The sequence below is a fragment of the Lepisma saccharinum genome, chromosome 4 (genome assembly GCF_977018435.1).
Source record: "Lepisma saccharinum chromosome 4, izLepSacc3.1, whole genome shotgun sequence".
NCBI classification, from domain to species: Eukaryota; Metazoa; Arthropoda; class Insecta; order Zygentoma; family Lepismatidae; genus Lepisma; species Lepisma saccharinum.
Window position 1 is genome coordinate 103,959,518 of NC_139232.1, and position 126,248 is coordinate 104,085,765.

Consider the following 126,248-nt stretch of genomic DNA (forward strand, 5'->3'; position numbering starts at 1 on the left):
TTTAAAGAAACAAACTGTCGCAGTACTTGTTGAGGCCAGTGTACGAGTTCATGTATGTATTATACGTAGTATAGCTTGTAGTTTGTCCCAAGAATATTGTTGACAAAACGTTTAAATCCGTTTTGAAAACTTCGTGCCACCACCGGTGGACGTTTCCCTCGTATAACGGCCGTTCGATCCATTTTGCCAGTGCTGTTGGAAACTTATTCTAACTGCTTAATCTGTTCATTGCGTTGTGTTAATCTTCCAATAGCCCCTCCCAATTCTTGTTAATGGTACTGGTGATCTCATAGTGGTAATCAAAGCCTGATGATCACTGAAGATTGTAATTAGAGGCCTAACTTATATAATTGTTTATTTCAACACGTGGGAAGTGTAGCCCCTATCTAGTCGTGAAGCAGTATTTGCGATAACGTATGTATACCTTCGTGCATTTCCTTGTCTCTCTTCCCACACATTCTTGACTTTTAATTTATGGACTAAGTATTTAAGAGCTAGTGAAAAGTTGTACAGGTGTTTGATCTGAATCAAAGAGCACACAATTGAAGTCCCCTGCAAGGTACACCCGTGAGCGAAAAAAACCGCCCACCCTCGAAAATATCAAAGTCCAAATCTGCACGATGTGACAACAAAGCTGAGCAGTGTAGTAAACCTAACATGCGAGAAAGTAGCATCGCCAGTACGTCGAAGTCTTGGTGATGCTAAAAAAAGCATATGTATTTGATGTATTTATTTATTTCTGTCGAATAATTGCAAATAATTAAACAAATAATAAATTTCGCAACACATTCTTTGCTCCTGCTTCATTCCTCAACATTGCTATTGCTGCAGATATCTTCTGAAACTATGTGAATAAGTGAAAGATGATTCGTATATTAGTTCCAAAAAATGTCGTGCTTTGGAAAGTTATTTTCAAATAGTTTGAAACGATAGGTAAAACATTAGGGCAATTTTAATAATCATACATTATTTAATTCTACCATACGCCGGAAAAATGGAAAGAAGAAAAGAAATGGAAGAGTGGAGACCCGAACATGGGATCAAAATGTCAGTCTGAGTTTATAAGTAGAACGCCTTAACCAACTACTCTAACTTTCTGTCTTCTCCTTCACTTACTCTCTCCACTCAATATGCTCATCTGGTCTCGCTCTACAGATGCCGCATAGCACGTTTCGTCCAGGCATTTCTTGTAACTTTACATTTCGCGAGAGATCTGTTGACATATTTCCCCCATAAATTACAGTTTAGTTTGTGGCCATGATATTTTTTATGTCCTTACGTATGATTGTAGTAGCCTGTAGGAATGTAACCACCTCCTACAAGCCAAAAACAGAGTCGGAAAGACTGCCACGATGATCGACAGTGTTACAAACTGTGAAGAACTCGCACCATTTGCAGTTTCATTGTCGACACGGTAAGACACGTAATTAAGATCAACACGCGTTTTGTTTATGTGACCAAACATCCAATTGATATTGTGTTGATTTCTGGCTATATGTGTGTTTTATGGGTGCGTGTTTGTGTGCACGCATGTTTTTGTATTTTTCTTCAATATTCATTTTAAGCAAAAATTCAGCAAGTAATGTATATCAAGTTGAAAATAATATATTTTATTATTTTTTGGAACCAACATACGAATCATCTTTCACATATTCACCGAGTTTCAGAAGATATCTTCAGTAATAGCAATGTTGAGGAATGAAGCAGGGGCAAAGAACGTGTTGCGAAATTTATCATTTGTTTAATTATTTGCAATTATTTGTCAGAAATAAATAAATACATCAATTACATATGTTTTGTAGCATCACCAAGACTTCGACGTACTGGCGATTCTACTTTCTCGCATGTGAGGTTTGCTACACTGCTGCGCCTTGTTGTCACATCGTGCAGATTTGAACTTTGAAATTTTAGAGGGTGGGCGGTTTTCTCGCTCACAAGTGTACAAGGAGCCGGCATGCCCTGCGATGCATTCCGGTACGTATTGCATATAAAAATTACGCCTCTCTCTCTCTCTTCCGTATCGTGATCCTGAAGGACCATAGACGTTAACTATAGACAAGTACTCTATTCTTCCGTTAAGGTCATTTTTAACTTTGGTGAAGGCTAATCCTTTACGTACTAAAAATGCTGTGTTTCGTGTGCTACTCGGAGTGTAATTATTATAATCGATATATATGTGATGGCAATCTAAGTACTTTCTAACGACTTCATGCAGTAGTGCTACGTCAATACTTGAGATTTAAAGAAATCTATGGAGAGACCTAGTTTCACTTTGCATTTTTTTTATATATTTATGTTTGCCACCCGTATAACTTGCGTCTCTATTATCCTATTTAACACTACAACTAACCAAATTAGAACTAGTATACACTTTATGTTGTTTATATTCCCCATAATTATTTGTTACACTGGTCGACGTTTTCATGTACCACTTTCCTCACTTCCAGCACCGGCGTTGGTTAACACTCTGACAACTTCCTGAGGAGTTAGACTGCATTTTGAAGCACTGTTCTGGTAGTAGTTTCCCATTTTTCTGGTGGAACGTCGTTTAGCTACTCAATTTGCTTTTCCTCTAATTTGTGTTTCAGTTCTCTTTTAAGCCTACTTTGATTTGATTTGATTTAGTTTATTTTACTTCGCGTTTTGTGCCTCTTGGCTAATTTGCGAAGATGGGGATGAGTGATGAAATGACGAAATTGATGAATGGACATTCACAAACAACCAAGCCCGACCGGGATTCGAACCCGGGACCCTTGGCGTCGCAGCGCGATGTGCTAACCACTCGGCCACAGGGTCGGGCAAAAGTCTACTTTGACTCACCTTTACTTTCTTGCTGTTGTCGCTTTAGTAGTTTGAGAACAAGTCAATGTCTTCTTCAGATTCCTCTTTCTCACTTTGGGGATTGGTGAGTGGGTCGGCTTGCTGCAGAAGGGGGTGAAGGTGGGGTATGATGTTTTTCTGCTTCTTATCACTATCTCTGGTGGTGGTTGTTTGTTCTCTTCATGAATTTTCGTTATCGTGTTTTTGGTTTCGATCTCTGGTGTCCTTTCTTGTTGTTCGTGTTCCATGTCGTTGTGACTCTGATAGATGGGTTGCTGCTGGTTCTGCTGTTCGGTTGCTTGCAGTTGTGATGTGCTTGCTGTTTCCTACAGTCCCGTCACTAATCTCTTTGTTCACAACGGCATCACTGTAAGTTCCATTTGCTAGTTTTCGCACATGCAATACAGTAAATTTCGCCGTTGGCATGTAGATCTCGAATGATCATTGGAGCCACTCACACGCAGAGGTCTGGCCAGAATTGATCACATAAACTTTATAAACATTGACAGCCAAAAAAAAGAATTGAATAGGCTTTTTCAAGGATATTTGTATCAACCGTACGCCACAGTGCACTGGATTTCGGAATTTTGTGCTCCACGTTTCATCGGCAACATCTACACTGCCGTATTCACCCACTTGCATATTATGCACTTCCACTGGTAAATGATATACGAATTAATATCACTACTCTACCTGCATCGCTAAATGTCAAATTCGCCACCGTCCCATTATCGTAGATGGTTCCTTTCACCGTTGAATTCTTCAAGCAATTTCGTCACTTCGCAGTGGCACTAGTTTCAAATAAACACATCTTCCATTTGTCGGTATCTGTATTGCAGAGTTTTCGTCGCTGTTAAGGATAAACTCTCCACATATAAATTCATGAACGTCCATTTCACTGAGTTTTGTAAACCAGACTCAAAATTTATCAGTATGGTATTTTCTAGAATCATATTTCTCTTTTTATTTTCTGACAAACAAAAGCACTTACACAGTTCTATGTTCTTGTCTTATTACTCACTTGCCCCGAGTAGTTGATATCTACGATAGTGGCTGTTGCTATTTAATATTCGCAATTTAATTTGCACGTACTTAGAACTAATTTGCACGTACTTAGAATTTATTTGCATGTACTTAGAGTACTTTACATGTATGTATTTGCATGTTTATAACTTTTTATGAATATATATTTATTTATTTTATGAAAAATATGTATATAGAAGGTAATTAGAGGTACTAAACGCTATGCATATGTTTTTATATTCATTACTGCAAAGTATGTAATGTATAAATCGATAATATTAATGTTTATAGTATTGAAAATAAGAGTTTACGGTTTATGAACCGCTATGAACGCTGGTAATGGTACAAAAGAAGACGGTCCCGGTACTCGAACCCGCGATATGTAATATTATTAATTAGTACTATGTAATAATGTATGTTATTATGGTATGAAACACGGTGGTGCAACACGCTAGACAGAATACTGTCTCCGAATTTCGACTCCGCTCTGATGCCAGACAGAGAGAATGAATTAATATTCCGCGCAGGTAGAGGAGAAAGGAATTTGGGGAGTGTGCGTTCAAGGTCAAATGACGTCACAACGTCAGAACAAAGAAGGAATCTGATTCACCAATCAGAGAACGCGTCGGTAGATTTTCAGAACCGGTTTTCCCAAGGTTAACCAGTACGCAAGAACAGGGGAAAGCTATGCAATACTGTAGGGCAGGGGAGGGATTCAACCAGACAACAAAGGATGTCTGGAAATGCGCAGCAAGGGTCAAATCTCTGAAGCTATGCGTCGCTTGTAGAACTGGTTTCAGCCGCCAATTAATATACCGCTCAGGGTTGCCCCAAGGCACAGGACGCTTTAGCGCAGGTTTTTTTTATCTGTACTATGAAGAAGGGAGAGCTATCAGGGACGGGGCCTACAGTTTTCACCATTTGCTTTTATCACAGGGTAACGAACCTAGGACCCTTTGATTATTGATTTAGGTAGTAAATGTATGTTACTGTGTGCTATTTAACTTAATTTTGAGTTTATTTTTTACCAAACTTTGACTTTGTCAAACATTTTCACAGCTTATCCTTATTTTTACAAAAATAACACTATTTGTACTATTCAGGCAACATTTTTATTAAATTTCGGACTCGCAAAGAAATTTTTCAACTTTTAATTTATTATTTTACAATTTTATGTTAATTTTTTACCAAAATAACACTATTTATACTATTCAGGCATCATTTTTTATTAAATTTTGGACTCGCAAAGACATTTTTTCAACTTTTAACTTATTATTTTACAACTTTATGTTCATTTTTTACCAAAGTAACACTATTTGTACAATTCAGGCAACATTTTTTATTAAATTTTGGACTCACAAAGACATTTTTTCAACTTTTAACCTATTATTTTACAACTTGATATTAATTTTTTACAAAAATAACACTATTTGTACTATTCAGGAAAGACTTTTAGTTACATTTTCGACACACTAAGTGTGTGTTCTCAACTTCTATCTCTTTATTAGGCTTATTATTACTCAAATAACACTATTTATACTATTCAGGCAAGAATTTTTATTAAATCTTGGACTCGCAAAGACATTTTTCAACTTTTAATTTATTATTTTACAATTTTATGTTAATTTTTTACCAAAATAACACTATTTATACTATTCAGGCAACATTTTTTATTAAATTTTGGACTCTCAAAGATATTTTTACAACTTTTTAACTTATTATTTTACAATTTTATACCTATTTTTAACCTAAATAACACTATTTATACTATTAAGGAAAGATTTTTAGTTATATTTTCGACACACAAAGTGTGTGTTCTCAACTTTTATCTGTTTATTTCACAAGTTTAGGCTTATTTTTACCAAAATAACACAATTCAATCTGTACAGGAAAGACTTTTAGTTAAATTTTCGACACACTAAGTGTGTGTTTTCAACTTCTATCTGTTTATTAGGCTTATTATTACTCAAATAACACAATTTCAGCTGATCAGGCAACATTTTTTATTAAATTTTGGACTCACAAAGACATTTTTTTCAACTTTTAACCTATTATTTTACAACTTTGTTAATTTTTTACCAAAATAACACAATTTCATCTGTTCAGGAAATACTTTTTATTACATTTTGGACATACACACACACACACACACACAGAAAGAGAGAGAGAGAGAGAGAGAGAGAGATTTTCCAATTTTACAGGATTATTCTCCACGTTTACTCAAATAACACAATTTAAATGTGTTTTGAATTAAATTTTGTACACACGAAGTGTGTTTCGTCAAGTTTTACCCTTTATTTTTCAATTTTATGCTTATTTTACCAAAGTAAGACGTCTTAGTCTATTCAAGAAAGAGTTTTCAATTATATTTTGGATGCAAAAGTATGTTTTGGCAAGTTCTACCCTTTTATTTTTCAAGTTTAGGCTTATTATTACTCAAATAACAAGGAAAGTTTGTTTATTTTAGAGTTTGCTGAGTATTTTGTTACTGTTGTACTAGGTAAACGTTTTCTAAATATATCAGATAGGGCTCTGTATATTTTTGTTTTTGCTATTTTGGAGATGATGCGATCAGCACCACTCTGCATCTGCTTTTTTATCTTATGTACCCTAATATTATTATTTTGAGGCTTAGTGAATTCTAGAGCCTATTTATGCAGGAGAGAGGGCTTGAAAATTTTGATCTCAGATAACCACAACTATTTGTCAGAGTATTTTAAACGATATTTTATACTTATTATGTGCCACTAGAATATCTAAGCTTGCTTAATTTTAATGCCTGTAACGCTGTTATTGTATTTCTAGCTAAGGCTTATTGGATAAAGTACACGAAATGTTTAACATTTCGACTATTTGCCAAATTTTTTAGTGTAACGAAAATTATTGTGTGTCTATAAAGACTGAAATCCCTTTACCGATGGGTCCATAACTGGACGCTTACCAACATTGTTTCTTTTTTAAATATAACCATTTATCAATATATTGACAATTCACAGGACAAGACGAAGTTCAAAGACAACTGACTATATGGACCATAGGTCCACTTGCTAAACTTTTTTCTATGCTAGAAGAATAATTTAGCCTTATAGCCTTTTTCAAGGTATTTTTGAAGTATTACTGGTTTTTTGGGTGCATCAACACTTGGGTTATTTCCATTTGGTTTATTATACGAGGCTACAATCACTATCTGAACACTGAAATTCTCTGATTGAAACTAAAAGCTCAGGCTGTAACTAGGGACTTAGTATGTATATCGATAATTTATAGGACAACACGAACTTTACAAAGGATTATAGGTGACGTAGGACCAACGCCAGAGGTTTGTTAATCTTCAAGAAGCATTTACAGCTAATATTACGAGGAAATGAGGTTGATTTTTTACTGTTTCACAAGAATGCTATTTTTTATACACCCAATATTTGCTTTTTCAAGTAACTACATGTACCAGAAGTACTTACAGGCCAACTCTAACTAGACTTCGATTTATATAAATGTAGCAAGAACTATATTTCTGAGGAAGTACGCAAAAGCAGATTACCCGATTAAAGTATCTGAAAAACAGATTTTTCTATGTAAGTATATTTTTATTGACTGGATTATTTAACAGATCAAACAGGAGGACTGCAAAATTCATTAAATGTAGTTCTATAGTATAGGTGGTTTCAGAGATATATAAAAAAACAAATATAAGATTTCGCTTTTTTTTGTTTTTTGAGGCTAATTGCGACGCTAAGGGTAAATGGCGAGGAAATGTAACGGAGGAGAAACAGTCCCAAAAGTTATGGGCTGCATGTAAGTTAATACCACAGAGATATTACAGTAGGTGTAGGTTCTACCACCAGAACATTTCTATTATAATAATACTGGTTATGCTGTACTGTTAGCTAAAGATGATGATATTTGAGAAACTTAAAAGCTTATTTGCAAAATTTTAGATAAATACTAATCTGTTAGACTGTAAACATATTTTATATCCATTCTGCAAAAGATCCGATGACAAAATTTAAAAATTGTTATCCCCCAGACATGGACTCGAACCCTGGACAGATAGGTTAAAAGCCTAACGCTTTAACAACTAAGCTATCTGGGCACAAGGTATTATTTTCTTGAAAAGTTAGTTATGTTAAGAAATATATTGAAACACTTGAGAACACTCTTGGTCTGGTTCGACAGAGAAGGAGACAACATTTCCAAATTTTTACAGACTAGGTGTATTTTTCCACTATAGAGGCCTTCACTATATGTAATTCGAAACGCTAAAGTTCAGCTAACTTCCAAAATTGAGGTAAAGATTGTGTTTGGCGAGATTAACAAGTTACAATTATATCCAGTTACGGACAAATAAAGCTAAAACTCTCAGATTTACTGTACTAGCCAAGTTTTAGTAACATTTTCCTTCACTATAGTACTAATACCAAAGAAATAGATATATTTTATTTATAATTTGACCAAATGTACTAGTATGTAATTCACAAAGTTAGGTAAAAAACAGTATTTTTTAAATATTGTTGCTGCCTTCAAATTTTATGTTATTTAGCCACTAACAACTGGTTTACACTGTTTGACATTCTTTAAATAGCAAAAGAAGGAATTATTTGTTTAGTATTTATACTACTTTATATTTATTTAAGAAAACAATTCTACAGTTTAACTTAATTTTTAACAAATTGTTACTAATTTATATATCAAAGTTATGTTATTTAGAGTGTATGAAGGCGTATAAAGTTAATATTTGTACTTATCAGTGCAACTAACAATTATATTTTACACACAAAAGATAATGTATACAGTTAAATCACTTGAATCAGAGAATAATATTTTACAGTAATGGATTCATTCAGCACTAGTCAGTACTTTTATGCATCAGAAAGTTTTTTTTTAAATTTTCTATTGTGCATGCTATTTTGGGCTTTTTTTAAAATGTATTTCTAGGGCAAACTGGTTTAATTTTCTGCTTATAATGCAAAGTTGACATAGTTTTCGCACAATTCATTGTACATTTGTTATATTCTCTACTTACAATCCAAATATTATGCTTATTTAATGTATAACTAACTAACTCTCTAGCCTTCTTAAACCCGAATGTTCGTGGCTGCAGCAACACATGCCTTTCATCTGTCCCTGTCCTGAGCAAGATCTATATACTCCTTTCCTTCCCTACCAATTTCCTTTAGGTCCATCTCTACATTATCCCTCCATCTTTGTTTTGGTCTTCCTATTGGTCTTTTACCATCAGGTTTCCCAACAAGAATCCTGTATACTCTTCTTTCCTCTCCCATTCGTACCACATGATCTACACACCAGAGTCTTCTTGATTTAATTATTCTAATAATATCTGGACATGAATACAAATTATGTACTTCTAAATTATGTAATTTTCTCTACTTATCTGGCTCGTCATCTGTTTTAGGCCCAAATATTTTCCTAAGGATTTTATTTTCAAATACTCTCAATTTATGTTTCTAGCTTATACTGTAGTTATTATATCTTTTTCTATCAGCTTATTTTGAAATTAATATTATTAGGTATAGTCTTTGATTTATAACTATATTGCTTTTTTTATCAATTTATCTAAGAGTACATGCAGACAAACACATGTGTACACACTTTTATGTAAATAGATATGCCTTTTTTCAATATTTTAGTATGAAGATTGCACTTTAGCTATTTAAGCAAGGGTAGGAAAGGTAGGATTTCTGAGAATTTGGTGCAGGATTTTGTTGTCCAAGTATAGATGAGAACTGAGCTGGGAGACTGCTTTGAACCTTTTCATGAGAGTTTGCATGTGAACTGTATGCAAATTCAGCACTATTGACTGTGCATGCTTCTAAGTTTTGCTGTTATTTTACATCAAGTCTGTGAGACTGTAGACAGTTTTTCCCTTTTCAAGTAGTTTTTATTGATTGTATTTGTATATGTTTTGGGGACTTAGCAGTTTTATGTTATGAGGCAGTTTGTTGTAGAATATTTTTACCGGATTGTTTTGAGATATTGAGTGTCTGCTGTTTTACTTGTAATTATTTTTCTTCTTGTGTTGTGTATTTGACTATATTTTGTCCAAGTTCGTAGTATTTAGAATAATTGTTATTGACTTGTAGATGTAGGGAGTAATAAACCTTTGCAAGATGCTCTATACTTTAGTCTGAACATTATTCTTAGTGTTCACTTTTGAAGCCTTAGTATTCTGGTAGTATTATTAATGTAGAGGTAAATTAGGCTAAAATGTAGGCATTTTTCTGATAAATTATACTCACTTAGTTCTTTCAGCAGGTAGAAGTTGCATGATGGTTTACTGCTGATGATGTTAATTTGATCTTCTTATGTACTACGCATGATGTAGCTTACTTGAGTAATTGGAATTTTGTACTGAAAAAAGGATTGCTTATCTATTTTATTCCTATGTTGTTGAGTTTGTCCATAAGCAAGCCATGTTTTTACTCTATCCTATGCCTTGGAAGAATCTAGATATATTGTGTTTGCAGTTTTATGTTTCTCTAAGGTTTCAGCTATGTAGTTTTTTAACTGTGCTATGGGTGTGACTATTGATTTCTCTTTCTGTATCCCATGTTGGTTTCTGTGTATTCCTCTTGCTGCTTGAATTTGACTTAGGTTGTTTGCTTTTTTTCTTAGATCTTTATTTGTTTATTTGTTCAGTATTTTTTATTTTTTTGAATTTTAATTACTTTAATTTTACATTAACTAACACATTTTATTTTAACAAAAGAATTTACTCTAGTATAAAAACTTCTACTAACAAAAATGTACAATTATAACTTTTAATTTTAGAAAATTGTATTTTTAAAACTTTAACTTTGAAAAATTGATTTTTAATTACTTTAATTTTACATTAACTAACAAATTTTACATTAACAACAAAATAATTTGCCCTAGTATAAAAACTTCTACTAACAAAAATATACTATTATAACTTTAATTTTAGAAAATTGTATTTTTAATACTTTAACTTTGAAAAATTGAATTTTAACACAGTTTGATTTTAACAATGTACTTTGAATTTTTTTATGTAAAAGAATATTAAAAAATAAAAAATACTGAACAAATAAACAAATAAAGATCTAAGAAAAAAAGCAAACAACCTAAGTCAAATTCAAGCAGCAAGAGGAATACACAGAAACCAACATGGGATACAGAAAAAGAAATCAATAGTCACACCCATAGCACAGTTAAAAAACTACATAGCTGAAACCTTAGAGAAACATAAAACTGCAAACACAATATATCTAGATTCTTCCAAGGCATAGGATAGAGTAAAAACATGGCTTGCTTATGGACAAACTCAACAACATAGGAATAAAATAGATAAGCAATCCTTTTTTCAGTAGAAAATTCCAATTACTCAAGTAAGCTACATCATGCGTAGTACATAAGAAGATCAAATTAACATCATCAGCAGTAAACCATCATGCAACTTCTACCTGCTGAAAGAACTAAGTGAGTATAATTTATCAGAAAAATGCCTACATTTTAGCCTAATTTACCTCTACATTAATAATACTACCAGAATACTAAGGCTTCAAAAGTGAACACTAAGAATAATGTTCAGACTAAAGTATAGAGCATCTTGCAAAGGTTTATTACTCCCTACATCTACAAGTCAATAACAATTATTCTAAATACTACGAACTTGGACAAAATATAGTCAAATACACAACACAAGAAGAAAAATAATTACAAGTAAAACAGCAGACACTCAATATCTCAAAACAATCCGGTAAAAATATTCTACAACAAACTGCCTCATAACATAAAACTGCTAAGTCCCCAAAACATATACAAATACAATCAATAAAAACTACTTGAAAAGGGAAAAACTGTCTACAGTCTCACAGACTTGATGTAAAATAACAGCAAAACTTAGAAGCATGCACAGTCAATAGTGCTGAATTTGCATACAGTTCACATGCAAACTCTCATGAAAAGGTTCAAAGCAGTCTCCCAGCTCAGTTCTCATCTATACTTGGACAACAAAATCCTGCACCAAATTCTCAGAAATCCTACCTTTCCTACCCTTGCTTAAATAGCTAAAGTGCAATCTTCATACTAAAATATTGAAAAAAGGCATATCTATTTACATAAAAGTGTGTACACATGTGTTTGTCTGCATGTACTCTTAGATAAATTGATAAAAAAAGCAATATAGTTATAAATCAAAGACTATACCTAATAATATTAATTTCAAAATAAGCTGATAGAAAAAGATATAATAACTACAGTATAAGCTAGAAACATAAATTGAGAGTATTTGAAAATAAAATCCTTAGGAAAATATTTGGGCCTAAAACAGATGACGAGCCAGATAAGTAGAGAAAATTACATAATTTAGAAGTACATAATTTGTATTCATGTCCAGATATTATTAGAATAATTAAATCAAGAAGACTCTGGTGTGTAGATCATGTGGTACAAATGGGAGAGGAAAGAAGAGTATACAGAATTCTTGTTGGGAAACCTGATGGTAAAAGACCAATAGGAAGACCAAAACAAAGATGGAGGGATAATGTAGAGATGGACCTAAAGGAAATTGGTAGGGAAGGAAAGGAGTATATAGATCTTGCTCAGGACAGGGACAGATGAAAGGCATGTGTTGCTGCAGCCACGAACATTCGGGTTTAAGAAGGCTAGAGAGTTAGTTAGTTATACATTAAATAAGCATAATATTTGGATTGTAAGTAGAGAATATAACAAATGTACAATGAATTGTGCGAAAACTATGTCAACTTTGCATTATAAGCAGAAAATTAAACCAGTTTGCCCTAGAAATACATTTTAAAAAAAGCCCAAAATAGCATGCATAATAGAAAATTTAAAAAAAAACTTTCTGATGCATAAAAGTACTGACTAGTGCTGAATGAATCCATTACTGTAAAATATTATTCTCTGATTCAAGTGATTTAACTGTATACATTATCTTTTGTGTGTAAAATATAATTGTTAGTTGCACTGATAAGTACAAATATTAACTTTATACGCCTTCATACACTCTAAATAACATAACTTTGATATATAAATTAGTAACAATTTGTTAAAAATTAAGTTAAACTGTAGAATTGTTTTCTTAAATAAATATAAAGTAGTATAAATACTAAACAAATAATTCCTTCTTTTGCTATTTAAAGGATGTCAAACAGTGTAAACCAGTTGTTAGTGGCTAAATAACATAAAATTTGAAGGCAGCAACAATATTTAAAAAAATACTGTTTTTTACCTAACTTTGTGAATTACATACTAGTACATTTGGTCAAATTATAAATAAAATATATCTATTTCTTTGGTATTAGTACTATAGTGAAGGAAAATGTTACTAAAACTTGGCTAGTACAGTAAATCTGAGAGTTTTAGCTTTATTTGTCCGTAACTGGATATAATTGTAACTTGTTAATCTCGCCAAACACAATCTTTACCTCAATTTTGGAAGTTAGCTGAACTTTAGCGTTTCGAATTACATATAGTGAAGGCCTCTATAGTGGAAAAATACACCTAGTCTGTAAAAATTTGGAAATGTTGTCTCCTTCTCTGTCGAACCAGACCAAGAGTGTTCTCAAGTGTTTCAATATATTTCTTAACATAACTAACTTTTCAAGAAAATAATACCTTGTGCCCAGATAGCTTAGTTGTTATAGCGTTAGGCTTTTAACCTATCTGTCCAGGGTTCGAGTCCATGTCTGGGGGATAACAATTTTTAAATTTTGTCATCGGATCTTTTGCAGAATGGATATAAAATATGTTTACAGTCTAACAGATTAGTATTTATCTAAAATTTTGCAAATAAGCTTTTAAGTTTCTCAAATATCATCATCTTTAGCTAACAGTACAGCATAACCAGTATTATTATAATAGAAATGTTCTGGTGGTAGAACCTACACCTACTGTAATATCTCTGTGGTATTAACTTACATGCAGCCCATAACTTTTGGGACTGTTTCTCCTCCGTTACATTTCCTCGCCATTTACCCTTAGCGTCGCAATTAGCCTCAAAAAACAAAAAAAAGCGAAATCTTATATTTGTTTTTTTTTATATCTCTGAAACCACCTATACTATAGAACTACATTTAATGAATTTTGCAGTCTTCCTGTTTGATCTGTTAAATAATCCAGTCAATAAAAATATACTTACATAGAAAAATCTGTTTTTCAGATACTTTAATCGGGTAATCTGCTTTTGCGTACTTCCTCAGAAATATAGTTCTTGCCACATTTATATAAATCGAAGTCTAGTTAGAGTTGGCCTGTAAGTACTTCTGGTACATGTAGTTACTTGAAAAAGCAAATATTGGGTGTATAAAAAATAGCATTCTTGTGAAACAGTAAAAAATCAACCTCATTTCCTCGTAATATTAGCTGTAAATGCTTCTTGAAGATTAACAAACCTCTGGCGTTGGTCCTACGTCACCTATAATCCTTTGTAAAGTTCGTGTTGTCCTATAAATTATCGATATACATACTAAGACCCTAGTTACAGCCTGAGCTTTTAGTTTCAATCAGAGAATTTCAGTGTTCAGATAGTGATTGTAGCCTCGTATAATAAACCAAATGGAAATAACCCAAGTGTTGATGCACCCAAAAAACCAGTAATACTTCAAAAATACCTTGAAAAAGGCTATAAGGCTAAATTATTCTTCTAGCATAGAAAAAAGTTTAGCAAGTGGACCTATGGTCCATATAGTCAGTTGTCTTTGAACTTCGTCTTGTCCTGTGAATTGTCAATATATTGATAAATGGTTATATTTAAAAAAGAAACAATGTTGGTAAGCGTCCAGTTATGGACCCATCGGTAAAGGGATTTCAGTCTTTATAGACACACAATAATTTTCGTTACACTAAAAAATTTGGCAAATAGTCGAAATGTTAAACATTTCATGTACTTTATCCAATAAGCCTTAGCTAGAAATACAATAACAGCGTTACAGGCATTAAAATTAAGCAAGCTTAGATATTCTAGTGGCACATAATAAGTATAAAATATCGTTTAAAATACTCTGACAAATAGTTGTGGTTATCTGAGATCAAAATTTTCAAGCCCTCTCTCCTGCATAAATAGGCTCTAGAATTCACTAAGCCTCAAAATAATAATATTAGGGTACATAAGATAAAAAAGCAGATGCAGAGTGGTGCTGATCGCATCATCTCCAAAATAGCAAAAACAAAAATATACAGAGCCCTATCTGATATATTTAGAAAACGTTTACCTAGTACAACAGTAACAAAATACTCAGCAAACTCTAAAATAAACAAACTTTCCTTGTTATTTGAGTAATAATAAGCCTAAACTTGAAAAATAAAAGGGTAGAACTTGCCAAAACATACTTTTGCATCCAAAATATAATTGAAAACTCTTTCTTGAATAGACTAAGACGTCTTACTTTGGTAAAATAAGCATAAAATTGAAAAATAAAGGGTAAAACTTGACGAAACACACTTCGTGTGTACAAAATTTAATTCAAAACACATTTAAATTGTGTTATTTGAGTAAACGTGGAGAATAATCCTGTAAAATTGGAAAATCTCTCTCTCTCTCTCTCTCTCTCTCTCTTTCTGTGTGTGTGTGTGTGTGTGTATGTCCAAAATGTAATAAAAAGTATTTCCTGAACAGATGAAATTGTGTTATTTTGGTAAAAAATTAACAAAGTTGTAAAATAATAGGTTAAAAGTTGAAAAAAATGTCTTTGTGAGTCCAAAATTTAATAAAAAATGTTGCCTGAACAGCTGAAATTGTGTTATTTGAGTAATAATATGCCTAATAAACAGATAGAAGTTGAAAACACACACTTAGTGTGTCGAAAATTTAACTAATAGTCTTTCCTGTACAGATTGAATTGTGTTATTTTGGTAAAAATAAGCCTAAACTTGTGAAATAAACAGATAAAAGTTGAGAACACACACTTTGTGTGTCGAAAATATAACTAAAAATCTTTCCTTAATAGCATAAATAGTGTTATTTAGGTTAAAATAGGTATAAAATTGTAAAATAATAAGTTAAAAAGTTGTAAAAATATCTTTGAGAGTCCAAAATTTAATAAAAAATGTTGCCTGAATAGTATAAATAGTGTTATTTTGGTAAAAAATTAACATAAAATTGTAAAATAATAAATTAAAAGTTGAAAAATGTCTTTGCGAGTCCAAGATTTAATAAAAATTGTTGCCTGAATAGTATAAATAGTGTTATTTGAGTAATAATAAGCCTAATAAACAGATAGAAGTTGAGAACACACACTTAGTGTGTCGAAAATGTAACTAAAAGTCTTTCCTGAATAGTACAAATAGTGTTATTTTTGTAAAAAATTAATATCAAGTTGTAAAATAATAAGTTAAAAGTTGAAAAAATGTCTTTGTGAGTCCAAAATTTAATAAAAAATGTTGCCTGAATTGTACAAATAGTGTTATTTTGGTAAAAAATTAACATAAAGTTGTAAAATAATAAGTTAAAAGTTGAAAAATGTCTTTGCGAGTCCAAAATTTAATAAAAAATGATGCCTGAATAGTATAAATAGTGTTATTTTGGTAAAAAATTAACATAAAATTGTAAAATAATAAATTAAAAGTTGAAAAATGTCTTTGCGAGTCCGAAATTTAATAAAAATGTTGCCTGAATAGTACAAATAGTGTTATTTTTGTAAAAATAAGGATAAGCTGTGAAAATGTTTGACAAAATCAAAGTTTGGTAAAAAATAAACTCAAAATTAAGTTAAATAGCACACAGTAACATACATTTACTACCTAAATCAATAATCAAAGTGTCCTAGGTTCGTTACCCCGTGATAAAAGCAAATGGTGAAAACTGTAGGCCCCGTCCCTGATAGCTCTCCCTTCTTCATAGTACAGATAAAAAAAACCTGCGCTAAAGCGTCCTGTGCCTTGGGGCAACCCTGAGCGGAATATTAATTGGCGGCTGAAACCAGTTCTACAAGCGACGCATAGCTTCAGAGATTTGACCCTTGCTGCGCATTTCCAGACATCCTTTGTTGTCTGGTTGAATCCCTCCCCTGCCCTACAGTATTGCATAGCTCTCCCCTGTTCTTGCGTACTGGTTAACCTTGGAAAAACCGGTTCTGAAAATCTACCGACGCGTTCTCTGATTGGTGAATCAGATTCCTTCTTTGTTCTGACGTTGTGACGTCATTTGACCTTGAACGCACACTCCCCAAATTCCTTTCTCCTCTACCTGCGCGGAATATTAATTCATTCTCTCTGTCTGGCATCAGAGCGGAGTCGAAATTCGGAGACAGTATTCTGTCTAGCGTGTTGCACCACCGTGTTTCATACCATAATAACATACATTATTACATAGTACTAATTAATAATATTACATATCGCGGGTTCGAGTACCGGGACCGTCTTCTTTTGTACCATTACCAGCGTTCATAGCGGTTCATAAACCGTAAACTCTTATTTTCAATACTATAAACATTAATATTATCGATTTATACATTACATACTTTGCAGTAATGAATATAAAAACATATGCATAGCGTTTAGTACCTCTAATTACCTTCTATATACATATTTTTCATAAAATAAATAAATATATATTCATAAAAAGTTATAAACATGCAAATACATACATGTAAAGTACTCTAAGTACATGCAAATAAATTCTAAGTACGTGCAAATTAGTTCTAAGTACGTGCAAATTAAATTGCGAATATTAAATAGCAACAGCCACTATCGTAGATATCAACTACTGCCCCGTTCTCGGCTGTGGTGGCTAAGTCGGTAACGGGTCTGACTACCATGCTAAATGTCCCGGGTTCGATCCCCGGCCGATCAGGGGCGTGATGCTGATCACATCACTCCCACTCACGACCGGATCAAGAAAGTGTGGGGCGTTACCCCAGCACCCCCTATACGTCTCCATGGCGTGGTGCTAAGCACAGGGGAGCACTTTACCTTTATACCGGTTCTCGGCGCTTCACGGTATTGCTGCACTCACGTCAGCTAAGCCCCGAGGAACGAACCCTCTTGACGGACAGGTGTGGGTTGAACTGGTTATTTGTCTACGGGTGGAACACTTATGAGTCACCGACTTTACAGCTCGCAATTCCCACCGGGGGCTGGGAAACAAAAAATCAGGGATCAGTTAAATTCTCTTCGACTGACGTCGGGCATTTTCGAGTCACAAGGCACCGAAAGTTCCTTGAGAGGAGAAACAAATGAGCGTCGGATACACAGCATGTTGCCAAAAGTACTGTAAACCGGGAGAGAGAGACAAAGGCTGCCCACAGAGGGAGATACTAATACTAAAATATACAACGAAATCCAAATGGTCAAGTACACACGAATACAATAAAAACACTGTTGCATGGAAACTGTGATTGTATTTTGTGCCAGTTGATATAATGATACAATTAATGACAGTAGTTGGTACTCTGTGAAATATTATACTACAATAAAAACGTCAACAATAGATAAATATCTTGAATGCTGTTGACTTTAATTGTTATATCACATTGACCAGAATAATATGGAAGAATTGGCAGGAAAGAACTTATAAGTTTTCGTTCTCGAATTCCCTGTTAATTTCTTCCAAGACTTCCTTTATTACACCGACGTTCTCTTCTGTCCATTGAACCCTCACCTTGTCTCTTGACAGCCGTTCGACAATCTCTTCTTCTTCAGAACCAAATTCTCCTTTGTGATCGTCGTAAAATTTCTTCGCCTGCAGACAAAGGAAGGTCTAATTAGGAACTGGAACATATCTATTATACACAAGACAACCCTGTTTTAGGCCGGGCGACCCCAATATTAGAAATATCAATAAATACTTATTATAATATATTATGAGTTGAAATTCTCTACGACAATTGAAATTCACATTACACCATCCGTGCACGTTCATATAATTGAGTTTCGTCGAAATGGAACTTTATTACATATTCCTAGTTAGCAAAACGAACTGTATTAAAATGTATTGATTCTATTGACTTTTAATTATAAGTCGTGTATGACGAAAAAGTCGCAAAAAGTACGTTCTACGTTCAATTAAAGTAAATGAAAGAAAAGGTGAACATGGTTGTCAAATATCTTAGATACTGTCCGAATACTCTGCTACATTATTGAAAATTTTTGGGAAGTGGGGACTTTTTTACCCCTCACCGGTCATCACTGATTCAAAAACAATTATTTTCGATCAACCACAAGTGATTTCTTTCTCTCTGTTCTAATTAAAATTTGTTCTACGTCATTTTATGCTTAGATAGACTAATCAGGACTGATGTGGGATCCGAAACAATGTAATGTGCCTCCAAGGGGATCGAACACTACACACGATCATTACAAGGTAAGAGCGTTTCGATCGGAAAGAAATATTAAATGTAATTTTACCTCTGAGTGAAAAAATAATAATATTAATTCTAAAAACAGAAATTACAAATTTCTTCATACTTACATTTACTAAAATTGTTGATGCATGCCAATTGCATTTAGATTTATTCTAGGATATAAGAGGGGGCATGTTCACTTCTCCAGCTAATAAAGTCCCAGTACTCAATGAACGCCCCTTTACTTCAAAGAAAGTTCAGGATGATCAGTTTCTCTCTGACAACCATATGTCAAGTCCATGTCGAGCCCAAAATATCCTACCCTCAAACCTTTCCCAGCAATAGCGTTCGTTTAAGGCACTGTCAACGTGCCAATTCAGTTTTTCTATAAATTCCTTAACATGAAGTTGCAGTTGCATTATCTTTGCTCGGTTGTGTTGTGCATTTTTTTTTACAATGTGGAGGCCTTGAGAGTATAACGTTGCAGTGAATGAATGAATGTCCAAACACTGCAAGTAAAAATGACAACAGAGCTTTTCAGAGAAAGAAACACGAGGTGGCTCGAAACCAGATACGCATCCGGACTGAAGTGAGCTGTGTCAAAGAAACCGAACTGGCGTTCGAGTGAGGACTGTAACCATTGCCGGATCTACAAGCCGCAAAACCTCATAGTGGAGGGGGTCCCGCAGACAAGTAAAAGTAGGTAAATAGGTATTTAAGGAGGGAGTCTATGATAATATTTTGCGAGAGGGGGGCAAGATTTGTAGATCCCGCATTGACTGTAACAATAACATTGCACATCAGAATCAACAATAACTCGACAAACTGAATAACTGAAAGTATAGTCTATGCTCTATGGTATATTTTACTGTACAGTTAATTGTAAATGGTTTATGGGAAGAAAGTATATTATTACTCCATTTATGCTTATGTCATCAACGTATTACGTCGAGACTTCCTTGCCACCAATGGGGTCTCTCCAAATGCCTAGTGGTAACGCATTGTAATAAAGGGTCTGTGAAGGCACATAGCGGTTCGGTTTTCACTTTAAACTCTAGGGCCTGTCTCGATTAGCCTATGTGTGCAAAACGTACTTAAAACGAACGTATACTAATTCCTTACCATCAACTTTGCCGATCATTCTGCAGGTGAAGTATACGTATACGTAATCCTGAAATGTTATGCCACCATGCTTACAACGTGCTTCTTCTTAACTATAAGGTAATCTAGAATCATTTATGGCGCTTACCGTACACATAATGCTTTGAAAGCAAAACAACGAAGATACCCAGATAGCACGAAAGCTTTTGGAATCCTTGATGTAGCTTGCTTATAGCTTGTCAAAACCAGTTAAATGCGGCAAGCTTGATATTAACACGATGCAAACTTGTTTCAAGCATGCAGCTTTCAATAACAAGCTTGCTTGGCACGTGATAACTAGTTGGCTTGATTCAAGCCTGTTGTAAGCTTACAGAAACCTTGTTCGCTTTACATGAAAAGCTTGTTTCAAGATTGAAGAGAGCTTACTGTGCTATCTGGGTAGGGAAGAGTTCAATGACAATCAAGAGAATCTATTATTAATTTAAAAGAAAAAGAAACAGAAAAACTTCTTACCTTTTGCAGATATTCCTCTGTATTGATATGCCCAATGGAAGCTGTAAACAAATCTATCCACAATGTAGGGTGGTCAGGATCCCTGCGAGAAAATCACGCATCAGTGAGTTCATTTTGACTGCAGGGTGTGCGGCATGTCGCTGATGCCGGCATTTTCGACTCGTGACGTCCCGCTTATTTTTACGCAAAAATCTTTAGCATGCGTATATATATATTGCATAACGAGTGCTAATCTGTGTTATAAGAGTTGTTCAAAGTGGTGGTCAACTGCATTCTAGGCATTTTTTGATGAAATTTTGTGACATGCAAAAGTTCCTCTTTAGTAATTCTTGCAAGTTCTGTTCGTACAGTGGCCTATTTCTAATCCGATAATGCTGTGCTACGCAATGCGGTCCTGGCTAGCAAGGAAACATGTCCGAGGAGGCTTCATTTCAATCCACACTGGCCACCTGCTTATCGCTTGAAAACGATTCAAACAAGACCTTGAATGAACTCGATCGACACAACACAGGAGGAAGGGGGAGGGTGTGTTTAGATTTGCTGATATTCACTGAGATGCATGGACGTCTCTTCGGCAGACGAAGGCATAACGTAGTCGATTTTCGATCTTGACACCAAACTGCTCGGTTTCGATTCACAGCCTGAACATGGATATGTTTTTTTTTTTTTTTTTTTTTTTTTTTTTTTTTTTTTTTTTTTTTTTTTTTTTTTTTGTGAAGTTCTCTTCGTCAATTTCATTTAATTATTATCAATTCTGATTGTCGCGTTAGCCAGAAGTGGTAGAAAAGTGACTCTATGTAACCAAAAATACAAATACTTACATTACTGATGCGGTTGCAGATATGTTCACAGTAGTGCAAGTTTATTGTTTCAAAATAACACTTGGTACGAGTGCTTTTTTATCCTCTTTTTTTATCAATTGAATATCAGTTTTTGACATATTTTGACAATTTTTTGTCGATGTTTTAGCGTTTAGCGATGTTTTAGTGAAATTTCGCTTTTTTCCCACTCACACTTGGTACGAGTGCATTTGTAGCCTCTTTTTTTTATCAATTGAATATCAGTTTTTGACATATTTTGACAATTTTTTGTCGATGTTTTAGCGTTTAGCGATGTTTTAGTAAAATTTCCCTTTTTTCCCACTAACACTTGGTAGGTATATCACGATCTTACGTGATATAACTTAACGTATCCTTTTTTTTTATTACGTGCAAAACTACACGAGAGCCTCTACATGCTTTGACCTACTTTAGAGTAGACCCAAATGGACAGTTCACCAACCGAAAGTGGAGCTCGGAGTGGGGCTCGGTGGGGCTCGCCTTAATGGTTTTCTCTTGTAAGGCATAAGCCTCATTTTCTCGCAGTGTTGCCAACACCTACCTACACCCCTTCTTCTTCTTACTTGGCAAGGGCTTTGCCAATGTATACACTGGCGTAACATACACACACTGGGCAAGGAGAGCCGGCAACAAACACACACTGCCGTAAAAGAGAGAGAGATGGATGGATGGATGGCAACACAGTATATGTGTGCGTGTGCGTGTGTGCGTGTGTGTGTATAATATGTAGCATTATTAACTAGAGAGTGTTGGCAAACCACCTACAACTAAAAAAAAAGAGAGAGATGCCAACGTTGCTGTAAGATGAAGAGAGAGAGAGAGATTTAAAAGACCTATAGCTGGCAACAGTGGTGAGCGAATGCGCCTTATCGTAAATTTTTCCAAGTCCGGGGACCATGTTTATATATCGCGACCTTTGTAAACCTCTCGGGAACGATGTGCCACACACGCGCGTGCGCGCCTCTCATTATTTCCGTATTGTGACGCAAGCAAACAAACAAAAATAATAATTGTTTTTTAGGATTCCTGGCCCCTATAACCCCGCCAGGGTGCGTGGTGCCCAACCAAAAAAGGTTCTAACGGTTGCGGTTATAGATAACCACACCTCTGTAGAGTTTCACGTGTTTTTTGTTTTCTCAAAGTTCCTATGAGACACCTCTGTTTGTCAAAAATTCGAGATATTTGCAATTTAACGCTGTGGACTTGGAAAAAATTTCGATTGATGAAAAAAATTGGTTCCATGACGACCTATGTTCATTTTGGTATGGGAGGACAGAGAACACCGAGACTCGACCGACGCACTAAACCCGGCCTCTCTACTCGTACTCTACGTCACCAAAAAAAATCGACAAGGGGAGATTTTTCGATAACTCTCACTGTTTCCAAGGTACTTAGGTTTTTGATAGACGACAACGACGGAGTCAGCAATGAGTAAACATCTGAACTCGGTGATAGAACCATGTAGAGTAAACTATTACACAATATGTTGCAACAAATTATGACGTAATGTGATGAGTCATATCTAACGTGGCGTCTTCTGATTGGTTAATTATTACAGGTGTTTTCAATACGGTCCGCGCTTTTATTATATATAAGACGGCATACACTGCAGATCAGTCAGTCTCGTGAGAGCAGCCGAAGAGTACGGACGTCCTGTCGCAGCGCTCCTCGTTTTTGTAAAAAAAAATAGGTATCTAACTTTCTTTGAAGCTACATACCATCTATTATTTCAAGTTTAAAGGTGTTTCACGTGGTTTTTCATAGTAATTTCGACCAGATTGAATTTTGACGTGATCGTGCGTTTTCTATTTCGCCTCGTAAAATTCTATATAAAATAGCATAGCTGAAAATTCTATCGTAATATACTAGACTTTTTGATTTCTGTGATTTTGGAGAAAGCAATGGCATCCACCAGTTTCAATCGTAAAAATGATAAAACTGAATGTGTTACTTGCGAAAAATTAATATCTAAAACTAATATTAGCAAGCACAGGGCAAGATGTATCGAAACAGGTTCGAGAATTAATCGTTCGTTACCTTCTAAGCCTTGTGCTTGATGCGGAAAGATGATCAGCATTGCACATTTAAGTAAACACCTCAAAATTTGCAAACCATCGACCGGACAAGCATCGGAAAGGAAAATCGATGATTCAGAAACGGAAGCTTCCACTTCCAAGCAAATTAAATTATCTAATGAACGCAAACCAATTTGATCTGCATTCAACGACCAACTCCAGGATTTTTCAATTAAGTCAGAACCAGGCCGTGACATCCTTAGTTTCTTGGATGAAACGAAAACATCTGTACTAAATATTTTAAAAGATAAACTTGAAAACAACTCTATAAAAGTATACGTTGTTCTGTTTTCTGAATACGAAAAAGTCGATGGCACAACGAGAATTTTTTATCATCGTACAGAAAACCAGACTCTTTATTTTGCTGACGTCGAAAATTTAGACAACTTCTATTATAAAGTTACCAATGAGCTGGTTAAGAAACATGACGATTTCGAGGCTAAAGGGTCGGGATGGTCTCTGTGTGGAAGTCCTCACACGTTAACTGTTTACGTGAACCAATTCTCGCCTCTTCGCGCTTCAAGCTACGTTCCTCTTCCACCGAACATTCAACACAAGAGGGCTGTGTTAAATATACAGAACAGCGATAACAAGTGTTTCCTTTGGTGTATATTGGCTGCACTGCATCCTGTTTATTGCAAAAATAATATACAGTGGGTTGGACATTACAAACAATACGAGTCCGAGTTTGAAAGTGTAATGTCTGGCATCGAATACCCGGTGACATTGTCGGATATAACAAAGTTTGAAAATCGTGCAGGAAAACGCATCGCTATTAATGTATATTCCTTCACGTCAGATAAATATCTCGTGCATCCAGTCAGGATAAGCGATATCGACGATGACGATGCTCGTGTGATTAATCTTCTTCTAATTTCAAACGAGGATGTTCATCACTACACGCTAATTCGTCCTCTATCACGTTTGGTCAGAAGTCAAACTACCAAGTATGCAAACCACATCGAAGTTTGCCCGAGATGCCTAACCACGTTCAACGATAAAAAACGAGTCGATTATCGAAATTACACCGGACGTCAGATTGCTATCGATAAACTTGCCGAACATAAAATTTATTGCGGTGACAACAGACCGACTTGCATGTTGATGCCGAAATCAAAAGAGGTCGAAGAATTTAGGATGCATAAGGCATTGTTCGAACATCCCGCAATCATCATTGCTGATTTTGAGTCTTTTCTCAAACCGTTGTCGTACTGCGAACCAGACCCAGAACTTTCTTCCACAACACCGTATCAGTTGCACGAAGCCTCGAGTTTCGGATATGTTGTTGTGCGACAGGATAGGATAGATGAACCGTATGTTTACCGAGGACCAGACGTAATCAAACATTTTTTTGAAAATATGGTTGAAGAGGTTGAGACTATTGGCAGCCTCTTACGCGAATCGAAACCAATGCTTCCATTATCCAGCGATGAACTTCAATCTCACAATAACATTGAAACGTGACCGGTGTGCGATCAACGTTTCACCGACGAGAACCGGAAAGTATTTCACCATAATCACTTCACCGGAAACTACATCGGTGGAATCTGTAACACGTGTAATCTATTAAATATTGAATAGCGTGGTGGTAGTTATTTATGGATTAAGGTATACAAAGGGAAGGGGTATTTCCTCCCTCTATTAAAAATAATATTGTTAGTGTGTTTGTTAATTTTTGGTGTATAACGTTAGGGGTATATAAAAATAGTGTAAGAACTATTACTCTTAGATGGGGCAAAGGTGGGAGTATAAGTATTGGGAATACCCAATCCCAAAAATTTTGTTCATAGTATTTATGATGGCGACCCTTCGTTTTGCTACGATAAATATAAACAAAATGAAATCCCTTACAAAACAGGCGGCGTTAGAGGACTTTATTATACAAGCATCATTAGATATTGTATTTCTCCAAGAATGTGAACAAATGAATTTCAATTTTTCCCCAACGATAAGAGTTCATAATAATGCAAATTTCCAATCGAGAGGAACAGCTTTGTTAACACGTAATACGGTTCCCCTCACAAATTTGGTATGTCATCCTAATAATAGAATCATATCAGCAAAAGATGCAAATGTATGGATATATAACATATATGCTCCATCCGGGTCACAGTGTAGAAAACAAAGGGATGAGTTTCTTGAGCAGGAAGTTGCAGTTGAAATGCAGGGTAGGAGAGAACACATAATATGTGGGGGAGATTTCAATTGTGTATTGTATCCGCAGGATCAAAGACCTGGATTTAACAAGTCGAATTCATTGGAAAAATTAGTAACTGGCTTTAACTTCACAGATGTCTGGAGTGACAAATGTTTTGGGCAGAGGGGATTCACGTATATACGTGACAATTGTGCATCCCGATTGGATAGATTTTATGTAACACCCACATTACGTCAGTACGTAAAATCCATCAGTATAACACCTACATGTTTTTCAGATCACAGTGCTGTCATTATGATGATAAATGTGGACATTCCAATAGTACCTAGAGGGTACGGTTGTTGGAAATTAAATGCTTCAATTCTTAATGAAAAAATTTCCAACAAGCATTTAATGACCAATGGTCGAGATGGATAACACACCGCCTGAGGAGGATAGATATAATCCGCTGGTGGGAGAAGATACTCTAACCGGGTATAAAAAGATTTTGTATCAGTTACTGTAAGGAACGGTCGAGAGATTGGATAAATAAATATAATTTTTACTACAGGGTGTTGCGTGAACAAATTCAGCAAGCAACAGACGGGAAAAAAGTGCAAACTGAAGTCAAACGTATAAAAGCTGTATTGTTAAAAATGACTGCAGAAAGGCGTCAAGGGGTCAAAATTTGTAGTAGACTTCCTCATTTTGACAACGATGAGGTCGCCTCTATCAGCCATGTAATTCATGAAAGAAAAAATGCTAAAAGACAATGTATTAGTGAAATATTTGATAATTGGGGAAAAAATATCAATTCAGCCCCTGAAGTACGTAATTGCATTTATAATTATTTTGAGCAACAATATTCCCAACCAGCGTCACATAATGGAGCTTTAATGGATGCATTGGCATCCGAATCAGAGGTTTTTACAGATGAAGAAAGTGAAAACTTAAACAAAGAATATACAAGTGAGGAAGTGTTTCGAGCGATTAAGGAAGGGCAATCATTTTCAGCTCCTGGTTAGGATGGGATACCCAATAAGTTTTATCAAACCTTTTGGAAATTGATGGGTCAAACAATAACGGATTGGATAAATGCAGTGTTTAGCAAGTATCAAATGGGTACATCTTCCAATACGGGTATTATAATTCTAATCTCAAAATGTCCAAAACCAAGCGAAGCTGGTCATTATAGACCCATCACCCTACTTTGTACGGATTACAAAATATTGGCGCGATGTATGCTTGGCAGACTTATGCCTTATGTCGACAAATTAGTAGGAGAGGATCAATATGTTTTTGGTTTAAATAAGAAAATCTCAAATGTTTTACAAACGATGCGTGAAGTAATTACATGTTATAGACTACAGAACAAAAATTCTGAAAATGCTATATTAGCATTAGACTTTGAACGTGCTTTATACTCGATAAATCATGAATATCTATTTAAAGTTTTGCAGGGCTACGGTATACGTGGACATCTTCTTTCAGTATTTAAAAGTCTTTATAGTCATGCAACAGCAAAAATTCAAATAAATGGTTTTCTGACAAAAGAACTCTATATTTATAAAGGTGTAAGACAAGGAGATCCTTTGTCGATGTTAGCGTTTTGTATTGCACTGAGACCCATTCTTTCTGAAATAGGCCGAAAAGTTCAAGGAATTAACATACACTCTACTACCATTAAGGTGTTAGCGTATGCTGACGATGTTACTGTATTAATAAATGAACAGTCTGATATTGATGAAACATGTCAAGTATTACAGAAATTTGGAAAATGGTCGGGATTAAAAATAAACCAAGAAAAATCGTCAATTTTGAATTTAAATTTGGTTCATTCTCACTTGCAGCGAGGTAATTTTAAGGTTGTACAAACGATACGTATACTAGGTATAATATTTACGCACTCTATTCAAAGTATGATCCAATTAAATTATGATAGAGTATTAACTGGGGTTAAAGCGATATTACAAACAAATAAATTTCGCAGCCTTAGTTTACAGTCAAGGGTGACCTTTGTACAGGTGTATGCACTCTCAAAGGTATGGTACATGGCAAAAATCCTCCCACTACGGAAGTTAGATATAAATAAACTTAAGAGTGCAGTAAAGTGGTTTATTTGGAATAGTCAGATATTGAGGGTGAAACATGTATTACTTTGTTTGCCTTTTGCCGAGGGAGGAATGAATCTTGTGAATATAGAACTCAAATGCCAGGCGTTACGTATTCAAGCTGACACGCAGACATTGATTCAGCATCCACTCAGCCTCACAAGTAAAGTTTTGAGAAGCGCTTTGGACTATATTTCACTAGAGGCTCCTATTGATATTACTAGACTGGTAGACAATTTATGGTATTTTAAGTCAACAATAGTGGATATTAGTTATGCCCTATTACAATCTCCGATATTAACAATACCAGTGACATCGGAAATATATCGCAGACTATGTAAATTAGAACAACCAACATGTAAAATTATTGAGCAAAATCCCAGAATGAAGTGGAGAGAAATATGGAATAATATTCAGGCTCACCATCTTACATCAAATCCGATCAGCATGGTATATAATTGTCCACCAAAAATTAATCACTGGACAGAGACTCTATGATCTTAAATTAATAAATACGCCAATGTGTGCTAAATGTAATGTATCTGATAGTTTAGTCCATAGACTGAGTGAATGACAAATAATAGAAACATCATGGCTTTATATAAGGAAACTTGTGAGTACTATTTGTCGAACATCAGTGTATAACATCTCTGTAGATATTCTTTTATATCCAGCTTCTGAATATTACCCAAAAACAAAACGTAAGAGTGTACAATGGCTCTTAGGACACTATGCCTATTTCCTATCGACATATCTGCAACCAGATTTTAATATACAATTTGTAAATTACCTCCATCAAGAATACCACCGGATACCTGACTGTAAAAGAAAGATTGTATGCTAATTTTCTTACTGTAATGTTTACTTGCCCAATGAGTTGAAATGTAAATTGAAAATGTAATGTAATAAATTGCAAAATGTAATAAAAAAAAGTGGTTAAAAAAAAGTGGTTAGCACATCGCGCTGCGACGCCAAGGGTCCCGGGTTTGAATCCCGGTCGGGCTTGGTTGTTTGTGAATGTCCATTCATCAATTTCATCATTTCATCACTCATCCCCATCTTCGCAAATTAGCCAAGAGGCACAAAACGCGAAGTAAAATAAACTAAATCAATCAATCAATGTACCATCAGGGAACAGTTTATTTTTATGACATCGTAGAAAAACACCACCTTTGCGTCCCTCTTGCGAAGCGAGCTAGTCATAGCCGTAGATAACGATCCCCGAAATCTACCTTAAAGACTTTTGTATGATAGTTATTTTACTTAATTTGTACTCTTTCTCGGATAACTTGATAGGAAGTAAAAACTGTTCAAAATGAGTGATAAACGATCGAGTGAAGGCCAGAGATTTAACTGTCCGTGTGTAGTTCGCTGCACTTTTTGACACTAGGTGTAGTGCTGGTGTATCCAGGTGTCAGGCTGGTGCAAGGAAACGACATTGAACCAAGTAGACGGATCGAGGTGTTCAAGTTCACAAGATTCAACAGATGCCTGTCTGCTGCCTTAAATCTTCATTTGATTAGTTATCACGCACCACGTGGTCATACACCACACCGCTTTAGAACGTAGTGCAAACGGTGCAGACCCAAGATGCACTACTTGATACCAAATCCACGAAATAGTCGAGTTGGTGTTCCACCTTGTAACGTGTAATCAACTGGACTTGTGAGACCTGAGAGAGTCAAAACGTTCAGGGAAAGGAAAGGCGGTTCTGTCTCGAAATTGGTTTTGAAAAGATTATTAAAACAAATATTTACATAGAACAGATATTTAGAAATAGAAAAGATACAGAGTGATCCAAATGTAGTAATCATGTTTCTGCAGTTGCTTCACCTGAGGAAAATATTCATCTACAAGCACCTTAATGCATCAAGAAAATCTGTAAATATTGAACTGTTACTTACAGTGATTTCCATCCGCTTAAATTAGAAATGAGATGATTCAGCATGTTCTTCATACCGCAAGGATTCATAGTGAAATAATAAAACACCATTCTAGCTTGATCGATGGTAATTCCGTCTTTCTTGGCGAATATATGATCCAGTACTCTGCAAAAATTAAAACTAATTTACATTGCTTAGTTATGAAGTCATATTTGATTCTTTCAATGGAATTACTTGCATTGATTTACAGTAAAGGATCCAATTATATGGAAACACAACCATCAATATGTCATGAGAAGTAATAGATTTCCTCCTAGGGATTGAGGACTGTTTGCTTCGAAGATTGTGAAAGTAACTAAGTGTTTTAAACCAACAATTTAACTTTTGCCTCAGACTTATTTATTGATAATGTCTTGTTTCAATTACTTTAAGTTTCTGATGTTTACTTTATTCAGATAATGCCAGCCAATTTTCCATTCATAATGTTCCCATCTCGTCTAATATGAAATATTTCAGATAAAAATGCACAAAATTAAGAAAATTCACATATTACTAAAATATTGCCAGAATGTTTTAACACTGAGTATCCCTTGTATTAAAGAAGGAACAAAGATATTGGGAAAAAAATTCTAAGATTCGTGTCATCGCTGTGTGCGGTGTTTCCAAGTTCCACGTAAATCTTTACTTGATTGAATAAAAATTTGTTAAGAATCGGTTTCGCAAGTATGAATTGATAATGATAATGGCTTTTAAACAAGACCAATTTTGTACTTGTAGGACTATCCAATACTAAAAATAGGTGTTTGGAAAAATTGATAAGAACAATTTCTTGACAAATTTTGAAGGTCTTAAAATTAAGAATTATGTCAAAAACGTTTCTGCCTGCACCGTACTAGAAATGCATAAAGCCTGGACCACCTGTTTCTTATTTATAGAATTTCAAAGAGAGCGATCAATTGCAACACTTAGGAAAAAAAAACATTTTTTGTTCTCACGATTACAAATAGAAAGCATCCTTGAAATAAATTTGATTAGCATAGATTAATGCATAATTGAATAAGCTAAATTTTAGTCTAACTCGTTTTTATGTAGGTCTACTGGTTAATTTCTAATTGGAGTCCAAACTCGAGTATCAATCATTCTCAATCCGACAGTAAGGAGGATTCTATTTGATTTATTTATTTATTTACGACTTTGTTTACATGGCGAAGTTAAGGCATTAAAGCCTTCTCTTCCACTTAACCATTAATTGCAGGGATCATTTTTTTCTTTGCAGTTAATTGTATACAATTAAAAAATTAAAAAGATAAATGAAAAATAAAGTAATGAAAGTAAAATGAAAATAAAAATGAAAGCAATACAGTTTGAATACGATGAATCAAGCCCTGAATTAACCATTAATTACGTACATTTCTCATTATTTTTACTAGCACAATCAAAAAATATAAATTAAAAATAAAAGCAATACAATTTCTACTTGGACACACACACACACACAAAATCACACACACACACACATTCATACATAGAAAGAATATTTCGTGGGCTAAATGGCGTTGCTTAAATTCGTACTTTTTAGCAGTACACGTACAGAAGAATAAATATTTTTTCAATTGTAAACACATGGGCACTGGCAGAAATATCTCAATATATAGGTGAAATTTATGGTTACTCAACGCCAAAAGAAAATATGAAGGATTTAACTTTCTTTACATGGTATCTCGTAAATTACATAATCATTCATCTTATAAATTACATCTCTTCGTTCTTACATTTATTAGTTATTAAGTGAATACCGCGTAACTCGTATGCTTTTCGTGCTGAAGAGTATCTAATGTTTTCTGCACGCTTCGCATCGCATTTGCAAGCGGAAATGTTACATGAAATGCTACCATGTAAACACTGCCTGTCATAAATAATGCTATAAGATTTTTGAAAGCATATATGCTAAAAGAAAGGCTTCCGTCAAAATCGGGCTTAAGTTAAAATCTTCAGCGATCTATTATAGCCTGTGTAAAATTTTGGTTTCTCTCTCTCCGAATGAAAGAAAGCTATGGTTAAGGTAAAAGCCAATAGATGGCGCTGATCACATGTTACGTCATTCATTTGCCGGTTGGATGTAAGAATCCTGAACCAAGACACTCCATTTCCAGCTGGAACACGTTCAAAATCACATCCAACAGGGCACTCGACGTGACGAGAGAGGTCGACAGGGGACTTAGACGAACGTAGTGGTGATGGTTTAATTTCATTTCTTTCGTAGAGAATTAGTATAATATTATTTTACTTAATTTTGTAGAGCTGTTCGTAGTATTATATTAATTTGCTTGTTGATCTTTACCGAGTGATCGTCATTACAGACAAGTAGAAAAAGGGGGAAATTTAACATAGAAATATTATTTTACGCAATCAGATAAACATGGATGAATAATGATACCAATTAAATAATCAGTAAGAGGGGAGATAGTCAATTATTAGTTAAGGATAACTATTGAAAATTATCTTTATATAAATATTAATGTTATCGTTGAGGTCATAATTGTTAATGACAGTTTATGTATATACAGGGTGTCGCAAAACTCTTTCAACAACGCTTGGGTGCTGGTAGATATCATTAAAACAAGTAACTTTTCCCTATAAAGTTTACCTCGAAAGCGCTTAGTTTCTGCGCTATAAGCGCTTAAAATCTATCCTGTACGTATGCAACCCAACACAGCAAAAGCTTGCTCTGACATAACTACCAGGGGCGCAGGGTTGCCACTAGCGTTCCTCGTTAAGAGAGACGACTTGAAAACAACAACTTGGGAGTCTTGTCTGAGCAAAATCCAAAACATTAATGATACTTGCGATGTTGTAAGAAGCATTGACAGTATTTATAAACTGACCAAGACAAATAATGGGCAGACTGAAATTCAAGATTACTGATGGCCGAGTGCACCAACGCCGATTATTTCGAAGTTCAGATGAGCGGGATCATTTTTGATCCACTCTAAATGAACTTGGTTTAAAGATTTGCATTGCACCAACGAAAAACGACGTTCAAGAGATTCCGTTCAAATGATCCGAGATTAATTTGTAAGGCTATACCTGATTGGTTGGCTAAAACAAATGACAATCAAGAACCCCACCGAATAGTGTGATGTGTTAAAGTATCAACGTGTAGGAGAAGAAAGTAATTCGGGCCGCAAACTTATCTGAATTTGAGAAATGTACTGATCAACCTTGTCGACGAGTACAAGGATGTAGTAGGGTGTCAAGAAATAATAATCTTAAAAAAGAACTGACGGCATAAGACAAAAGAATAAGGAGAAAGCATGGAACCTTCTTCTACGGGACTTCAATGCCTTACGAAATGCATTCGCGAGAGAACAGCGTACGCTGAAACTCGCCCGCTCAATAAAGATATTTTATTATTATTATTACTGTATTGTGGTAAGTATTTGAATTTTTCATTTCTTAATTCTTATATATTTATATTGTCATGTGTAGCAACAGCATGTAGCAATATCGTAACATTGCTCTGTTCTAATTTACCTTGGACTTGCACATGTTTTGTGTTCTGGGATAGAAAATACAGCATTTAGAAACATTTCGACTTTGCACCACAGAACCACAAATTATTATTATTATTTTGGCAGTTTTTAGTTTACTTTACACAACTCTCGAATTATCAGCATTGTACACCCAACATCTCTAGCGTTTGCACGCCCTCGATATCACTTTCCGCTCTTTTTATATTCAAAAACAACTGCCTGCAGTCGAAGCGTCAGTATCGTGAACCATGATCGGCCACCAAAACGGTGGCGAATGGCCGTTCAGAAGATAAACTCGTTTTGATGTTCCTAGATCGCGATCAAGCGTTGAACCGTCTTCGTGCAATGGAATTTTCCAGTGATCCTTTCCCGATCCGAGTTTAAAATTTGATCTTCGTTCGTGCACACGGCCATTACTCATTCTAAAATATCTCCATAATTGATCGATTGATATGGATTATTTTAGTTCGCTTTTCTGCCACCTTTGGCTAATCGCGAAGATGAGGATGATATGATGAAATAACAAATGACATCATTTTCTAAGCCAGGATTTAAACCCGACACACCTGGCGCCTTAGCGGTCTTTGCTAACAACACACGGAATGTTTCGTGTATCATGCAATATCAACAATTGCAAGGGACACGTAAGATAGGGGAAATGCACGAACGAACAAATGTAAGTAATGCGCAAATGTGCAGTACGAGTGCCCTTTACAGTTCAGCGCTTGATATAAGTATGCATTTCTTGACTTTGGTTCTTAATAAGCACTAGTTTTAATTTGTGAATTTATTTATGTCTAAACGACGTTTTTCATTAAATTGAAAGTCGGCCCCCGTGGCGGAGTGGTTAGAACATCGCGCTACGATGCCAGGGGTCTTGGATTCGAATCTCGGCTTGGGTATGAATGTTTGTGACTGTCCATTCATCAATTTCATCATATTATCACTCATACCCATCTTCGCAAATTAGCCAAAAGTGGCACAAAAAGTGAAGTAAAATAAAGCAAATCAATCAATCAATGAATCAATCAATCATTAAATTAAAAGAGCCTTGCAATTATTTCCTTATGATTGATTGATTGGGTGTTTAAGTCCACTTTATGCACAGTAAGGCTAATTGGGACTGGACCTACAGTTTAAAGTGGGATCCGAACCACTATGTGCCTCCACAGGGTATCAAAACCGGGACCCCTTGATTACAAGGCGACGACGCTACCACTGCGCCATCGGGGAGGCCTAATGAGACGAACACGATTAGCAATAATTAGGAATAATTTTCAAATAAATTGCAATAACATTACAGTCTGCGTGTTCGAAACGAGGCAGCAAACACATCATGTTTACATTTTTTCGTTCGTGGATTTCCCCTATCTTACGTGTCCCTTGCAATTGTTGATATTGCATGATACAGCATGATATCATACAATGAATGATATCTACCAGCACCCAAGCGTTGTTGAAAGAGTTTTGCGACACCCTGTATATATAATATCATTGTTTTAATACTAAATTTTAATTTTTTTAAAATAAACTGTCATCCAATCATATCCAGTGAACTTTATATTCTAGTAATTAAAATACTTGATGTAGGGTGTATCACGTACTTATGGGGGTCCAGTATGTAGATTCATAGCTATCTTTCATCGGTCAATCGGAAGGGTATATTTAATCCTAATTAAATTGTAATATAATTAAGCCTTATTTCAATATTAAAAACAATAAGTTGCTGACCAAGGCAGTTTATTAAGATAAAAACACTTAACACGTAACGTTTCAACCCTGTATCAGGGTCTTCCTCAGACGAAGAACTAAACTAAAATGATGAAATATACTACACACAGAAAGATTACATACACATAGCAGGGTCACTAGCCACACAACAACAAATCAAGTTGACAGTCCTTATCTAGGAAGATTTCTCCAAAGGAATTAAACATATCACCTCCTGACAGTTTTTGACTAATGGGCAGAGCCGTGAAAAACAGTGAGCAGGTGGTGGACGTTATAAAAGGTCTGAAGGAGTCTGGGGATAAAATCACAAAGTTTAGCCTAGACGTGAGAAGCATGTTCCCGAGCATCAAAAGGGGACACGTAGTGGATATAGTGAGGAAGAAAGTGGGGAAAAGCATTATAGGAGAATGGGATAGTGAGAGAGTGGTACAAGCGCTGGAAACCATTTGGGACAATGGCTACAGCAGAGTGGGGAGTAAAATCATCAAGATTAGTGAAGGTCTGAATATAGGCTCTTGCTTGAGCCCTGTGCTGGCGGAATTAGTTATGAATGAATGGGAGAAGGAAGTGATAGTGAAAGGAGGAGATAAGTTAAGTCTGTTTTGTAGATATGTAGATGATTGTTTTGGGATATGGAAGGGAACAAAAAGGCAGCTGAGTAAGCTTGTTAAAGATGTAGAAGATGGGAAAGCAGGGATATTCCTTGAGCTCGAAACGGAACAGGAAGGAACATTAAATTTCTTGGATATTAAGATGAAAAAGAAGAGAGGAATGGGGATTGTGGCTACATGGTATCAAAAGAAGTGTTCGGCAGGAGTGTTCTGCCACAAAAGAAGTGATGTGGGTGATGGAACTAAACGTAATTTTATAAGAAACATGGAAGACCGAATAAAGAAGATATGCACAGAGAAAGGGGAAGAAAAAACCAAGATTAATAGCCTGTGGGAACAACTAGAAGAGAATGGCTATGAAAAGTAAGACAGACACAACATCAACAGTAGAAGGAAAGAGATAAAAGAGAGAGGACTGGAAGAGAAGGAAGAAAAAGAAGAAGAGAGATGATTTGGTATAAGAAGTATGGGCGATGCCACAGAGAAGATATGCAAAGTGCTGAGGAAAGTGGGTATAAGAACTTACAGGAAGGGAGGACGCACTATTTTAAGTATAGCCAGCAAGAAGAAGGAAGAAAAGAGAGAAGAAGAAGAGGAAGGGGTTATCTACGAGGTGAAGTGCAGAGGATGTGAAAGTGTATATATAGGGGAAACGAAGAAGAGACTTAAAGACAGGTTAAAGCAACACATGGATGATGTGAGATTGAAGAGAGACAGGAATGCCATATTCAAACACAATAGAGAAACGGGACATGAAGTTGAATGGGATTCGGCTAGGCGAATAGGAAAAGAGAAGAGAGAATTAGTGAGAAAATGGAAGGAGGCCAAAGAAATAGAAAAGAAAGGAGAAGACATCATGAATTGGAATGGAGGACTCAAGATAAACAAGGAATGGAAGAGTGTGTTAGAGAAAGTTGAAAGGATGAAGAAAAGGAATGAAGAAAAAAGAAGTATGAACAAGGAAGAAAGAAGAGAAAAGAAGAAGACCAGAGGAGGAGGTATTCATCCATAACCAAAAAGGCAGGAGGTGGTTCTAGACTCTTGCTAATCTTGACCTGTCAATCACCTGTCAGTGTAGACCCATTAGTCAACAACTGTCAGGAGGTGATATGTTTAATTCCTTTGGAGAAATCTTCCTAGATAAGGACTGTCAACTTGATTTGTTGTTGTGTGGCTAGTGACCCTGCTATGTGTATATAATCTTTCTGTGTGTAGTATATTTCATCATTTTAGTTTAGTTCTTCGTCTGAGGAAGACCCTGATACAGGGTTGAAACGTTACGTGTTAAGTGTTTTTATCTTAATAAACTGCCTTGGTCAGCAACTTATTGTTCCCAATTAAAAACAAATAATTTAAATCCGAACCAAAGCAAGAAAGAAAGGTATATACTATGCAGAGATAAATCCATTACTCACCTTTGAACCTTATAGTCGTCCCTATTACAGGTAGCCAGCGACCGAAGGAAGTTGTCTCTGCTCTTAGAGTCGTAAGAGCTGGGCAGGTTGAGATACCTCTCGAACAGGAAGTCCCACTCTTCTCTTGATGCAAAATTTGAAATGGGGCAAAAATAACCTTTAGGGATGCTAGGGGAAGAAATAAGAATCCGTAATCGACATTGGAAGAAAAGGGAAACTACTATACTATAGACGGTGCGATTAATATTTAAATGTATTGAATTATATCTTGCTATTTTTTGTGAGCCACATACCACTTTGCTATTTCACTTATTTTCACCTTCACTGTGAAGAAAGCATATCCAAAATTAAGTTTAATTAAGAAATAGGGGTGATGGCAATTAATGATATTTATTTCATTAATGCCAATTTCTACATGCAAGGGAGGCGATGCGATTAAGGCCTGCCTCTCCATGAGATAATAAAAAAAGACAAATGACAGCAAAGGATATCGAGAGAAACAAACGTGGTAAATGCAATCTCCCACAAAATGACCGCCGAATACCATCTTTGTCTTTGAAAAACTTTTAAAACGAAGTCTCAAAATTGTAATTACACATTCATTACCTCTACATACATTATTAATAGTAGAGGAAATAAACGATTTCACCCGGAAATAATTGCAACACAAATGTTTTTTGTACCAGATTGTGCGGAATGGTGTAGTGAATAATACATTAAATATCCACCATCCAAATGTTTGGGGAAAATCCGCCATCTTGGAAAATGACGGCAAAGATTTACCTTGAAAACTATAATATTGTAATAAATCGAAAACTGTGCATTGTATGTACACAAAATGTGAAGATAACCAAAATGAAAGAGCAGAAAGTTTGATAAATTATGTTTTTTGTTTGATAGAGCTACCACAAATCTTAATTGAATTAGAAAGATTCAAATATTTTCTTTCATTTTTAGAATTATCGTAAAAGTTGGTTTCTAACAAAAAAAACAGCAAATATGTAAGAAACTATGTAATGTACGTCCTTAAATCACTGATCGAAATTCATAGCTCATGATTTCCTCTACAGATTGATTTTTACGTATTTCGAGCTTCTAGTGTCAAGGGTTGAGGAGATATGTAGTTTAAAGCAAAGTCATGTTTTCCCTATATTTTACATGTTTCATTTCTTATGATATAATACATTGTGTTCTGCAGTGTTTCGTTCCCTTCCGTTTGTTACGTGTTGTTTTTGTTCGTTAAAAATGTATACACACAGTAGCAGCGATTAGGTGTCTGAACTGAGTAAGGATTGGGGGGGGAGGGCATGGACAATTTAATTTCTATATACTGCAATTAGAAAGAATCGTATTGAAAATTGAATTCGGACAAATGATTTTGGGTCACATCCACTGGTAGGCAAGGTTTAGCATTAAGAGACCATAGTGAGTGGACAAAAAGTGTGTATGGGGGGGGAGGGGCATTGCTCACCATGACCCATGTCCAATTGCCGCCACTATCAATACATTGAAATATTAAGATAGAGTTTTTAATCAGTCACTTTGCCAGAATGTCCATTGCAGAATTTTTCGTAGATACCTGGTGATAGCATGTTCAATTTCATCATTTCCTGTACATACAGACGTGCACTTGTAGCACAGGTGTTGCCCCTTATGCAGCAAAGGAGAACACATGCATAATTGGTTGAAGATGTAAACTCCACATTCCATTACGCTCGGCTTTAATGAAATTCGGAAGAATATCGATCATCCTAATGTATTGCATTAGCGCCTACTTCTGAATTAAACAGGCCAACGATTATTGAACCTATCTCAGAAACATGTTCATTTGCAACATGCAGTTTACTGCTTCAAGTAGCTTGAATAGTGTTTCATATTCTATGATATTATCCCTTGTGTCTCTGGCTAAGGCTTTTTGGAATCTATTTGATCTGTTTTAGTTTATATTACGTCGTTTTCCGCCACCTTTGCTTAATCACGAAGATAAGGTTGGATGAATGGACAATCACAAACATATATGGACCACACAACACGAGTCCATCAGTATCAAATCTTGCGGCAAATAATCGAAAAAGGTGATCATCCAGGGAAACCAGCGATTTCTTTACTTCCAGATATGCATTCAATACACATTGCAATATATTTGTGGCCACTCAAAGAGGTAAATCACACAAATAGCATCACATTGATCAACCAATATATCTGAAAGCACACTGCATGGTAGCCAAAGAGAACTCAGGTAGCTCTCTGAAGCAGCCCATATTATGTATGGGTGGGTGGTCTTCATATCAAGTTCAATTTCCTGAGATTTGTTGCTTATCTAATGGCAGGTTCAGGCCTTCAACAAATCCTTGAGATCATTTACGGAGGTAATTATGTTAAACCTACGATAACCAATGATCACCGGAAGAAGCCCTCACTTCCAAGTAGTGCACCTTGGACTGCATTTTGAAGACTACCGAGACTCCGACGTTTGGACTCACAGTCAGTGTAATCCTCTGTGGAACTCGTATTGTCGTCCATATTCTCCCTTCATCCATCTCAGCATATCATCATCAGTCCTCGTGTTAGCCAAATTGACAGAAAAACGACGTACTATAAACTAAAACAAATCAAATCAAACCGAAAAGGCCATAGCCAGAGACACGAGTCATCTCATATTTTATACAGCACTCTTCACGCTACTTGAAGAAGCAAAGTGCATTGCAAATGAACATATTTCTGAGATACGTTCAATAATCGTTGGCCGACTCAGTTCAGAAGTAGTCGCTAATGTATGAGACGGTGTATTAAGACTTCCGAAAGGTTGTGGAGAACAATGATGTTGAAGAAAGGTAGCCACACAGAAGCCATTTTGAGTGGTGCAGATGTAAAAATCGCCTTACCTAATGTGATAAATCAACGTTGGAAATTACCGAGAATGATCGAAGACACCGTTAACACGCAGGCGAACCTCCATACAGGAGTGGTCAGTGTGAAGCGTCATGAAGAGAGGTATGTCAAGTTAGAATATATATAAAATGACATGCACGTCCCATTTCATCCAATATATCTTTATTCATCGTCGTGACTAAACGAAAAAGTAGAAACGCGACTTTGTACTACTTTAGTATGTATTTACATTTTCCTTGTGCAAGCTGTACGCACTACATAAATTTAACTTAACACACACTTTCTCTTCCCTCAAAATCATGTATTAATATTCACTTCCTTACGTTAGTATACAAATAACTCCTAGTAGTTGATCAGACACAAGAGAATTATACATAATATGTATAGTTTAACAAACCAAATATTGCACATGCAAATAAAGTTGTGTCCGGCTCATTTTGACCTCCAGTCTCTCTATATATATGCATGTACTCTGTTTCAATCTTTCATTTCACTTACTTCTCCCAGGTATTTCCTCACTTCCTGTCACACTTCATTTATCTTTATTCTGTTGTCTACCACTTCTATCACCTCCCTTCCTGTTCAGTTCAGCCATTTGTCCCTTGGGTTTCGTGTAGAGGGGCAGTTCAGTAGGATATGCTCGTCCGTCTCCTCTCCATCGCACAAAGAACATATATTTTCCCCTGCTTCGTTTCTCTTCCTTAATTGTTTCTATGTACCTAGTCTGAACCACGCCAGCGCGCCTCTTTCCCTTTCCCCCTCAATATTGGTATATTTCGATTTCCACCATTCTCATTACTCTTAGCTGTTCCCTGATTGAAGCCTTCGTTTGGCAGTCTGCTCTGATTTGGTTTTCCGTTGAAAACCCCCCTTCCTCCCTCTTTCCATAACCAACACATTCCGCTATTGTATAGGAGATTTTTCCCTTCCCAACCCCAATTGTGAACGTTTTCCTCCCTTGTCTGTATTTCCAAACATTGTCCCATGAGCGTAGTTTGGCCCTCTTGTGATAATCTCATCCAATATTTAACAACCCTCATCCGTGCTTGTACCGTGTCTCTGTTCAAGCCCAATTCCTTGAGGATCCCAAAGTGTGCCGTATATCTGCTTACGCCCATTACCCTCTTACAAAATTCTGTTTGTGTGCCGGTTGTTGAGTTGTCCCCTCTTAACTCCCACAGTTCTACTCCATAGTTTAATGTTCCTAATATTATTGATGAATAGAGTGTATGTGAAGTTTTTAACCCGCTGATTAAACCCCCCGTATGTCCATGTGTCCTGTCTGCTAAATATGAAGCCATTTTTGAAGGGAACGGTTTTTCTTAATGATTACATTCATTTTATATTTGTTGCACCCCTCATATATGCTATCTATGCACCTCTGTAAACCCTCTATTGTGTTGGACAAGATGACTATGTCGTCTGCATACATAAGGACTGGTATACTTTGCACTCCTATACATGGGATTGAATCCTGGTCCTTTTTAATATCATGTGCTATCCAATCTATGAACAGTGAGAATAGCACTGGTGATAGGATGCGACGTTAAAGGCAGTGAAAGAGTAAAGAGTATAAAAATGTTATATCATGTTCTTTAGTCAACTTAGTATCCGATCTATTTACATTGCACAAATCCAAAATATTAAACAAATGTGTGGGAATGTTGTTGCATTCGATGGGGTCTGCCAATCCCGACTGTACTGCAATGCCGGGCCGACAGGTGGTGAGGGTGTAAAATGTTAGCACCAGGTATCTGCAATGGACTCTAAAGAAAAGTAACGGATTTAGAACTGTATCTTACCGTATCATATTAGTTGAATGTATTGACAATGGCGGTGATTAGACGTGGGGGCATAGGGAGTAGTTCCTCCCTTCTACATACTCCTTTCGCACACCGCGTCGTCATTTGCCAAGTAAATGTTAGAACGTGAGAATTTTTTCCGTTGAGTCGACTCATTTCAATCACGAATCGGCCAATATTTCAGTTTTTGCCATTGCAAGACGAACATAATTGGAGACTTGATGACGTCATTCCTGAGGTGTGTGACACGATCAGGTCATTGTTCCACGCACGTGAGTAAACTTTTAGTTGTTATTATGAGTCAGAAATATTTTTTACAGATAGACTATGTGACTAATATTTGTTAATGTTCAATTTGATGTGTCCACATATGATTTTGTGAAATTTATGTCTTTTGTGGGAGCTAGATTTTTAAAAAAATATGTTGTCGTAATTTGCCAACATTGTGAGTTATGTGTTAAGATTATAAAGCAATGAGTTCGTGAGCCAATATTGTTACAAGATATTTGGTACACTTAAATGTACACATCTTAAGGTTTTCCTTGTTTTTTTTGTGTATTTTAAGTTATTTTTTATCCAAATGTATGTAGTGGCGTACCCAGGGATTGGTGGTAGGGTTAAAAGCCCCTTAGAAAGAAATAATTAAAAGGAACTAAAACGTAAGAAGAAGTATGAAACTCTTGGGCAAGTCACTACGTGCGTGCTCACGCAGGAGTATTTATGTGAGGGGGGGCTTGGCGTCTGTGCAAGAGGGGAGGGACGTGGCGTTTGTGAATGCTATTCATATCTGTTTCTAATTTTCATTAGCTGTTATATTTTACAATTTATGAAGGTAAGAAATTACATATATTTTCTCCTCTATTGCAGGCTCTAAGGATGCCAAATTTTGACTAATGTAATTGCTACGAGAACTGAATGACAGTCAGTGATTTATCCACACAACATGGATGACAAGGGAGTAGAGAGCTTTAATGGGAGGTGTTGACAAAATGGACTTCATTTTTTCTTTGTAAAGAATATTTTTCAAATCATGAAGTGTACCTTGGAAGTAATATTTCATTTCGTTGACTTATTGATTTGCAGTTGGAATAAGAGAACCTAAATTATGCTTCTAAAAAAATAGCTTGAATATGAGAGAGAGAGAGAGATATGCAACGTGAAAGAGAATCTTCAAAAGAAATAAATGATCTGTTGAACATCATTGATTGATTGATTTAATTTATTTTACTTCGCGTTTTGTGCCTCTTGGCTAATTTGCGAAGATGGGGATGAGTGATGAAATGATGATATTGATGAATGGACATTCACAAACAACCAAGCCCGAGCGGGATTCGAACCCGGGACCCTTGGCGTCGCAGCGCGATGTGCTAACGACTCGATCACAGGGTCCGGCTTGTTGAACATCACACGCGACATTTCAGAAGCTCTAATTGTGAGGAATGATAATAGGAAACAGGGTACTCTTGTGAAAATGGGACGCCCAATTCACCAAATATGGGAGATGAGGATTTAGTTCAAAAGGGCAACAACTTATAAGAAAGTACGAGTCCCAAGAATAATATATTTGAAGTGACGCCAAAGAAATATGTGTGTTACGATAGGTTCCAACATATGCCAGAACATTCACATGGTTGAGAGGTACACTGTACAGTGGGGGATTGTTCATGGTAATGCAGGATTCAGTGTTCACAATGTGATGGACTATGTTTTAACAAGAAAAATAATTGTTTTAGAGATTGTGATGGGAAATTATGAAGAAAAGATGTTATATTCTTTCAAACCAGTAGAACAATAACCCCGTAAAGATGATATATTTTATCATGCATTGCTAATATCTGCAAAAAATCTACTTCATACAATTTCTAATAATTTGTTACCTATATATTATTGTATAATGTAATGTATACCACGATCATTATAAACATTATAAATGTGTCAATATTGCAACAGAAGTGTGCGTGAATGGTATTCATATGTAGAAGGAGTACAAACACGATGAGCTCCCTTCACTCACAGTGACGTCATTTACCAAAATCCGATTTTTCAATCTTTACACACACAATGTATTATATATATATATATACATATATTGTAGAGATATGGTGATTAAAAATACGAGAAAACCTCGTCAAGAAATTATTTTATGCTTGTTTATTCACTGGAATTGTCCGACCAGCGAGCAATCTCAAGAATGCGCAAACTTAGCAACTTCCTCGAAGCATTGACTGTGACGCAAATACGTGGATCTGCTAGAAGCATCTGGACAAGAACATCATTCGCCTACCAGGTATGAACAAGCGTAAATAACCTTCAATTCAATCTTCCATATCTCCTTCCTCTTAGTCGGAGCAGGTTCAACTCACAAGTATATTTAAGCTCTACTTAAATGTGTTATTGAAGCATCGCTGTGACCTCAGATCCCTGGTAAGACGGGATTACAACATGGTGGAGGTATTTCAGGCTCTTTTTTCAATTGAGTACCCTTCTGTACAAATTGTTTAAATTAAATTAGTCCCGCCCTCCCACTTTGGGAGTATCTCACAAAATAATTTTTTAGTAGTCACAACTTAATACTCCCACAGTACGCTTAAGATGCGTCAGACCCACTGACAATTTTGGATATTACTATATGAAATACAACCCTTCTTTTCTATGGTGTCGTCCCCCCCACAAAATCTAGTTCTTTGGCATAATATTCATTAAGTACGTGCTTAAGCATCATTCACACGGGAATTGCTTGTATTTATTTGAAAAACGACATGTAAATGAATTAACTAACTGCATACCCCTACTTTCATTTGTTCTTTGGTCAGCGCGACGAACTTTAATCTATGAATACGTCACAGATAGCATTGCACAAACACCTAGATGCCTCCCTCGACCAAATCATAGAGTTAGCTACTGCAATTCAGGCGGGCACGGTACAATCACAACCCCTATCACCGGCCCTCTTCCCCTCCACTAACAATGTTAAGATCTGCTAACAGAAACTACCCCCAATTCTTACTAGGATTAGAAACACCCAGCAGAACCCGAGACCAATCCTTAGCAAGCACCCCAACTAACATTCCAACTAACTCTAACAGTACTAATAGAACTGATAGCGTTACTGCAGAAATTTCCACCACTGACATGGGCACTCCAATCCCAATCCGACGCATTTCAGCGGAAACGACCCCAAAGAAGTCGAACCATTTTTCCTGAGGATACAGAATGTAGCTCACGCCGCTGGATTGTCGGAAGCAAAGCGAAAAAAGATGTTGCCTTATTTTTAACGGACACAGCTCTGACTTACTTTCACGATATACAGAAAAGACCTAACTTCACGAACTTGACATATACCCAAATAAAAAATGAGCTAAGTGCCCTGTTCAAAGGCGCATTCCTCCCTGCAGAGCCTGTCCAGATTGTCTTAGCGCGCAATCAGTTCATTACAAAGCCCATTCACGCATATGTCATTGCTAAGAAGGCATTGGTCCAACACTATTTCCCGCACGCCACTGAGGAACAGACTTTATCCTATATAATCCGGGACTGCGAGCTAAATACATAGGTTGCTTAACTAATAAACGCTTTGCCAAAACAGAGAAATTATTAGCCTACCTACAAAATTTCCAAAGCCAACAGTTATTCATTAATTCCCGCATGATGGAGGAGACCTTCTATCTACACGGATGATGTCATAATTTATAGTTCAAATCTCCCACACATGATTAACATACTGGACAGAGTGTTCCAAAAGTTAAGAAAAGCATCCCTTATATTATCACCTTCTAAGTGTAGGCTAGCCTTTACTAAAGTAAAAGTCCTTGGTAATCTGGTATCTTAAAAGGGAATTAAGATTTCTGAACATATTCTTAAAGCCATTTTGGAATATCCCATCCCTAACACCAAACGCAAGCTTCGTAGTTTTTTATGACTTGTAAATTTTATTTGGAGATTTGTGCAAGGATTTGCAGGACCGACAGAATGTTTATTCAAGCTTCTCAAAAAGAATGTCAAGTTTGAATGGACTGACGAACACCAGGAAAGTTTCGAAACACTAAAACAAATGATAACTTCAGCCCCTAGACTCCGCCCTTATGACCCTAAGTGCCCCTCATATGTGTTGATTGATGCATGCGCAGAAGGCATTGGCGGAGCGCTGTTACAGTCTGACGAAGAAGGAAATTTACATCCCTGCGCTTACTGCTCGAGATCTTTAACACCACCAGAAAAAAAAGCTGATACATTTTCCCTTGAAATTGCAGGTGCTTATTATGTTCTGAAAACTTTCAATTTTTTTGTTATGAATCAACGTTCTCACAGACAACAAAGGATTATCCTATCATCGTTCAACTAAACACCCTAGTTCCATTTTGGGAAGAAGAGCACTTTATTTTCAAAATTTTGACTTCGAAATCAGGCATATCAGGGCCAGTAAAAATGAATTTGCGGATTCACTTTCCCGTGCAAGCTTACCGCTTGAAAGGACTAATCCTGACAAGAAGAATGACGATGATGATGATGCTCTGTTCTCTCATCAAGTATTCCATACACAATCAGAAGATTTTGATATTAGCACCGAACAGCGTAAAGTCCCTTATTTAAGAGACATTATTGATATTTTAGAAAACAAAGATCAAGCTAGTAATCCTAGGCTAGAAAAACTCTTCTTATGTACTCAAAAATGGCGTGTTATACAGGACAACAAGAATCAAAACAGGATGTCGAAATAGGCTTTGCGTCCCCCACGCATTAAGAAATCAAGTTTTCGGTCTTATTCATACACATAAAATGAATGGAAGTCACCAAGGCGCACAGAAATCATATAATTTAATGCTTATGCGCTACTTTTTCCCTAACATGAAGAAATTTGTCTAGGATAAGGTTCGACATTGCATCCCTTGCCAGATCTCAAAGAAACCACACGGTTCAACCCCACACCCTCCAGACATTTCCCCCTGCCCCTCTTCCATTTCAACGAATTCATCTTGATGTCTGTGGACCTCTAGTTTCTTCTAAGACACATAAATAGAAATATTTTCTATCAATAGTCGATAGTTGTACTAGATACGTCATTACAGCTCTTTTGGGTAATCATGATGCACAAAACATAGCAACAGCTCTAGTTGAGAAAGTATTTCTAGTCCATGGTCTCCCGGAAACTATTTATTTAGATCGCTCAACACCAAATTCAAGCTTACTTTTACGGGAGTTAGCCAATATTACCGGCGTACAGCTCAAATTTGTAGACACCTGTGCACATTTCACGAACGGGTTAGTTGAGAGTTCATTTAGCTATATAAAGAAAGTCATGAGAGTTGTATTGGAGAAAAAGGATGCATGGTGTGAGTACCTGGCTAGTGCCACGTACAGCCATAATATTACACTCCATTCTGGATTACGTCAGAGTCCATATTTTACTTTGTTTGGCTATAACCCAAGGATCCTAGCAGACGCAGTCGTCTCTTCGAATCCTGACAATATCTCCCAGACAAACACACAAAGACTTGAACTCTTGACATCCATACGTAAGACCGCTCATAAGAATTTACAAAAGAGTTTCGAACAACAGAAACAGTACACAGATCGCACTTCTAGACAAATTCAGTAATCACCAGGACAACATGTGTGGTTCCTAGATTCCAGTCAGATTCCCGGCGTTTCTAAAGCTTCTGCGTCCTCCTATAAGTACAAAGGAACTATTCTTCGAAAAGTTAACGAGAATTCCTATGAAGTTACTTTCATTGATGGCAGGAACAAACAGAAAATTGATACAAACACGGTTTCTAGGTTGAAAGCCCGCTACGACTAGTGCCATGAAACTCCGCTAACATATACACTAACATTCATTAACACTCCACTCCCGATATCACTCTCTTTAGCCTCCTCGCTACGTACATTGCACATGCTAACATTCCACGCTCCAGCATTTTCCCAAGCCAACCCCCCCCCCTCCCTCTTCACTTCCCGTGAACGCAATGCACTTCTGCATCAGAACGAACTCATTTTTATTTTAAAAGCCCAGGATTACAGAACGCCCTCCTAATCACCGGAACATTTATAATAAGAATTCCTTGCCTAATAATTAATTCTCCCTGATATTTTAATATTATTTTTATAATTGGCGATTATACGCATAGTAATAGTCTGAACTTATCACTTAGCTGATTTGACTCATAAGTACTTAGCGCGTTTATGGTTCTAACTAGCAAACATTTTTTCCCCCATTTGCTGGTACATATACGCTCAAATGAAAAAAAAAACAAAAACAAGAATGAACGAAAGAAAGAACAAGATGAACGATTTAAATGAACTGCGTAGAACTTGCTGAACTTTTGGCTTTTGGCCATATCATTTTTTTTATTTGCGCTCAGGTGTAACGCGAACTGCTTCTTTGTAAGCTGCAATGCACTAAATATGTTAACAAACATATAATAAATATAGGCAAATGTTCCCACTCTCTCCTTTGATTTTATAGTTAAACTATTCATAGCACATATCCCATCAAATTAAATACATACTCTCTTTTTCCATGAACTTTTTATAAATCTATTAGTTATTCTTTTTCACTTATTTTTCAATTTTTCATTTTTCTTCCTTTGCGCACATTACATGTAAAATTCTTGCAATTATTTCTCTATACGACATTTACACATATTACAGACGGAAATGTCTCGTAATCACTTAGTTCGTTCTATTATCACTAAACTCCCCTTTCTTTTCTCATTTCAGACTCCCACCACAAGATGTATCCCGCTCATTATGCTATTATCGCAAACATCGTGCTAGCTCTTATCGGCATTCTTATTTTATTGGTTTTATTAATTACATCTTGTTGTTGTTCCCCCAAATCACGTGTTACAACACCCTAAAAACGATTAAAGAAACCTTCTATAGGTTCCCCAATTGCTTTACAATCAATTTCACATGCCCCGGAGACAACAGTTATTCCCCCACCACCCCCTCTTCCCCCGCCCACTTTATCCTCTGGTACGAAACAAACAACTATTCATAACCGATGTACCACAACTTTTTCGAAAGGACGTAGACTTCCGGTACCTCCAGTGGGGCCGCCTCCCCCGCTCCCTCTCCTGGCGTGTCCGGCTATTCCCCCTCCTTCCCCGTGGCCCCCCGGCGAAATTTCCCCCTGTAAACCTTTCATTCATAAACAGGTCCTCTTAAAAACTCTGCATAATATAAGTAACACCGCCCCTTCGCCGTCACTTCGATCAGATACTGCCTCCCCTCCCCCTCGAAATTCTGTTGAGTTTATTACTCGCCACCATTTATTATAACTCTGCTCCGCTCCCTTTTTCATTTTTCCAAATTTTTCCTTTTCGCTTGTTTCATTATCATCGCCGCGACTGCTTATGGATTATTCATGTCAAACTGTTGCTTTTGCTTACGAGAGATCTTGGCTCTTTGAAGTGAACGGATGACAATCTTGTGGAAATCCAACGTTGAAAGACCCTCTCCCGTCTGGAACGATCCGCTGATTTTTTCATCATCCCGGCCGCGCCGCAGTACTGCAACGTTTTACAACTATCCAACTCAGAATGTCACCCCTCAAGCTGGCATCTCCCACTCCAGCGCACAGCGACATCATACGCTCGAGATTCACCTTCGTCTGAATGTCATTCCTATGACGTCACGGAGAACCCCCTCGGGAAAGACCCTCCCACCAAGTGCTTTTGCCTCGCTCAAATGACGTCACACTCATGCGTTTCGTATGTGAACATTTCGTGTACATCACCAGGTTTGTGCCCACGGATGCTGTTGTATATTTTAGTGTATTTATATTTTCCAGCCCTGTGTGAGGTACGCTGCTACGATTATCGCTATGATATGACATTACTTTGCTATAGTGAGCCCCGCCTCTAGCGACATACAGTCTGTCGCGTTGCCATAGTCGCGATCGCTCGATGCTCCGCCCCGCCATGTGCTTGGTTGTCAGTGTACTTTGGACTGTGCAAACAATCAACAAACCCACGTGTGTTGTGCAAAGTTCTTCTCGCTGTGTTATGACCTGTGTTTTCCGGCTGTTATAGTATTTTCGTGTTTTATTCAAACCTAGTTATATTTCAATACTATTCATTTATATGGCTCAAGACTTCGTTCGTTAGTACTCCAACTATTTGAGTAGACAAGAGGCTTTACCCTACAGTTTTTTTCTACGTGTTTTGTTCAACGGTGCTTTGTGATATGAATAATTTGGTGATATGAATATTTTGGTGATATGAATATTTGGTGAATAGTTTTGGTGTATTGGTGTTCTACGGTTTGGGAATTTTAATAAATGATAATTTTAAATCTAACCTCCTCTGAAATGGTTGATCGACCATCAAAGAATGGATCGATGGACTTAACAAGGGGAATGTAGAGATATGGTGATTAAAAATACGAGAAAACCTCGTCAAGAGATTATTTTATGCTTGTTTATTCACTGGAATTGTCCGACCAGCGAGCAATCTCAAGAATGCGCAAATTTAATAACTTCCTCGAAGCACTGACTGAGAGGCAAATACGTGGATCTAACATGATCCAGCGTGTTCGAAAGGTGTAATAACCTTTCGAAGCAAAAGATTATAAAAGGAAGCTCCTCCCGGAGCTAGCTCTCATTACTCTTACAAAGAACAAACTACAACGACGGGGTACGAAGTTTACGGCTGCATAAGTCTGCAGCCATTCGTGCGGGATTGCTGGGAATAGTGAGTCAAGGGTCACAGTATCGAACCTTGGCATCAGTCACGATTCGGTCTGCTAGAAGCATCTGGACAAGAACATCATTCGCCTACCAGGTATGAACAAGCGTAAATAACCTTCAATTCAATCTTCCATATCTCCTTCCTCTTAGTCGGAGCAGGTTAAACTCACAAGTATATTTAAGCTCTACTTAAATGTGTTATTGAAGCATCCCTGTGACCTCAGATCCCTGGTAAGACGGGATTACAACAATATACATACGTACTTACAAAAAATCAGATATTTGTTTTTAACAACAAGAGAAAATTATGTGAGCGAAAGACTTTTTGTCCCCGCACTAGGTGTCTTAATGCTAAGCATAGCCTACCAGTGGATTTGATCCAAAATCATCTGCCCAAATTCAACTTTCAATACGATTCTTTCTAATCGCAGTAGGCCATATAGATAGTAAACTGTCCATGCCCTTCTCCCACCCCCCTCACTCAGTTCTGACAACTTATCACTCTTACTGTGTGCATACATTTTTAAGAAACAAACGCAAGTGAACGAAACACTGCAGAAAATAACGTACTCTATTATTTTCTCAGCAATATCATAAGAAATGGAACACGTAAAATATAGAGAAACACATGACTCTGCTTTAAATTGCATATCTCCTCAACTTCTGTCACTAAAGGCACGAAACAAAAAGCAATACGTAGAGGAATTCATCAGCTATTAATTTTGTTCAGTAATTTATGGACGTAAAATACTTAGTTTCTTACATACTTGCTGTTTTATGTGTTAGAAACCAATTTTTACGCTAATTCTAAAAATGAAAGAACATATCTGAATCTTTCTAATTCAATTAAGATACACGTATATGTTAGCTCTACGTATTTAACAAAAGCATAATTTATTAACTTTTCTGCTCCTTCAATTTGGATATCTTCACTTTTTGTGTTCAATGCACCGCTCTCGAGATATTACAGTTTTTTTTTTAGTTTTCAAGGTGAATTTTTCCTGCCATTTTCCAAGATGGTGGATTTTCCCCAAACATTTGGATGGTGAATTTTTAATGTATTATTCACTACACCATTTTGCACAATCTGGCACAAAAAAACATTTGTGTTGCAAAATATTTCCTGGTTAGGTCATTTTTTTCCCGTTCGTTTCCTCTACTATAAGTTAAAACACAATGTCGTATCAATCCCTAAGATTGTATATTTATTTTTATTAAAGTCTCTCTGAACGCTTCACGTTGACCAGGGCATTCACTTGTTTTTCTCAGTTGTCTCAACCTCTGTGGCATGTTTACAATGCATTGTGTTGTGCCATGCAAACCTCCTGAGCATTCAGGAAACAGGTAATACTTCTGGTTATAGAGTCAGCGGTTTTGCATGGTAGCAATAAAATAACAAGATTCGGCATAGAGGAAGAGCTCGATGGCCTAGTAATATAGAGGTGAGACAAGCTGAGAGGGGACTGACTTTTGGGATTGAGTTGAGAGAGAGAAGGTGGTCAGCAAGGCAGTAGGTCAGAAGTGGAACGACGCTCTGGTCGACGAATTGGAGAAGCTTACAGAGGACTTCGCTTATTTGATTCAGCTAAAGACTTCAGATAGACAGGTAATTATCCTACACCCAGCCATGATTCAGGTTCAACGGTTCAGAAAATCCAACGAGTGACCATTGTCTTTTCTGTAGTAAGTTCCTTAGTGTGATTTTGTACCTTTCGCATTGCCAAGCGATAACTCGTCATGGCAATGACGAGTGGTCTCATCAAGAGGATGAATGATGAGTTATTTACATCACCCCAGCAATTAATTTGCATAAACAACTGGTTCAGATCCCCTCATTCTTTAGAATGACACGTGGTGGAGTGCTTGAGGCCTTTTCATTTTTTTCAGAAAATGAAAAGAGTTGCAGTTAATTTTTTACCAGTTTTCAATTCAACCCCACCCCAAAATTTTGCTCATTTGTTTAGTTTTTAGTATGACCTTGCCACAATTGATTTTGAAAATACATAGGGCTTAAAGGTTTCTAACATTAATGGGGGAGAAGAATTCATATATGCCATGATAGATGTCGAGCTTTCACCTTGCTGATGAACTCGATGAAACATTAGATCAATTATTAGATATAGCACGAGGAACTACAAGCTTTAATTTAGATGTCAACGGTCCAACTGCAAGTTCCACCCCCAAATTTAAACGTAGCCCAATATTAACTAGACGCCTTCAGCGACAGTTATTAGAACAACAGGAAAAGGAAAAGCAATTAGAGTACCAAGGTCAGGATATTAGAGATTTAGGTCCAACACAATTTGTAACTATGGCTCAGTCTCAGTTTGTTCCCCCAACTATTTTAGAGGGTATCCCATTTCAGGGGATAGCCGGGGAAGACGTTTCGAAATTTTTAGACAAAGTAGATAGCCTTGCCATCTTAAATGGTTGGAACAGCGCAGGAAAGCAGGAATTATTCCCAGCTCTCCTGGCCGGACCAGCTTTACGATGGTACCAGACTTGGAAAGATGCTCCAGAAAATCAAGATAGGTCCTACGAGGATATACAACAAAAATTTAAGGATGAATTTACAGGGTCCTTGGATCAACTCCAGATCGAGGAACAAATTCGATATAGGTTGCATAAGGAAACTGAGCCAGTTACAAATTATGTAAGGGACAAGCAGTTACTTTTACTTAAGGCAGATCCCAAAATGAGTGTTCAACAGCAGATTAAACAGATTATATTAGGACTGCAGGTGGATTACATGAAGGATATCCATCATAAAGAGTATGAATCAGTGCATGCGTTGCTTAAAGATCTACAATCCTTCGAAAAGCTTCAGTTTTTGATGAGGCAGCGCAAGCTGAAAGAGTTGAGGTGCGAAGATCAAAGGGACAGTTTATTCCTTCCTTTTCAGAATAACAATCTGGCTACTGCTGAGTCTGCACAATCGCGACCTACTTCTGGGATCGAAGCAAGATTCAATGCCTTGCAAAAGGAGGTCGAGCAATTGAAATCAGCTAACAATCCTCCAAGTAACAAAGCTGAAGTCCAGGCTCAGGAAACTGGTCTGGGAGCAAGATTAGCGAGTCTTACTTTTAGACTGGATAGCATTGAGGATCAGAAACAACACCATGGCACCGATTCATCTAGTCAGAAACAATTTAGAGACCCATGTTATAGAGAGAATTATCAGACAGGGAATAATTATAGAGGTTCCTACAAGGGTAACAATCATAGACGAACACAGTACAATAGGGGGTATAGGGATGGACGCCCTAATAATAACAATTCAGATCGCAATAGGCGATATGGCAATACCCAACAATGGCGAGGACGTGGAAACTTCCGCGGACAGAACTCGCGGGGTTCCTCGTCTTCAGCAGGGCGAGGCCAGGAAGACAGGGAAGAGCAACGGGGGAGACCACACTGCTCTATTTGCAATTACCCTAATCACTCGGCAGCCACTTGTTTTCAGAACAAGGAGGCTTTAAACAAACAGTGACTGCCCATAGAAGAGACGTATGCGCAGACTTTGTTGGAAAACAAATTTCGTTCTCTACTTTCCCCTATGAGGAATTAATTAACATTAACGCAGTGTTAGGGGGACAACGTCAGAGGTTTCTTGTGGATTCCGGAAGCCAAGTATCAGTTACCAGTGATCGAGGTATTCCTTCAACCGCCAAATGTTTTAAAATTCATACGGCCATAAGGGGAGTAGCAAAAGAACAAATTGAAATTAAAGAGATTGTCCTGTTAACATTTGCAATAAACGGCCGCAATTTTACCCATCCTTTTCGGATGATTCCAAATTTTGAACATGGGACAATCTTGGGAAATTATTTTTTAAGAGCTCATAAAGCAAATTTGGATTTTGAACCAAATCGACTCACATTGAGGAGATTTGGTACTCCTCCGCGGAACCAGTTAAGGACGGAACACAGAAAAACCTTTGACGTATCCATAAAAGTTGCTAGTCTGATCAGGGATCTATATGTGCCAGAATTTGTGACTTCCAGACAAATTAGAATCAAACCTAGATCTCATTTGTGTATTCCTGTCAAATTGACAAATTTTAGTAATCAGAATTTAACTTATTTAGAACCAGATTTACAGTTTCAAATGGACACAGGCTTAATGGTGCCTCGAGCCATTGTAAATCCGGAGTCATTTTTAATTTGGATTACTAACCCAAATTCTTACAAAATTAAAATTAGGAAAGGGGCACGCTTAGGTACCGCAGAGGCATGGCAAAATCCAGTACCAGCTTCGCGTCATATTGCAGATGACGAAGGACCTAACGTTTTGTGACCAAGGAGACTGGCACCGTGACAAAACCAGTGCACGACATTACTAAATTTGACATTAATCCAGCACTAGAGCCCGATCAACAGTTGCAACTTAGACAATTACTAGAGAGGTATGTAGATGTGTTTTCTTGGTCTGAGCAGGACATTGGTTGTGCCACTAATTACACGCATCCTATAAAGTTAAAGGACGATTCTGAATTTCACGTCCCAGCCTACCCTATACCTGTACACCTGCGTAAAAAAATTAATCAGCAAATTGACAACTTGCTAGAAGCAGGGGTCATCAGTCCTACGACATCACCCTACAATTCACCAGTTTTTCTTGTTAACAAGAAATCAGGAGCTTATCGCATGGTGCAGGATTTTCGATTACTTAATGCTAGGTCTGTTTTCGATGCAGTTTCGATAGGAAACATTTCAGAAATATTGCACAATATGGCCGGTAAGAGCTATTACTGTAGTGCCGACCTGAAACAAGGATTTTTTCAGATACCATTAGCGGAAGAATCGAAAAAGTACACTGCCTTTACTATACCAGCCAGGGTACAATTTGCCATAAATTTTACACCTATGGGACATGTGACATCTCCCGCGGCGATGACCCGATGTGTTCAGCTCGCTACAGCGGGTATGAATGACAATAACTTTGCCTTTTATATCGATGACATGTTTGTATTTGCTAATACATTTAAGGATATGTTGGTGAATTTAGAGAAAATGTTTCTATGTTTACGATCTGCCGGATTGAAATTAGCTGTACCTAAATGTTCATTTGGATACTACGAGACAATTGCCTTAGGCCACAATGTGGGCAGATATGGTTACCATATCAGCGATAGAATACTGTCATCCATTAAGAATTATAAGGTTCCTACCACCACAAAAAAGGTTAAAATGTTTTTAGGTCTTTGCAGCTACGTGAGGAAGTACGTCAAAAATTTTTCTGACATTGCATCACCATTACAAGGTTTAAATTGTAAGGGCAAGAAATTTACATGGGGTCCTGAACAACAATCAGCATTTGAGAAATTAAAGGAAGCACTAATTACTGCACCTGTTTTGTTACCTTACGATCCAGCGAAGAACACCAAGGTTTTCACCGATGCTTCATCTCATGCAGTCAGTGGCGTATTGATGCAGCCCAATGCAGAAGGAGAGTACTTGCCATGTGCGAACTGCAGTAGAACTTTGACAGACACTGAAAAAAGATTGAGCGTCATTGAACAAGAACTAACAGCAATTTTATATGCTTTCAAATCATTCAGCTTTTATCTTGTGAGGCACCATTTCGATTTACACACGGACAATAAAGCAATTACGTATATTAGGACATCCCGTAATTTAAGCTCAAAGCTTCTTCGATGGAGTAACCTTTTGGAGGATTTTTCATTTACTCCTAACCATTTCAAAACTACGGAGAACATCGCTGATCCCCTCAGCAGAGAATGTGGAGAAAATGTAGAGGATGGCAACATTGAAGAGGACATTCCCGAACCCAGGACACTTACATTATTTGATGCAACCACAGATGTCGCGGAACATCAGAGACAGGATTCATTTTTTGGCCCAATTATTAAGATTTTGGAAGACCCAGACAGGGACCATGGAACACTACCTTTATCCATCCAAAGGCAGGTTTATCATCATGTGTTAGAAGATGGTGTATTATATAGACAAGAGAAATTAGGAGCCACTACCAGGAAATTGTTATGCATTCCAATGACGTTACGTGATTCTGTGATTGAGACACTCCACGCTTCACCCATTGGAGGTTCTCATCTTGGATTTACCAAATGTTACAATGTTGCATTATCACGAATTTATTTTCCAAATATGAAATTATTCATACAAAGGAAAATCAGAGAATGTATTACATGCCAGCAGAATAAAGGCCGTCCAGGTCTACCATCAGGAGAACTGTGTACTTTTCCCGCACAGAAGCCATTCCAGCGGATTTGCCTAGACTTTTCAGGTCCATATCCTCCTTCATCCAATCTTCGTCACCGATACATAATTGCCGCAACAGATTTTGGGCCACGATATTTAATAGCCAAACCGGTTGCAGATTGTACGGCCAGTACAGCAGCTGAATTTGTGTATGAGGAAATAGTGTTACGCTATGGAACCCCACATGATATTTACACCGACCGTGGATCGGCATTCAAATCTAAGCTCTTTCAGGAACTTGGCAATAAATTGGGAATAACCATCAAGTTTTCGCCAGTAGGTTCACACAATTCGATAGGGCTTTCCGAACATTTCACAAACAGATCTAATGACGTAAAATCTACTACAAGCTCAAATAATATTAACTTATTTGCTCAAATCTGACCAAACTTCATAAAAAAAGTAGTCATACTTTCTATTCCCACAATCTATATAGGGGGTGAGGAGCAAAAGTACTCACCGCCCAGGCACCGGCACCTCCTTGTCCGGGTTCTCCGACTCCATCCACTTCTGGACTTTCTGCCTGTACTTTGCAACCTGCTCGCTGGCTCCGATTAATTCCCTTATTCTTCGTACATATCCCCTCGCCTGCTTTCTTGATAGGGAATCCCCTTCCTGGTCCTCTTCTCCCAGTTCCTGGTAGGCTGGGTTTGTCAGGTAAATGAGGTAGTTCTGCAAGGGACACCCAAACATTATTTTAGACAATGCAGCATTTTGATGCTAAGTTTCAAATTAGCAAGAAGCACAAAATATATAAATTCTTGTTATAAATTAAACACAAAAATCAAAATTATGAGTTTTGTGTATTACACCATGTCCCATAATACATTTTAAAAGTAACAGTGATGATGAAATGTATTTCTTCTTATCACAGATTTTTATCGTGAATACATTTAAATTGTGAATGTTATAAAATATGACGGTCATAATAACCTCCCCTGCCGAGCTGAATAAAATATAGGCATCGTACAATGGTTAACCTCAATGATACAAGTTCTTAATTATACACATCAAACAGTGACATAACATTCAAATTTTTAACATTCAAAACAACTTTTAATACTATAACAAATCTTTCAATGAATAAAGATCAATTTTGAAATACATTTTTACTCTTGCACATTTTTGTTAACATTCAGTTTAAATGTCCAAATTATACATTCCTCGAGGCAAAATAATATTTGGAATTAATGACACATTTTGATATTTCGGCAATAAATTAAGTAAGTTATCAGCTAATCGAACTTCACAATATTCGTTACCGTAACCCTTCCTATGAATGTCTTCTTCGGAACCTAGATTAACAGAATCATCCGCTGAGAAAATTCAAACGCCAACATTTTACAAGATCCAAGAAATACAAGAATTATAATTATTTGTGGAGCTCGAAACAAAAGGACATGATACTTCCTTACTACTTCAAATACTGAGTTCAAGAGTATACTTTAATTTTTATTTTTATTTTTAATCCTTTAAGATTTAATAATTCTTTATCAATAGTGGTTCAAGTTAGTCTTATTTTTTGTTGTTTTTATTACGATAATTAATTATGGCAGTTGTACTTGTGCTCTGAAGATCAAATAGGCGTGTAATTATGTAACTACAAATAAACCCACGGGGACAAGTTCATTACCTAATTGCATAATGGCATATTTAAATCCTACCACTTTTACACGCTGTTCACCCACGATACAAGCCAACTGAATTCCTTCCATTGGTTCCAGCTTTAAATTTGGTAGTAAACAACTTAAAGTGATCCAAACCTTATTATCCAACAAATTACATGGACTACCTGTGTCAATAAAACATTTAAGAAACAAGTCACTGATATATTCAGTACATAATGAATTGGTAACCGAAACTATATTCGCGTTTTTTATCATGACTACAGGATTTGGTTATATGGATGATAAGAACATCGACTAGAAGATACATGAATATGTTATGATTATTGTGACCAGTTAAGTGTGAGAACTGATGTTGTCACTGTTCGGAGTTGTACCCAATGACTTTCATTTATCATACAATTGATCTAAGCAACAGGGTACGATACGACATCATTTATATTGTCACAAATTCTTCCCTGTATTTCTGGTGCTTCAAGTAAAGGTGCAGGAGTTCCGTTATCTGTAACAGTCCACTCAGGCTCTGAGTCAATCCACTCCATCCAGGTAAAACTTCATCCTTATCAACGTCTAAATACTTAACATTATTAAAATCACCGAGACATGACTTAACGTGAAATAGATAATTAATTACAAGCATCCTTGGGCAGGGTGAATTGAAACGCATTTCCCCGCTTTCATTGTTTAATGTTCTCGCAGGCCTTCCACTAGTAACATTCGTTACTGTATAAGAATCTTGATTTAAACTAATATCATTGCAGTTCATTTCAAATCTGAAATTTCCATTGTTCCTTGCTGAAACCTCTGAGTTAGTGATTATGGAGTCACCTTGCAATTCTCAAGAAAAATAAATTGTTAAAATTTTCATCACCAGGTGCAAATATGGCGCTGAAACCTGGTGCAACAACATCCTTCTGCTTAATCATTGATCATGCAGTCTTACATTTACGAATGGTCATTGACGCATATTGAACATTGTTGAACTGACAAACTAAAAAAAGAAATAATTAAAAATGCACGTCTAACTTCTGGTTATTGTTATTTCAGAACCATATTTTCTCCGAATTAACGTCTTTAGATATAAATATAGAAATTACGGGAAATTTACCGGATAAAGAAGCATGTGCGACGAAAAGCAGTTTTGGTTAGCTGCCACATCAGCAAGGCGGACACACAGAGCATATGTGAGATGTGTACGAAAAACCATGAGAGAGTTTAGCATTTAATTTCCATCAGAATTACTATTGTTAGCTCCATTCTTTATAAGTTGTAAGTTTATAATGGTCCGCAGATAATAATCACACTGTATTTTACCTTTACGTTCACCAGTGCTATAATGATAATCATAATAATACCTTGAAATTCTCCCATGCATCTGTACCGTCAAGGGATGGATCAAAGATGCTTAGGAATTTCATTAACCATGGCTCTGCGGTGTCCAGGTCCCTCCTAAGAAAAAGCTGCATGCGAAGGCGGTGGGCGTAGGACAGTTCGCCTGACTTGTACAGGTAGGCACTGTAGTGGATCAGTTGGCCACGAGTCAAGGCGGGGATGTTCTTGAAGTTGTCGCTGTTCAGATACCGGATGATCAGGTCCCAGTTGTCGGTGTCGTAGTTAACGTAGTAGAGACCTGGAAGTTTTCCAGACAATGGTGTAAAAAACAAGAAAATATTCAGTACATACTTGAAAGGAAAAACTCCATTGTAACTATAGTTAGGGTATACTAAATATGCCTGAAGTTCAAGAAAAACTTATAGGTGTCTTTCACCTACGTCACAATCTGCTGAATTGAGACTTTGAGCAGTCCTGATGGATGCCAGTTCTTGTAAACATACGGAATTCAAGCGGGAGATTTGAATATTTTTTAAGATGGTACATTATGAAATATAAGCTCACGCTATTTCACATTTTCTTGTTTACGCAAATATGCCGGCTGTACTGATTCTGACGTCACATGAAAGTCGCCTGTACAGCATCCTTGTTGGGAAACTTAATAGTAAATAATATGCATGAAGGTCAAGTCTAAGTTGTAAGGACAATGCTGTAATGTTGACGAGGATGAGTGACTATATGATGAAATTGGACACTCACAAGGAACACACATGACCAGGTGGGATTTGAACCCTTGACGTTGTGGCGCGCTGAGATAACTACTCCTTTACAGAGGTCGGCTCAAATCTCTTGTGCAACGCGATATTTAACTATTAATTTCTTCAATGGACGAAAAATTAAATTTCAGATGATGCATTGGACCAGTTATCACTACGAAAATACGTGAGAAGATGAATGGTTGACTTTGTAGTTAGTGAATATTGTTATTGTTTTTATCTAGAGCCATTATTGGAATTGCTACGTAGTACTAAAAATGATAACTTGATGCATTTACTGTTCTGAGAAGACAATTAGTTTCTTAGCAAAATCCCACTTTAAAGCATAAGAGTTTAATTGGTACGCTGAAAATGTACGGAAGAAACACCTCCTCACATTCAAGAGACTTGTCAGACATGCAAGCGAATTTATTCCCTGCGCCACGTTCCTGTAGGAACGGTCGTCTTTCGGCGGACTCCATATCTAAGGAGAAGAGACGCCGGGAATCGTTCGAAACGACCACGTCGTCGTCACGAGGCTCGGCACGCTCGACAAAAGCTTCTCGACTTGATGAATCGCCTTCGGTTCCTGTTCGACGGTGGGAAATACCGACACCAATCTTGATCTACACCGCCAATGGCAGGGCAATTGCAGAGATAATAAGTTTCCTGGTTCGACGAGGTTTTACCTTTTCTTATAAAGGAAACTGCTTGAAAGATTCTTGTTCGACTAAGAACGTAAGAAGTACCATTTTGCAAGCGATACTATATGGCCGCATTGAACAGTATGTGTAGTTCGCCTCAGGATCCACTGCCCACCAATCACTAAATGTGATAATTCGATACATTCGTCAGGACTATTCCACCGGGGATATTTACAAAGCTCTTCATCAACTTGGCTTTTTTGTAGTGATCCTCGACCTGGGTTCAGAGATCGTACTGCCCCAGAAATATTCCAATTGAACTCTCTACTCGATTTCACGTTTAGGGTTGAGAAACTCCGACGAAAAGATATACTGCAATGCCATAAATGTCAGCGGCTTGGCCATGGGCAGACTGTCTGCGAAGCTAAACCCTGTTGCGTGAAATGTGTCGGCGAACATCGAATCGACAGATGTCCTCGACGTTCCTTGCAAGTATCAGCGTATTGCGCCAATTGTTCTAGTCCACACTTGGCTAACTACAAGGGTTGTCCCTTGTACAGAAGAACGCTTCGATGCATCGCCCTAAGCAACCTAGCGATCATCCATCACAATTTCGACGGCAGAAAAACGACGACCATCCATCGCCTTCTGCTCCATCTAACACTACGCCTCGATCAAATAGGCTCGATGCAACAGTGACTCATCGACCAACGCCTACTCCCCCTTTTCAACTCACTAACTTTTCAAATGAGAATAGATGTAGTGACCCGACCCCGTGACCAGCCCCCACTGATTGGTGCGAACCGACAACAACAAAATTATTGAGCATCCTCACCACCAATGAGTGAATCCACAGCTTCGGTAAAGCTACGGCGCGCAGCTGAGGCCTGGCTGAGATTGACTGGCACCCCAGGGGGTGGGTAGCCGCCCTCGGGAAATTTTAAAGTGGATGTTCGTCGATAAATGTTGAGATTTTCCCGAGGTGTTTTAGAGTGTGTGCATGGTGCCGTTAAAGATATTAGAACTTTTAAATGTATGTTTTGTTTTGTATTGTTGACATTGCCGTCCAATGGAAGTCAATAACCCTTACGAAGAGCAGTGGTAGCTTTTAGCTAGCTTCTGAAACGCGATGATGGAGGTGGTGAGGAGGTGGTGTGATGACTGACAATTTGTTAGTGTGTAATGTGTACTTGTGTGAGGTTTAATGGGTTATGGTCAAGAGTCCTGTTTGAAAAGGAAAATGGATAAGAAACGACATCTAATAGTATGGAGACCTCCACCCCAAAACAAATATTAGAAGAAAAACGGAAAAACTGAGTGAAATCGAAGGAGAGACAGTAGAAACCCAATTATGAGGAAATACCAAATAATTTTAGATTTTTAGTAAATAAACTGCAATCAGCAATTTCGAGGGAAAAGATTCCAGTGTCAACAAAAACATTTCTGACAGAAATCACTAGTAAAATCCTGGCAGAGTACGAAGACTTTAAAACGTAATGTGAAGTGGTTCCTCTCTAAATGAGGAACTTAAAAGGGATAAGGCATTCTTCCAAGAAACTCTTAAAAAGCAGAGTTTACAAGAGGAGGTTCATAGAGAAAGTGCATCTTATGCAGGACAACCGCAGAATGCGGACATACCAAAACCCTCAAGACCAGTAAAGCCAACGGTATTTATAAAATCAAAAGAGGTAACGCCTAAGGAAATGCAGTCCATCATAACAAGCAAAATTGTCCCAGTTAGAGACAAAATTAGAGTGACTGACTGTAGAGCTACACGGGACACAGTTATAGTAGAAGTAGCAACACAAGAGGAACTTCAAAGAATGATAAACAATCAGAACTTGCAATCGGAGGGCTTAATTATAGAAGCAAGGAAAAAAAGGAATCCAAAAGTAATCGTTTATGATGTACCTAAATCATATAATGACAAAGATCTAGCAGAGGAATTGTATAACTTAAACTTTGATGATATAATGACGGAAGAGGAGTTCACCAATAACATGAAAATAAGTTTAGGACTGGCAAGCGGAATGAAAAAAACATTACATATAGTCCTGGAAACCTCAATAATGAGGAATATTATTCTCAGAAAAGAAAAACTCTACTTAAACTTTCGTATGGTTAATGTAAAAGACTACATATCTATTCCAAATGTTTTAATTGCAACGACCTGGGCCACAATATTGCACTAGAGAAGAGACATGCAACAAGTGTGGAGAACAGCATGAGGAACAGCAGTGCTCCTCAAGTGTAACGATATTCATACCGCGCAAGATCCGGAGCCGTAATTGCCAAAGACAGGAATGCTTATACAGATAAACGCTCAAGGATCGGAACTTGTCATGAATGAACTCATCCATTATATCTTAAACAATGAGATAGACAGCACTTATACAGGAGTCCTATCAAGTGAGAGGGAAGATTCAAGGACTCCCTAATAGAATGAGATCTTTCTAATGCCTAAATCATCAAAGGTGGCAATAATAGTCGCTAATTCAAGCATCGTATGGTTACGTGATTACTCTACTACACTGTGGTGATAGAGGTTAAGCTGGGTGAGGACTTATGGATAATGGTAGACACGTATTGTCAATATAAGGACCCCATTCAGACATACATACATATGACTGATAGACTGGTTACAAGATTTACTCGGCACAATATTCTCATATCAATGTATGCCAATACCAAATCAAATAAGGGGTTCAGCAATGATACTGATGAAAAGAAATTGGAGCTGGAGGATTACATCGCCAGCAGGGACCTGCATGTGATGAATAGAAAATCAAGAGTTCCAACTTTCTGTAACTCAAGAGGAGGGAAATCGAACATCGATATTACACTGGCCAATCATTTGGGTAGGACCTTAATAGACAATTAGTGGGTAAGGGATATCACCCAAAGTGACCATAATATGGTTGGCTGGAATATTAACTCAGGAAGAGGTTCTAACGCAGACCAAGATATTCCGGCTAGGAGAAAATGGACCTCTGTTGAGCAATCTCTGTTGAGGATTAACGTGAATCAGTTATTACTACAAAAACCCATACAGACAGGACAACCATTAGTGGAAAATTTGAAGGTATTAACAGCCACACTGTATCGTGCAATACGAACCATCCCACACTCTAACAAAAACAAGAAGAGAACAATATGGCCATTGTATATATTAAAGCGAAGGACCCTTACGAGGAAGTTAAGGAAGATATACCAGAAGTCCAAGACGGACCGAGACCGAAGGTACAACCTTGCAAAATACAGGAGATCCAAAGAAATATGCGCATATCTCATAAAGCAACTTCGAGTCAATTCCTGGGTTAGATTCCTGCAGAAGGAAATCGCGAGAGATACAGGGGGATATCCGTACAAACTGGTCTCGAATAAGCTTAAGCATAGTTTAGCCATACCCACCTTACGAAGGGGTCATGAGACATATACAGAGACAGGAAAGGATACAATACAATATCTCATGGATAACCTTTTACCAACAGATGTGCCACAAGAGGATTCTGTAATACAGAAGGCGGTTAGAAAGGAATTGACCAATCCGTACAACAACGAAACCTTGGTGATCCCATTTGCAAAAGAGGACATTGCACTGGATATTGACTCTCTTAAATGCAAGAAGGCCCCAGGACCAGATACGTTAACTAATGAAGCAATCAAAATTCTAAATAATGAATTACTTGAAGGTCTTCAGATAATATACAACCAATGTCTGGTATGGGGAGTTTTTCCCAAACAATGGAAAATTGCCAGACTAGTGGCCATCCCTAAGGACTCAAAAAGGGATTTTACAGAAGTTGGTACATATAGACCAATTTGTCTTGTAGATAACTTGGGCAAGATTCTGGAAAAACTAATACTTAAGCGAATGAAAGAAAGACTGAGCTTAAGAGAAAGATCGAACAGACAGTATGGATTTGGAAATGGACGTTCTCCAGAGGATGCTGTGAATGAAGTAATAAGAACCGTCCAAATGAATCAAAGCTAGTACGTGTTAGGAATAGCACTAGATATAAGTGGGGAATTCAACAACCTGTGGTGGCCCTACGTGCTTAAGATATCAAGGGACCTCGATGTACCAAGACCACTCTACACACTAATCCAAAACTACTTAGATGGAAGATCAGCGTTCTACACATACGGCCAAGAAAGGACAATCAAGGATCTAAATAAGGGATGTCTTCAGGGATCCGTCTTCGGTCCCTTATTGCGGAACTTGAATATCGAACCTCTACTAGAAGAACTGAACTAACATCAAGATGTTCTCCTGGTAACAGCCTACGCGGACGACGTAATAATTCTATGTAAAGCAGACAACCGGAAGAAGCTGGAGAGGAGAGCCAACTTGGCAATGGAGTTAGTCAATAATTGGACTATGGAATCGAAGATGTTACTAGCCAGAGACAAAACGCATAAGATCCTCTTTAAGGGGAGGTTACTGAGGATGCCGATAGTTGAAGTTGCAGGACTCTTTTATTTCCAGCACTAAACGACTGAAATATCTTGGAGTTTATGTGGACTCGGGAATGAAGCTGAAAGGGCAAGTAGACGAGGTTACTTCAAAGGCAAAGGCGGCTCTACATAGCATCTTAGGGGATGAGCAACTCAGCGATGAAGATATCTCTAAAAATCTCATTAATATATTATTGTGCAACTTTTGTTTCGAATGTCTGATATGCTGCATTCGCATGGTCGTACCTGATTAAGCAGTAGCAAATCAAATGCATCCTGAGATCATCCCAGCGGAATGTCCTCTTGAGGATGACGGGTGCATTTAGGACTTCTAGCAATTATAGCTGTGGCGGGAGTTCTACGCAGAGCGGCAAGATACTGGTGGAAGATGAAGCAATACAACAAGATTGAGGAACTTCTGAATACAAGTTTCAAAACCAAGAGAGAAATAGACCAGCATCTTTGGCAGCAGTGGCAGAATGAGTTGGCCCAGTCTCAGAGCTCGGATCATACTAAGAAGTATTTAAAAGAGGTCAAATAGATGGTAGGCGTCAGGATGCTTTATCCTACCAAAGGCATGGTACACTTCATTACAGGCCACGGGCCATATGGCTCATATCTGAACAGATTTGGTCTTAGTGCGTCGAGTGAATGCAGAGTATGCAAAGTAGAAGACACTCCTGAGCACGATCTGCTGCGGTGCAAAAAACATACGGACCAACAAATTGTAACTCTTAGACAAAGTGTGAGTGGAGTCAATCTGCAAGAACGTCTAAGTGAACCAGCCATCTTCCAGTCCGTTAAAAAGACGAGCTGAAGCAATATCCACAATAGATGAGATCAACTATAGATACAACATCGGCGCTGGCAACGAAGTGGGAACCCTACATCCGGATCTGGAAGCAACAAGTGAAAGACGCTGTAGCAGCAGATTGAGTGCTAAGAACTTGAATGAGAATCCAATAGCTGAAGAAAATGAGGAACCAGAATAGAAGGAAATACGATATTACGAACAAGGACCGACCGCAATAAACAGAAGGAAATATTATATTACCTGCGCTAGAGGAAGAAAAGAAAGTGTTTAGTGAAGTGTGGTAAAGCAGCGTGGATGACCGAACGATGTGCCTGAACTACTACTACCACTACCAGGAACTGGATGAGGAAGGCAGGAGATGTGTGCAGAAGAAGAATGAATAAGATACCGGAAGAAGAAAGAAGAAGTAGTGAGTAATCCATCCAAGGGATACCAGATCAGCAATTCTCGTAACATCGAGTAGCTGAGGGTCTAAGGACCAAAGACTTTAAACTTTATCTTTTGATAATACAGGTCTATGGACCTTATTGTTGATTACAACATAAACCAGATTATCACTATCTATATCACTTATTTTCTCTCTTTCATGGAATCAATAATCCATGGTTACCCTCATTAAGGGCATGGTGTTCGTACCATCAAGGAAGTTAAATTGTCTTATCAATTTTCAGTTTATTGCAATTCATATTTTTACTTATATATATATATATTCATTTTTATATTTCTTTGTATTTCTTCTAATTCTATGTTGTTCTTCTGTATATATTATTTTTAATGGTGTTCTTTGTATGTTTTATTACTGTCTTAAAGAGGTAAGGAAGGAAGGGAAAATGGAACTGGAAGAAGAAACAAGAAGAACCTATTAACCCACCTTCTAAGGGTTTCAAGTTTAGCAATTCTCCTAACATCGAAGAGCTGAGTCTAAGGACCTTATACATCATAACTACTTGTTTTTGGAAACAGGTCCACGGACACAAACTGTGTCTGTTACACAACCTGAACAATAGTCAGGTTATATTCCACTCATACAATTCTTTATTTCGTTAGACACCACTGATGTAAATTATATTTCACTACGTTATTTAATAGTCATATTATATTATTCTTATACATGTATTTCTCATATATTATTTATCTTTGTATTTCTTATTGTCAAGACACGAAAATAAAATAGGAACCCGTAGTACACAGACCTTGGTTTTAATCTTCAGAAACCAAGGTAGCTTAATCTTTCCCTTTCCAATGTTCCCTTTCCTACTGTAGTAAAACCATAATCCTAGAGGGGCACAACTGCTCCCAGTGAAAAATAGGCAAAAAGGAAATGCCATCTACGACAACTAAGCTGGGAGAGAGGGTTACACTGTGAGCGAGGAGAGAGGTGGCTGGAGGACATCGTCCCCTGTGCTACCCTGTGGGGACCGAGATTCCAGCGTTGCAGCGACAACCACCTGCCCAGCTGCCAACACAACTTAGATCATCAGTGAGCACTCCGTCTCCTGCCATTATATCGACGTCTTCCATACCAGAACAGACATCAGAAGTTCTAGAGAACATTCGGCGGTTATTAAGACAATTATGGAACCCTGATACTTTCAGGGCATTACAGCTATTGGCTGACGGCTTCGCACGATTCCAAGCAATCACCGACTCACAGGAGCGCATTCAACATCTTCTGAGGTTGGAGTCACTCCTGTGATATTTATGTTTTATGTTGTAACGTCTTGTGCTGTCCTTTTTCTTTGACAGTTGCAGTATGTTCTTGTAAACTCGATGTTAAGAGTAAATATATTTTGTAGTACAATGTACATGTAGTAGCTACAACAGTGAATGTTTCTCAATAAACAAGATGCTGTCACGGTAAAGTGATAACTTAAAAAAAAAAGGAAGCGAATTCCTCTGTAATTCGCTTCCTTCGCTTCCACTGGAGTGGAAACCTACGGGTGTTAACGAAGCTCCGATGCAGAGAGATGGGCATCGCGTCGGTGTGATGGCCGAGACACGTCACCGAAGAAGTAACTCGCGTAACTCGAGACGTCAAAATGAAAGAAGACTACTAACCCAGCTTGCTGATTGGCCTGGTCTAACAACAAATCAGAACACAGGGATACATGTGCTATGCGCAACACCGATTGGAGTTTGGACAGCTCTCGCCCGGCACGATCTCGTCTCTGAGATTCCTATACTCATATTGTCGATACTCGGGCTACCCCGGAAAACGATGGAAACGCAGTAGATCTAACTTTGACTGCAGCAGGAAGTAGATCGAGTTCAACCGGACCCATCCGAAAGGAATCGACCTCTAAAAGACTTAAATTGCGTCAGAAAGATGTCCAGAAAGAAGACAGCGCCTATCTTGTTGATCAGTCATCGAAAAAAACTCCATTAGTAGATAGCGATGGATTCCAGCTTGTGGAGTCCCGCAGAACAGTTTCCAGCTCTTCCTCGGAAGATGGTACAGTACAACCGGTCTCACTTTCCAATATATCTGAAGCCCTTGCTAACGCAGAAAGTAATAAAGAGGACTCGTCAATGCAGATTGAAGAGGGTGCCTCACAAATACCAGAGCAGCTACGAACTACAAGGAGGGCAGTTGAACGATCTCCACTCATATGTGTACCAGCAACTTTCTCCGCACAATATCGAGAGTAACCTCATAAATGCACTAAAACTGAATCCTCGTGTACATGTCACGGCGGACAGTATACGATTTCAATTCACAAACAACAGTGAATTCGCACGCTTTCGAAAGGCTCTAGAATTTCAGCAGGTCAAATATGCTATTGCTACGGATAGACAAGAACGACCATTAAAAGTTGTGTTCAGACTACTGCCAATAGACTTAGAGACGAAAAACATCATGGGTCAATTTATGATGCAGGGAATGGAAGCAATTACAGTCCAGCAAATGACACAGCGAGAACCTAACAGTACCAGAAGGAAAAGGATCCCATTATACTTGGTATCAGTAAAAAGATCGGCCGACGCAGCGGAAATATACCAGCTGGAATATCTTCGTATATACAGGGTAGGTGTGGTTCCGTACAGACCTCCCCTTGTAATACAATGCCATAATTGTCAACGACTGGACCACACACAAAAGCTATGTTTTACCACCCCCAGGTGTGTCAAATGTTCAAGGGCATACAAAGCATTAGAATGTGGGCTGAAAGATGAAGAACATCCAACGTGTGTCAACTGCGGAGGAAATCACCCCGATAACTATCGTGAATGTAGAATATTTGCGGAGATACTTCAACAAAATCGCCAAGCCACGATGCCTGCAGCTAATCCAACGCTACGTCCAGAGATTACGTCTATACAAGCAACTACAGGTCCAACCTACAATCAACATGGACCTACAGCATCTGCAACAACATCGCAGCCTCAGTCGTATGCCGCTCAAGTAGATTCACGTCCTAGAGGTAGAAAGCATTCATATGTTCCACCTTCAAATGCTTCCATGGGGAGTGGTTTACATATTCTACTAGATATGGCCAAGAATTGGAACCTAACAAAAATCTGGCAACTCTGTCCAGAGGACTACAAGTTCTCTCTCAAGCTCCGACGGGAATATCTGTCATAAGTGTCGTCATCCAAATACTGATGGAGATGCAGTCTGATGGATGTGTTTAGTCGAAGACACATCCTAAGACAGTTAAATCTTTTGATTTATAATGCAGACGGTTGAGATAAACAAACTCCGGAATTCTTTTACCTTCTGCAAAATAGCGAAGCAAATATAGCTTTGATTAACGAAACACACCTGAAAACACATTAAATGGACAATCCCTCAATATCGAATATTTCTGGAAGATAGAATTGGAAGCCAAAGGGGAGGTTTACTCATTCTAACAAGACAAGGACCGAACGGGGCACAAGTGTCACTACATACCTTCTCTTCTATAGAAGCCATAGGGATTAGTGTACATACAGCGGAAGGAAACATAATATGGTTGCAGCATATCACACTCAAGCTACAACGATAGATCAACAAGACATCTTACTGTTGAATGCTTTGCGAACTCATGTGATAGTGGGAGGAGACCTAAATGCTTAACATTCGAATTGGAACTCCCTTCTACCCACGAGGAAGAGGCCTCCCAGACGTTTTGGATATTCTGTTAATCAAGGTAGAAGGTCTATCCACTATTCCATATGTGGAAACTGCCCTAGTCTCAGACCACCTTCCAGTTTTTACTGCTGTGGCTCAGGGCATATATTGTCACAGATTCCACTCCTTACAATCAACCCTGACAGACTGGGATCTTTACAGGCAAGAGACACATAACAAGTTAAACCTTCACAAACAAATGGACTGCCCTGCAGCTATCGATCTCGCAGTCCAGCATATTTCGGAGATAATTGCAGCAACATATCGGCATGCCACTATAACAACCAAAACCCCAGAGATAAAAATACCATTACCAGTACTCCAAATGTGTCTCCCCTATAGCGCAGTGGTAGCGTCGTCGCCTTGTAATCAAGAGGTCCCAGGTTCGATACTTGGTGGAGGCACATAGTGGTTCGGATCCCACTTGAAACTGTAGGTCCAGTCCCGATTAGCCTTTCTGTGCATAAACACCAAATCAATCAATCAAGTACTCCAAATACTTCTCTGTATAACTAGATGGGCCAGACGACGGTGACAACTTACGTATGCACCAATCCATTTATACGAATGGAAACAAATTTTAAAGCACTTACATCAATATCTCTTTCGATACAATCTTCTGTTGGGATGCAAAACTTTGATCATTGCAGATAAAAGGCAAGACATTCTGGAAATTGGCAAGGACTCTGAATGCCCGGGAGAAAACAAATACTACGCCACTACATACAGCGGAACTTTTGGCAACTCATTTTAGGAGCCATTTTCAAATAAATTAAGATCTCCACGATCTAGATATTGAACAGGAAGTCTTCAGTAGCTACCGCCAACTACAGCAAATGACCCCAATATTAGATGCTCAGCATATCACAACTAGAGAAGTGGGACGTACATGTCAAAATTAAAATCCTCGTCTGCACCAGTATCGGATGGAGTGCCAGTTGAAGCTTTGAAGAACATGACCAGAAAAGACTGTGTTTCTCGCCAAACTCTTTACGGCCATCTTGAAAATTAGATACTTTCCACGTAGTTGGAAAATCGCGAGAGTGATCGCTATTCCCAAACAGGCGAAAAAGTCTTCTGTCGCACATCATCAAATTCTTAGAGAGAATCACCTGTAAAAGACTCCACACCATCATTTTCGGCCACCATCTAATTCCTATTCATCAATTTGGATTCAGAGCAAACCACAGCACTACGGAACAGCTCTTAAGAGTCATTGATTATGCAGCAGTGCATAACAACCGCAAACATCGTGTTCCGGGAATATTTCTAGACGTGCAAAAAGCCTTTGATCGTGTTTGGCAAATTGGATTAATCTTTAAATTCCAAAAACTACCGTATCCACAGTGCTACACAAAATTAATACTCGATTACCTTTGCAAAAAGATCCTTCTTGGTCAGTGTTCAAGGTAGACAATCTGAGGCACATGCCATAGCTGCAGGTGTACCACAAGGATCAGCTCTGTCTCTTATGATGTACGCTCTGTACACGGTACATCATTTGCAAATATCTGAACGCATCATGGCCACGTACGCTCAGACGCTGCATTTTTTGTGCATGCCAAGAAATTATGAACTTGTGAAGTTAGAATGAAAAGGTAACTTCCAATATTTGAAAATGGGCCACCAAATGGAAAATTAAAATAAATTTTGGGAAAAGTAAGGCCATAACAATAGCGGCAGATGGTGCCAAAAGCAAGTCTAACCTCCATCTTTTTGGAAAACACAACCTTGCTGTAAATAAAGTAGCATACCTGGAAGTAAGCATCGACTCAAGATTAACCTTTGGATCTCACATTGAGAATATCTGCACACGAGCCAAGCAGAGAGAGGTATACTACACTCGAAAGCTTAGATCAACGGCATTAACATTAGAAACTAGACTATACATATGTAATATGATGGTGAGACCGATACTGATATATGCTGGCCCATCCTGGATGCAATCTGCCCAAAGTCATTTTAAGAAAATTCAAGAAGTACAAAATAGAGCTCTTTCTGTAAGTGGTCACTACCCTAGAGCTACGAGAACTCTACAAATGCACGAGGATCTAGAACAACACATGATTGTAACTATTCTGAGGCATGTAAGATAAACATTATGGACCAAGCTGGCAAACTCTTCCTCGAATTCAGAGGGTACACCTTCCAAATCCGCCATAAAGATTACCTGGCTACTAAGAACCAATGATCTAATTGACCATCTTGTAGTGTTTTGTATTGTAATGCTTGTGTTGTATTGTATTCCTTGTATTTATGTTTGTATTGTTAATTCGGGAACATTGTCGATAGAGTCTTCCGTGACAGTTGCGGAAGACATTTGTAAAAAAGAGGATGTAAAGAAAATATTTATGTTGTATTTTACAATAATATAATACCAGTTAATGTAATAAACAAGATGCTGACTTAGACAAAAGCTGACAACGAGGAGAAGGGGAGAAAGCGAATTGATACGTTGTATAAAACTCACCTGCATATTCGGGATTGGCAAGGATAAATTTGTTTCTATCAGGAAGCCCGGTCAACATTCCTTCCTTCTCTTGTAGGAAGATCTTAGCTCTCCTATCAACGAACTCAAGCTCGTCTTGCGTTGTGTAGGGGATGGGAATAGTCCACAGCACGTCCTCATTTGTTTCTTCGCCTTTCATTTCAATGTAGACTTTCTGTAATTAACGTATGAGAACTTTCCATATAATTTCATTTCTATTCTTAAGTCTACACTCTAGACAATATAACAGTCGCACATAGAACATAAAACGTTGTAAACTGAGGAAAGATGGAGATATTGCTTGATTTAGTTTATTTTACTTGGCTTTGCTACCACTTCTCGCTAATCGCGAAGATGAGGATGAGTGATGGCATGATGAAATTCATGAAAAAAGATACACTCACAAAGAACACCTATGTTCAAGCCGGTATTGGAATCTGGGAGACCTGGCGTTGTATCACGCTGTGTTAACCACTCTGTCACGGAGGTCGGCGTTCGAAAAATAGATATGTTGCTGCGTTAATCAAGTTCCGGGGTTTGAGGATACCACAGGGTTAGTTAATATTTACATTTCACAATATGTCAATGTTCCACTCGGGAAGAGACTCCTAAGGAATTCATGGCATTGGCATAGCACTTGGACCACGTGTAAGATATAAAGTAATGTCAGTACGTTATGTCGACGACGGGATAATTATGGTACATCTGAAGGTAAAGATGAAAGACCTACTGCTTATACAATGTGTCCACAAAGTCCTGTCCCTTGAAATTTGAATAGCTGTAAGTTGGTAACGAAATGTCGGAGATGAATACGACGTTAACACAATAGAGCATGGTCCTTTGGCATTTGTTTGCAGTTGAGAGAAATACATCACGTACCTAATGAAACGCAGGAGGGGGATGGGTATCGTGCAGGGTGGAGGAAAAAATGAACAAAATCATATTTTTGCCCTAAAACGTCTCTCAATTCCTGGTTTACGAAAACTTTCTCTGAACTTTTAGTCTACGTACACAGAAATGTTGAAAGAGGCTACTTTTTTAATTGGTTGCAGTGTGTAGAGTGACAGAGAAATCAAATTTTATGACGTCAGCAGGAAAACCTACATTTTGCACATTTTCACGGCAGTGTGCAATGCTGCGACCTCAGATTGCACGGCTCGATGCATACTGGGTATCTACACAACATGGGAAGCAAAAAGTACTGACATGGACGAAGAAATAGTTATTTTGATACTTTTTTAAAATTAGTAACAAACAGTAAACTTGTTACATGGGTGGCAACACTGTTCTGAACATTCTCGTCTAAAAAAATGCTGGAAATGCGCACCCCTCTGTTTTAAGGCACATTGCAGACGACGCCGTAAGTTGCAGAAAACTTTTTTCACGACTTGTGGGCTGATGTTGTTAATGATATGTAAAATGTTTGCCTGCAGATGTTGTAATGTTTGTGGATTGTCTTCATTAACAACATCTTTTAAATAACCCTACAAGAAGTAATCTAGTGGAAAGATGTCGGGGGGGGGGGGGCGAGGGAGCCACAAGCCCTTTCCAATCAATTTGTCACGAAAAATGCTCTCAAGAAAGGCTTTGTTTGGCGTGATGAATGACTTGAGGCCCCATCTTGTTGAAACCATGCGTCTATCTCATCCTCCTCTAACATCGACACAAATTCCTGCACAATGTTCATATACCCAGCACTATTCTTTACAGTCTCTTTGAAGAAAAATGGTCCAACAATGCACCGCTATGATATTCCACACAAGACACCTATTTTCGTGGAAATAAGTGGCTCCTCATGTACAACATGAGGGTTTACGGTAGCCCATATCCTACAGTTCTGACTGTTAGCATAACCCGATAGGTGAAATCATTCTTCATGGAAAAAATAAACTTTGTCAAGTTCCTTTGAGACTTGAATGTCTGAAGAAACCATCTAGCAAATCGTATTATTTTGACCTTGTCCGGAAATTTAAGTTCATGAACGACATGAACACGGTAAGACGACACTTTAACTTACGAAATGCTTTATGTTTGATAGATTTGGGTATATGCGATTCTTTCGATAAACGCCGGAGTGATTTCTTACGTGAACGAGCATACAGACGTTCCAAATCTTCCAAAAAATCAGATGTAAAGGCACTAGGTGTTCCACTTTGTGGCTTGTCACACGCGCGACAAGTTTCATGAAATTTGTTTTTGAGCCGCAATATTGTTTTCCTACGTGGTACACTCTTCCCAGGATAGCTCAATGAAAACTGTTCCTGCACCTGTTCATGACGGTTTGTTCTCAAGAAGCATTTGAGGATAAAAACACGTTCTTGCAAGATGTGACCTACTTCAAAAGATAAAAGGAATAATAAGTTTAAAATCAAATTAATAACAGCACTCTCAGCAGCTAGAACAACGTCACTCACATACGACACAAAACCAACGAGCCAACAATGCAACAAACAGAGCAGCGCTGACAGGCTTCATCCAGATGCACAGCACGGCAGCGCCGCCTGGATTTCTCACCAGAGAAGTCAGTGTTGCCAACCAACAAATAGTAAAAGTAACCGTCCATAACAGATTTACAATTTACGATCACTCGGTATCAGTACTTCTTCGTTCCCATGATGTGTAGATATCCAGACGCATCGTGCCGTGCTATCTGATGCTCGCAGCATTGCACACTGCCGTGAAAATGTGCAAAAAGTGTGTTTTCCTCCTGAGGTCCTAATATTTCATTTCTCTGTCACCCTACACACTGCAACCAAAAAAGTAGCCTCTTTATACATTTCTGTGTACGTAGAGAATAAACATTCAGAGAAAAGTGTCGGAAAACAGGAATTGAGATAGGTTTTGGGTCAAAAATATGATTTTGTTAATTTTTTTCTCCACCCTGCATGATACCCCTCCCCCTCCTGAATTCAACCTCAAAAACATGCCAAACGACCATGCTCTCTTGTGTTAAAGTGGTATTCATCTCCGACATTTCGTTACAAACTTACAGCTAATCAAATTTCAAGGGAAAGGACTTTGTGGACACTGTATAAGTCGACATGCCACATAGCGGTTTGCTAGACGAGAAAGTAGAAAAACCTACGACCAAATAGAAGGCATAACCGAAAAAGAAAGTAAGAGAGCATACATTATCGTAATGAGAGTTTGGAATGCAGTAGTAGGAGAAGGCGAGGAGGGAAAAAGAATAGGAAGACATGGATTAAGAGACAGAAACGAGAGAGGTGATTTGCTGGTCAACTTCTGGAAGAGTAACTCACTCATTGTCGGAAACTCTCTCTTCCAGCAGCATAGGAGAAGAAGATACACATGGGCATCCCAAGGGACAGCAGAAGATATCCGACAGACTACATCCTGGTACAAGACAGATTTAGAAACTGCCTCGAAAATTCAAAAACCTTACCAGAAGCTGACATAAATTCAGACCAGGTACTAGTAGTGAGGGAAATAAACTTTTGTTTGAAGAAGATAAAAAGAGGACAGAAAATTAGGAAACCTAATTTCGAGAAACTAAAGGATGAAATACAAAGGAAAAGGTTTGAAACAGAATTTAAAGGAAATGTAGTTGAAGTGAAAAGTATTTTTTAAAACAGTGACACGATCTGGGAAGGAATAAAAGTTTGCCTGAACATAACTGTCGAAGACACCATAGGGTACAGGGAAAGAAAGAAATACAAGAGACTATGGATCACAAAAAGTATGCTCGAGGAAATGTAAGATAGGAAAACATGGAATAACGTTAATGCACAGGCTGGAAGAAAATACAGAGAACTGAATAACCAGGTAAAAAGGGAAACAGATAAGGGAAAAGATAAATGGATGAAACAAAAATTCCGAAGAAATTGGTTTACCATGAAATTCAATGTCTTGACTTTACAAAAGAAGTGGGAAGCTATTTGGATGATGGAAGATGAGAGCGGAAACGAAATTATGTACAAACAAGAAATACTGAGAACATGGAAAGAGTATATAAAAGATCTGTACGGGAAAGGGAACCGATCAGATGCTTTATGCCTACCTGTAGAAAATAAAGGAGGACAAAAAAGGGCTACCCACCATGATGGAAGAATTTGAACTGGCACTCTGTAATGGTTTATATCCTTCTGTGGAGAGTAACCTGTTTTGGCTCGACCTGTTACGTGCTTTCGTTACTTACCCAGGCAAATAGTTTACGTTATACAATCAAAAACTAACAAAACGGTTCAATCGGACTAAAAGACATAGAATAACTATTATACAAATAGTGTTATATTCTTGACCATGGATATTAGGGAAATCTTCAGTTCCTTTTTCTCCATAATACCCAGACGTTCAGTTAAAATAATATAGAGGACTGTTTATTTCGTCAAATAAATACATTAAAAAAATACAAAAGGAATAATACCCACATAAAAATTACATGATCCAATGAATTGAATACTCTATCTGAGGTAATAAAGGACTGGATTCTTTCGGTGGCTCGAAAACAAATTTCTTTAAAACAATAATAATATCTTCAAGTAACTGAACGTTGGCTTGTCGCCAAACGATTTAGAATAACTACGTGATCGGCCGCTAGCCGTGAAGCTAGCTAGCCACAGGCACTTTATACCGCCACTGAGAGAACTTTCCAAGGTCTCTACTCTAGGCCAAAAACGTAAGAATGCCATTCACCGCTATTCCACAGGATCCTTTATATAGGCCCTCCGAAGAATGACCGGTAAACTGGAAATTTCCACCACTTAATGACTTAAAGGGAAAAATATAAAATTAATCGCAACCCTGCCCCAGTCATAGGCCAAGCTTCTAGTACATTGTTTTAAAACTGCATAAAGAAAGGAGTTACATTGGTATTAAAAAACAAAATACTAAAAAATGCATAAAAAGTATTTAAAAAATGGACCATTTACTGATTCTGTCATTACAACTCAAAATAATTGAAGAACGGAAAAGCAACAGGAAGTGACCAAATTTCTGTTGAATTCATAAAATATCTTGGTGAAGGAAAGAAAGAAATGCTACATTTATGCAATGAAATGTATGATAAAGGTATATAGCCAGAAGATTTCATGGAAACAATGTTAGTACCTTTGAAGACGAGAAGTTACTCCAAGAAATGTTCTGAACATATGACATTCAGTTTAATATCACAATCAGGAAAAGTTCTTTTGAGAATTTTAAATAGATGACTACCCTCTAAAATAAACACAGATTTAGAGGAAGAACAGTTTGATTTTAGAAAGGGAGAGACGACGTAGGTAAGAGAGACGACGTAGGACTTCTGAGAAAAATTGGAGAAAGATACGTGGAAAAAGGTATGGAAATGTTTGTAGCCTTTGTTGACTTGGAGAAACCTCTCAGGGATCCTGAAGAATATTTGGGTAGATTGGAAGGAAGGGAGGCTTATCTGCAACCTATATATGAGACAACGTGTAAAAGTGAGAAAGAAGAAATGAACCAAGGAAGTTAAATTGGAAGAGGGGCACGACAAGGCTGCTGGCTCTCCCCTACATTATTCAACATCTATTTAGAAGAAATTGTTAAAAATTGTTTCCATAGCAAGGGAGGGGTAGCAGTAGAAGGAAGGACAATATCTTGTATAAGATTTGCAGATTACGTAGATTTTTTTTAAAATTTAGTAACTTATGCTATGTTTAAATCCCTATTGCTTTTACCAGAAAATGAATGGACCATAAATGCCATGTAAGCAAAAATGAATACAGTCTGTGAACAGTTCGGGATAAGAATAATGTGAAGAAGACGTAAGCAATAGTGATCGGAAGATAACCGAGAAAGGCAAAAGTGAGCGTCAGAGGTGAGAGAATCGAACAAGTAGACAGTATTAAATATATTGGATGCATCATAAGCAGTGACATGAAATGCAGCCAAGAAATAAAAGTGAGGGTAGCAATGGCGAAGGAAGCCTTCTATACAAAGAAAAAAATTATATTTGGATATATGAACAAAGAACTGAGGAAACGGCTAAAGAAGTGCATTGTATGGAGTGTAGCTCTAAATATTGCGGAAACATGGACACTGAGAACAATTGAGAAAAAGCGACTGGAAGCTCTAGAAATGTGGCTATGGAGACGAATGGAACGGGTGAAATTGACAGAAAAAGTGAGAATTGAAACCGTGCTTGAAAAAGTTCTGGAAAAGAGATCAATGCTGGAGATAATCATGAAGAGAAAAATAAATTGATTGGGCCACTGGATGAGAAGAAACTGTATCCCAAGGGATGCTACTGAAGGAATTGTCAATGGAAAGAAAATCCGGGGATGATGAAGATACCAAATGACTGACGACATCAAAATAAATAGATCCTACGATGCTACACAGCGAAAGGCTTAAGATCGAACAGCATGGAGGTTGCAAGGAAAGACTTGCCCCTAGGCAGAAAACAATAAATGAATGAATATGTCAATATTCCCATAAACTTCTGGTAACCATTTTCTAAAGAACTCATCACTGTTTCAAATCGATAACGAAAAATGTAATTAAGTAACTTTCTCTCCCCCAACCACTTTTTAATGATCACCTGATATATATATCTCGTGCTCCGAATTAGCAAAGTAATTATTTCCTACCAAGGCAATTTTTGTAATGCTCTACGGAAAGACCCGAACATTTTTTGGAGAGGAGAAGAAAGTACTAAGAAAGGACATCGGTTTACATTTAGAGGGCAATGTATTTGTTTATATACATTATGTATGTTAGAGCTAAGCCGATACCACCTTGAACCCATACCAAAACTCTTACAATTCCCACCGATACCGATGCTTGGAAATGTTGTACTCGTCAGATATATCCAATCCAGAGTTATTGATTAGTCTTCTGCCATTGTTGCTTGAAGCGAAACTTGTGATTTAATTTAATATATCAAGCAAACTCATACCAAGCTTTGTAATAATAACAGTATCAGTAGAATAGAATAGAATAGAATAGAATTTATTTCCAGTATGAGCCTTACAGCTATTCATACCATACAAGTTAAAAATTTTCGTGCACTTTCCCTACACCCTTCCTCCTTTTAGACTGCTTCCACCTTCACACTGCTTGGGAGTTCACAAACACTATTTCACTTCAAATCTTTCTCTATACTTGCACTGTTACCTGAGTGGTTCCTAAATTTTCTCAAATATATTTATTACTTTATTTATTTGGTACCCTCCCCCTTTCACACATGTTCGCTGTCCCCACTGAGCTTCTTTGCTCTCTTTACCCAGGCGTAATGTAGGAAAGTTCCCAGATTCCGTATTTGCGCCTCCCCCCCTCTCGGTCCCTCCCTCCTAATAACGCTTGTCATTATATTCTCAATGTTATCTTCGTTTATTTCCCTGATATATTTTTGTCTTGCCTCCCCTGTTTCTTTGCACTGGAAAAGAATGTGAAATTTCGTCTCGTCTTCGCCGCATAACGGGCATTCTACGCTCCCGTCCTCCCGTTTAAGTCTAACTTGTGCCCATCCCCCCAGTCTGAACCAGGCCAATCCTGACCTTTCTTTTGCCCCACACAAATCTACGTAGTTCCTCCTTCCCCATTCTCGATCCGTATCTACTATTTTCGCCGATGTTAACGATATTTTTGCGTCGCATTCTGCCAAAATTTTCTGTTTGGTAATATTTTCCAGCCTGGCACGTATGGCCCCTAGCATCTGCATATCAATTCTCCCCTCTATTCCCTCTTCCCACACCCATCCTAGCCCTATACTGTATAATTCCGTCTTTATTTTTGCTACCCATTGCCTCCCATTACCCCCCCTTATCTGTGATTGTACACAGAGTTTCTTCAAATTTCCCCCCTCCATGGTGATCAGTTTTGCCCAGTATTTAATGCTCCTCATTTTGGCATCCACTTCCTGTCTTAATTTTCCCATTTCCCTAAGTGCCCCACATGTTGCCGTACCCCTCCCTACTCCTAGCCCTTGTTTTAGGAATCTAGACTGTATGACGTTTACGGTTTCCCCTCCCTCCCAGACCCATAGTTCGATGCCATAAAATAGTGTTGCCTTAACTGTGGCCTCGTAGACCCCCTCCAGAATTTTGATTGGAATATTTGGTACTTTGTATTTTATTTTTCTTGTTTTCTCTAACGCAAAAATTGCTTTACATTTATTCCTGTGTACGTGCCTTGCCCACCTACCCGTCATTGTCATCACCATGCCTAAATAATCATACTGTTTCACCCTATCGACACTTGTCTCTCCGTATTTCCATTGTTCATCCTTACCAAATACGTACCCGTTCTTAAATACCATTATTTTGGTCTTCTTCATATTTACTCGCATGGCCCATTTCCCGCAATACCCGTGTAACGTGTCTAGACCGTTCTGTAGACCTGCTGTTGTGTTCGAAATCAGTACCAGGTCGTCTGCGTACAACAGGAGCGGTACCTTTACGTCGGATATCGTTGGTTGATCCGTGTCCCTCTGCGTTATTTCCTCCACGATATCGTTGACGAAGAGGATAAACAGCAGAGGGGAGAGAACGCACCCCTGCTTCACCCCCAGTATTGATTCATTTGCCCCTGTTACGCCCTCATTCCCGCACTTTACGCAAAACTTAACTTTTTCATATGCCGCTTGGAGAGCTCTGATCATTCTGGCGGATACCCCAACGTCCCACAATTTTGCCCACAACATTTGCCTGTTTACCGTGTCAAAAGCCTTTTCGAAGTCGACGTAGCAGCAATATAATTTCCCCCTTTTGACCCCTAGTTTTCCTTGTATCAATGTCTGCAATAAAAGTACATTGTCTATTGTCTGATAATTTTTCCGAAATCCAGCTTGCAGAGGAGAAAGAACATCAAAAATTTCGCACCATTTTTGTAATCGTCTATATAATATCTGGCAGTACACTTTGCTCAGTACGGAGAGTAATGAGACCCCCCTGTAATTGTTAGGATTGCTTTTTTCCCCTTTACCCTTGTAGATGGGGCAAATGATGGTATCCTACCATTTTTCCGGAAACAGCCCCTTCCGGTAGAGCCCATTCATAATTTCCCTGCCCATTTTCGCCATTAGTGAATTTTTATTTGTGCCCTTTATAATCTCAGCGGTTAAGCCATCCCTGCCTGCCGCCTTCCCGTTTTTTAACGTGTTGATTGCTAGAGAGTATTCATTGTCCGTTACCTCCTCATCTAGAATTGGTACGAAGGTGCCCAAGTAATTTCCATCGTTGCCAGGTGTATTTATTTCTCCCTCCCTCGTTCCCATTATTTCCTTAAAGTGTCGTTCCCACGTTTCGGGAGTAATCTCCGCCTCCGTGTACTCCTTCCCTCTTAAGTTCCGGATTATTCTCCATAGCTGTGCTGCGTCTCGCTGTTGCACGGCCTCCTCTATCGCCTTAACCCTTCCCTCCTCCCATTTCCCCCTTTCCCTCTCCAGTATCGTAGCGTATAGTTTCCGCTGTGCTACATATGATACTCTATTTGCCTCGTTGCTGAGTAATTTGAATTTTTTCAGAGCCTGTGTCATTGCTTTTTTCTGAATTTTGCATGTATCATTATACCATCCTCCCTTTTGAGTTTTCCCTCCCCCCCGCTCATCCTGTATCATGTGCCTGGCTGCCCTCTCAATGCAATGGTAGTATAATTTTAATGCTTGAAGTACATCCCCCTCGGTTAGTAAATTCAACATTTGGTTCGACATTAGCTCTGAAATTTTGTCGATTAATGTATCTGAAAATTCCCGAGAACCCTCCTCCTTCCATCGGTACCTCCGAACTGCTTCGGGGGCAGCGCCGCCTGTTGCCCCTCCCCTGCTCCTCTCGTTCATATTTCCTTCCCTCCGTCCATAGTTCAGGGTTGCTATTAACGGAAGATGTTTGCTCTCTGTTCTTGCATCGACCAGAAATTCTGTTATGTTTTGTGTTAAGTCCCTCGACATAATAAAATAATATATGACGCTAGCCCCATTATCAGTGACGTACGTGAAATTTCCCTCCCTGTCCCCTCCGCATCGTCCGTTGAGTATGACAAAGTTAAAAACCTCCCCGAAATCCAATAATTTCCTCCCGTCTGCATTCACGTGCGAGTCTTTACTTTGTCGCGTATAAAATATCCAGTCGTCGTTTAATGCGCCCCTTTCCCCCCTCCCCTGTGATCATCCTCCCCGATTACGTCATTTATCCCGATTCTTGCATTAAAGTCTCCCGCGACCAGCATGCTTGCATCGGGGAACTTGTCCTCAACCTCTTGCAGAAACATGGTTAAGTTTTGACCATAGCAATGAGAGTGCAAATGACATGAGTTCGTGAGAAATGTTTTAGGCAGGATTTATACAATTATTTTCTGTGTGTCAACGAATGAACTTCACCCTGATATTAGTGGTACAAAATCAATTTAAACTTCGAATATTACTTAAATTTCAGGATAATTAGACTCCGCAAAATTGTCGCGCGAAGTTTTCAACCATCAAAACACCGCCTAAGTATCGGCCAGTATTTGTAAATTAAATCCAACCGATACTTTCAATACATCACCATTAGACATTCGGCCCTTATATATTTTCATACACATCTTTTTTATTTTATTTTTTATTTATTTATTAATATTCCATATATATTACCTGGCTTAGAGTTGCTGTGTTGTTCTCGTAGTTTCTGTTAATGGTGACAACAGGAACTCTACTGTAATTGGTCCATGTGGCTGCAACATCAGGGAGAGATATGCTGGCAGGCAATGATCCATCCTCGTGGCAGAGCTCATCAAAAGTTTGCCAGAAATATTTCTTGTCTTCGTCGTCGTATGAAGATTTCCTGAGGAGAATGAATTATGATTATTACTTCTGACATGAAATGTATTTGCGATCTATAAAAGTTCAACTCACGCTCCCTTCTGTCACTTTTTGTGTGCGTGCGTTTGTGGCAGAAAGGCAAATAGTAGGGGGAGAGAGAGAGAGAGAAAGTTATGTAAGGCAGTACGCAGATACGAACAATATCTAGTGCAGAGTAACAAAGTGTGTGTTATGACGGTACGCCCCAGGCGCAGTGGTTCACAAACCAACCAAGTTACACAACTCCATAGTTGCCAACTAAGTTACAAAACTACATACTCGTGACTTCCAAAATAAAATAAAAATAACAATTAAAAAAAAATTCAAAATTATCCACCCCATATTGTAATGGTAATGTAACTCACGTCCAGTAACGCACGATGCGCAGTTTGCAGATTCACAGGTCTGCAGACTCAACAAACAAAAGAAAGATAATGAACAACTATCCCGCTTCCCGTATTTAAAATGAGGATAAATGTATCCTACCCTATATTTATTTCATTTTTCTTTACCCTTCCTGCTACTTCATGAGCAACACTCGGATATAATGCACTTCTCTTATTTGCAGCCAAAGAATGTTTGGTTGTGATTACTTTAATCTAAATTTGGCACTATTACTTTCCATCAACCCTCGAACAAATGGCAATTAAACGCACATGTTTGTTATGCACAGGGAAATTCCACCACCTGAATGAGAACTATGGTTATTAAGACACACATGAAATAAAACTTGTGGTGATTTTCGTGAATAAGTGGATGAACAAAGCCCAAAATAAAACATGATGTTTATTATATTATTGAATTTTAATATCACCACCTTAGTATGACAGGTTGAATCTGTAAGTTCTAATTGTCACATTAATTTCTTCGAAGCTACTCGAAAGGTAACCAAGGAACGCTACGTTTTGTTCTACGAACCTGATGTTTTACAAGACAACACGAATGTGTTTTGTTAATGAATAACCCCTTTCACAGTAGGGTGAACTTTCAACTCAACATTCACAATGTACCAGATCAAAACTTTCAAAATCCGTAGAGATATGCTAGTCGTAAACAAATGAGTCAATTTTGAATGCTGATCAAAATGTCAACACATCGTTGCATAAATTAGTATTGATACACTAACGTCTTATATTTGAGATAAAGTACGTATTAGGAGAATGTAAGCAGCACCTGAACTTTCTCCTCATAACTTCTCAACGCTGCCAAGCTAGCTTGTACAACATGTGGTGCCTTTTCTATCTTCTATATCAGCTGACACCAAAATGCAATATGGCGTCGACTCCTTTTCAATTGGCGCGAAGCGAATACTTCTATTATTATTAATATAAGATATTCTCTATTCGAAGGATATCTGCTTATCGATTATCCAAAATTAGTCACATTGCATATGTGTTTTCTCGACGTCGTGCGAACGTAATGCTTCCCTATGCGTTAAGACCATAACACGTCATACCTTAACTTGAGCAATGCATTTGCAGAAACTACAAATCTGCAGTCGGAAGTTTCTTGACGTAAAACTTACATACGCTGTTCTCCTTAGTCCAAATTTTTCTTCCCACACGATCAGCATATCACCTAGGTCGGGCTGTTACATGAACAAAGCCAGACCATCGCTGCGTCACACAAAATCCTGAAGTGATTCCTTCACAACACTAAAAACAAACCATGTCTCTCTCATCCATGACACGAGGTGTCCTTTTTTCCATCCTCCTCCAAACTCGCCGCACAATTTTAACACTCGATTAACAATACGGCCGTTTAAATCGTTAAATACATTATAAAAATGTGTGTTAAGTATCAGTATAACAACAATGAAAGAGCTTGTTCGAAATCTCAAACAATAACGCAAACACTCAAGCGCATTTTTCTGTACTATTTTTTGTTGCCTTCCGCAGGCACTCCTTTAAAAATGCATCAGTCATCCGGCATTCTGCAATATTTACACCAGCAGAGGCCGACGACTAAATCAACTATACTTTTGTTAGGGATCCCCAAAATGCATGGACTCAATTATACAAACATAACGTCACATCTTGTAGATACTTTCAAACAATATCACATTTCAGCCATATTGTTAAATTTAGTGACAATTTTCAACACTTAAGGAAATTAAATGCGTGCGTAATTTCTATGAATGAAAACGCTAACTTTTTACTTATTCACATGCGCTTATGGTAACTGTGATAGTGTGTATGCGGGGGGTGGGTTGTGAGTGTGATAGAGAGCGAATTCGCATTTGCTTTGTTTTAGGTCGGTTTAGCAAACATATGAGGGTAGACAATGATTGGATGAAATGTATTATCCCGTACACATACCAACACACAGAACACACATCCTTCAAAGGAGAGTTTCATTGCAAGAGCGCTTTCCCAAATGGTCTCCTGATTCTAACCCTCAAGAGATAGAGGCATGCAGAGAGAAAAATGTAACACAGACAAACTGAGGAGAGAGATGGAAACAGAGATGATGAGAGAGAAAGAGTGGAAAAGAGGAAGAGATATAGGCAGAGGAATAGCAGCTTAGACATATTTGCAGATAGAAAGACGAGAAAGAGAGAGAGAGAGAGAGAGAGAAAGCGAGAGAAGGGGAAAAAAGGGAGAGAAAGATAAAAGAAGAGGGAGATAAGTAAAAAACAGAAAGTCGGCGAGAGATGGAGACAGATAGTAGGAAGAGGGAGAAAAGAAAGACAGAGAAAGGAGGAAGAGATAAAGATAGAGAAAATGAAAGAGAGAGGGAGAGAAATAAATACAAAGACAGGAAGAAAATAGGTAGAAGGAAAGAGGGGAAAACAGAAAAATCAACACATAGAAAGTGAGCCAGGAAGGAAGAGAAAGAGAAGGAATGTGAGAAAGTGAAGCAGAGAAAGAAAAATCGAGAGAGTGAACATGTTAATTCAGGAGGAGGGTGTAGTCGATTGTCAAGCACCATTGCAATAGACGATCGTCCCTCTATTGAAGTTTGAAACTAAGAAATCACTCAAGACTCCTCAAAAATATAACAATAATGAAGTTAACAATGGTCACACCGTGTAGCGACATCTGAAACTAACAATACTACTTCAGAGAGACTATTGGATGACAGCTGCAGAAAGTCATCCAACAAGGAAAGCACGTTAATACATTATTTTACTGGAGAAGAAGCACAGAGACACACAAAATGAAAGATAAAGTAGGAATATAGGGAGAGAGACATAAGTATATGAAGAAAGAGGTGTGGAAACATAGAATAAAAGAAAATGAATTGACAAACAGACTAACATAGACATGGACAGGAAAGAAAAATAGCTCACAAAGAAAAATTGAGAGAGAGAGAAAGAGAAAAAGAAAAGAAGGGAGAGAAGCAGAAAGCAACAAGGAAACAAACAGAAACAAGAGAATAGAGTGAGAGTGAGAATCTAGTGAGCGTAAGGCCAGAGAGGGTGAGAAATGCACAAGCAGAATGGAACGTATTTGAACACCCACAAATCAAGGGGTACCGCATTAGACCTCGGTAGAGAACATTTGAAACTGTAGGTTCAGTCGCGATTACCTTATTTGTGCATAAATGTTCTTAAACTTTGACAAACGTTTCAAAACACACACACTGAGAGGGCGATAGAGAGAGAAACTGCACCAAGACGGGCAGGAGAGACGAACATCAAACCCCCCCCCCCCAGTCAACCAGTAATAATGTGCTTTTCTCGTGTTTTTGTACACTAAATGAGACGCCTCACCCATCAAAGACAAATATTCCTACTCCCAACATTTGCATCTCTACTAGCTTTTTCTGGCAGCGTCACTAGACACACACACACACACACACACACACACACACACACACACACACACACACACACACACACACACACACATATAATAAACTGTCTGAATACTTACCCCTCACTGTCCATTTTACTCAATGTCCTCTGGTAGTTAGCCGGAGAAACTGTTTCATTGAACATTGACCTAATCACAAGTTCTGCAAAAAAAGAGATGATTCTCAGTTATTCAAGCACCAAGAAATTTAATGATCATCTTGGTATGAACTTTACATCTAGATTGAGGGGCGGCTCAAGATTGAAATTTCACCCGTGTGAGGTGGATTTTTGTGGAACACAGAAAAATTGAAAAAAAAAAACTCCAATATAAAAAACAAAAAACAGACAAGAATTACAAACGAAACTTCTTGAAACAGGAGAGGAGGATGTTGTAGAAGTGGAATGAGATAATTAAGAAACATCATAAATAGTACAGGTAATCAAGTTTTAGGAACCAAAGCATACGAAAAAAATGATGATTGGTATGATGAAGAATGTAAAATTGTGGTTAAAGCAAAAAATGAAGCCACACTACAAGATCAAATAGAGAAGAATAAGAAAATATGCAAAAACATGCTAAGAAAATATGTAGAAAAAAAATGCCAAGCAATAGAAGCACAAATAGAAATGTTACAAGAACTAAACACCAAAAAAGAATATAGAAAATTCTATCGAACTCAGAAACTTATAACACACCAGCATAAACCAAGAAGTAGACACTTAAAATCCAAAGATGGTCAAATCTTAACTGAACAAGCAGAAGTAATGAATAGATGGAAAGAACACTTATAGGGAGAGAAACACAACCAGGATTTTGAAGTACCCTACTGGAGTGTAATGAATCAACAGGATAATGGAAACATATTAGTTGATGCACCAACATATGAAGAAGTAAAGACAATAATTAAAAACTTTAAAAAATGAAAGCACCAGGAATTGACAATATGAACATGGAGCTTATACAAGCAGAGGGAAAAGAAATGTATCGCAGAATACATAAACTTATAATTAATATATGGAATACAGAACAAATAACAAATGAGTGGAATATAGCACTGGTGTGGTCTTAACAAGGCGATAAAACAGTCTGCGAAAAGTATAGAGGCATATCATTATTAAACAACCTATATACTGAAGATATTATAGGAGAGTATCATAGCGGATTTAGGAAACAGAAGTACTACAATTAACATCCTGATGATGCGTTTGATTTTAGAGAAATGCCACGAATATGATATAGATTTGCATATTTTGTTCATTGACTTCAAACAAGGCTTCGATTCAGTACACAGATCAACAATATTACAAAGGTTAGAAGAAATTGGAATACCTAATAAATTAGTAACATTTATCCAGATGACAATTTAAAACACTAGAGCCTCAGTTAAAATAGAAAATGTAAGATCTGATTTTTTTTTTATTATGGCGGGGGTCCGCCAAGGAGATCCTCTTTCAGCAACGTTATTTAACTTAGCTTTAGACTCAGTAATTTAGAAAATTAGATACAAGAGGAGATATCAACACTAGACTAAATCAAGTCACAGCATACGCTGATGACGTAGCTATTATAGCAAGAACTAAGAAAGTTCTTTCAAAAATATTTATAAGACTAGTAGAGGAAGCTGCAATAGTAGGACTCCAAACTAATGAAAAGAAAACTAAATACATGAATATTAATAGATCAAATATGGATAATAATAGATCAATGCTAATAAATAATTACGCCTTTTAGCGTGTTAGTAATTTTACATACCTTGGATCTACACTTAGTGAAAATAATAAAATACAATCTGAAATAGACGAAAGAATAAAAAAAGGTAAAAGGCCTATTACGCAAATGCATCCCTGTTAAAATCGAAACTTCTGAAACGAAATACAAAAATGAAGATATATCCTACTATGATAAGACCAGTGGTTACATAATACATACATAACACATTAATGGAGCAGACATTATACGATATATCAAAAGCCAATGAATTAAATGGGTAGGCCACATACAAAGAATGGATAACACGAGAACTATAAAATGCATACTAGAATGGATATCTATGGGGAGGCGACCAATCGGGAGACCTAGGATGAAATGGTTTGAAGATGTGTGTGAGGATCTAAAGATTCACAAAGTAAGAAATTGGAAAGAAATGGCAAAGAAGAGGAAAGATTTGAATGACAAAGTGTTGTGATGCTAATGGAAGAAGAAGAAGGTGGATTTTTGGCATCCCTTCCTTTCCGCCCTTCCATCCCGGACTTTCAACCCTGGCTCCCTATTTCCTCCAATGGAAAAAATTACCACGTTATAAATTTATGGTTATCTAAATTATTTTTATAATATCTCACGTGTTACCATTTAAAAGAGGTTTATTATAGGTATGTGTTTAATTCGTACATAATGATATCAAAAGCAGAGGAATCTCTTAGCTTAAATTGCTACATAATTTTGCAGTAAAATTATTGTATTATGCAGCAGTAATTTCAATTAATTCTTGTATACACATATCCAACTTTTTAAAAGATACATACCTACGCTTACGTAATCAGACAAAAAGTTTTGGCGCTACTCAAGGGGGACGTTCATTTCGTGCCCCCGTGGGTGACGCCCCGGGTTGTTACCCGAGTGGCCCGGCCCTTATAATCCTCTACGTCTCTTGTTTCCCCTTTAATACCAAAGAAGTGAGACGAGGATTGTCTTATCGGCGCAGTGGATGATCATATATTAGGTACTTAAAGTATACAATTGGAACTTAATATTCGTAACCCAATATTTATTACAAAACATATTAGTACTTATACTTTCCAAATACAATTAATTCAACAGAAATGTCTATGGATTATCTCCCAGTTAACCTAGTTTAATTTGTCCCATTTGATAGTCAGCAGTCAGTAAGTAAAGGCTACACGAGTCAGAGCAAATCGCAACCCAGTCCAAAACCCCCCACAGCCAACATGACCCGGAGCAATCCACCTAAAAAAATCTAAACTAAAACAATTTCCTTTTCTTGCACTTTTAAGAACTCAAAATAAATCAATGGACTTTAGGTAAATTACACCCGGCCATGAGGGCCTATAAAGGGCGATAGACTGTAATGCAATATACTCAGCCTGTCCAGCCAGTGTCCAGTACGTCAGAAGTCTCTCGTAGTCGGCAAGGATCTGCCACGCTAAACTTCTCGCTCGACCAGCGCAGAAGCCCAGCCAATGGCAGAACCTTCCAGAGTCACCTGTCTGTTGAGTCTCCATCCGTCATTCATGAGCAATATTACACTATGGGCTTACAAAACAACCTCTCCCCCAAAAATTACAATTTTCTAGCACATAGTGTACTACTAGTTACACATATCTTTTTAGAATTCACATTTCAAACATACTCTTCTTACATAACCAAGTTTCAAGCTTTAGAGCGAGGTTTCGTAATAGTTATAGGGGTTTGCGCATGTCATCCCTCCAACTCCATCGCCTGTAAATATTCAAAAAGAAAAAGAAAACAAACTGGTACCAGTACAAGTTTACAAACAAACCATTCATTCATACCATAATACAGGCAACCTACACCAAATTTACAATAATTTACATTTATATAATGGGAGAATCCTTAATTAACCTTACATAGTCGATCCATGTATAAAATTACCTATTATTGCCTCTCCTGGGCTCCAAATATCTTTTCAATTTATGTACATGTACTTTGGAACATACCTTGTCATCATCAACTTTCTTAACCAGAACTGAATTCTCTGTTAGAAATTTACTTATAAAATATGGACCCTCGTACATATTAGAAAGACTTTTAGTTATCTTGTCCTCTAAGGAAGATTTAATCTTAGTCCTAACTAATACTTTGTCATTGACTTGAAACGTTATGGGTGCATATCGCTTCTTATACAATTGTTTTCTCTTTTCCCATTCCCTTTGCATATTTCTGATAGCATTTTTCCATTTATCTTGCAAATTACCATCTGCTACATTAAAATCCATATCAGATAATTGCCATTGGACTTCCAATGGATCCCACAATTTTCGTCCCAAAAACAATTCCGACGGAGTATACTTCAATGTATGATGGTATGAACAATTTAAACTATACTGTATCTTTTTCAAACCTTCATGCCATTTAGTTTGATCTGCTGAATAATAACATCTCAAGGCAGTTTTCAAAGTACGTATGTATCTTTCACTTAAATTGGCCTGAGGATTGCCAACAGATAATCTAATATGCTGAATTCCATGGTTAAATAAATAACTGGTAAATGCATCTGATACAAAATATGAAGCATTGTCTGATACAATCTCATAACAATAGCCATAAGTCAAAAATATATGATCTAATTTATCAATCAATACCTTTGAACTCAATTTCCTAATAGGCTCAAATATACAAAATTTTGATGCTCCATCTACCAGAACAAAAATATATTTATAACCATTAGATACAGGTAATGGTCCACAAATATCTATGTACAACCTTTTCATAGGAATTGTTACAATTTCAGACGTTAATATATTTTCAGGGGTTGTATTTTTACACTTAGCTCGTTGACATACATCACAAGATTGAACTAAATCCTTAACATCCTGAGACATATGTTCCCAAGTAACGTGTCTCTGTAGACGCTTAAGTGTTTTCAACCAATTACCATGAGATCCTGTTCGCATATTAGTGTGATAATATAATATTAAAGGATGTTTCAAATTATCTGGTACACATATCCTATAAGGAAAATTCTTGGCTTTAGTTCTTTTGTATAAGAAACCTCGATGCAATTTATAATTTGGGAAATTTATACCTTTCTCCATTTGTCTCATAATATTGGCCAATTCCTGATCTTTCAACATTTCTTTCTTCAAGGTATCGGCATGAAATGGGTTTACCAACATGGCCAAATTAACATTACTAACATAATCAGAATCTAATTCTTCCGTTTGATAATCTCTCCAATCATACATACGAGATAATAAATCAGAAGTCACATTTTGCTTAGAGGGTATGTGCACCACTTCAAACTTATAACAAGAGAGTTTCTCCATCCATCTCGCATATTTGGAATATTTCCTAGATTGTTTAACCATATAACTAAGGCTCATATTATCTAATTGAATAATAAAAGGCTGAATTTTCAAACAGTATTCAAAACGTGATATGGCTTGCATTAAACTTATAAGTTCAATCTCATAAATTGTTCGTTTTCTATCAACTTCTTTCAATCTTTTAGAAAAGAACGCCACTGGTCTCAGATTATTATTTTCATCAGCTTGGAAAAGGCAAGAGCCGAATCCTCTCAAGGACCCATCACATTGAATAACAAACGGTTTATTTAAGTCAGGCAATTTCAAAATTACATGTTCTCTAAATAGAGTTTTAAATTTTTCTAGTGCCTCTTGTTGCCTAGAACCCCAATGAAACTTTATTTTGGGTGTTCGAATTTCATTTAAGGGAGCTACCACAGTAGAATACTCTGGAATAAATTTAGAATAAAAATTTAAGGTACCCAATAATCTTAATAATCCTTTTAAATTTCTCGGCGAAGGGAGATTTTGAATAGCTTCAATTCTGTCTGGATCCATTTCACAATTTCCTTGCCCCACAATAAATCCCAAGAATTTTATTCTCCTTTTCAAAAAACAACTTTTATTGGGGGAAATAGTTAAACCATATTCTCGTAATCTCTGCAGTACTAAACGTAAATGTTCCAGATGTTCTTTCTCATTAGCACTATGAACAATTATGTCATCACAAAATAAATGTAAAAACCTTCCCTTATAATCATGAAAAACTTGGTTCATAACTCGTGACATGCAACTTGGCCCAATACTAATGCCAAATGGAATGACCTTATATCTATACTGATTATTAGGAGTTACAAAGGCTGTTACATCTCTACTAGATTCATCCAAGTTTACTTGGTTGAACGCTCTTTTCAAATCAATAACAGAAAATACCTTCCCCTGACTCAATTGAGCCATAGTTTCTTCCATATTAGCCACTGGGTGCGCATCATAGATTATTTTCTTATTCACTGCAGAATAATCACAAATAAGTCTTTTAGTCCCCCCTGAAGAAGGAATTACAAAGCAAGGTGCTGCGTACGGTGACGAAGATGCTTCAATAATGTTTTGTTCTAATAATTCAGTAATCACTCCATCTAGTTCCTGTTGTTTAGATGGTGGAACAAAATATGGACTCCGGTGTACAGGAACATTATCATATAATTTAATTTTATACGAAAAGTTCTTTAAACGTCCTAGCTTAGAAGTAATAACATCAGAAAATTCACTTTTCAACTTACATAACTGTTGTTCAGTATCCTCTAATGCAAACTGTCCAAAAGATGCGCCAGAAACATCAGAAGCTCTGGATTCGAGTCCCCGCCTTCTCTCTTGTGGCCTCCACGAAGTCCTAGACTGGCTCCGAAAGGAATTCTCACCAATGTTTACATTTCTGACGAAGTTTTCCTGGTTCGCACCTGCTGTCTGCTGGAAAGCTACATGTTGACCTTGGTCAGTTCTCGTGCGCTGATAAGACCGAGCTCCGACACCTCGGCCTGTGCTGGCTGAACCCTGGGCAGGAGAACGTACAGGAAATGAAGGACGATCTTGTCTTTGTCTTTGACCTATATTCTGTAAAACACGAAAATTTTTGCATAAGCTTTCAGATGTCCATTTAATAGGGATTTTCTCATCACTTCCGGAAAAACCAACAATTTGTTCTAAATAGTTAATCACCATGTGGCACTGTTTCTGAAATCTCACACCAAGCACTAAGTCTAGAGGTATGTTTTTGCAAACATGAAAAGTTGTGGTCCACGATAAATTTCCAAGACCAACATTTAACATAACTCCTTTATTAATATTCATAAGGTTGTCGTTACCAACTATCACTTGCATATCCAAATCCCATTCTCGAACAGTTCCCCTAGTCTTTATTCGATCTAAGAGACTTTCACTAATTAAACTATATGTTGACGCAGAATCTAAACAGGCCAAAAGATTCAGATTATTGATTTTACAGTCAACAAACACAGCAGTCACTTTAGTTTCACCACCTTGTCTGGGTCCTATGTCACTACGCGATCCTTGCAAAGCAAATTGAGCACCTCGCACCTGCATCGGACACCATCGCTCAAAATGATCACTTGCTGAACATTTACGACAATATTTGGGCGTATAGTCTTTGAATACAGGACCTTTAGCCTTGAATTGTCGTTCGATATTATGTAATCCCCAAAAATCCTTGGACAAATAAGAAAGTTTTTCTAAAACTTTCAACTCGTTCTGCAATTCATTTAAAGTATTAGGTATCCCCTTTAGATACAATTTTTGGGAATACTGAGGTTTAAGTCTATCCGCAAGATAACTTACAAATGTACTTTCATCAATATCAAACTGCAAAATCTTAGCAGCTCGAACTCTATTGTCTAAATACTCTAATGGAGTTTCATTGTCTCCTTGATTACCCATTACATACTTATTACATAAATATTGCCACCCAATAGAAGTTGCATACTTATTTAAGATCATTTGAACTACATCATTCCAAGGGATATTTTCAATTATACATTTCATCCATAATTTACCCATTTCAGTATTTAATTTTGGTAATACTGCGAGCATAATCTCGTGAGAAGGAAACATTTTTCTGTCTTTAATACCCTGCAATACATACAAAAATCTATACAGGCTTTCAGCATTAATGTCCTTAACTATAGGTACGGTAGCTATTAATTGAGTCAAATTTTCTTTGGCCATTTCCATATTTAACTTTCTCAAATCGGAACTATTATATAATACTCGTTCGTCTTCATCAGACGACGACGAACTTTCCAAAGGCTTACTTGGGCGTTTATTCACCCACCGGGGTTTACAAGGTACCTTTACGTACGTTTCTACATCTTCCCCCTCCCTTTGTCGTCCTTGGGCATTTTCAGGAGTGTGTGGTAAGGGTCCTACAAATTCATTTAACAACTGCGAAGCAGAATGTTCTCTACGAGTTGAAGAAAGTGGGGGAAAAGGCGGACCAAAATTCCTCCCATCCACTGTTCCCGTAATATCTACAGTATAATAATTCCGAGAGGTAGCCATATTACCGCACCATTTTACAGTCTAACCTACCTAGAAATATTGATATATTGATAGCCAATTGTACACAAGTAACAGACAAAACCAGCATGAAACCATGCTCTGCTCTTATAATCCTCTACGTCTCTTGTTTCCCCTTTAATACCAAAGAAGTGAGACGAGGATTGTCTTATCGGCGCAGTGGATGATCATATATTAGGTACTTAAAGTATACAATTGGAACTTAATATTCGTAACCCAATATTTATTACAAAACATATTAGTACTTATACTTTCCAAATACAATTAATTCAACAGAAATGTCTATGGATTATCTCCCAGTTAACCTAGTTTAATTTGTCCCATTTGATAGTCAGCAGTCAGTAAGTAAAGGCTACACGAGTCAGAGCAAATCGCAACCCAGTCCAAAACCCCCCACAGCCAACATGACCCGGAGCAATCCACCTAAAAAAATCTAAACTAAAACAATTTCCTTTTCTTGCACTTTTAAGAACTCAAAATAAATCAATGGACTTTAGGTAAATTACACCCGGCCATGAGGGCCTATAAAGGGCGATAGACTGTAATGCAATATACTCAGCCTGTCCAGCCAGTGTCCAGTACGTCAGAAGTCTCTCGTAGTCGGCAAGGATCTGCCACGCTAAACTTCTCGCTCGACCAGCCCAGAAGCCCAGCCAATGGCAGAACCTTCCAGAGTCACCTGTCTATTGAGTCTCCATCCGTCATTCATGAGCAATATTACACTATGGGCTTACACCCTTAAACCGCCTCTATTAGATTCCCTCTAGATAGCGAATTCTCTATCAAGTCGTTTAAATGAAACGCAATACTTTTGCAGATTTCACTGTTAGCCTTCTTGTATTAAACTTGTTTTTATTCATTACAAGTAATTATGATAATCTAAGGATTCCAAACCTCAAATCGTGTAGCTATTTTATCCACAATATTTAAGCAAAATATTTACAAATTACACTAGAATAATCCTTGTGTTGTTTCTTATTGAAACCCAAATAAATAAATAAATATTCCAAACAGTGCTGGAGGCCTCCCTGATGGCGCAGTGGTAGCGTCGTCGGTTTGTAATTAAGGGATTCCGGTTACGATAGCCGGTGGACACTTGGTACAGTGGTTTGGATCCCATTTTAAACTGTAGGTCCAGTCCCGATTAGCCTTACTGTGCATAAAGTTGACTTAAAATACCAAATCAATAAACAATCAGTGCTGGCTCGCAAGTTTGGCAGTTTTTACTAGTTTGGTATAATAGTAAAAAATTTGATCTTGATGTGCTGAAACACGAACATCCAAATATAAATCTCGAAAGTTTACACATAGGCGTAACATGGTTGGGGCAAGAGAGCACTTGCCCCCCAAATTTTCAGGTTTATAAAAAATATAATTTATTGGTACTTTTGTTAACAACCTGGAACCTTAGTATCAAAGAATCTAGTAATATTTACGATTTCGCAAATGTAACAATTTATTCTGGCTACCAACAATAGTCCTAGATGATATTTTTATGGGGTTGAAAACTCATTGATTCTGCCCCCCAAAGTTAAGCTGTTAAGCTCCATGTTCGATTCTGACCCTCCAAAGTTAGGTCCCAAGTTACATATCTCGTGTGGGTGTGTGTGTGTGTATATATATATATATAAGGAAAGAATAATTAATGTAAAAATACTGTACCATGTTGTGACCTTCTATAGGAATTTGCTCCCTCTCGTCCGTTAGCAAATTTCAACATGTTCACATATCTTGTTAATATTCTCAATATGGGATTATCCTGTTTGAAAGAATATCGAGTTAGTATATGTATACAATTTTCCAATATACCATGATTCAACGCAAAATTATACAATACCACAAAAAACTCCGCACAAACAACATGTAAGAATACTTCAGAACAATAAAATCACGCATAGACCCTATTGGGTAAACGTGCACTACACTCCTTAAGATTCTTATTGTCAACATGAGTAAAAATAGATTTGAAAATGGTCGAAAAACCCGCTCTTTTGAAAATAAAGCAGAGTTTGTTTTGTTGGATGGTCTTCTTTCCAAAAAGTGTTTCAAATAAATAAAATAAATAACTTGGCTGCGCTCTTCATGTTCCTCCGTGAACCGGTTTACCAGACATTACGTCAAATTATACATGAAGCACTTGAAAGCCAGAATATAAATATTTTATGCTAAATACAAATGTCAAGTACATTTTCTATTTTAGATATAGTTAGAGAATAAAGAGTATCATAGACGGTGCATTGATCAGTGTGTTAAAAGATGTAGCTCTATTTTCTTTCTTTTATCATTTTTCCTTCATGTTCATTAGTCAAATTCAAACAATGAAAATTATATCATGCCATTATATTCTATTTACTAAATACATACAAAACTACTCTAGTTATGCGAGTGTTTATATACTACATAGATGTATTTAATAAACCTACTGAAATAGGAAGTTAACACTTGCATTCGAAATATTCGGTATTCTTGCAACTACTGCTTGTGTCTGGTTATAAAATTCCATGTCGAAAGTTGTATTTTAATTTAGAAATGATTGTCTTTTTACAGTACAGAAATAAATTAAAACTGTGCAAGTCTTGACACATTTTGGCCATCTAATGTGGTTGTTATTCGTTGAGAGACCACAGCGCGGTGAATTAATTTTTTAATAGTCAATGCCCTGGTCAAAAATTGTACCCCTTTCTACATTTTTAAACTTTATACATTAATGTGCATCCTTGAAATTAAATATTAATAAATAAAATGACACATGGTTTATGTCTAGTCTAGTTGACAAATATAAAATTGAGTTTAAAATAGAAAACCACTGGATCTAATGAACCTAGCCCGGTAGTTTGGAAGCACTATCCTAGATCACGGTGGTCCTAAAACTGACTCAGAAACTAAATTGATTGGCCTCAAATGGCAAAAGACAAGTATATTTTAAAAAATCTAACTTTCTCGCAGTACAAATTGTGTTTCTTCAAGTTCACCTTATGCTTCGATATGCTAATTCGGATTGGTTTAATTGTTTTGTTGATTTGGTGTTTTAAGTATACTTTATGTACAGTGAGGCTAATCGGGACCGTGCCTACAATATCATGTGGGATCCGAACCACTATGTGCCTGCACTAATTGGGATTGGACCTACAGCATAAAATGAGGCCTGAACCACTGTGCCTCCTTTAGGGACCTCCTTCATTACAAGGTGACTTTATTTGATGCAATCAGGAAGGTCCATCATTCTTTATATTATTCAATCAAAAATCCTGCTATTTTCCACTCCCAATTATAAGTTACTTTGGGATCTAAATCTCCCTTGTAGTAGCATATCGATCTCAAGTATTAAATTTGGTACAGATTTAAAATGAAATCTGAATCTTTATGTTATATGTCTACACTGAGGATCAAATCTGGTAATCTTTAATACAAGACAACAATGCAATTGGGAAGGCACAATCAGAAACTCACATATGGTAAAAACAAATTAGCAACTACAGGGTATACAGAAAGTTTTGCAAACGAGATATTAACTTACGTAATTGTGTAGAAAAAGAGAGAGAAACATGAATCTTACATTGGTAATTAACTCACGGTGTGGATATTATTTTTAAAAGATTAAATTAGATTATCATGATGTGCATGAACGTTCAGAAAGGGGAAAATTGACTAAGGTTTAATAATTATTTGCACGAAGTAAAAAGAATATGGATAAAAGATAGTTGTGCAAGAGCTTGCAAAAATTTTCGATGTGTATTGATGGTCTCTGTGATTATCTACCGAATTGATAAAAATAACTATTCTTACTTGGGCAAGAAGCGGCAACCTTAAAAATCCCCCTCCCCAAAGCAGCCAGCAGGGAAACGGGATTTTTGTCAAAATAACCGTTCTGCGCTTTAATTCGACACCGGGAGATACAACGGCAGGAGTGTAAAAAAATAAACTTGAAAAGAAGCATAAACGAGTTTTGGCTACTTCAAATAGTATACGTAATGCTCCCTTCGAAAATGTTGCGCACACTGCTGCGCATTACTACCGTAAAAATAAATAAATTTATTGACCACATCTGCTCACCTCCGGCATTGCAGCAGAGCGCACACTAATTGATTTTGCGTGGAGCTTGATATCGTCCGACCATTCCTCCGCGGTCAGGCCGTCTATCCATTGGTCAGCTGTGGATCCATCCAGAAGAGACTTTTCCCGATCAGCGTCCACGATTTTATAGTTGCTGACTCTTCTCATTCTGTGCAGAGGCTCCGCCTCCTAAACAAAGCTTTCCTGGGATTGTTTGAAATTGCAAATTGCAAGAAAAAATAACGGCAACAAAACCTTGTTGGTCCACGCCATGTGTCCAGTCTTCATCTTCTTTCACCGGCTAAGACTTCGCAGTAAAGCGCTCTTGGAGGCAATGTTCACTAGCGCTGGCTGAAGATCTGCAACAACAAGAACAATACAAGCTTGGTTAGTTTAAAGACCACAAGTCACACACATTCCGAGAAAGTTGCTTTGTATAACCGCCGTTCCCCCAAAATGCACACACATTGTATACAAGAGGAAAGATTTTAACATTCAGAATTTAGGGATGCATTGGTTTTTATAGCCCAAGGTCTACATTAAATGTTTGTTATAGTTTGTTTCTAAGTGCTCCTTATGCACAGAAAGGCTAATCGGGACTGGATCTACGGTTTGAAGTGGTATCCGAACCACTATGTGAATGCACCTGGTATCGAACCAGGGACTCCCTGATAACAAGGCGACGATGTTAGAACTACGTAATCGGTGTGGCTAGAAATCATAGAATTACGAACGTTTGAATATGTGAACACTTTGATCAGTTTTAAGATGGGCAGGGTCATGCGATATGAGTCAATTGCATACCTTTTCACCTCCTTAGCTAGACATTAGCACAATACCTGTCTACCAACGATCGAAATGGACCAAAATGAACTTCATGGTTACAAAACAGATGTATGTATCAAAGGAAGTGCGCACTCACGTCACGAAGCCACACAGATGGACGATAGGGGTGAGTGGTCGACTCACGTAATCGTTACAGAGTATCCTGTGTTCCAGTCTCGGATTTAGCACGGGTGAATGTTGCTTCATCAGTGCCACTTATTCACCATTCATCCCCATCGACGGGATTAGACAATAGGAACCAGAATGCGACGCTAAATATGAAAAATCTATATCTTATATTGTGTAACGTTGTCACCTTTTAATCACAGGGATCAGGTAGTCACATCTTACAGAATTTCGGATGCCCCTTTAAACTATTGGTCTAATTTCGTTTATCCAAGCTGAGCATACAGTGGACGAAAAACAAACTTTTTGGCTTAAGTTACTCGGGTGTCCTTCAGATTTTTTGAAAAAATAATACAAATTTTCAAGTAAATCGAATATTTACATGCACACCGTGATGCATGTCACCTTCCGTTCTTTCATAACGATTGCGTCATCATCGCCTACAGTTCCGGTCAGCCAAATAGGAAGTATAATGACAATGTGCATTTGCGAACGGTTCAGAAAAGAAATATGGAAGATGTCCTTGCCAACATGAATTATTTTCGGTCATATAACACGTTAGTTGTCCTTTTACATACCGAAGCGTTGGAATGGCATTTCCTGTATGAAAACTGATTGCACTTTCTTCAATCTGAGCGTTGTTATTGTGATCAAAAAGACATTACATTAGTCATGATAGCAAAATTAAAGTTAAAAAGGAAGCAATGTAAATATAAATAGTTAATGAACAATAGAGAGTCGTTAGTTACTGTATGGACAAATAAACCGACTGAGAAGCACTTTCCAGATAGACTTACGCAGAAAACCTGACTGAGTTTACAAAACACTTTCGGTGAAACTTCTTGGTAACCCTAAACAAAAATGTGGTAGCCTTTTTGCTAAATCTAGATTTAAATCCAAATATCAATTTGGTGTCTATGAACAAATATCACGATTACTAATTCAATAATATATATATTGCCTATTTAAACAATTTTTTGTACATTAGAAACTATATGTTTTGTAAATAAAACCTAAAAATGCTGACCAAGTCAAACTTTTATTGTATAAAAAATATACATAAAAACGTAACGTTTCCACCCTCTAACATGGTCTTCTTCACACGAATATTCAGAAGAAGAATTTACGTTACGATTTTATATATATTTTTTATACTATAAAAGTTTGCCTTGGTCATCATTTTAAGGCTTTTTTAACATGGAAACAAAGCTTAATAGTGATACGTTTTGTCTGAAGAATTCCTATGTATGTAGCTCTGCCCTTTGGAACGAGTGTTTACGTTTTTTATTCCATGTGGCATATCAGCGTTACCGTCATGAGGACAATTGAGAAGGTCCTTGAATGCAATGGTGGCACGGAGTACACTGTCAAAATGTCAGAAAAAGATCAAAAATTGATATTTTTGGTGTATTTTTTGTAATTTAGCGCTGCTATTCTATTTTAATTGGCTAATCGCGACGATGAAATGACATTGATGAAGACAACATCCGAAAAAGATACTTCCGGAGACTCGAGACAAGAAACCTCTTTGCTAGAACTGGAAAAAGGCCTGTGAAACTGAATATAGTTTATTTTTCTTTTTGCAGGTGGTCCTAGACCACATTTTTGTTATTTTATAAGTACATCCTCTAAGTACTATTTCTTGTAATTAAATTTTCGTAATGTATCAGAAGAACTATGGACAGAAATACTTAAATTGAGATCGTAAAAAAAAAAAAAAAAAAAAAAAAGGTAAAGTGTTCCCCTGTGCATAGCACCACGCCATGAAGGCGTATAGGGGGTGTGGGGGTAACGCCCCACACTTTCTTGATCCGGTCGTGAGTGGGGGTGATGTGATCAGCATCACGCCCCTGACCGCCTTTACCCCCCAGGGTTTCCCCCAGGTACCCATGTTATTCGACGCTGGGTGGGCGCCGGGGCCGCTTTCACCGTTAGAAAAGTTCCCGGATTTGAACCGGCCGGGGATCGAACCCGGGACCTTTAGCATGGTAGTCAGACGCGTTACCGACTGAGCCACCGCGGCCATCGAGATCGTATTACAATATAAATTATGGAAATTTTTTCGTCTGTTCATAAGAGCCAGCAATCAAAACAGAATGTCCCTTGCGTCGTGCAGATACTAAAACACTACATATTTGATAAAATAATAAGGAAGTCTTTAAGATAGGATCAGTTATACAATGGATCTTGTCAATGTTACATTGTTGGTATGTACCAAATTAACTGTGAAGTAAGCAGTCTGTTTTATTATTATTTAAGATGAATAAAGATGTTATTTAAACGTCACAACAAAGAAATATATGTTTTTATGCTTCTAACAACCGTAGACTACAAGATAAATAGTTTTATCATTTAAGTTAAATTGTTCATTGATGGTAAATAATTTAGTTGTAAATAATAATAATATGTGTGCGTGTGTTAGCCCCTCTTGAGCTTGATTCCTTCAACATTAAGCCCGTAACGCTGGTCAAACAGAAGCTAAACAAAATTATAAAATAAAGATTAATCGTAGTGAAAATGGACTTACAGAAGTTAAGTGCTCATTGTAAAATGGCAAGCACTGCAGCATTTTTAACATGCATTCAGGATTCATAAGTTTCAGCATTGATGATTTAGATCTGATCAATAAAGACTCGTGTTCAATTTACCTGTATATTCCCTCGACTCTCCCTCTTTGTAATCAATGTTGATAGTCTGAACCAGATCAACCAGACTGCAGGATTGCCTAGTAGCAGAAGGCCTTTTATAATCCTATCCTTAGCTTTTTCTATCGTTCTTAAGCACCCCTCACCCTTTACAATCTCATCATTATCACATTGTGAGAGATCCTCACAAAGGTCGTCAATAGTGTCGAGTGCCAACATTTTTTTCTATCATGTTCTTACCACGTAACTTTTATAGTATTCATATCCCCTGCCGCTGTTGATAATGAGCATTATTATTTTTATTATTATTATTATTTCCTTATGTGCTTCACCGTACTACATTGTGAAATGACAAAGGATGTATCGTTAAGCAAACAGGAAATTAGAATGGCATGTTTCCCCTGTTGATAATGTTATCTTAGTCACGATATCAGATGATCAGTAGCTCCGTCTATTTCGCTTCACTTTTGGACTCTCTCTGCACTCATGCGTGTAGTTGGTTTCACGGTTCAACGTGGATTCACCTACAACCAGTGGCGTCTCGTGGCCTCAAATTTGGCCGGGGCTTTTTTTAAAAGAATTTAAAATATAATGACAATTCACATGAATTAAAAAAATAGGTATTTTTCTTCTTCTAGACTACGAAACTGGACTTATTTTTTAAAAAAAGTATTTAAAAGGTAATAACAATTCATATGAATTACAAAAAACAGGTATTTATCTTTTCTAAACTACAAAATTGGACTTATTTTTTTAAAGAATTTAAAATATAATGACCATTTCCATAAATTACAAAAGAAACAGGTATTGCTGTGAAACTAACCTTTCTACGAACGTTGGTTCTCATTTAAACAAGAACTGTGCTCTCCTGTTCTTCTGCTCAGAAAATTTTGTAATTATTTTTTCATTGAAGCCCTCTATGTTTGCAATGTATTCTTTCTCTATTGTAAGCACTGCCAAGGCATTGAGTCTGTCTTCTCCCATTGCACTTCTGAAACATCGCTCAGATTCAGCTGTTGCCACTGGAGTTGTTAAAACTATGTTTGTCATTTTTACTGTTTCTGAAAAGGTATCCTCTAAATCATTTTCTATGAAAAACGAATGCAATGTACTGATAGAGTTTATGTTTTTAAACTCTTCACTACAATAAAGAACACGAAGTTCACTCTTTATTTTTCCATCTTCTATGAAGGGATAATATTTGGCACAATTCTTACACGAATCATCGAGAAAATCAGACTTCCTCCAGTCATTGAATTTAGCAGGGTCCACTAAATTGAAACACTCCAAATGTTCAGTAGCCCCAAATCTCTCTTGGGCTTGATGAATATGTGTATTTATTTACTTTGGATTCCTCTAAATGTTCATGCAAACTGTTATCTTGCTTAGCAATCTCATTTACTAAATCTAGGAAGATGCCTCTGTTTAAAGATTGTTCTCTTTCGTTAAGTCCTCGTAGAGCAAGTTCATGTCAACCACAGAATTTTAAGCAATCGATAATTCTATTTAATATATGCCTATTTTTCCGGACTAATTCATTGTGCATTGTAATTGACAGTCTATATCCTTCATCGATTTGTGTTCGAACATCAACCTTTTCAAACAAACTCAATTTTAACGAGTTTCCAAGTGCGAAGAACTAGTTTCATGTGACTTAATTCTTTCAGAAAGATGTTTGAGATCACTTATACCATGAACTATCCATGAAGCATCACCACCAAACAAAAGGCAATTAAAACAAAATAGAGTTTTCTTGATCTCTCTAGCTGTCAACCACGGTTTTCTATTGTACCAGTCTGGATTGAAAGAGCGTGATTGTGATTTGTGTTTTTGTATTAATGTAACACTCGGATGGTCAGGACCTAATTGTTTAACAACAAGTTTTTCTTGGTCACTCAATGTCTGAAATGGTGTAACAAGTAACAAATGCTAAGTAACAAAAATCAAATATCCACTCCCTGTCTCTACCACATGAATCACTATTACCAATAGGTAGACTTCGGAAACTAAAGATTAAGCAGTTCAAACTTCATAGCAACACATCCAAGAAAAACATCCAAACACATTAGGCACCTTTCATACAAAACTTCTCAAAATGTCACAACTGTTCTAGATACTGAAAATTACGAAATCATTTCCCGAAGTCTGAATCAGGAAGGGATTTTCTCCCCCTAATTCTAGTACATTATTCGGAATCCCACACACCTTAATAAATCACAAAATCAATAAGTGTTTTTGTTATGTTGCTAGAGTAATAGAGGATATAATTGTAAAGATTAGTGAGAATTCCAGGTAGGAATATGTTATGTATTTTTCATAGGGGGGCAAAGCAGGCTGTCAGAGAGGGCAGTTGCCCCCCCCCCCTGCCCCCTATAGCTACGGGCCTGAATCCACTTTGTTCATAGCGAATAAAAACCACCACAACGCTACACTACAACACGCGGGATCGAACGAACGCGACGCCACGGAAGTAGCCCCGAATCAACACCCAAACCCATTACACTCCTCCCTTCGTTCTCTCTGCTAGCACGTGACTTTCACTGTAGCGTATAGCGTAGACCACGCCTTCCTCTGCGACGAGCCCCGAGATGATAACTGACATCAATGCCGCTAGGAGCTCGGTCGTATCCAAAGCTGCTGACGATAAACTTACGTCGGTAAAAATCGCCTTTTAAAAGATTATGTGATAGTTATGTATTATGGTGATTGAAAATTACGTCAATATGTCCGTTTTTCTTTAGGGGATAAGCCCCGGAAACCCCCAGGGACGAGACGCCACTGCCTACAATTGAATTGCCATTGAATTGGTGTCAGGCAGTGGCGGCTCGTTGTCTGGCTCTATGGGTGTGCACTTTAGTCTCGCGTCCAGAAGTGTTATAACACCCCTGTCAAATACTCGCACCCGTTCTTGAGCACATATTGATGCTTAATATATTGGCAACCCAAGTTTTGATCAACTTTCACTGGAAATGAGGCTATGATAGAGTTATATTTCGTGATTTTTTTTAAAAAACGGATTTTTTCCATATGTCAAATATTTCGGACTGATCGAACCAAGCAAATCGAACGAAATCAAGAGAATAATAAATCTTAAAGAAAATTACAGTACTCACTCAGTTCACACTGCCGTGCTTTGTACTTCAGAATGTTTCCTTCCCTTCCGCGTATATATATATTGCTGCACTTGCTACAGACTTGGTAGCTACCTTCCCTCCAAAAATTCAACAACGTTAAATTTTAAGTCTCTACTTTCGCTATGTACAGTTTCCCTATTAATCATGAAATCAAACAGTTTGCACTGAAACCGGTACGAGATTTTGACAGCGCTAAACAATTTTGCAACTCAGTAACAGTAACACACGATGCAAGACATCTGGCTGATTGATGTACGCTCCCTTCGCGTGGGTTGATAATTCGGCTACTGCGCGACAGAGACAGTTTATTTTGGCCAAGATGCACTAAGCAAAGGCAATATCAGGCATGTTTAAAACACACGTTTCGCTTTCTGTTGTCCTCCTCACCTTCCCCATTTTCTTCCCCTATCATGCACGGGACACAATTCGGAGGGACAATATACCATCGAAATTTCCCTTTAAAAAAAAATCCTTCAATTTGCAGTGATATGGGTTGGCTCGACTCTGTCACACGATCTCTAATCGAAAGTTTGCAACACTACATTTGCTCGCACACCGATCGCTACGTTAACGGCAACCTCCCCTCACCTGGAGCTCAAGCCAAAAGACCTCGTCAGTGTCATCTGAGTCGATCGACGCGGATTGATATCACTGATCGCAGGCTTTTCCATGATTTCTCTTGGTGGAGCCTCGTGGGAACACTTGATGTTTCAAAGGAGATAGAGTTCAATAAATAAGTATAATAATAATATTTTGCATTACAGATTTATTTGGGTGTGCACGTGCGAATAGCCAAAAACCGCTACTGGTTCAAAGGAATATATTAAAAGAAAGATAAGCTTTCCAACAGTTTTTTTTCCGTCTCCGGCTCTAATTAGCCTATGCCTGTCCGGTTAGGCTTCTTAGTGAGTATAAACAAAAAAAATGGCAGCCCTTTTCCTAAATCTAGTAGATTTTACCATATTATTATTCAACTGTGGACACGATTACTAAAATAAATTAGTTCTGGTGAACGATAATGTGATTGTTGGCTATTTAAACAAATATTTGATCCTTAGAACAAACGTTTCCTCTGAACATTCCCACGTAGCTCTGTGCTTAGGAACGAGTGGTTACGTGTTATTGAATCCATGTGGATATGGAAATTTTAGTGTTATCATCATGAGGACAATTTAGGAGCTACACGAACACGGAGTTCACTGTTAAAATAATAATAATAATAATGCCTGGACTCGAAACCAGAAATCTCAGTTTCTACATGGGCAATGAACTCGTTGCACTGGCCCTGGTGAAAACTTGTACGTGGGCGCCAAATCTCACTGGGAAACTTTACCTTAGTCCGGAGACCGAAGTCCCCTTCCTAGGTGCCAAACTAACGGTTCGATTCCAGGGTACGTGTGAGCGGATCGGTTTTCACCCCCGGCGCATAGCAGACTCGTGCATAAAGTGATGTCGAATAATTAATAATAATAACGACTTAGATAATAATAATAATTGATGGTAGCCCTATAGTCCAGCGGAAATGCTTTGCTGACTTAACGTTGAACAAAATATGAATACCAATAGTTATGAGGATTAGTATACTATTTGTAAAACACAAATCATAGTCAAATCATAGATAACAAAAATGTATTTTACATAGCACTCAAAAATAGACACATTACACAACCCCTCACTATCACTCAAGCATTCACACTCTCGCTCATACTTCAGGGGTAAAATTACATTAAGATGAATACATTGGCCCTTTTTTTAGATACAGCTAAATATTTAGTTTTCTTATGAGCCGGGACTGATCTTAATCTGCGCCTGCAGACGTTAATTTGTTTAGAATCCAAGATACTAAGTTTTCATTTGCGCACTCTCATTAAATTCTGCCAACGAGCATAACACGTGAACTTTTATATTTCGCAATTTATTAAAACATGAAATAATCCTTGTAGAATTTTCACAAATGCGCCTTGGAACTTCAATAACATTAGGCAGGGCACGCAACTCGTGCAACATAGATATCAAATGCAAGTCACATACATCGTTACAGAATAAAAAATGAAGACACTGATGTATGAATATATTAAAAATAGGACGAACCTAATTTACTTCCTTATTTAACAAACTTGAGAGGTGATCTCTGCATGAAATACACGATTTACGCAGTTTTAATCAAATATTTACCGAGTAAAGCATATAAGGTGACATAAATCAAAAATATTACTCAACAGCTCGGCCCAGAACGTGGAAAAACAACAGTATGCCGTGAATCGATTTTCCGAATTAGAAATTGTCGTGAAATTTAGATTATGTTGGACAAAAATGTAATCAATACCTTTGCGACTTTTAATTTAAAGATTGGTATATTTTCGTCCGACGGCCGATCTTTGGAGTCCTGGGTCGATGATCACTCACACATATAGAAAAATAACAGTTGTATACTGTACCATCTCTGCGTTCTAGACGATCCAGCGAAGTTTACCGTAGTCCTTTAGACGGCGGCGTGACGTCAATCCGCGGTCCTCCTCGCGACACTAACACTTCGTGTTACTTCTTTGTAGTGGCGCTTCGGAAACTTCTTGAACACCCCTTCCTTCTACGCTTCGACATCGCGGCTACATAGATGAGGGAAAACTGCCTCTCTGCCATCTGTCTTCTTCGTGGTGGAGCGATTAATTGCTCTCTCTACTCGGTGGACGGCGAAGATGCAGTAAGTATCGCTTGATCTCTCAATCTCTTCTTCTGCTAGATGGTATGTATAAGTGAGGGCTGCTGTCGCTTTATCTTCCCACTCCACTCTCTCTCTCTCTTTCTCTCTCTGTAAAATTTTTGTCGGGCGTCGTCGTCGAAGTACTCAAAGATGCTGATTCGGCTGGCGGCTTTCCGCGGTATCTTTATATGGCTTCATATCGGGCTGCGGACGTCATTTGTGGCGACGTGGCGTTTGTGGCGACGTTTTAAAGGTGTGGTGTCGGGACGCTGACCGGTGGTGATCTGCTGCGTCGGTTTAATGCAGGCTGGCTGGGAAGACCCGTGGCCCCCCTTCTCATCTACTCCAGCCCGACATTGTCATATTACTGTTCCTCGTCATAAAAAGAATAACACAAATCCAGTGCACAGGTCACTAATTAACACTGCGTATTTATACCGCTAGTCACTGTCACTCACGCAGAGTAAAACACACGGCGCGGTGAAAAAAAGACAAAGTCCAGAATCTTACTCCGACTGTCGCAGAGGTGTTGCCGGATCGAAAACTGGCGGTCTACTGTGTACTGTTCGTCTGTTTTTCCACTATTTAAAGACAATTTGAAATTTCGAATTCTAACAGACTGAATTTTAGGCGTGGAAATCTGAAGTAGCGTCTTTGGTGGTCAAGCGTCCCATTTTTGCTTGGTCCAGCTTCATCAGGCACTCGTGTTGCGTTAGAATGTGGTGAAAAGAATAGTTCTAGCGCCTGGACCCTCATCTGGTACGTAACATGTTCCTCCACTAATTGGCCTCCCAAGTGGAATTTCCCGGCGCCAAATGCACAAAAGTCGCTCTAACAGTGAAAGATTTATCACAGCACATTGTTGTAGTTCCCAGCTCCTCTGACCGAACAGGGGAAAAGTCGACAAAGCAGAGAAATCCAAGAGGTTCAGAAAAGTGATGTTTCTCTACCCAAGCTTCAAGAGGATACAAAGTTGCGAAAATATAAAATAATGAAAACCTAGGATATAGAATAATAAAAACGTAGGTGACAAGAACTGATTGTCATAAGGTAGTCTTGCACAACGTTCTTTTTATCGGTACATCTTGTAAGTTATTTTATTTGAAGATAATTTTGTATTGTTCCAGAAAAAAATATGGACTGAAACACCAAAATTAAGATTGAATTGTAATATAAATCATAACAATTAGTTCGCCTGTTTAGAGGAGCCAGAAATTAATACAGAATGCCTTTTATGCGGTGTTAGAAACCACAAGGCCTCAAATCTGATGAAATCCAAAAAGGAAAAATATATATTAAATTGTTCCAGCATAAATTATACTGATTTTTCCATCTGAACTTCGAGTGAGAATCAGCAGCCAAATAACGCATCTGCAAATGAAGTTCAAACTTCCCTTATGACGTTGTTGGTTGGTTTACTTGTTTAAGTCTTGTAACATTTCAATTCTAACTAAACGCATTGCGTGACAAATATCCACAAATTATGCATTCACCAAACCGTAGTATGATGAATAACAGTACTTTATGTCAGTGTTTGCATCGGAACAAATTTGTGGCTTGCTAAAATAAGTTTATGACTCCGAGCCACGAATATAGAGTAGGTTACGAGAATGAGCAGAAAATTGCATTGTGTTGTTTTCGAAATACCGTCCTCTTCTCTCTAATAAAATTATAAAGCCCCTCTATTACATTGAAATACCTGTAATGCGAAAGGATTTCCAACGCTTATAAATGCTACGATGTATTTATTATGTACTTTACAATAATCATTGAAGGTCTATCAAGGTTCCTCGGCTCTTGAAAATATTTTAGTTATAAATAATTGTTTGTGTGTGTTAGACCCTGACGAGCCGGAATGCTGGTCGAACACAGCCTTTACATAATTTCCTAGGTATATAATAGAGATTAATCGTACACAAAGAGGATCTACAGAAATTCAGTGCTTATTGCAAAATGGCAAGTATTGCAGCATATTGAACATCGCGTTCAGATTAAAGATTTATATAAAGCTGCAATTGCGATCTAAGTTTTAGCATTGGAGATTTAGATCTGATCAAGAAAAATCGTGTCCAACTTACTTATATCTTCCCTCAACTCTCCTGCTCTGTAATCAATGTTGATAGGCCGAACCAGAACAATCAGACTGCAGGATTACTTAGTAGCAGGGGGGGGGGCTTTTTATAAACCCATCTTTAACTATTCCTACCATACTTAACACCCCCCTTGCTTTCATGTATCATCATTGCTTCATTGTGAAATACCCACACAAACAACGTGAATTGATATAGTGTTGACTCTCAATTTCTTTCTATCATGTTCTTACGACGTAGCTTCTATATTCATATCCCCTTGCCTCTGTTGATAATTATATTATTTTTTCATGTGCTCCATTGCATCGTACTAGAATGACCAAGGAGGTATCGTGAACCAAACAGGAAGAACATATCAACATTTTCTAGCAATATGCTACACCTAGAAATTAGCTAAATCCACCAGAAAATATAAAAATATAGCTTCATTTTTACCAAAATAGTTTACTAATATTAATCATCGTAGTACGAGGATTTAGAATTCGTAGCATGATTAGATAATTTGCTACACCTATGAATTAGCTAAATCCATCAGAAGATATGAAAATATAGCTTAATTTTGGCGCAAATAGGCTATGGTATCAAATGACCTTGGACAAGGTCGTCCTTTGAATGCCCAAACTCCTCTACTTTCCGAATTAGAAATAAAATTAGTTCTTACCAAGTTAATTTCTGTAATACTCTACGGAAACACCCGAACACCTTTTGCAGAGGATAGGAGAGTACTAAAAAGGAGATCGGTTTACATTTAGAAGACAATGTATGTCACGTACATTATAAGCTCTGTTAGGGCTGAGCCGATACCACTGTGAAACGACACCGATCCTTGGAAATTGTTGTTCAAAATATTGATTAATATTAGTGAATAATCCAATCCAATAATAAGCCGGTGTAGGCACATAGTGGTTCGGATCCCACTTTAAACTTCTAGGTCTAATCCCGATTGTCCTTTCTGTGCATAAAGTGGACTTAAAACACCAAATCAATCCATCAATCAATAAAACCAATAATAAGTATCAATTTGATAGAGCCTTCCTTTAAAATAGTAATTAAAAAAATACTTCAGGATATGAAAATACCTGTTATGTAATCACAAAATGCAGGGTCTTATTTACACAATAATAACATATGCCTACATAAAATCTCTTCAAGCAAGACCTTGAATTGTGTCTTGTTATAAAACGTGATAATTTTCGACCAGTTATCCTTTTTTAAATTTTTTTTACATTGTCAAGTTTTGTACTCGTCCGAGATATCCTATCCAGTGTTATTGTTTAGTTTTGTGGTATAGTTGCTTGAAGGGAAACTTGTGATTTACCTTAACACATCAACCAAATGCATACCCGGTCTAAGGTTTAATTGTTGCTTTGATCAGCTTTGTAATAATAACAATATCAATAGGTAACCATAGCAATGAGAGTGCAAAATACATGAAGTTCGTGAAAAGTGTTTATAGGCAGGATTTTTACTATTATTTTCTTTTGGTCAACAAATGAATTTTACTTAACCTTCAGGATAATTTGGCTCAGCGAAAGTGTCGCGCGTAGTTTTGAACAATCAAAACACTGCCAAAGAAATCGGTATATTAAATACAACCGACACTTTCCGATAAAACGACATCGGCTCAACACTAATATATAATATATATACGAATTGTTTCTTTTCTTTTTATAATATTTTATATTACCTGGCTTAGAGTTGCTGTGTTGTTCTCGTAGTTCCTGTTAATGGTGACAAGAGGAAATCTGTTGAAATTGGTCCATGTGGCTGCTACGTCAGGGAGCGATATGCTGACAGGCAGTGATCCATCCTCGTGGCAGAGCTCATCAAAAGTTTGTCAGAAATATTTCCTGCCGTCGTGGTACGAAGAATTCCTGAGGAGAATGAATTATCATTCTTACCTCTGGCATGAAATGCATTTGCGATCTCGGAAAGTTCAACTCACTCTCTCTTCTCTCACTTTTTGTGTGCGTGTGTGTATGTGGCAGAACGATAAACAGTAGAAAGAGAGAAAGTAAGATAAAGCAGTAAGCAGACACGAACAAGATCTACAGAGTAACAAATTGTGTGTGTGTGTGTGTGTGTGTGTGTGTGTGTGTGTGTGTGTGTGTGTGTGTGTGTGTGTGTGTGTGTTTAGAAAGCGAATTCAAATTTGCTTTGTTTTAGGTCGCTTTAGCAAACATATGAGAGGTAGACAATGATTGGATGAAATGGATTATCCCTTAAACATACCAAGACACAGAACACACATCCCTCAAACGATACTTTGATTGCAAGACCGGTTTCCCAAATGGTCTCCTAATTCTAACCCTCAAGAGATAGAAGCATGCAGAGTGAAAAAGTAAGACAGACAAACTGAGGAACGAGATGAAAACAGAGATGATGAGAGAGAAAGAGTGGATGAGAAAAAGAGATATAAGCAGAGGAATAGAAGCTTATACATATACGCAAAAGAGAAGGAGAGAAAGATAAAGGAAGAGGGAGAGAAGGAAAAAGATAGAAAGACGGAAGAGAGGAGACAGATAGAAGGAAGAGGGAGAAAAAGAAAGACAGATAGAGAGAGAAAAGAGCAAAGTTCCCCTAAAGTTAAGCTCCAGGTTTGGTTCTACCGCCTCAGAATTAGGTCCCAAGTCTGATTCTCGTCGTCGCCTTGTAATTAATAGGTCCCGGATTCGATACCCGGTGGAAGCACATAGTGGTTTACATCCCACTTGAAACTGTAGGTCCAGTCCCGATTAGCCTTACTGTGCATAAACTGAACTTAAAACACTAAATCAAGCAACCTAGTATGATTCTCTCCCCACAAAATTAGTCCCAAGTTTGATTCTGCCCGTAACAATTAGGCCCAGCTTAATTCTGTCCCCTCAAGAAAAGGCCTCGTTTAATGCTGGCCCCTGTAACGTGGGAGGTGGGGGAAGCAATAATAACAAAAAAACTATGTAAACTAAAATCAATAGGAAGGTGACTTTACAACTTGCTAAAAATGTAACCAGGCTAATATATATATATATATATATATATATATATATATATATATATATATATATATATATTTACTTGATGCTCTGAAAAGCCCCTTTTAAATGTCAACTTGGCCCCGTAACCCTTTTTTTGAACTCTTATAGTCGCGATTGACTCAAAATGACGAAATTGGAGACCGATGTTACTTTTAAACTATTGGTTACTCATCCAGTTCCGTTTCGTTTTCACTCAAAGGCAAGGAACGTGAAGATTGTGACGGGGGTAACACTCACTCCCCCCACCTGATTCTCTTCTGATTCTACAATCGTGTTCCTCTTCATTAACCAAATCCCTTCAGACGCGCAATTCACAATAATGCACTGTTTCTTACTACATACCTCGATTTCTCTGTTCCGAGTCCACTATCTCGTTACGACGACGTATCCTAGGTCAATAGGGGCCGATAGACCAAACTGTCGCAGGACTTCCGACTCACGAACAGGTGTCTTCTAGTCATCCAAACGACACCCAAACAAGAACTTCGTCCCGGAATATACAGGGTCATCGAGAATCATTGCCGGGATTTTAAACTGTTATTATAAAATAACTATTTAATGGATATACGCGTGTGGCGTCTTAAAATGTTCAGAAAAGTTTCAAGTTTCGTGTTACCTTGTGTGACCGTGAGGCTTAAAACGGCGCATGCGCGGGAGCACCTTAAAGAGAGGGTCGCTGCAGTAATTGCAACTGTAACTGTGGACACGATTCAGAAGACGTGGCAGGGGATTGAATAAGTCTAGACATCACCAGAGCTACAAATGGCGCCATATCGAAGTGTACTAAGCTAAATCTAAAACTTTAAACTTTGCTGAACATTTTAAGATGCCACACGTGTATATCCATTGAATATTTTTTTTATAATAACAGTTCAAAATCCCGGCAAGCATCCTCTGCACGTCTGTATGCAGCTTCGTGACCTCTTCCCAATTGTCACATTCTTGACTCGACGAACTCGTCTGTAGTGCTGCGGGGCTGGTAACCTCTTCCCAATTGGTTACAATGTTGACTCGTAGATTCGCTTCGTTAGCTTAACAAAACGTTCACTAGTCGACGTTGACTAGCACCAAACTCTCCTCTGTTGTACAAAGAAACTGGAACATGTATCGGGAACTGTTCATTTTGACGACACTCCAGAGACCAGGAGCAACTCTTGGCAACTTCGTGAAGTTCTCAACCGGCTGCATCTCGCCACAAATAACGTCCCTATACAATACCTTGCGCAACGCAGAAGTCAAGTTCAATTTGTATGCGTGCCCAACTTTCCCCCCTTGACGAACTCAAGCGCAGGAAGCGCTGACTAGTGTGTGCTGCACGTATATGCGTCGGCCGGTCATTGATTTCACTTTCTCTGAGAGGAGGAAAAATCAACTGAGGGGCGCAGAAATGCCCTCTATCGGTGAATTCTTGTTTCTTATTACGTCATAAACAAATAAAGGACGCGGAACGTACTAGTTCGCAGGAGCTGGGGCAGAGAAGTGACGTGTTTTGTATTGCGTAATATTCAGATACGCGTAATAGAAGCAAAAACGAGTACTGACGACTTAAAACAGTATACGTAATACTCCTTTGGAAATTCTTGCACGCCACTGCACATTACTATTATGACAAAAAATAAACTTATTGACCACATCTGCTTACCTCCAGCATTGCAGCTGAGCGCACACTAATTGATTGGTCGTGGAGCTTGATATCATCCGACCATTCCTCCGTGGTCAGACCGTCTATCCATTGGTCAGCTGTGGATCCATCCAGAAGAGACTTCTCCCAATCAGTATCCACGATTTTATAGTTAGTGACTCTTCTCATTCTGTGCAGATTTTCCGCCTCCTCAACAATGGTTTCCTGGGATTGTTGAAAATATCCAATAGCAAGAAACAATAATGGCAACAAAGCCTTGCTGGTCCACGCCATGTGTCCAGTCTTCATCTTCTTTCACTTGCAAAAGACTTCGGTGTGTAGCGTTGGTTGATTGTCTGCAAAACCACAAACAATTCAAGGTTGGTTAGTTTAAAGGAGCATCCGAAATTCTGTACGATGTGACTGCCTGATCCCTTTGATTAAAATGTGACAACGTTACCCAATATAAGATATCGATTTCTTTTATTTGAATTTTTCATATTTATTGTCGCATTCCGATTCCTATTGGCTAACCCCGTCGATGAGGATGAATTTTTAATAGGTGGCACTGATGAAGCAACATTTACCGGTGCTAAAGCCGAGACTGGAACACAGGATCTTCTGTGACGATTACGTGAGTCGGCCATTCAACTCTCTCGTTCACCTGTGTGGCTTTCGTGACGTGTGTGCGCATTTCCTTGGATACATAGAATACATATGTAATGAAACCATGAGGTGCATTTTGGTCCATTTCGATCGTTGGTAGACATTTATTGTGCTAATATTTAGCTAAGGTGAAAATTTATGCGATTGCCCCATGTCAAATGACCCATCCAACTAAAAACTGATGAAAAGTGTTCACATAGTCAACGTTGGTAATTCTATGCTATATAGCCACCCCGATGGCGTAGTGGTAACATCGTCGGTGTAACATACACGGTGGTGGCACAAAGTTGTTCGCCATCCACTTTAAACCGTAGGCCCAGTCTCGAGTACCCTTTCTGTGCATAAATTGGACTTGAAAACAAACTAAAACAAATAAATACCTTAGATTATGGCCTATAAAACTCAATGTATCCCTAAATTCTCAGTGTGAATATGTTTTACCTTGTTTACAATATGTGTGTGCGTTGGGAAGGGGAGAGGGGCTATTCACGGCAACGTTGTACGACTGTATGACTTGTGGTCTTTAAACTGTTGGTCCAATTTCGTTTATCCCAGCTGAGCATACAGTGGACGAAAATCAAACGTTTTGGCCTAATTTACCCAGGTGTCCTTCAGATTTTTTTTTGAAAAAATAATTCAATTTTCAAGTAAATCGAATATTTACATGCACACCGTGATGCATGTCACCTTCCGTTCTTTCATAATGATTGCGTCATCATCGCCTACAGTTCCGGTTAGGCAAAGGAAGTATAATGACAATGTGGATTTGCGAACTGTTCAGAAAAGCAATATGGAAGATGTCCTTGGCAACATGAATTATATCCGGTCATATAACACATAAGTTCTCCTTTTACATACCGAAGCGACTTTCATCATTGCTATGGCATTCCCAAATGAAAACTGATTGCACTTTCTACAACCTGAGCGTTGATTTCGGGGTGAAAAGTTATTAGTCACGATAGCAAAATTAGAGTTAAAAATGAGGGAATGTGAATATACACTAAATAGTTAATGAACAATAGAACATCGTTACTCATTGTATGCACAAATATGAGAAGATCCTTTAAGATGTATTTACGTAGAAAAGCTGACTGAGTTAACAAAGGACTTTTCATTATACGAGAGTTACGCCTTCCTACGGATCGAGACGGCGAAATTTTTGGAAAAACTAATTTTGTTTTAATATATTCTCTGGAACCTCCCTGTACCTCCTGAGAAATATCACCAAACATCGAAGTTGGGGAACATAAATAAATTTTTAAAAATGTGCGCCATTTTCGAAATTTAGAAAAATTGCGTTGGCCATAACGATGAGACATAAAATGAGTGAGTTTGAAGGAATAAAACTTCTTCCAAATTTCATTTTAATTCATTTATTGATTGATAGATTTTGTTAATTTTAATCTGCTATTCTGCCACCTTCTATTCTCGAAAATGAGGATGAGGGATAATATGATGACCATGATGAAGGGACACTCACAAATAAAATATTTAATATTGCAAAATCAAATAAAATCAAACATTGTATCAGAGAAACTAATGACTGAAATACGTAAATTACGATCGTATCACAAAATGAATTTTAGCGATTAGTTCGTCTGTTTGCAAGAGCCATACTACAAAACCGGAAATTTGAAATACAGAAAATAAATATTGTCGTGTTGCGGCAAAAAATATACTGATGTGTTCAAACTTGCCTTATGACATTGGTGACAGATTTAAGGTATAAAACATTTCAACTCGAACTAAACGCATTCCGTGAGAGATACTCATAAATTATGCATTCACCAAACCGTAGCAGGTTGAGTAAAAGTACATTATGTCAGTGTACACAGGTGTACGAGCTGGAACAAATTTGTGGCTTGTTAAAATAAGTATATTACTCCGAGTCACGAATATGGCGAGAATGTGCAGGAAATTACAGTGTGTTGGTTCCCAAATAACGATATTTTATTTCTTATGAAATTATAAAGTCATTCTATTGTATTGAAATACCTGTAATGCGACATGGTTTCCCACGCTATAAATGCTAACATATATTTATTATTTATGTTCATTGAGGATCTATCAAGTTTTGTCGGTTCTTGTAAATAATTTAGTTATAAATAGTTGTATGTGTGTTTGTTAGTCCTTACGTCAGGAGCCAGACTGCTGGTTGAACATAGCCTTTACATAATTATATAACATACATTAATCGTACGCAAAAGGATCCACACAAGTTAAGTGCTTATTGCAAATGGCAATTTATATAAATTTGCGAGCTAAGTTTCAGCATTGAGGATTAAGATCTGATCAAGAAAAGTCGTGTTCAACTTACCTGTATCTTTCCTAGACTGTCCCTCTTTAAGATCAATGTTGATAGTCCGAACCAGATAAACCAGACTGCAGGATTACTAAGTAGGCGAGGGCCTTTTTATAAACCAATTTTTAACTATTCCTACCATACATAACACCCCCCTTCCAGTCTCATCATTGTCTCGTTGCGAAATACCCACACAAAGTTTGTGAATTGTTATAGTGTTATCAATTGTTTTTATATTCATATCCCCTGCCGCTGTTAAAAATATTATTTTTTCATGTGTTCCATTGCATCGGAATAGAATGACAAAGGAAGTATCGTTGAGCAAACAGGAAGTGTCAATGCCATGCTCTCCTGTTGCTGATGTTATCTTAGTCACAACAGCTGACGAACAGTATCGGCTACTTGTTGCCAAAAGTTCTCGCAAAACTTTTTGCCAGTTGTATTGGGGATATTTCTGTACTATGTGCGACTCAAGCAAATTTTTTATGAATCCATGTATGTATTATAGTAGAGCTTCTATATACACTTTTTGAAGAGGTTGGTAATTTCACTTGCTTCACGGATGCCTCAAACGAATGTGTCTGATATGTTCGTAAAATGTCAGATTTGTTGCGTTTTCTGTTGTTTGAATCAGGTAAATATGAGGTGATTAAACAGTGTTATATATTTTTTATTCGTATATCGACTACTTCCATCCCCCTTTGCAATGGATGTAGACTGTCTTTTGATTCACTCTGAAAACTTCTCCTGTCCATAAGAAACGGTTTATCTTTTAGATATTCGTGCTCTGTTGCGGGCATCGCATGAGCGTATTTGAGCGGCATACCATAATTGGATAAGATATATACGTTTGCGATTTTAACTCTCGTCGACAGGGTGAAGGGTCGTAGTATAAATTTATTTATGGCATAGTTTATATTTTGGCATAATGTGTCTCAACTAAGTTGTATACCTTCTTTCGTTAGTAAAATACACTCCTAGTATTTTAGTTTGATCTACTATTGCAAATTGCACATGTATGGTTGGTTCTAGGCGTTTTCCTAGAGATAAGCAGCATGTCTTAGTGGTATTTGTAAAGTACCAGATTCGATTTCACATTGATGAATGCTAAAGTTTTTACTCTTGTTTTGTTCTGGCATTGTACTGTAACATAGTCTATGTATGCACTGACCGTAAACTATCCCTCTGTGTTATAAGAGTTAACGGCCTTGTGACACTGCTGTAGAAAAGAGTCCAATGCCATTACGAAAAATGGTAGTCTTAAGGGGATGCCTTGAGGAAGTCCTCTCTTTATTGGACATTTGGGTTACACGAAACGATTGATTTTTACTTTTAAATCTATAGCTGTTACTAGGTCTTTTTTTCAAAAACAGGAGTCCATTACTTCTTTAATTTCCATGGACAAAAAACAATGGTCATACTACAATACTAGGAGCTCCAAATTCGGGAAGAAACTCACTAATTTATTTAATACTGTCAGAGTCAAGAAAATTTAGTCCCAGAATTATCATATTGGACAACATAAATTATGATGTATTCCTACTGTTTCCATGGGAGCCTATATGTTTTAAGAGTTCTAGTAAATAGTCGTATCTTACTCTGTCGAATGCCTGGGAATAGTCTACTGAAATCAGGAGTTTGCAGAGTTGCTCGCCCTGGTTTGTTATTACTGTGTCTTGCAATAAATTCAGTAAATTATGTATTTGTTTAGTTCCTACTACCACATATTGGTAGGGCGTTGCTAGCTTGTTCAGGAGTAGTTATAATCTATTCGCCGTATTCCCGGCATCCGGTAGCGCAACGCATATTAAGACGGCTTGTGTCCTTATCTGCCAGTGCGGATGTACATTTCTGTTGGGTCCCTAGCCACGTGGGCATTCTGGGAAATGAAGCAGCAGATGCTGCCGCCAAGTCTGCTGATGCACCTTTTGCCAGCTAGCGACCTGCGGAATGTTTTCCGTTGTTGCCTTCTTGACACTTGGCAAGCCGAGTGGGATGCGGAAACGGGGAACAAGCTTCACGCTGTTAAGCCCACCACAGGTGCTTGGCGTTCCTCGTCCCGTCCCTCTCGGCGAGAAGAAGTTATTCTTACCCGCATGCGTCTAGGACACAGCCGTCTAACGCATAGCCATCTGCTCCAAGGGCTGGACCCTCCGTTGTGTCGTGTTTGCAATGTTTTATTAAGCATTCGACACATTCTCGTTGAATGTGTCGATCTTGCTTACCTCCGGCAGACTTTTAACCTTTCTGGCTGTTTGTCATCCCTCTTGGGTGATGACAGCACTATTTTAACAAATGTTTTTAGTTTTTTGCGAAGAGCTGGACTCTTCCACCGTCTGTAAGGAGGTTTTTAGTTTGTTCTGACTTTTTAATGTGTCGTGTTTGTCTCGTGCAGGTCTTTTTACAACGTTGCACTTTTAGTTTTTCCCAAGGGGCTATCTACACCCCTCTTTTAAAAGTAAGTCAGAATTTTAGATAAGGGGACATTTCCCCGTATACATAGATGGGTGCGAAATGGCCTTAAGTGCCGACGCACCCAGAAATTTTAATTCATTCATTCATTCATTCATAATACTGTCAGAGTCAAGAAAATATAGTCCCAGAATTATCATATTGGACAACACAAATTATGATGTTTTCCTACTGTTTCCATGGAACCCTATATGTTTTAAGAGTTCTAGTAAATAGTCGTATCTCATTCTGTCGAAGGCCTGGGAATAGTCTACTGAAATGAGGAGTTTGCAGAGTTGCTCGTCCTGGTTTGTTATTACTGTTTCTTGCAATAAATTCAGTAAATTATGTATTTGTTTAGTTCCTACTACCCCATATTGGTAGGGCGTTGCTAGCTTGTTCAGGAGTAGTTATAATCTATTTGGTTAGTATGTTATGAACTGTATTAAATAACGTTATCGGTCTGTAATCATCCATGTGTCCGTAATGGCGACTCCTTGGTATTAAAATAACTGTGTCTTTTGTTCTGTAAGGTTCTTTCCCCTTCTTCTCTATTTTGTGTTAACCCATGTAGTTAGTGTGTCGCACCATAATATTTTATATGCACTTGTTGCGATGCCATCTTCTCCGGGAGCTGATACGTGTGCTCCCTGCATTACCGCTTTATGCAGTTCCTCCTTGGTATGTGGTTTTTCGAAGTCAGGTATTTCTTCTGGATGTGAGGCCGCTGGGGTCGTCTATGTGTATGCATTATGTGTCTTGATACATACTCGCGAAAGTATTTAGTTTTTAAATAGTTGTATGCTATCTGTTGAATATTCTTCTCTTTATTATTTCCGTTATATAATTTTGATTTTGCCGCTGCTGGTAGATATTGGTTAAATTAATATCTTCTGTATCTAGGTTTGAGAGCGTACTGCGAATTCGTATTTCGTCCACTTTGGTTGCCTATATCCGAAGTGGTTGTGCTTTTACTTTCTAATTTCTTGCGTTTCACGATCTCATTGCTGTTAGTCATACATTTCATGTAATACTGCGTGGTAGAAATTGCACTTGTTATACCAATCTCGTAGTTTGTCCCAAGAATATTGTTGACAAAACGTTTTAAAATTGTTTTGAAAATTTCGTGCCACCACCGGTGGATGTTTCCCTCATATAACGGCAGTTTGATCTATTTTGCCCAGTGCTATTCGAACTGCTTCATCTGTTAATTGCGATGTGTTCATCTTCCAATAGGCTTCCCCGCAATGGCAGCGTCGTCGCCTTGTAATGAAGGGGTCCCTGGTTCGATACCCGGTGGAGGCACATGGCACAGTGGTTCGGATTCCACTTTAAATTGCAGGTCCAGTCCCGATTAGCCTTACTGTGCATAAAGTGAACTTAAAACACCAACTCAATCAATCAATCATCTTTCAGTAGCCCCTCCTAATTCCTATTATCCGTATTGGTGATTTATTAGTGGTAATCAAAGCCTAATGATCACTGAAGGCTTCAGGTAATAGTCTAACTGATGTAATTGTTGATTCAACGCGTGGGATATGTACCCCCTGTCTCAGGGGTGCCCATCCCCTCCAAAATCATGTCATGCGTCCCCCCAAATCATATCGTAATCCTCACAAAGTAGTTAATTACGACAGCGTGTCTACCAAAAGTAACTTTTTCCTTAGCTTTACTGAGCACTATATTTGATCTGCTCCTCCTCCCTAAACCGGGTTGCACATCACTCAAGGCCGCCCCTAAAATCGTTCATCGTAATCCCCCGAAAATAGTTCGGATGAATACGTAATAATTGATGTCTATTTGATTGAAATACCAAGTTAAACTGTCCATGTTTTTTAATTTAATTTAATTTATTTTCCGGTTGATATCCTGATGTAAAGTGGATTTTACAGTATTCAGGACTTCTCAAATAAATAAATAAATTGATCGATTTTCGAAAAACTTAAAGCTAGCATATTGATTGGTTCAATGTAGTAAATTCAATTATGTAAATATGCATTTAAATAGGGTTTATTTTATAATTTAAGTATTTAACACAATTTTTTTACACAACTTAAAATAAAGATAGAAAATTCAAACCAAATAACATGTTATAGATGTATGAACGATTGAATTATTGTTTCACGAGACATTACAGAATCCTAGCTAGAAATTCTTACACTCAGAGCGATAATATAATACGATGCACCTGGTTTAAATTAAGCAATATACAAGTACTAATACTACGAACTATATTTTAAGAAGTGATATTATGAATGAATATCGAGAATATCGTTTGTCTTGTATTGCAGCTATAGTATAAAATTTCAAATTCACCTGAGTAAAGCTTCAAACATGCATTCTCGTAAGATAATATTGCGAGCGAAGCGAGCAAGAAAATGTTTACATTCATTTCTTTTCAGGCTTTCAAGAATATTATTTTAATGGATGTCAATACTTTCTTAGGATCCTGAGATATTTAACCTATCTCAGCTTCTCTTTTGGTACGCTTGGGTCGAAAACGTGTGGATATCATATCGCTAAATACAGTCTCCAGAATTTCATGTTCGAACTCTCTCCACTACAGAAATCCCTTCACAACCTAAGATTTATCACTTTATCAAGTGCTTCCTATCTCGCCCTTTACATTTAAAACTCAATCCTACCACAAAAATCTCCATGCCAATTTTAGACTTACTGTTGATATTGAAGAGTGGATATTGCCTCCTCCAAAAAGTTCATTCTCAGTCTCCACACCAGAACCTCCGCAATAGTAATAGACAAGAATTGGATACACCCTCAATTTAGTGCTCAATTCCTCTCTAACTAAAATATCCGCCATAATCTAAGACCTAGAGTTGGATACTGTCATCCCCAAAGTTTAATTCAGAATACCCCCCAGAACACACGTGTCAATTAAGGCTTAATATGTAAGAGTTGGATATTTCTCCCGCCCATTCGATAATACCCTTAAACACTTTCTTTTCTTCATCTAATGGATTAAATTTGGTACATTTAAGGTGTAAAATGTTTACATATATTTTGCAAAAATATATAAATCTTGAGTTTTATATTATTTGAAGGGAACAAATCCTCCCAAATATCTCGATGGTGCATCCTGCGCCATATTCCCCCTCCCCCCGCTTGGTCACCTCTGCCCTGTCTTGTCGTGAAACACTACTTGCGATAACGTATGTACGTATACGCTGGTGCATTTCGTTGTTTCTCGTTCCACACATCCTTGACCTTTATTTCATGGACTAATGTGCATTGCAGTACGTCTTGCACATAAAAATTGCGCCTCTTCTTTCAGCATCATGATACTGACAGAGCATAGACGTTAACTATAGACAAGGACCCTATTCTTCCGTTAGATCATTTTTAACTAATCCTTTACGTACTAGAATTGCTGTGTTTCCTGTGCTACTGGGAGTGTAATAATTATACTCGATATATATGTGATGGCAATCTAAGCACTTTCTACCGACTTCCTGCAATATCCTATTTATCCCATTATCCTATTTAACACTACAACTAATCAAATTCGAACTAGTATGCACTTTATGTTGTTTATATTCCCCATAATTATTTGTTACACTGTTCCACTTCCCTCACTTCCAGCACCGGTTTTGGTTAACACTGTGACGACTTCCTGAGGAGTTAGACTGAATTTTGAAGCACTGTTCTGGTAGTACTTTCTCATTTTTCTGGTGGAACGTCGTTTAGCTACTGAATTTGCTTTTCCTCTAATTTGTGTTTCGGTTTTATTTTAAGCGTACTTTGACTCACCTTTACTTTGTTGCTTTTGTCGCTTTCGTAGTTTGAGAACAAGTCACTGTCTTCTTCAGATTCCCTTTTCTCATTTTGGGGATTGGTAGGTGGTCGGCTTGCTGGGGGAGGGGGTGAAGGTGGGGGATGTTCGCTAACAACCTGTTGTTGGTTCTCTTCTTGAATTTTGTTTGTCGTGTTTTTGGTTTCTATCTCTGGTGTCTTTTCTTGCTGTTCTTGTTCCATGTCGTTGTGAATCTGGTAGATAGGTATCTGCCCTTTCTGGTTGTTCAGTTGCCTGCTGTTTCCTCTGCATTCCCGTCATTGGTCAATTTGTTCAAAACGGCATCAATAAGTTCTATTTGGTCGTGTTGGTACATGCAGTACAGTCGGTTTTCGCCGTTGGCAGATAGATCTCAAATGTCCATTAGAACCACAAACCTCACACGTTGAGTTCTGACCAGAATATATCACGTAAGGTTTATAATTACAGAAATTCACAATGGATGGAATAGGCTTCTTCAAGGACTTTTTTGCCAAGCGTACGCCACTGTGCACTAGATATCGGAATTTTGGTCTCCACGTTCCATCGGTAACATCTACGGTGCCGTAGTCAACGAGTTTTTCACGCACTTGCATATTATGAACTTCCACTGGTAAATAGAATACGTTAATGAATTTCACTACCCTACCTGCGTCTCTAAATGTCACTTTCACTACCGTCCAATTATTGGTAGATGAATTTTATTTCACCGGGGTATTGTTCAAACAGTTTCGTCATCGTTCGCAGTCGCACTAGTTTCAAATAAACACATCTTCCATTTGTCGGAATCTTTATTGCCGAGATTTCGTAGACGTTAAGGTTAAACTGTTCATATATAAATTCATGAACGTCCATTGCACAAGGCTTTGCGAGCCAGACGCAAAGCTTATCAGTTTGGTATTTCCTAGAATCATATCTCTCCTTTTACTTTTCATTAAATAACCCTAATACAGTTCTAGGTTGTTGTTTTTTTTTTATTATTTATTTATTTTGTTTTACCTCGCGTCTTGTAACTCTTGGATAATTTGCGAAGATGGGGATGAATGATGAAATTGATGAATGGACATTCACAAACAACTATGCCCTAGCGGGATTCGAACCTGGGACCCTTGGCGTCGCAGCGTGATGTGCTGACCACTCGGCCACATGGTCCGGCAGTTCTAGGTTCTTGTCCCATTACTCATTTGCTCCCTTCTCGGAATCTAACGGTACATGTATTACGTTGTTCTCACGTCAGCTAAACAGCGAGGAACGAACCATCC

At 37.7% G+C, this 126,248-nt stretch overlaps 1 protein-coding gene across 1 annotated transcript; it reads right to left on the reverse strand.

Annotated features, from left to right (window-relative positions):
* Positions 1-18,183: 18,183 nt before the first annotated feature.
* LOC145986694 (aminopeptidase N-like) lies at positions 18,184-97,319 on the reverse strand. Its single transcript, XM_083121008.1, has 10 exons — positions 97,228-97,319; positions 87,551-87,632; positions 83,466-83,655; positions 72,902-73,094; positions 59,673-59,947; positions 57,153-57,364; positions 37,068-37,235; positions 29,799-29,957; positions 20,733-20,814; positions 18,184-18,517 (listed from the first exon to the last, which is right to left on the reverse strand). The coding sequence occupies exons 1-10, from the start codon at positions 97,283-97,285 to the stop codon at positions 18,347-18,349; spliced, it is 1,590 nt and encodes a 529-aa protein (XP_082977134.1). The 5' UTR covers positions 97,286-97,319; the 3' UTR covers positions 18,184-18,346.
* Between the last annotated feature and the right edge of the window lie 28,929 nt (positions 97,320-126,248).

Coding starts and splice junctions, on each gene's coding strand:
- LOC145986694 (XM_083121008.1), bottom strand. CDS start 97,285: ATGTTGAAATTTGCTAACGGACGAGAGGGAGCAAATTCCTATAGAAGG. Junction 83,656..87,550: donor AGTAAAATGGACAGTGAGGG/GTAAGTATTCAG, acceptor CATTCTCCTCAG/GAAATCTTCATACGACGACG. Junction 18,518..20,732: donor CAGAGGAATATCTGCAAAAG/GTAAGAAGTTTT, acceptor CTTTGTCTGCAG/GCGAAGAAATTTTACGACGA.